Here is a 125,429-nt window from a genome sequence, read left to right on the forward strand (position 1 = left end):
ATATGTTTAATAAATTATTAATTATTGCAGGTTGCAATCACGAGTTTTGCACAAGATGTGCCCTCTATCTCTGCTCTACCAACAGCATTGCTGTCATTTTGTCAGGTACACCAGGATCCATACCATGCCCGCTTTGCCGGTATTGCATTGTCTCATTCATCCGACTTCCAGGGACCATCCCCACACGGGACCCACCACGATCAAGCCTCTCCTTGTCTCTCTGCACGACCTGCCCTGTTGTTGCTCCTGACCTAGACCAAAACCCCATTTCTGAGCCCAGCCCATCAACCCAGACATGTGGGGCCGACTTCCAATGCACACGGGTACCATCATTGACCTCGGCCTCGTTCCGGTCAAACAGCTGCCAGAGGTTTGCAAATGCGACACTGAACCCGGTGCTGTGCATGGGAAACCCTAACACGAGCCCGTGCCTTGTCAGGTGCTCCATGCCGGGCTCATTTATGAGGCGGTCCATGTCTCATGGGGAAGGGAGCAGTAGGAGGTCATGGGTTTTTGATGATGTTGCTACTACCTCAGCCACTGACAGTTAGATTGATTATTCTTTTTTTGTTAACTATTTTTGGGAGGAGACAGGCATGTGTGCTGTTATGTTTTGTTTTCTGGTATTATTGTGCAGGCATGTGATCACATATTTTCGGCTCTTCATTTTTTGTTAATTGCTGAGTGTGCTGTGGTTTTTTGCGGGTGGCTTGTAAATAAATACATAATGGGGTTTTGTTTTTGTGGTGGTGTTGGATGTAAGCGATATGTAGATGCATGTCAAGTTTATTGATTTTGCAAGATATCTCTCGCATTGCTGGTTGTTTCTTTTCTTTTCTTTTTGGCCCTTCAGTTTCTGTTACAACTTGCGAAAGGTTCTACGTAACTTTATCATGAGCTTATGTAACACTATCTATAAAACTTATCAAATTGATTTCAAATTGTTCAAACTAATCTATGTTATTAGTTATGCATTTACATACAAAACTTATAATTTTTCAAACTTATTTAGTATTAAGTCAAGCGGTCAAATGTGTTAATTTTTAAGTTAATTTTAATGTATTCATTTTATAACATTTTTAACCGCTTGATTTGATATTAAAATAATTAGAAAAATATAAAAGTTTTGCATGTAGATGCATTACTTATAAATTAGATCGGTTTGAACGATTTGAATCAGTCGTTTGAAATCTATTAAATTAATTTTATAATTAATGTCATATAACACCAATATCATGCTAGCTGGACTCCTTTATCATCCCAAACCAAATATGTTATCTCCCAAACCAAATATGTTAAAAGATAGGATGTTTGTGACCTGATATTTCTATCTTTTTTCCCATTTCTGATAATTACAACGAATCAATTTTCCATACGTCCGTTTGGTACCAATCCACTTGGTCTATTTTTTTCCCCTTCTTTTTTATATATTCTAGTGATGTAATTATTTCTTTGAGAGAAATACAGTATGGTAAATCTCAGAAACAAACAAACTAAACAGGTATTTAGGGCCCAGAGCCCATTTTATGTATGTGGTCAAGTCCAGTTAACTTACAGAAACAAATATGCTCCGTTTCTGTTAGAGCTCGGTTGAGCAGAGCAGCGTGAAACCATTAATTTGCGAATTCCAATCACCTGAGGTAACATAATATTTCTGTTTGAATCTTTACCGTCCAATCAGATCCGCACGTCTATTAAAGCGACCTCGTGCGTTTCATCTCTGGCCAGATTGGCCAGATTCCGATCGAACAGCCCGTGATTCAAAACAGAAATATTCTGTTACCTCAGATAATATTCTTGCGCTTCATTTGGTCGAGACATGGAAAATCTCTCTCTTGTTTTTTTTTTTCTCAAAGCTGTGAAAGTGCTCTCTCTCAATGGTGAGGCCTCTTCCCGCAGCCTCACCTTTCTCCCGTTTCAGATCCAATCCTCTCCGCTTTTTCTCCACCTCCGCCTCGCCCATTTCTCCCGTCAACGCCACCTCAGCAACTGAGTTAAAAGAAGAGGCTTCTTCTTCTTCTTCGTCCTTTCTAATCGATAAAACCCATCAAATCCTCTCCAAGCCCAGCTGGAAAGATAGCCCCGATCTGACCAACATCGTTTCCTCACTTCGTCCCATTCAAATCGCGCAAATTATCAAATCCCATAACAACACCCGACGAGTAGTGGAGTTTTTCAATTGGGTCTCTCAGAGGCATTTTCACAAACACCTTCTGGACGCTTACATTGCTTTGCTTAACCGGCTTGTCTCTTGCCGTATGTATGCAGATGCTGGTCGGGTTAGGATCCAAATGATAAAATATTGCCATTCTGAGGTGGAGATTGGCCAAGTAATGGATTTCTTGGAGAGGTTGAGTAAAGGTGGATTCAAAATGGCGGTTTTTGTTTATAATGCTCTTTTGATCCACATGGCGCGGTTCAACATGGTTGGAAGCATCATGGATCTTTACAACCGGATGCTTAACGATTGCGAGGAAATGAATCTAGTTACTTTCAATGCAGTGATAAATGCACTGTGCAAGAATGGGGAGCTAGTGGAGGCTGAGAAGGTACTTAAAGAACTTTTTGAGCATGGATTAAAGCCTGATTCTTTTACTTATACTTCATTGATCCTTGGTTGTTGCCGAAATCGTGATTTGGATTCAGCCTTTCAAGTTTTTGATGAGATGGTAGAGGTCGGGTGTAAACCAAACTCTGTCACTTACTCAACCTTGATTAATTGTCTTTGCGATTTCGGCCGAGTGGATGAGGCCATGGACTTGATGAAAAAGATGTCTGAAAGTGGTATCAAGCCAACAGTTCACACTTACACTGTTCCCATTAGTGCCTTTTGTGAGCTTCGGCGCATGAATGATGCATGCAATTTGTTTCTTGGAATGAAAAATGCAGGGGTTTCACCAAACTGTCAGACTTATACATCACTTATTAGTGGGCTATGCAAATTAAGTGTTCTAAATGTGGCTGTAGGTTTGTTTAATCAGATGGTTAGAAGAGGTTTGCTACCTAACACGGTTACGTACAATGCTTTGATTAATGGATTATGTGAACAGGGAAAATTTCACTTGGCACTGAAAATTTTTTATTCGATGGAAGCAAATGGATGTTCCCGAAATACAATCACTTACAATGTAATGATAAAGGGTTTGTGCTTGTTGGGTAAGGTAGAGAAGGCCATGCTATTATTCGGTGAAATGCTAACCGTAAAAGGAGTTCGGCCAAATCAGGTAACATATAATACCATAATAAAAGGATATTGTGACATGGGAAATCTCAATAATGCGGTTCGAATGCTGGATCTAATGAAGGATTTGAGATGTGAGCCAGATGAGTGGTCTTTCAGTGAACTTATTTCCGGTTTTTGTCAAAACAGTAAGCTTAATCTCGCTTCCACAATGTTTGATGAAATGCTAAGACGAGGTTTAACCCCAAATGTTGTCACATACACTGCCATGATTGATGGTTCTTGCAAGAACAATGAACTCGATAATGCCTTGCACTTGCTTGAGAAAATGGAGAGAAATGGGTGTAAGCCAAATGAGCAGACCCTCACTGCATTAGTTGACGGTTTTTGTAAACAGAACCGTGTATCTGATGCAAAAGAGCTCTGCGAAAAAATGGTGAACAAAAATCTCCTTCCAAATGTCATCACTTACACTGCATTAATCGACGGTTTGTGTAAAAACGGGTCAACTTCTGCGGCACTTGATTTATTCGCAGAGATGAAACGAAAAGGGTGCCAACCAAATCGACATACGTACAGTTCTCTGATCCATGGTTTTTGTGAGAACGGTAGTATCGAAGAAGCTGAAAAGCTGTTCTCTGAACTAGAGAGAAACGGGTTACCGCCTGATCAAGTCACGTACAATTCTCTGATAAATGGTTATGTGAGTTTAGGTAACCTAAACTGTGCCTTCGGGCTGTTAAAACAAATGTTATATACTGGGTGTACGCCCAACTATGGTACTTATCGTGTCTTCATCAAAGGGTTGCTTAAAGAGTTGCCACAAACGAGTGTACCAGGCACAAATTTGAGTTGCCACAACTTGTTAGTCAAGTTAGAGGAGTTTGGTTGCGACCTAACTTACGATGTGTATTATACACTGGTGACCGGTTTATGTAGAGAGAGAAAGTGGTTTGAGGCAAATGAACTGGTCAGAACTATGAATGAAAGAGGTTTTTATCCAGATGAAAAGCTATGTGGTTCTTTGCTGGATGCAATGTCACATTCTCTACAAGTAGATCTTGCACTCAAAGTGTTTGATGAAATGACTTCTCGAGGGTTTGAATTGCGACTAACTGAATACAAGGCCCTGATATGTGCTTTGTGCAAAGTTAATAGGTTAACTGATGCACAGAAGGTGTTTGAAAAAATGCTCATAAAGGATTGGAATCCTGATGAGGTATTGTGGACTGTGCTTATAGATGGATTGCTAAACGAAGGGTTTCAAAATGTATGCACTAATTTTCTTAAAATAATGGAAAAGAGGGGATTTAAGCCAATATCCAAGGCAGCTTCTATTTTATAAATTGAAGATTCCTGAATCCTGATGATAGATTCTTTTGTTTAGATTTTGAAACTAGCTTGTACAATTCTTGGGAAGCATTTTTTTTTGTTGTTAACAGAAATGTGTAAGATTGTTGTTTATTCTTTTTATTATCATAGGAAGTTGAGACGATAAGAGGTTAAAAAAATAAAATCTAAAAGGGGAACTTGTAGTGTAGTAGTTGTATATAATCCTATTCCTATATGAGTTGCAGATAGAGAATCAACAGTATAAATTGTTGTGAATTTTTTTTTAAAGTCCATAGTTACATATGAAGGACGACAAATTGTTCTGAATATTTTTTTCATTTGATTTAAGATGCCCTCTGAAGGCCTACAGAGATTTCTCAGCTGTATCTAATTGTGCCAAAGTAAAATCAAATCACGTTCTCTGAATAAAAGTTGCATTGTCTAAAGAATAAGTTTACTTTGTTATTTATTCAGCTATATTACAAAGGGAACATCAAGCCTTTACCTTTTTTATTAAAACAAACAGATCATGTGCTACATGTTTGTTGGTAGAGTAAGAAGTATAGACTGTTGAACTGGTAATTTGCCAGTAGGATTCCACGTCGAAACTTCAATTTGCAAAAATCCAAATTTTTTATTTGAATATGTTTGCTTTAAATCTTCATTTATTACATTTGCAAACTTGATTGTTAAATTTGAAAAGAAAAATTCAGTAACTATCCAATCCATTAGTTTATTATTGAGTGCTTACCTACTTGAAAAAATAAAAACATGCTGAAGGATACTGTTTTCTTTGCGCCTTTTTTTCCTTTTCTGAAACCATTCTTAAATTGGAGTACGCAAAAGTAAAATACATGAAAGACTAAAATTTGAGCCCAAAGCCCATTTATGTGTTTAGATGAGGGCCCATGAATAATATTTGAACCGAAAGCCCATTAATGTGTTTAGTTCAGGTCCCATTTCCATCGTCCTTTAGTTTGGTGTGTAGTTCAGAGCTGACGAATGGAGAGCTCTAAAATAAAAACCCTTTCCCTCTTTCGCTTTTATATTATTTTGCACATGCTTTATTTTTGTTAAAAGTCCGTAGTTACATATGAAGGACGACAAAAGTAAAATACAAGAAAGACTAATTAATATTTGGGCCCAAAGCCCATTTATGTGTTTAGATCAGGGCCCATTTCATTCGTCCTTTAGTTCAGTACTTGAGTGTAGTTCAGGTTCAGCGCCGACGAATGGGGAGCTCTCAGTCTCGTTACTTTGCTCTAAAAGAAACCCTTTCCCTCTTTCGCTTTTACTAATCTGTGAGCCTGTGACCAATGAGTACAGCGATTCTCTTCCTGAGGAGCCTCCCTCACCTTCGTCCATCTCTTCCCCTTACTAATCTCACCTCCTCCTTTTATCGCCTTCTCTCCACCGCTGCTACTACTCAATCGCCACCTCCAAATTCCCACTTCGCAGCAATAGACTACCTCATCCAATCGTGCGGGCTTCCTTCTGACAAAGCAATTCAAGCATCAAAGTGGATCCAGCACCTCAAATCCCCTGATAAGCCCGATGCGGTGCTCCGCTTCATGAGACAGATCGGTCTAAATGAACCGGAAATAAGGACCTCCGTGTCCCGAGAGCCCCGTATCCTTGTCTCCCATGTGGAGAAGAACTGGAGACCTAATGTGGTCAAGCTACAAGAAATTGGCTTATCCATTGAAGACATCTCTGGTATCATTTCCCGCAGCCCTGAACTGTTTCTGTTCAATATTGTGCCAAAAATTGATTTCTGGATGCGGGCTCTTGGCTCATTTGAGAATATGTCTGTGCTCCTCAAAAAGGCGCCAGCCATCCTTTGTTATAACTTGGAAAAAGTTATTGTGCCGAACCTATCGGTCCTTCAAAACCAATGTGGTTTATCTGTTTGTCAAATTGTTCAGTTGATTAAGTCAAGCAATAGATTGATTGGATTAAGGCCTGAAGCTATGAAGGTAATGGTTAAGAGAGCTGAGGAATTGGGGTTCAGCTGTTCATCACAAATGTTTGTGTATGCATTAATTACTGTTGTCTCTGTGAATAAAAACACTCTAAATTCAAGGGTACATTACTTGAAAACTATGGGGTTTTCACAGGAGGAGGTCACCTATATGATTAGTAATGCTCCTAACGTGTTGCAGAAAACGAAGGAGTTGTTGGGACCCAAATTAGAGTTCCTGATGAAGGAAGCAGGTTGTGGTAAGATTGATGTGGTCCGAAATCCAGTTTTGCTCAGTCTGAGCTTGAAGAAGCGGCTCATCCCCAGGAACCTTGTCCGGAAGCTTCTCAAGTCGAAAGAGTTTCCTGTGGAAAATCTATCATTTACTACTTTTGCAATGCCAAGTGATGAGAAGTTTGTGAAGAAGTTTGTTCTGCCATATGAGCATGCTATTCCTGGGCTCGGTCAAGCATATGCAAATGCTTGCGCCGGGAACATCGAGGTTATTAAGTAGTTCTGGAGTTCTCAAATTGACTATTTTGGTGGTGTAGAATACTGCATTTTATATTTCCCCATGTTATTTATTTTTTTTCGTTTTGTTTTTAGTTTTTTCTCAGCTCCATGTTACAACGATTTGGGAAATTGTGTTTGATTGCTGTGCTCTAATTCTTTGTTTTCTCAATATACCTTGTCTTCATTTGGCACAAATCCTCTTTCAGTTGCAATTGTGAATTGTCTTCATGGTTTTTAATCATGTTGTGGGATTAGGATCTTGAAACTAATTGATATTATTCATGAAAGATTACATAGATCAAGTAATTAGATCTGAAATGTCTTTGATCTTCCTACTTTAATGAATCGATCCGGGTTCTTACATACCAGCTTGGCAGAATTCGGATCCTCTAAAGTAAATTAAATCTTGAGTTTGAATCAGGACAGTCCAATTTGTTTTGGCATGAATATCAAAGGACCCCGTACATTCCACCTCAGACCGATTTGGCTTGGATTTGGATCCGATGGTCCGGATCCAAACTCAAAGTTTGTGTAACTTAAGAGGATCCAGACCCATCTTGCCAAGGATTATTCACTACTGTCTAGGTTTGGTCTGTCAGAGTCAGACATTCACCAAAGTTTGATAAGATCTGACCCGTGTAGTAAAATAGTTGGCAAACTATTTGACAAAAGAATTCCACAAACCTACAGTCTACAGATCGCACAAAAGACTAAGAATCAGATACAAAAGGATTTTCTGATAAGATGAGCAATTCTTGACACAGACATGCAACAATGGGCCTTCAAACCAAACCATTTAATTCGGCTGCTTCCTCTTCCCCCGCTTCCTTCTCACCTTGTCAGTTGTCACTAACCTTCAAAAAATAAAAAGGCGAATAGAAAGCAGAAGCTTGGAAAGAAATAGAGATTGTCTGCTGCCTACGGGCTTCAAATAAAAAAAAAATAGAAATTGTCAGTTATTGTACATGTGGTATAGCATGATAGGTTGGGGAGTTTTGGGCGAAAAATACTGTTGTGAGGCCTACCAAAACATTTAATTACAAAAAGGATAATAGCACCGGAATAAATATAATTTTTGGCAAAGTATATTATGATCATCATTATACTTCTTTGTTCTATATAAAAAATGTTTCTTACGAACAACATTTTCTTAATAAAACAAAGAAACTTTTATTAGTTTATCAGCGTTCCAAATTTTATTTTTCTCTTGGACTCGGAGGAGTTTGATGATGTCGAAACGACCATCAGATCTAAATCGATCGACTTAGAACGCCTGATCGGAGTCCATGAATGTACACTGAAACAAATCAGCAAATGGATGTCATTTGCCGGATGTCACCCGGCCATTTTCCGCCTTTTCTCTGTCGCTACCACTGATGTAAATTCTCCCAAATTTTATTATTATAACAAATAATAATCTTTAATTGATATTTACAAAATGATTGGGCAAATATTCACACATGGAAAGATGTATATCAAAAGTCATGGAGAAGGCTGAGCCACTCTCATCCCTTTACTAGTGATCTGTGAAAGAAAAGAGAGTCAAGGTGGCTGCACAATCCCGGCCGAATCCTGAGTGTACCAGAATATAAATAAATTAATGACATCTGTGTGTGTCATGTCAGTAACAACCAAAATCAATACTTTTTAAATTCTTTTTATTTTTAAAGTAAAAAGTGAAAGTCAAACCTTTACATTCTTATTAAAACAAACGGATCATGTGCTACACATTTGTTGGTACAGCATATTGAAGTATGGACTGTTGAATTGGTAATTGGTTGGTCTGATTCCATGTCGAAACTTAAATTTACAAAAATCCAAAAAAATTAATTTGAATATATATATTTTTTATTATTATTATTTTGATAGAAGTGGCCATGCCACCGATGTGCATAAGAATGAAAACCAAACCAAAGTACAAAGTTTTACTGGTACGACCAATCTGGTACCAATGACAAACCAAAAAACTACATAGGTATTAAGCAAATACTGACAAAAACTAACCTGCAACATCTAAGATCAACAACAGATAAAAGCACAAAAGAACCACAAGCCTAGAAAACAGGTCATATTAGCTATAAAGGTAAAGAATGCTCTTAAGTCCCTACATCTTCCAAAATCACCAAAGACACCATCTGCATCTCATCCTCACCAACCAAAGTTGTCCCTCCTCCACTAATATGGGTTGTAACTTGTAAATCAATCGTGGAAATTGCCAACATGGTGCCTGATAGGGCCCTCACATCACAAAGCATAATTAGCTTGATCAGTGATATCACATTTCTGTTGTGATGCCCAACAATAAGTAAGAGAAATAATTTTTGAACCTAATGCTTGAATATTTAAAATATTGTCCTCTCTAAAAACAATGAATATATTTGATTTAAATCTTCATTTATTTTATTTGCAAACTTGATTGTTAAATTTGAAAATAAAAATTAATTAACTATCTGATTCCACTATTTCCTTTTCTAGTGCTTAACTACTTCAGAAAATAAAAATCATTCTAGAGTTTTAGTTATAAACTCACTTAGAGTGAGTCGAATATTGAGCCGTATTACGGACCAACCCGTGATATGCATAGTACCACAGACTCACTCATAAACTTATAATGAAACATGCTGAAGGTTACTGTTTTGTTTGCGCTTTTTTCCTTTTTCTGAAACCATCCTTCTTTGCAGTCTCAATTAATTACTATTTAGATTAACTTCTCTGAATTGGGCCCAAAGCCCATTAATGTGTTCAGATCAGGGCCCATTTCCTTCGTCCTTTAGTTCACTGTAGTTCAGAGCTCTCAGTCTCATTGCTCTAAAATAAATCCTTCCCTCTTTCCTTACTAAGCTGTGACCAATGAGTACACCGATTCTCCTTCTGAGGAGGCTCCCTCACCTCCGTCTATCTCTTCCCCTTACTAATCTCACCTCCTCCTTTTATCGCCTTCTCTCCACCGCTGGTACTACTCAATCGCCACCTCCAAATCCCCACTTCGTTGCAGTAGACTACCTCGTCCAATCGTACGGGCTTCCTTCTGATGAAGCAATTCGAGCATCCAAGCGGATCCAGCACCTCAAAACCCCTGATAAGCCCGATGCGGTGCTCCGCTTCCTGAGACAGATCGGTATAAACGAACCGGAAATAAGGACCGCCGTGGCCCGAGAGCCCCGTATCCTTGTCTCCCATGTGGAGAAGAACTGGAGACCTAATGTGGTCAAGCTACAAGAAATTGGCTTATCCATTGAAGACATCTCTGGTATCATTTCCCGCAGCCCTAATCTGTTTTGTTTCAATATTGTGCCAAAGATTGACTTTTGGATGAGGTTTCTTGGGTCGTTAGAAAATATGTTTGTGGTCCTCAAAACGGGACCGAGCACACTTGCTTGTAACTTGGAAAAGGTTAGTGTGCCCAACCTATCGCTCCTTCAAAACCAATGTGGTTTATCTGTTCGTCAAATTGTTCAATTGATTAATCATTCTCCAAGATTGGTCAAATCAAATCCTGAAGCTGTGAAGGTATATGTTAAGAGAGCTTTGGAATTGGGGGTCAGCTGTTCATCACAAAAGTTTGTATATGCATTAATTACTGTTGGCTCCCTGAATAAAAGCACTCTAAATTCAAGGGTACATTACTTGAAAAGTATGGGGCTTTCACAGGAGGAGCTCACCTACGTGATTGGTAAAGCTCCTAACGTGTTGAGAATATCAGAGAAATTGTTGGGCCGCAAAATTGAGTTTCTGAAAAGTATGGGACTTTCACAGGAGGAAGTCACCTATATCATGAGTAAAGCTCCTATGGTGTTCAAGCTGTCGAAGGAATTGTTGGGCCGCAAAATAGAGCTCCTGAAAAGTATGGGGTTTTCACAGGAGGAGGTCACCTATGTGATTAGTAAAGCTCCTAACGTGTTGCAATTATCGGAAGAGTTGTTGGGCCGCAAAATGGAGTTTCTGAAAAGTATGGGTCTTTCACAGGAGGAGGTCATCTATATGATGAGTAAAGCTCCTACGTTGTTTAAGCTGTCAATGGAGTTGTTGGGACGCAAAATAGAGTTCCTCATGAAGGAAGCAGGTTGTGGTAAGATTGATTTGGTCCGAAATCCAGTTTTGCTCGGTCTGAGCTTGGAGAAGCGGCTCATCCCCAGGAACCTTGTCCGGAAGCTTCTCAATTCAAAAGAGTTTCCTGTGGAAAATCTATCATTTGCTACTTTTACAAAGCTAAGTGATGAGAAGTTTGTGGAGAAGTTTGTTCTGCCATATGAGCATGCTATTCCTGGGCTCAGTCAAGCATATGCAAATGCTTGCGCCGGGAACATCAAGGTTGTTAAGTAGTTCTGGAGTATCTCAAATTGACTATTTTGTAGGTGTAGATACTGCATTTTAGATTTTCCCTGGTTAGGTGTCTTTTTTTTTCTTTTTTCTTTTTTAGTTTTTTGTCAGCTCCATGTTACAACGATTTGTCAAATTGTGCTTGATTGCTGAGCTCTAATTCTTGTTTTCTCTGTATACCTTGTCTTCATTAGGCACAAATCCTCTCAGTTGCAATTGTGAATTGTCATCATGGTTTCTTAATCATGTTGTGGGATTTGGATCTTAAAACTATTTGATATTATTCATGAAAGATTACATTGATCAAGTAATTAGATCTGAAATGTCTTTACTCACCTACTTTAATGAATCGATACGGGTTCTTAGGTACCATCTTGGCAGAATTCGGATCCCCTAAAGCAACTCAAATCTTGAGTTTGAATCTGGACCGTCCAATTTGTTTTGGCACGAATATTAAAGGATCCGTACATTCCACCTCGGACGGAATTGCTCGGATTCTGATCCAATGGTTAAGATCCAAACTCAAAAGTTTATGTTACTTGAGAGGATCCAGACCCATCTTGCCAAGGGTTATTCACTACTGCCTAGGTTTGGTCATGTCAGAGTCAGACATTAATCAAAGTTTGGTAAGACCTTACCCGTGTAGTAAAATAGTTGGCAAAGTATTTGACAAAAGAATTCCATAAACCTACAGTATACTGATCCCACAAAATTTTGCAATCTAAAAGTACATACTGGACACTATGATGAGAACAACAAAATCTACTTAGTTTAATTATAAAATATTCCACATAATCCACCTATAATATATATAATATAGGTAAACATTAGCATTAACCACTACTTTTGTGCAAAAATTAGCAGGTTTCTGTCCGACGCACCTTGATTTCCTTATGGGCGCCTTCTCATATTTGTTATTTAGCTGTCAATTTTGAATATATTATGTTGGAATACACATGTCAGAGGCGCCACAATCAATCCAGCAGCTCTCTTATGCGCCAGCAGAAGTTTAGGTTTATTAGATTTATTTGCTTGTTTAGAGATATTGTATTAAGGAGAAAATATTACAAAATAAGGAAATATATAAGTAGTTGTAATTAGGAAGATATATGAGCTGTATGTGGCGGCTATAACAAGGGCAACATAATACTCAAAATAATTAAGTTGCTATTGTATCAAACAACACTCTGTAACCTCCTCCAAAAATAAATAAATATTCTAGTTCTTCTCAAAGTTGTTAGCTTGACTCAAATTTATCATGGTATCAGAGCTGATACGATCTTGAAGTTTGAAGATTGAAGATTGAAGCAACAAAATCGAAGTTCGAAGATTGAAGTTTGTACCTTTCTCTTCTAACTGGTATCATCTCTGCGATTGGTGTTTTTAACTTTTGTTTTATTTGTTTTATTCTGATAGACAGCAAAAACCTTATAATCCTTGTGATTCTTTAAACCCCGATCTATAAAAAAAAAAAAAAAAAAAAAGGGGAGGAAGAAAGAAGGAAAAGAAAAAGAAAAAGAAAAAGAAAACTAGAAAAAAGAAAGAAAGGGTCTCTTGCGAAAAACAGAATCTCAGAAGTTGTTCGAGTTGATGACTCTGTTATGTTATGTTCTTCTCTTACTATTACTATTTTTTTTTCCTCTCTTACTTGCTGTGTAACATCAGCTGAGCACTATTGTAATAGGTTAAAAAAAAAAAGGGAAAAAAAGGAATAAAAGAAAAAAAAGAAAAAAAAAACAGAAAAGAAAAACAGAAAAGAAAAAAAAAAAACAGAAAAAGAAGAAAAAAAAAACAGAAGAAAATAAAAAAAAGGAAAAAAAACAGAAAAAAAACAAAAAAAAGAAATATACGTTTGAATTCTCTACCAAAGGATCTTTATTTTTTGTCTCTCTAAGAATAACCTTCTGTTGGTACATCTTGATACTTGCATAATTAAAGTAAAACACACACTTCAATTTGCTCTTTGAAGTTAGGATATATTTTTTTTGTGGTAGGTTAAGAGGATTTGTTGTTTTATATTAATCTTAGGTTATCTTGGTAATTTGTTTATTTTATTTTATTTCCATTTTTGTTGTCTCCAAAGCAAACTTTGTTTCCCAATATACAAAGTAGATAGTAAAAGAGAGGGAAGGCGATTTATCTAATAAGAAAAAAGGGTAACATTGTTTTTCCTTCATTCTGATTGGTCTTTTGTTTTTTTGTTTTTGTTGTCCTCATTTTATTTTATTTTTTTGTTGTTCTTGGTTCATTTTTTTTGTGTGACTATATAAATAATAAAAGAAAAAACTGCAGAAAAAAAACTGCAAATTGAAAAAACAGAAAAGAAAAAAAAAAACAGAAGAAAACAAAAACAGAAGAAAAAAAAAACAGAAGAAAAGAAAAAAAAACAGAAGAAAATAAAAAGAAGAAAAAACAGAAAAAAACAGAAAAAAAAACTAAAGATATTTTACTCTTTGTTGTTCTCCAGATTTATATCTTAATTTTGAAGGAGTATGGATAACTCTTCCGATGACATCCAAAACAAAAACAGCAACATCTTCGAAGACCTTGCCAAAACACTACAAATGATCCTAGCCCAAAATCAACAACTCGTCCTTCAAAATCAACAACTTGGCCATCAAAACCCTCCCACACCACCAGTTCAACCTCCAATTGATATTCCTGTCTCTCTCATTACCATTAAACTGAATGAAAAAAATTTCAGAGTATGGTCCCAGATGGTTCAATTAACCTTGACCGGCAAAGACAAATTGGGGTATATTGATGGCACCTACCTAGAACCACCATCAGATGATCCTATCCCTCTCAAAAGGTGGAAAACTGAAGACTCCATTGTGAAAACTTGGATCCTAAATTCATTGGATCCATCACTGGTTGGAAATTTCATGCTATATCCAACTGCCAAGGCTGTTTGGGATGCTCTCAAACGTACTTATTTCGAAGGCAGTGACGAATCAAAAATATTTGAATTGAAGAGGAGAGCCAATCGACTTCGACAATCTGGTGGGTCAATTGAAGAGTACTACAACAATCTCCAAGGACTCTGGCAAGAAATCGACTATCGATGCCCAAACAGTATGAAATGTGCCGAAGACATCCAAGAATACAGCAGGATTATCCAGAAAGATCGATTGTATGATTTTTTGGATGGTCTAGATGATCTGTTGGATAGTGCTCGAGCAATGGTCCTCAACATACGACCTCTACCTGGTGTTGAGGAAGCATATGGTCGGATACGTCAAGAGGAAAACAGACAAGCCGTAATGCTAAAGAAGGAGGTGCCAACTAGTGTTGTAATGCTAGCAAAGAAGGAAGAGGTAGAAGCAAACCTGACATTGGTAAGGCCTAATGGAAAAAATTATAACAATAAAAGTTACAACAATAAAAAACCAAAACAAGGCGGGATCAAATGTTCTAATTGTGGGTACAATGGACACACAAAAGATGGGTGTTGGAAGATTATTGGGTACCCTGATTGGTGGGAAGAGCATCAAAAGAAAAAGAAGGCAGAATGGGGTCAAACATCTAAACCACGGGCTGGAATGGCTCAGGCAGCTGGACCAACCCAAGTTAATGAAGATGGCTCTGGACCAACTAATACGGCTGATGTGATGGGTAGAGCTTATGCAAATGGTTCAGGTGCATTAGAAAATGGTAACAACAGTGAAGGTAAGTCAAATTCTCCTTTTCTAAATAATACAACTAATGCATACTACAATTGGGTGATTGACTCAGGTGCAACAGATCACATGACGTTTTCAGAAAAGGATCTTGTGAATATGGTACCGCCAAGAAGAACACAAATTCTAAATGCCAATGGTGTCTCATATCCCGTCAAAGGAGCTGGGGAAGTTCCAATATCTCCATCCATGACACTATCAAATACATTGCTAGTGCCTTCTTTATCAACAAAGTTGCTCTCTGTAGGTCAGTTGGCTGAAGATCTAAATTGTGTTGTACTAATGTACCCTAAATTTTGCTTGTTTCAGGATATTCTCACGAAAGAGATTATCGGGCGTGGTTCTAAGCAAGGGAGGTTGTATCATCTTGAAGATATGACAGTTGGGTGTGCTAATTTGGCAAGTGGCCCTTCTACTACAAACAAAAATAAGCTCATGATGTGGCATAAGCGACTCGGACATCCGTCATTTGGTTATCTAAGAAAACTTATGCCTTCTCTGTTTTTAAATTTAAATGAAGTTGATTTTAACTGTGAGACTTGTTTTAAGGCTAAGAGCCATCGTGTATCGTATCCTATTAGCTTAAGTAAAAGTATTGTTCCGTTTGCTTTAATTCATTCAGATGTTTGGGGACCTTCTCCCATTTCTTCAAAAATGAATTTTCGATGGTTTGTGCTTTTTATTGATGATTGTACACGCATGACTTGGCTATACTTGTTAAAAACAAAAAATGAAGTTGCACAAAGTTTTGAACACTTTTGTAATATGGTTCACACGCAATTTGGAAAAGAAATTAAATGTTTGAGAAGTGACAATGGAGGAGAATTTGTTAATGGAGTATTAAAAAATTATTTCTTTAATAAAGGTATTATTCATGAAACATCGTGTGTAGGGACACCACAACAAAATGGAGTCGCTGAAAGAAAAAATAGGCATATCCTTGAGACTGCAAGAGCATTAATGTTTGAAAACAACATTCCTCAAATTTTTTGGGATAATGCAGTGTCTACTGCTGTTTACTTGATCAATAGAATGCCGTCAAAAACAAATAATTTTAAAACACCCTTACAAACTTTCTCTTCTCATTTTCAAATTCCTTCTGTTCTAAACTTACCACCAAAAGTGTTTGGATGTGTAGCTTATGTTCATGTTCAAAAAACTCAAAGAACAAAACTTGAACCATGTGCAGAAAAGTGTATTTTTCTAGGGTTTGGAACAAATAAAAAAGGATATAAATGCTGGAATCCTAAATCTGATAAATGGTATGTCACAATGGATGTCACGTTTATTGAAACTGAAAGTTTTTTTCAACCAAATCAGATTCCTATTCAGGGGGAGACTGCAGTGAATAGGGAATCATGGTGGAATGAAAAATCTGAGACTTCTAGTGACACATTTGTTCCTATTTTTGGGCACACATCTTTTCCTTTAAATCCAGCAGCAACTGAAACTGACTTTCAGGAGGATAGAAAATCTAAAGGTGTACAAATTGAAAATTGTCAAGATGAGCAGGCCGAAATCAGCAAACTGCATTCAGATTTGTATGAAGATAAGCAGGCCGAAGTGAGTAATCCACACTCAGATTCGAATTCGAAAGATAAAATAGAAGCTGACTCAGGTCAAGTGGTGGTTGAAACTGCTACTGAAAATTCTGGTTCTGGAATTAAATTCTGTATTGATCTGGGGGATGTAAGAGAAGAACATAACATAACAGAGTCATCAACTCGAACAACTTCTGAGATTCGCCATGAGGTAAGTCCTTTAAATTTAATAAGGTTACCAGATAGAAAGAATAGAGGAGTACCACCAAAAAGATTTATTTCAGAGTGTGGAATAGATGAGAAAAAAAGGTATCCGGTTGCAAACTATGTGTCTACCAAAAATTTACCAGAACCAATAAAAAGTTTTGCCATTAGAATCTCTTCAGAAATTGCACCCGAAAAGGTAAATGATGCTTTGAAAGATCCTAAATGGGTTGAAGCAATGAAAGTTGAGATGGAAGCACTTGAAAAAAATGGTACTTGGAAACTAGTTGACTTACCAGAGGGAAAAAGGCCAGTTGGGTGTAAATGGGTCTTCACTATTAAATATGGTGCAAATGGTGAGGTTGAAAGATACAAGGCAAGACTTGTTGCCAAGGGTTACACCCAAACCTATGGCATTGATTATCAAGAAACATTCTCACCTGTAGCTAAACTTAACACAATTCGAGTTCTGTTGTCTCTTGCAGCTAATTTAGATTGGCCGCTACATCAATTTGATGTGAAAAATGCATTCTTGCATGGAGACCTTGAAGAAGAAATTTACATGGATTTACCTCCCGGCTACAAACACTCTAGTGCACGGCCTCTAGTATGCAAATTAAGAAAGGCATTGTATGGTTTGAAACAATCCCCTCGTGCATGGTTTGGGAGATTTTGTAGTGCCATGAAGAAATATGGTTATTGTCAGAGTGACTCTGACCACACTTTATTCATTAAAAAGAATAAAGAAAAACTGACGGTACTAATCATTTATGTTGATGATATGATCATTACAGGTGATGATCTAGAAGAAATCCAAGTACTAGAGGCACAACTTGCAAAAGAATTTGAGATGAAGAATCTAGGAGGATTAAAATACTTCCTAGGAATAGAGGTAAGTCGTTCAAAACAAGACATTTTTTTATCACAGAGAAAGTATGTCTTGGACTTACTAGCTGAGGTAGGGTTACTTGACTGTAAACCTGTAGACACCCCAGTTGTTCAAAATTTGAAACTTAGACATGATCCTGATCAAGCACCTGTATGTAGAGAAAGGTACCAAAGACTAGTAGGAAAGCTCATTTACCTATCACACACGAGACCTGATATTGCATATGCAGTAGGTGTAGTAAGCCAATTTATGCATGCTCCAAATGAGACACATTTGGAAGCAGTGTATCGTATTCTAAAGTATTTGAAAGGTGCACCGGGAAGAGGGATACAATTCAGGAAAAATGGGCACCTTAGAATTGAGGGTTATACAGATGCAGATTGGGCAGGAGATGTTAATGATAGAAAGTCAACATCAGGTTACTTTACCTTTGTTGGGGGGAATTTAGTAACCTGGAGAAGTAAAAAACAAAATACAGTAGCTCTTTCTAGTGCTGAAGCAGAATTTAGAGGAATTCGGCATGGATTGCAAGAGTTAATGTGGATCAAGAAGTTGTTGGAAGAACTTGGATATGGTCCTAAAGAGGAGATGACATTGTTCTGCGACAACAAGGCCGCAATAGAGATCTCCCAGAATCCTGTTCAGCACGACCGAACAAAACATGTTGAAGTGGATAGGCATTACATCAAACACCAACTAGAAGAAAAAATTTTGAGACTCCCGTTTGTAAGATCAGAAGAACAACTAGCAGACATTTTGACGAAAGGGGTGGCTAGCAAAATGTTTTATGATTCAATTGACAAGTTGGGTATGACAGATATATGTATACCAACTTGAGGGGGAGTGTTGGAATACACATGTCAGAGGCGCCACAATCAATCCAGCAGCTCTCTTATGCGCCAGCAGAAGTTTAGGTTTATTAGATTTATTTGCTTGTTTAGAGATATTGTATTAAGGAGAAAATATTACAAAATAAGGAAATATATAAGTAGTTGTAATTAGGAAGATATATGAGCTGTATGTGGCGGCTATAACAAGGGCAACATAATACTCAAAATAATTAAGTTGCTATTGTATCAAACAACACTCTGTAACCTCCTCCAAAAATAAATAAATATTCTAGTTCTTCTCAAAGTTGTTAGCTTGACTCAAATTTATCATATTATAGGGTTTTTCATATGCCAAGCATTACCAATGTGACGCTGCTACTACCTCAGTCTCATAATCTCATTTTGCTCTAAACTCTAAACCCTTTCCCTCTTTCGCTTAATAAACTGTGACCAATGAGTACAGCGATTCTATTTCTGAGGAGACTCCCTCACCTCCGTCCTTTTATTGCCTTCTCTCCACCGCTGCTACTACTCCATCTCACCTCCTACTTTTATTGCCTGTGTGAATAAAAGCTCTCTAAATTCAAGGATAAGTTACTGGAAAAGTATGGGGCTTTCACAGGAGGGATGTCACATGTGTGATCGGTAAATTTCCTACAGTGTTGCATTTATCGGAGGAGTTGTTGGGCCACAAAATGGAGTTCCTGATGAATGAAGCGGGTTGTGGTAAGATTGATGTGGTGTGCAACCCAGCTCTTTTTGCATACCACATGGAGAAGCGGCTTATTCCCAGGAGCATTGTTCGAAAGATGTTGATGTCGAAAGGATTTCCAGTGGCAAATAAAGCTTGTGCTTCTTTTTTTCAGCCAAGTGAGAAGGGTTTTTTGGAGAAGTTTGTTATACCATATGAGCGTGATATTCCCGGGCTTGGCCAAGCATATGCAGATGCTTATTCTGAGAAAACTGGGGCTACTAAGTAGTTCTCGAGTATATCAAATTGACTCTTTTGTAGGTTTAGATAGTGCATTTTAGATTCTATAATGTTAGGATTTTTTTTTTTTTTTTGGTCTTTTCGTTTTTAGTTTTTTGTCAGCTCCATGATATATTGATATGTGAAGTTGGGGTTGATTGCTGTGCTCTAATTCTTTGTTTTCTGGATTTATCATACTTGTCTTCATTAGGCACAAATCCTCTTTAAATTGCAATTGTGAATTGTCTTCATGGTTTCATAATCATGTTGTGGGATTATGATCATAAAACTATTTGGTATTATTCAAGAAAGATTACATAGATCAAGTAATTACAACGGAAATATATTTGCTCTACCTACTTTAATCAATCCATATGGGTTCATAGGTAATATCTTGCAAAATTTATGGCTACTGCTAGGTTGGGTCATGTCAGACACTGATAAGTTTGGTAAGACCTGACCCAACTAGTAATATTAGTTGGCAAACTATTTGACAAAAGAATTCCACAAACTTACAGTCAGATAGAAAGGATTTTGACTGAAGGGGTTTCTGGTATCGATCTGATGGGGGACTCTTGGAAATTTTTTCGCCTAAGATGATGAAATGTTTGGTTTTCCTGTTTCTGGTAAGAACTCCAGAATGGGTGATAGTATGTCACTTCTTTACAAAAAAAAAATAAAAAAATAAAAATAAAAATAAAAAAAGAAGAAGAAGAAGAAGAAGAAGAGGAAGAGGATAAGTACTGTTTTTGTTGAATCTTGCCAGAAAACCACTGTAACCATGTCTTGGCCCATACCATTCGGTCTTTCTGGTTTTTTATAAGGATTACCAGTTTACCACACAACATGTTGAAATTGTAACTGTAACTAATTTCCATTTATAGCAACCATGACAGCCACTGTCATGTATTTCAAAAAAGACAACGGCTAGCTTTAATTTCAAAAATCTCCTTTTTTACTCTTTCCTAAATAAATGTTAACAGTATCTCGCATATATATATAAAAAGAATAAGAAACATATAATACATATTTGTTGAGTAAGAATATAGATAAAAACTTTTAATTAATAAATATAAAATTATCAATGCTAATTATTTTATTTGCATATATAACTATGTATTTTTTTATATTAGATTGATTCATGCAACATTTTATATAATATTTTTATTTAGTAATCTATAATAAATTGATTTATATAACATTTTTTCTAATTGATAATTTATGAAAAAATGATTTATACAATAATTTATGTTATTTTAGTTAATTCATATATATTTCAAACTCATGAGATCAAAAATTATAATTTTTTTGTGATATTATATATTTGTATATATATTATTATTATCTCATTATTTGTTTCGTTTTTAGTTATTAATTTTAATGTGTAAGAGTAAAGTATGAATAATTTATTTTTTAATGATAAAGATTGTATGAGTAAGACAAATCTTATAAGATTATAAATATATACTTTCATCCGATCTGTACGTAATCATTAGATAATGTATTTCATATATATAAAAAATATTATATTAGAGGGATCCAATGTTTCAATTACACATTTTTTGGTGATACCAAATTACACTTTCGATTGATTTTCAAAGTTAAAATAGTCGATCCAAATTATTCAACATAATGGATATATTAAAATGTGCTTGCGCATCAAATTTTATATTTTTTGGAGTTTTGTTACTGTTTATTAAGTATTTAACAAAATCGCTATATTCAGACCATTGAATTTTTTACCTATCTTAATAAATTGTAATAATAATTAAAAAAAAATGTAAAATTTGATTTGCAAGCACATTTTAACATATTCATCATGTCGAATGGTTTGGATCGGCTGTTTGGACTTCGAAAATATAGAGTGTAGTCCGTTGTCACAAAAAAAGAGTGTAATTGGATCCCTCCCCATTATATTATTAGAGTGAGTCTATGGTACTATGCATATTATGATTTGTTACCGTTCTACGGATTTATATTTGAGTTTTCAAATTCTAACGGTCGATCCGAACCATTCATCTTGTTCTCCATATTAATATGTGTTTGGAGACCAAATTTTACATTTTTTGAAATTTTTTTACTATTTTTTTAGATTGATTGAAAATCACTGTTTTTGGATGGTCCAGAATTTTCAGATCAAGTGATTTTCTAAATATCTAAAAAAATAGTAAAATTTGGTTTCCAAATACATATTAATATGGAGAACAAGATGAACGGTTCGGATCGACCATTAGGATTTGAAAACTCGAATATAGAGCCGTAACACGATAACAACCCGTGATATGCATAGTACCATAGACTCACTCATATTATTATATTATTCGTTTTGTTATTGCGTTATCACAATGGATACAAATAAAAATAAAGTATGAATAATTTAACAAGTACAAAAAAAATTCTGTAATATATATATTTTTAATTTGAATATCATCAATATGAATATAAAAATACTTTCATCTAATGTGAAACCATAAGCATCGACAATTTGATATCAAAGCCCAGTAAGAACAATAATAATATAATACTATTAATTATTAATGGTGTGATGCTATTTCTCTTTCTTAATGGGACACTTAATAAGTTACACTATAAAGGAAGGAAAAAACTTGCATTCAGTGTTTAGTATATATATTTTTCTTTGGGAGCACCATCATATATATATATATATATATATATATATATATATATATATATATATATCCTGTCTCATATATGTTGTGTATTTGTAACAAAAGGGTATTAACGTACTTCTACTTCCAGTTGTTTTCTTGCTTTAGGGGAGCGTGGTTGATGAGGCAATCAAGTACTACAACCAGTTGTTTGCTTCCATGGAACTGATCGATCGATATTGTCGATCTTGAGGACAATTCTCTTCCTTACAGGATCCTGTCTTAACACCCTGTTCTCCTACAGGGATCGATGCAAAGCAGCGACAAGAATGGTTGGCACACATACAAATATGGTTTTAAAATTATTTCTCAGGTTTTGGGTTGGGTGGTACATATTTTTATATATAACAAGTTGAAAGCTTGGTCGATTTACTGTTATGATGTGTTGCAAGCAAATAACTGGCCATTTTAATGTTCTATTGTTGGATACTTGGATGGTTTAGCTGTATAGAAATAGGTACTTAAATGCATTAATCGACAACAAGGGTTGATCTTGCCATTATGTCAAATGGCTTCGACTCACTGCAGTTGTTTCTTTTTTATTTTTATTTTTATTTTTATTTAATTTTTTCTTCTATTTTGTGGAAATACTCACTTTAGATGTTGACTGGGTTACTTGTGGGGTCCAGGAAAGTAAATTGGGGTCTGTTTATTTATGCCTTTGTTTTGCACGCCAACTGTTTGTATTTTTGCCCAAGAGAACCATGATGTCTCTACACCAATATATAATCTCAGTGTTGTTGGATTTTTTTAGTATTTGAAAACAATTAATTTCCCTTTTAGCAACAATGATCATTATCTTCCCATGTAATAATACTGATTTTGTTACTAATAACTCATCTATTATTGTCGAAATTAACATATAATAACCTAGACTCATCAATTTTATATATATGGTATTCCCATGTTACAATGACCTTTGCACATTTGTTTGGTAAATAATTTAGTTTATTTGATTTCTTCGCAGCTCAGCTTGAAGTTCAGAGATACCGAACAATTCCAGATGTGCGTTTATTTGTCTAGTATTTTTACTTCCATTGAAAAAAAGTATCATTTAGTATTAACAATTAATCACTTTCCTTTTTTACGAAGGTTATGGGATCTGAAGCATCTCAGTGAGCATATATTTTCCAAAAAAATTTGATCACTTTAATTTCCATATATTCTAAAGTTGCAAGATTAATTTTCTTTCGTCTTCTCTCTATAGGTCTGACATATCTGGTGTATTCAGGAGCAGTACATACTCGATTCGAGCATTCTTTGGGGGTTTATTGGCTTGCCAGTGAGTCAGTACAGTTTCTCAAGAAGTATAATAAGGTATATATATTATTTTTTGTATTAGTGATGGATTAACTATTGTCAAGCAATAACAGTTACAATTTTTCAGGGCACTGAGCTATATTTCGACAACTTTGACATGCATGCAAACGGTTAAAGTGGCAGGTACCATAACTCATATTTGTTCAATAAGTATAACTATTTGAAGAACATATACAAAAAAAATGATATCAAGTTGTTTGACAACTACTATTGGGGTTGTCTCTATGACTATTAACTTCGAGCAGTAACTCAGGTCAAAATTGGTCAAAACCCTTTCACCCCTAACAAACACAGGAGCGAGACTATGAACCTCTTTCCCTTTCTGAGGAGACTCCCTCGCCTCCGTCCATCTCTTCCCCTTATTAATCTCACCTCCTCCTTTTATCGCCTTCTCTCCACCGCTGCTACTACTCAATCGCCACCTCCAAATCTCCACTTCGTTGCAGTAGACTACCTCATCCAATCGTGTGGGCTTCCTTCTCACAAAGCAATTCAAGCATCCAAGCGGATCCAACACCTCAAATCCCTGATAAGCCCGATGTAGTTCTCCGCTTCCTGAGACAGATAGGTATAAGAAAATCCGACATAAGGACAGCCGTGTCCCGAGAGCCTCGCCTCCTTGTCTCCGATGTGGAGAAGAACTTGAGACCTAATGTGGCCAAGCTACAAGAAATCGGCTTATCCATTGAAGACATCTCTGGTATCATTTCCCGCAGTCCTGGACTGTTTCGATTCAATATTTTGCCAAAGATTGACTTCTGGATGCGGGCTCTTGGCTCGTTAGAAAATATGTATGTGCTCCTCAAAAAAGGGCCGAGACTGCTTAATAGTAATTTGGAAAGGGTTATTGAGCCCAACCTATTGTTCCTTCAAAAAAAATGTGGTTTATCTGTTCATCAAATTGTTCAGTTAATTAAATCAGGTTCTCAATTGATCTCATTAAAGCCTGAAGCTTTAAAGATAAAAGCAAAGAGAGCTGAGGAATTGTTAGGGGTCAGCTGTTCATCACGAATGTTTGTGTTTGCATTAATTACTGTTGCTAATGTTAATAAAAGCACTCTGATTAGTAAAATGCCTATGTTGTTGCAGAGAACGGAGGAGTTGTTGGGCCGCAAAATGGAGTTCCTGATGAAGGAAGCGGGTTGTGGTAAGATTGATGTGGTTCACAATCCAGCATTGCTCTGTCTGAGCTTGGAAAAGCGGCTCATCTCCAGGAACATTGTCCGGAAGCTTCTCAAGTCGAAAGAGTTTCCAGTGGCAAATAAAGCTTTTTGCTTCGTTTATGCAGCCTAGTGAGAAGGATTTTCTGGAGAAGTTTGTTATACCATATGAACGTGATATTCCCAGGCTTGGCCAAGCATATGCAGATATGCTTCTTCTGGTAAAACTGGGGCTAATAAGTAGTTCTAGAATATATCAAATTGACTCTTTTGTAGGTTTAGATACTGCATTTTAGATTCTATAATGTTAGGTTTTTTTTATTATTTTTTTTGTTTTTAGTTTTTTGTCAGCTCCATGTTATAATGATATATGAAATTGTGCTTGATTGTGGAGCTCTAATTGTTGTTTTCTCAATATACATTGTCTTTCATTAGGCACAAATCCTCTTTCAATTAGTTATCTACAGATTTTGTGAAAATTCTGATGACTTGTGCTATATGCTTCTACAGTCTCAATTATCATTACAGGTTTAGATAGTTTTCTCGCCAATCAAGCAACCCTTTATTTTTTTCTATAACCCAGTAATCCACTTTGATATCCTTATTTTATGCTTTAATTCATATATTCAAGAGATGTAATTAGTTCTTTTACAGGAATTAATACAGTATGTTAATTATAACTGTCAAGGTTATATGATTGCGGAATGCTTTTTGTTATATCTGACAGTGGCAAATTATTTTGCTGAGCTTGTTTACTCAGTTATATCATACTTCTGTCTTTATTTGTTAGGAAATCCTTCTTTTAATTTCAACCGTATTCATGGTTTCCCAACAATGTTGTGCCATTAAAATCGTGAACTGTGTTTGGTATTGTTCATGAAAGAATACATCAAATAATTAGGGCTGAAAATTCTCAACTCTTACCCATTTTAAGTTGCTCAATTTGAATAATTAGGTACAGTCCTGTCAAGATTTTTACACCAGGTGCCGGGTCGGGTCGGATTAATTCTTTGTTTTAATTGTGTTAAAAATAAGAAACCCAAATTCCCAATTGTTCCATTATGAATTCTTTTTGTGTCAGTATGAATAATTATAGAGTCAACAGTATTTTGGTACCAATCACTAAGGACGTGAGGATGTGATTATTTATGATGATAAGTTTTTTTTTTTCAATCAAGACATTATTGAAGAGCAATAAAGGAAATAGAGTAAGGAACTGACTGTGTTTTCTTTCGAATCAAGCATGAAGGTCCACAACTGGAAACTTTGTATGGTGCATTGGTACCAAACCAACGAAATAAATTTGCTGTGATTCTTATTGTGATTATCGGGACGGTCCGGATCAAATTCATAATATATAAAAGTTTGGTCAGTTCGGTTATTTCGGTTTTGAAAATTTTCAAACCGATTCGAACCAAAATTATAATTCGGTTTTAAAAAACAAATCGACCCAAACCATTAAACCGAAAAAACCAAACCATTTGGTTGAAACTAATTCAGTTCGGTTCAAAACCGACTAAACCGGACCCAATGAACACACCTATGCAGGAGAGAAACTAATAGTAGTTGATTGTGACAATATGCCTAAGGTTATAATATAATAACATTATTTTTAAATATAATTTGGCGATATTAATAATTCAAAATTAGCATAACGATTATTTTAACCTTATGTGGATTAATCTTCTCCTAGAGTGTGCGTGATACACGTAAAGTGTCTCTTGGTCCAGTAATAACATAAAGTGTCTCAAAGTGTCTCTTGGTCCAGTAATAACATAAAGTGTCTCTTGGTCCTGTAAAATAATCAGTAGAAAACTGAGATTGATTAAACTAGCGAAGCCCAACAGGCCTCCAACCAAGCAGAAAATTAATTAATTAATTAAGAGCATCGTGCCGCTACTAGAGTTGTAATAATACCCGTTAAGGGTATACCCTACCCTGCCCGCCCGTGCCCGTCGCCCGGGGTACCCATGCCCGAGCCCGGGTATGGGTCGGGTACTCGGGTACGGGCAAAAAACGGACCGGACCAGTTTTTTTGGACAAATATCCGACCATACTCTACCCGACCATATCTGTACCCGACCTTACCCGTACCCGACTTTACCCCACCCGGGTACCCGTCTACCCTTACCCGTACCCGTACCCTTATACCCGACCCAATAATTCAAATCCCAAATTCAAATTTTCCCCCCAAATTCAATTTAATTTCTGTTTTTAAAATTCTGTTTTTTAATTTCTGTTTTTAAAATTCTGTTTTAATTTCTGTTTTTTAATTTCTGTTTTTTTATTTATATTTATATTTATATTTTATTATTTTAAAGTAAAAAAAAAACATAACAAAAACCGAAAAAAAACGAAAAAAAAAAACGAAAACAAAAAAACCAGAAAAAAAAACAGCAAAAAAAAAAATACCTGTACCCGGACCGCTCTACCCGTCAAGGGTACAACGGGTACGGGTATAGGACGGGTAGGGTATGGTTTTTGAAAAAAATACCCGACATACACGTACCCGTATACCCTAGTACCCGTCATACCCGTACCCGAGACATACCCGTACCCGTGCCCGCCCGCCCATTAAACCACTAGCCGCTACTAATGAAAATATCGGTTTGACCTCAATTAACAGAATATTTAGTTATAAATGGAGAGCGTCAGATCTAGTTGAGCAGGAAAAGGAGACAAGTATTACGATCAAACTGTCATATCTCATGTCAAGTGTCTCTAAACTTTACACTTTATTTTATCGTTTATTAATTTAGTTTAGAATCAAGTTATTCTAATTTCCGTCAAGAATAACTAGAGGTGCTACTTTTACTCGATTATCCGGATCCGATCCGGAACCGAACCGGATCCGACTCGGAACCGACCCGAATCCGATTAATTTGGATAGGGTATGGTTTAAAAAATATAACCGGTTAAATTATGGGTATGGTTACAAAATTAATAATTTAATATCCGACCCTGATCTGAACCGGAACCGATACTGTAATGGGTAAGATATGGGTTTCATTTAATTATCCGACCCATAACTGAACCCGACCCGATACCCGTATAAATACCCGATAAAACATATATTAATAACTATTAATATATAAAAATATAACTTTGCATATTAATTTTTGCATAAGCCGTGGTGAGTCCAGTACTTTCTTTAATATGAGAAAATAGAATGCAGTGACATATTCGCTATGTTTATACACATAGATGGATGCCAAATTTATTTCTTCTATAACAGCCGCATTGATTTTTTAAGTAAAATTTATTACTATGGATATATCCTTCAATATTTGCCTTGTTATTGTTACATTCCGAAATTTTAAAACATGATTAAATTTCTAAATCGATCATTTGGCTTAAATAAAAAGTTTAATTAAATTAACGATCGTTCAGAAATTTTCTGACCGACTAAAACGAAACTAAAATTTCGTAGTATAAATAATGTATGAAATTATGTATAACAAAATTTAGAGATTTAGAAATAAAATAAAATATAGTATTAGGAATAAAATTATAATTATTCGGTAAATTAGAAACTTAGAAAATCCGTTACAATTCTTTTTAAGTTTTAGGAAAGAAGAAATTTATTTAATTAGATTCGTGTAAATAAATAAATAAATTGAATTCCAAATAAGAGCATAATTATACGAAATTATTCGTACAATTGGATTTTAGAATTTATAAAACTAGTTCATTTAGGAATTTTAGAGAGTTAATGGAATATATAAAAATTATATAAATTGAGAACGAATTATTCGAATCTTAAATTGAGAACGAATTATTCGAATCTTAAATTGAGAGATAAATACACAAATTATATGTACAAATATAGTTACAAAAAAAATTATGAACTTTCGATTTGAATTTATGAAAGAAACGGAATTAAAACCAATTAAAAGAAACAATGTTTATATTATGAATTGTTTAGACCATTTGATTTTGCTGCAGCACGGATCTTGAAGCAGCCCATTTAACCCCTCTCCTTTATCTCTTTCTCTCCTCTCCCTCCTTGTCCGTGAGACCCCCCCCCCCATCCCCTCTCTTCTATGCCAAAAAAACAGGGGGCTCCGCCCCCTCCCCTTCCGCCGCTGCCACGGCCAGCCCGCCGCCCCATCTCTCTCTCTTTCCTTCTCGGTTCGACCCACCAGACCCACTAGAACCCCGCCCCCTCTCACTCTTTCCCGCCTCTCCTTCCCTCCCATGAAACCCTAGAAATTAGGGCTCGGCTTGGTGCTGTCCCGGTGCTCTCTCGGTGCTGTGCTGGTGTTGGTTTGGTGCTGTCTTGGTGTTGGCGTGGTGCTGCCCCGGTGCTTGCTCGTTGTGGTGCTGGTGTTGGCTTGGAGCTGTCCTGGTGCTTGCTCGTTGTGGTGCTGGTGTCGGCTTGGTGCTGCCCTGGTGCTATTTCGGTGCTAGGAAGCATTTCCTTCCTCTTTGCTTGCTAATTGGACCGTTGCCAAAGGCAAATCGTGACACCTTGAAACTGACTTGTTAAGAGAGACACCTAAATTGGGTAATTTTTAAGTGACTGTTTTGAATGCTCAATTGCTGTTGTATTGGATCTTGGATATGTTGAGATTGCTTGCTCGGGTTGTTGATTTTCCCGGCAAGCCAATGCACGTGGCTGTGTTGCCGTGCTCTCTGACCTGTTGCCTTGTTTTTCTGTTTTGCTGGTTTTGTTGTTGCTTGGCCTGGTTTGTTCTGTTTTGCTGGTTCTGTTGTTGCTTGTGCCATGTGATGTTGTTGCCCAGTGTTATCACTGGTATTGATTCGGAATTTACCAAACACTTACTTGACAGGTACCACATTGCAAAATAATTTTTATTAAGGGTCTGAAATGTAAAATGTATAGCCATTGTGATTTGTATGAATTAAAGGGACTAAAATGTAAGAAATGATTTGTTTGAAATGGTGGCCGGCCTACGCATTAGAAATGTTATAAATGGACTTGGAGTAAATTGTGAATTGTTAATTAGAGGCTTAAACCTTTGCTAAATTATGGGCCTTTAATTAAATTGAATTGGAATAAAATAATTGATACGTCAAATGGGACAAAGTGTAAATTGGTGAAATTTATATACCTGGTCGGCCATATGTGAATTGAAATAATTGTAAAGAGGTCTTAAATTGAAATGTTGGTAGATAGGTTTTGAAATAGCTTGTTATGACCATATGTATGAATTTATGTGAGATTGTATAAATGTTAAGTAATAAAGAGGAATAAAAAGAATTGACACCAAAAATATATGAATTTCGTTGAGGAAAGTATAAAGAAAATAATATCACTCAAGGAAGCAGATAAATCGTCGAACAATGATTTAAATTAAGTATACATGTAATATAGGCGTAGACTCGGTCGAACAAGACCTTGCGGGACACTTCGAGACGTTTGATCCTTAATTAAGCGGTACGCTCCTCATAATCAGGTGCGAGATTCTTGGACTTGTTTGATACTTTATTTTCAGGAATTAAAGTGTGTTTTCGTTTGTCATGTTGAATATCATTGATTGCATCATTGAATTGTGTAAAGCATTTGCATAGCCCAATCAAATTAAACTCGAATTGATGTGACTTGAGTGATTTGCATGCTGGTATGGTTGTAGGTTGTGTCGATCTATTATGATCTGATTTGATTGAAAGTCACCACGATTTGATTTGATTTGATTTGATTTGATATGTATGTGAATGGATTTACGAAGTTAAGCACTTGGATCCAATGAATTTGCCAAGTCGGGCTGTATGCTGACTTGGATTCCCAGGATCCTAATGGCCTTAGGTGAACGGCCCTCGATGTTCCCAGTACCGGTTGGGACGAGGGAGGGTGATTATGTTATGAGATGTGATTGGAAATCGTGGGTGACATGTGTAACGTCTATGGATCGGTGGCATTCTCCTACGTGTTAATGCATTTGGAAGGTCAATTGAATATTACGACTATTGGAATGATTCCAAAGAGGATTTTCTTTATATGATTCGAACCAGACCTTAATAAACTGTTAAGCCAAGCGATTACAGATGGGTGTCAGATAAAGGGTTCAGCGGTTGGCCATCTGTAGGTGTCAGTAACCCTACAGATGTGGGTTTGATAAAGGGTTCAGCTCGAAAGAACATCTGCAATTGCTACAAGCCCTAATTGATCGAGTTAAGCCAAATATATGTTGTGTTTGAAATTCATCTTGGAAATTCCGTGAACTGTGTTTCAGGTTGATAAATTGTTGTCGAGCACTAGCATTCTGTTATTTATGTTTATATATATATATCTGTTTGCATTGTTATTGTTTGGGTTTCATTTTTGAATATAGAGTTTGATTGCAAGTCCAATAATCTAAACTGTGGCAAATTTCGCACTGAGAATTTATTCTCACCCCCACCCTCCCGATTATTTTCAGGTTTATTACACGGATGCAGCGAATGAGGATATTGGTAATGCATATAAAAGATCCACTACCTTGCGTGTATATGTGACACTTGATAGATACATGCGGCAGGCTGTCAGACCCCGGGGATTTGGGGTGTGATAGTTATCCTTTGCATAATAATGAAAATTTATTGCTCTCATTAATATGTCATTTCTACAAATTATTAGTATTTCATTCATAGATTTTTTTGAACCATAGAAAATGAAATCGCCATCTCTAATATTTTACTTTTTAAAAATTATATCTCTTCTTCAATATTTTTTTTCAAAAATTATTTTCTCTCCATCCTCCTGATTTTTTTGTGACATATACCCGCTCCGGATCCGGAACCGCCCCGTATCCGAACCGGACTCGATAATCTACAAACAAGTTATGGGTATATATTTACCCGGAACCGAAAGATTGTACCCGAAATATCAACGGGTAGATAGGTACCCGGATCCGGACCCAACCCGAATTAAAACATATAAGTGTATGGATCGAAATTTGGACCCGAACACTTTTAAGGTACGGGTCCAAATATAATAGTACCCAGACCCGACCTGACCCGATAGCACCTCTAAGAATAACTATAAGACACATTAGGGACTTATAACTTAGATTAAAAGTTAAAAACATGTCTATTCACTCCCTCTAAGTGTCTTTGGGACCAGCAATTAAGTGATTGGAGGGTTAATATTCAATTCGAAAATATATCTTTCAATCTCAGCTGTTGGTGGATCAGGACAACTATGTGCATAATATAAGAAACAGATATAGAGATATTTTATTAGAAATAATCACTTTTTTCAAACTTTTATTAAAAATATTACCCAAACTATAGGAATTTCATGCGACTTGGGTAATTTTTTTTTTTTGGCTTTTTTACTACAAAAATCCCATTTGTCGATCTCTCCTCTCTCTCAAACTGCATACCATAATTAACAAAAAAAAACTAGTATCATGCCCAAGCGTTGCAACGGGAACATATTATAAGATTGAATATAATTTAAAGAGACCTTTTGTTTGACATTCACACAAAATTAAGAAAAAAAATATTTAATGAAATAAAAGACATAAAGGAGAAAAAATAGATATCCAAATAATAAATAACAATAAAATAAACAACAATAAATTAAAAAAAAGATCAAATATAATATGAAAAAAGTTATTGAAGTATCATAATTTTGATTTAATATCTAATTTTCTCCACAAACAAGACATGTTATTAAACGATTTAGAGGAGAAATAATATGTAAATAAACAAAATTAGGGAAGATGTAATTAAATAATTCAAATAAGGATTTTTTTCTACATATATATTAAGATCGGAAATATATGGTTGTTTCCATCAACACAAAATGTGCTATTCATTTATTTACAAAGATACAATAGCCCTAAACAAAATATGGAAAAATATGATAGTTTTCATTTTCATTATCGAAACTATGGAGGAAGAGAAGAAATAAAATTGAGGAAACAAAGAAATAAGGAAATAATTAAATTGTAGGAATTGAAGATAATTGTAAAGAGAAATAAGAAAACAGATTGTTAGGGATTTATTCGATTTTAATTGTGACAAGCCATGTAGCAGTTCTTGAGACAAGTTTGTTTTAAACTAATTAAATTTAGACTTCTACACATAAAATAGATGTATTTAATAAAAAAAAAGACAGATTATGTGATTGAAGAACTGATATTTAATTTGAAAGCTCGTCTTTCAATCTACGTGCATAAGAATGGAGATACTGTACAAGCGAAAGATGAGCACAATTATTAATTTTTATATAATGTAATTGCCTCAGGTCTGGGTACCTTTACTGCCAACTCAGGATTAATTGTATGTTTTGGGAAAAATCTGAATTGATTTTATTTAGTGTTGGCTGTATGGAGCTGATTTAGAACACCCGGATTTTGGTCAACAATTATATTTTTGAGTCAATGATGGTACTTTCAGTCTTTCACCCCACGGAAGCAGCTGATGTGAGAGGATGATATATTTTTGAGTCAATGATGGTACTTTCAATCTTTCACCCCACGGAAGCAGCTGATGTGGGAGGATGATCGTCATACTAACTTATTTTGACTGTTCTTTTTTGTTAGGTAACTGAAATAAAAATGAATCTTTTTTTTCTATACTAACTTTCTAAATCTTTTGGTTTGGTAACTGAAATAGAAATGAAGTTTTTAAATTTCTTTTAATAATAATCTGTCTTAGTGAGCTTTCACTCAAAAAGTATTGAATTTCTTTCAAACAATAAATACGAGTCGTTAAAACCGATCTACTTCACGACTGTTGCATTTACATACAAAATTTATTAATTTTGAGTAATTTAATATACAATTAAGCGGTAAAAAAATAAAAAATGAATGCATTACAAATTTCTAAACTTTTTTTTACCGTTTGATTATATATTAAATAACTTCAAAAAAAGAATCTTTGTTTTTTTTTTCCCGGTTAATGCATGTAACACATCACTCGTGAAAAAAATCACTTTCAATGATCTAAAATTGTCATTTAGAGTCTATAATTGATAGATCTTAGAGTTAAGCTCATCAAGAATTAAACTTGATAAGTTTAAGGACACCATGTCTTTATTTAAAATTTTGTAACTATTTTTAAAATATGCATTCGTTAATTTTAATTGAATTCATACATAAATACAGTCATACAGCAGAAAAACACTTCTTTTTTTTTTTTTCCTAACTAAATTTTTTTTTGATAACTTGACTGATGCAGTCAAGGAAATCTTATTAGAACTTAAATAGAGAAATAAACAACTGTACAGCAGATCCCGGTATGTCCCAGTACATGGTGCATTCTACATCAATTAAAACCTCGTCTATGCAGTCCAATTAAAGTATTGTGCACAGCCAGAAACCCAAAAAAAAAAAAAAAACTGTACTCATCTCTGAAAATTATATTATTCCTGTGCTTCTAGATCGATATGCCAACAAGAACATATCAATTTAGCCGCCCATTGCCGTTTTTTCAGACCTCCTAGCAATTTCGTTTGGTCGGCCGAAGATTGCAAGATGGTGGCCACATCTTCTAACTAAAATTGAAGCAATTTTTTTACGAAGAAAATGAAGCAAATTAAACACGGAACTCTAAACACATACTTTCAAAAATAAATTAATCACGTACGAGAGATTTTCGAATTAAACATATATAGTTTTGTGTTAAGCTAGATTGCATCCCATTTCTGTACCAACTTACATATATAATAGTGCTGCTATTAGTTAGCATTATTTTTATAACATTTTTTTCTCTCCAGAATAAATTAGTCAGTGATATTTTACTAACAAAATATTTTGTGGGAACGACATATTATTGTTCAGATCAATATTCAAAATTAAGTAATTAACACATCCTATTCAGTTCAATACCCTTCTTACATAATGATTTATTGAGCCCAACCTATTGTTCCTTCAAAAAAAATGTGGTTTATCTGTTCGTCAAATTGTTCAGTTAATTAAATCAGGTTCTCAATTGATCTCATTAAAGCCTGAAGCTTGAAAAGATAAAAGCAAAGAGAGCTGAGGAATTGTTAGGGGTCAGCTGTTCATCACGAATGTTTGTGTTTGCATTAATTACTGTTGCTAATGTTAATAAAAGCACTCTGATTAGTAAAATGCCTATGTTGTTGCAGAGAACGGAGGAGTTGTTGGGCCGCAAAATGGAGTTCCTGATGAAGGAAGCGGGTTGTGGTAAGATTGATGTGGTTCACAATCCAGCATTGCTCTGTCTGAGCTTGGAAAAGCGGCTCATCCCCAGGAACATTGTCTGGAAGCTTCTCAAGTCGAAAGAGTTTCCAGTGGCAAATAAAGCTTTTGCTTCGTTTATGCAGCCTAGTGAGAAGGATTTTCTGGAGAAGTTTGTTATACCATATGAATGTGATATTCCCAGGCTTGGCCAAGCATATGCAGATATGCTTCTTCTGGTAAAACTGGGGCTAACAAGTAGTTCTAGAATATATCAAATTGACTCTTTTGTAGGTTTAGATACTGCATTTTAGATTCTATAATGTTAGGTTTTTTTTATTATTTTTTTTGTTTTTAGTTTTTTGTCAGCTCCATGTTATAATGATATATGAAATTGTGCTTGATTGTGGAGCTCCAATTGTTGTTTTCTCAATATACATTGTCTTTCATTAGGCACAAATCCTCTTTCAATTAGTTATCTACAGATTTTGTGAAAATTCTGATGACTTGTGCTATATGCTTCTACAGTCTCAATTATCATTACAGGTTTAGATAGTTTTCTCGCCAATCAAGCAACCCTTTATTTTTTTTCTATAACCCAGTAATCTACTTTGATATCCTTATTTTATGCTTTAATTCATATATTCAAGAGATGTAATTAGTTCTTTTACAGGAATTAATACAGTATGTTAATTATAACTGTCAAGGTTATATGATTGCGGAATGCTTTTTGTTATATCTGACAGTGGCAAATTATTTTGCTGAGCTTGTTTACTCAGTTATATCATACTTCTGTCTTTATTTGTTAGGAAATCCTTCTTTTAATTTCAACAGTATTCATGGTTTCCCAACAATGTTGTGCCATTAAAATCGTGAACTGTGTTTGGTATTGTTCATGAAAGAATACATCAAATAATTAGGGCTGAAAATTCTCAACTCTTACCTATTTTAAGTTGCTCAATTTGAATAATTAGGTACAGTCCTGTCAAGATTTTTTCACCAGGTGCCGGGTCGGGTCGGATTAATTCTTTGTTTTAATTGTGTTAAAAATAAGAAACCCAAATTCCCAATTGTTCCATTATGAATTCTTTTTGTGTCAGTATGAATAATTATAGAGTCAACAGTATTTTGGTACCAATCACTAAGGACGTGAGGATGTGATTATTTATGATGATAAGATTTTTTTTTTTCAATCAAGACATTATTGAAGAGCAATAAAGGAAATAGAGTAAGGAACTGACTGTGTTTTCTTTCGAATCAAGCATGAAGGTCCACAACTGGAAACTTTGTATGGTGCATTGGTACCAAACCAACGAAATAAATTTGCTGTGATTCTTATTGTGATTATCGGGACGGTCCGGATCAAATTCATAATATATAAAAGTTTGGTCAGTTCGGTTATTTCGGTTTTGAAAATTTTCAAACCGATTCGAACCAAAATTATAATTCGGTTTTAAAAAACAAATCGACCCAAACCATTAAACCGAAAAAACCAAACCATTTGGTTGAAACTAATTCAGTTCGGTTCAAAACCGACTAAACCGGACCCAATGAACACACCTATGCAGGAGAGAAACTAATAGTAGTTGATTGTGACAATATGCCTAAGGTTATAATATAATATCATTATTTTTAAATATAATTTGGCGATATTAATAATTCAAAATTAGCATAACGATATTTTTAACCTTATGTGGATTAATCTTCTCCTAGAGTGTGCGTGATAGACGTAAAGTGTCTCTTGGTCCAGTAAAATAATCAGTAGAAAACTGAGATTGATTAAACTAGTGAAGCCCAACAGGCCTCCAACCAAGCAGAAAATTAATTAATTAAGAGCATCGTGCTGTTACTAATGAAAATATCGGTTTGACCTCAATTAACAGAATATTTAGTTACAAATGGAGAGCGTCAGATGTAGTTGAGCAGGAAAGGGAGACAAGTATTATGATCGAATGTCATATCTCATGTTAAGTGTTTTTAAACTCTACTCTTTATTTTATTGTTTATTAATTTTGTTTAAAACCAAGTTATTCTAGTTTCCGTCAAAAATAACTATAAGACACACTAGGGATTTATAACTTAGATTATTTTAAAAGTTAAAAAATGTCTATTCACTCCCTCTAAGTGTTTTTGGGACCAACAATTAAGTGATTGGAGGGTTAATATTCAATTCGAAAATTTATCTTTCAATTTCAGCCGTTGGTGAATCAGGACAACTATGTACATCATATAAGAAACGGATATAGAGATATTTTATTAGAAATAATCAATTTTTTCAAATTTTTATTAAAAATACCCAAACTGTAGGAATTTCATACGACTTGGGTATTTTTGTTTTTGTTTTTTTACTACAAAAATCCCATTTGTCTCTCCTCTCTCAAACTGCATACCATAATTAACAAAAAAAACTAGTATCGTGCCCAAGCATTGCAACAGGAACATATTATAAGATTGAATATAATTTAAAGTGACCTTTTGTTTGACTTTCACACAAAATTAAGAAAAAAAAATATTTAATGAAATAAAAGACACAAACGAGAACAAATAAACATCCAAATAATAAATACCAATAAAAAAAACAACAATAAATGAAAAAAAAAAGATCAAATATAATATGAAAAAAGTTATTGAAGTATCATTGTGATTTAATATCTAATTTTTTTCCACAAGCAAGACATGTTATTAAACGATTTAGAGGAGAAATAATATGTAAATAAACAAAATTAGGGAAGATGTGATTAAATAATTCAAATAAGGATTTTTTTCCACATATATATTAAGATCGGAAATATATGATTGTTTTCATCAGCACAAGATATGTTATTCATTTATTCACAAAGATACAATAGCCCTAAACAAAATTCGGAAAAATATGATAGTTTTCATTTTCATTATCGAAACTATGGAGGAAGAGGAGAAATAAAATTGAGAAAACAGAGAAATAAGGAAATAATTAAATTGCAGGAATTGAAGATAATTGTAAAGAGAAATAAGAAAACGGATTGTTAGGGATTTATTCGATTTTAATTGTGACAAGCCATGTAGCAGTTCTTGAGGCGAATTTGTTTTTAACTAATTAAATTTAGATTTCTACACATAAAATAGATGTATTTAATCAAAAGAACAACTACGTGCATAAGAATGGAGATACTGTACAAGCAAAAGATGAGCACAATTATTAATTTTTATATAATATAATTGCCTCAGGTCTGGGTACCTTTACTGCCAACTCAGGATTGTATGTCTTGTGAAAAATCTGAATTGATTTTATTTAGTGTTGGCTGTATGGAGCTGATTTAGAACACCCGGATTTTGGTCAACAATTATATTTTTGAGTCAATGATGGTACTTTCAATCTTTCACCCCACGGAAGCAGCTGATGTGAGAGGATGATATATTTTTGAGTAAATGATGGTACTTTCAGTCTTTCACCCCACAGAAGCACCTGATGTGAGAGGAGGATATATTTTTGAGTCAATGATGGTACTTTCAATCTTTCACCCCACGGAAGCAGCTGATGTGGGAGGATGATCGTCATACTAACTTATTTTGACTGTTCTTTTTGTTAGGTAACTGAAATAAAAATGAATCTTTCTTTTCTATACTAACTTTCTAAATCTTTTGATTTGGTAACTGAAATAGAAATGAAGTTTTTAAATTTCTTTTAATAATAATCTGTCTTGGTGAGCTTTCACTCAGAAAGTATTGAATTTCTTTCAAGCAAAAAATACGAGTCGTTAAAACTGATGTACTTCACGATTGTCGCATTTGTATACAAAATTTATAAAATTTGGAGTAATTTAATATACAATTAAGCGGTAAAAAAAAATAAAAAATGAATGCATTACAAATTTCTAAACTTTTTTTTACCATTTGATTATATATTAAATAACTTCAAAAGAAGAATCTTTGTTTTTTTTTCCGGTTAATGCATGTAACACATTACTCATGAAAAAAATCACTTTCAATGATCTAAAATTGTCATTTAGAGTCTATTTAATTGATAGATCTTAGAGTTAAGCTCACCATGCCTTATTTGATTTTGGTACCAATTTTAGGTACTAGATCAGATATGCATTAATTTCTGATTTCAAATGAAATCGGTGGTAAATACCACTATTTAAAAAAAAAAAAAAGAGTTAAGCTCACCAAGAATTAAACTTGATAAGTTTAAGGACACCATGTCTTTACTTAAAATTTTGTAACTATTTTTAAAATATGCATTCGTTAATTTTAATTGAATTCATACATAAATACAGTCATACAGCAGAAAAACACTTCTTTTTTTTTTTTTTTCCTAACTAAATTTTTTTTTGATAACTTGACTGATGCAGTCAAGGAAATTTTATTAGAACTTAAATAGAGAAATAAACAACTGTACAGCAGATTCCGGTATGTCCCAGTACATGGTGCGTTCTACATCAATTAAAACCTCGTCTATGCAGTCCAATTAAAGTATTGTGCACAGTCAGAAACCCAAAAAAAAAAAAAAATGTACTCATCTCTGAAAATTATATTATTCCTGTGCTTCTAGATCGATATGCCAAGAGGAACATATCAATTTAGCCGCCCATCGGCCGAAGATTGCAAGATGGTGGCCACATCTTCTAACTAAAATTGAAGCAATAAGAAAATGAAGCAAATTAAACACGGAACTCTAATCACATACTTTCAAAAATAAATTAATCACGTACGAGAGATTTCACTAACATAATAGTGCTGCTATTAGTTAAACACGGAATTAAACATATATAGTTTTGTGTTAAGCTAGATTGCATCCCATTTCTGTACCGCAACTTACATAATAGTGCTGCTATTAGTTAGCATTATTTTTATAACATTTTTTAATTTCTAGCAGTATTAAATTAGTCAGTGATATATATTTTACTAACAAAATATTTTGTGGGAACGACATATTATTGTTCAGATCAATATTCAAAATTAACACATCCTATTCAGTTCAATACCCTTCTTACATAATGATTTAATAGCATTATCTTTGTAATTAATGCTCCTTTTTGACTCGTCAAAGTCATCATTATCTTAATAATTTAAAAGTCGCAATTACCGGTGAAGTCAAACACAACCGATGCCCATTGGACCCAAAGTGGTTCCAATGGGTTCGCTCACCATCAGATCTGTCTTAAGATTCGTGCGCACAAATTTTAAAACATACGCAAAAGTGCGAGTACGAATTCTAAAGTAGATCCGATGATGAGCGAATCCACTGGAACCAATTTGGGTCCAATGGACATCGGACCCAAGCTAACTCGGTGGAAAAACTGCCAACGACTATACTATATATTGCACGTAAGTAAACAGAAAGAGAAACTCGCAATAACGACAATATTGGGTGCTTCTTTCACCTCAATCAGTAACAATTCCTTCAATAACACAACCTCACTACCACTAAACCAAAAGTCTCTCACTGCAATTGCTCCGGCCAAACCTGATCAAACACCTATAGACATCATGATCACCACACGTGACAGTGCCAGTACTGGAGATAACCAAGCAAAAGGCTACTTAGAGCGCATAGCCGAGCAAGTTCAGCCCATGGCAATTGCTATTGCATCGGTACATAATCTCATCATACCATACAAGATGTACTTGCTTTTTTATTTTCTGAGCTTCTTTTGGAGCATTGTCCCCTTACTTATCACACTTATAACCAAACCGAGTCAGGGTGTTGCCTGGCTCCAGAAACAGGCCATGAAAATAGCAATTGTATTCGTTGTCATCTCGGTGGCCCTGAGAACTTTCTTGCTACTACCTCCACCTATCGTATGGTATAAAGTACTGCTCATACCCCTGCTGGTAGTTGGTACAATCATTCTGTGCCTATGGTATGGTTGGATAAAGGCTAAGAACTCGACACAGACAAGCCCGTCTGATAGTAGTTCATCTAGCAGTAAGGTTTGAATCAAGGTTCTGAAACTCGGAATTGGATTTTTGACCGTCGAGTCAGAATCGGATGAATCGGCCGGAATCAGAAGAATCGGATCGGTAACTCGGTTTTTTTTGGCAAAACCCTTGTTTTGTAGCCAAAAAATAGGAAAAAATTGATAAAAATAATTTGTAAAAAAACTATGTTAATTAAGACAATATTACACTCACATAATTTACTAATTATATAATGTATTACAAACATTACAAATAGAACACACTTAAGAAAGAAAATTCGTTACCATTGTGAAACTTAAGAAAGAAAATGAACCAAATTAATTCAATTTCGTGAAAATAAATATATATATTGAGTTCTAATTAGGAGAATAAAAATACGAATCTCTCGTACTAATAAAAATTACAAAAGTTACAAATCTCGTTCATAATGAATTATATAGCCAAATTAGATATTTATATGCATATATGAATATTATAACGAAAATTTTCTTTTCCAACCAATTTAGTTAGAAACCTCATTTTAATTCTGGATTTGTCTTAACCCTTGGGGCCTGTTCGGTAGGGTTGGAATAAGAGAATTGAATGGAATTAAAGAATTATTATTGCCGAACACGAAAATAATGAGTGAGAATAGAGGAGCGGAATAGAGAGGCTTTTCCTCTTTTCTCAATTCCAATGAAAGGTTGGAATAGAGAATTGGACTGGAAAAGCAACGAAAAAAAGACTCCTTTTACCCTTCATTTGGCTGATGTGGCATTTAATACTCATTTTCTTTCTTCTCCCTCCATTATAATACTTTTCTTTCTTTCTTCTCCCTGCACAACGCAGATGAGAAAACCCTCTTTCTTCATCTCCTCCAATCCAATATATCCACCGATCTGTTGAGTGATTTGCAAAACTAAAACTACCGGTGAAATGGACGCGGATTCTACTTTCAAATGAGATCCGTCTTGTTAAAGCGATTTTGGTACGATGGCCTCTTAGCTGTGCTAACTCCCTCCATTCCTCCTCTCCAATTCTTGAGCTTCATTACTGCTCAAGTCGTCTTCTCTGAAAGACTCACTGGAAGCTCTATTGTAAGTTGATTTTGGTAATATATATTTCGATTCGTCTTTTTGACCCTTTAAAAAAGATCCAAAATTTGTGGAATTTGCACAAAAAAGGACTAACTAGCCCGACGCCAGCAGGGTTAGATCATCCTAACATATATTTACTCATTTGAATCTCATATTGAGGACTATATATATATATATATATATATATATATATATATATATATATATATATATATATATATATATATTTGTATCACGATAGTTCTGTTATGTGGAGATGAGAGTGACTTACCAATACAGCAAGGTTGTGGAGATGTACTATCATATAATTAGAACTGCATTATCTGTTATGTGAATAAGGTTTACACTAATAGATTTGCTGAACCATATGCAAGATGAATAAGGTTTACTACTATGTGGATTGTAAATTTGGGAAATTTGGGAGTTTAAAAGGGCCTTGTAAATTTTTCTGGTACAGAGGGTATAGTGGAGGTGGATGTATCAATTATTCCGGTACAAAAGGCCTTGCAAACAAACAAATTAATTTAGAATGATTGAAAGGATAATTTGGCATAGATGAGAAAAGGTTAGAACAGTTACAAAATTTTTATATTTAAAAAATATAAGGCCTCAGCCCAAGACATTCTTGAATTGGCACCTGGTATTAGATCATTACCAGTACCAACCTGAGGTACACAACCTACAATTGTAGAAAAAGCCTTGATGGATAAATATATTAAAGAGCATATATTTCATTATTATAATGTAGGTAATATGGATGAATTGACAACTGAACGATTGCGAGAGTTATTCAATGATGACGACGAATCATGGTTCTTTACCAATAACATTCTTGGAGAAATCGACACTACTAGCACAACACTCACAGATGAAGAAACCGATCAAACTTATAATAATATCTATACAGGTTATGAATATGTTATGAGTATATTAAATGCTATTCCATCAAAGCCGTACAATTATTTTCGAATGAACAAAAACAAATTCCAACTGCTATGCCAAGAAGTCATGTCAAAGGGAATTGTGAAAACTGAAGAAGTTACAATTGAAGAACAAGTTGGCATGTTTTTGCACATTCTTGGTCATGCTTCAAATATGAGATCTATTGGAACAAATTTTAAGCGGTCGCTTGATACTGTGCATAGAGCATTCAATGATGTTATGTGGAGTGTAATTGAAATGCGTGGAGACTACATCAAACTACCTACTGTTGATACACCAAGGCATGCATGTGTTGCTAATGGCACCAACTTTTTTCTTTTTAAGGTACCCCTCTCTCTCGCATTCTTAATCATTTCTAGCATCTAACTCTTAATCACTTCTAACATATTATATTGTGATATAATTTTGACTAACTTTTGTACAGGATGCTTTAGGTGCGATTGATGGTACGCACATTCCTGCGTTGGTAAAAAGGCGAAAGCGATTGGTTCATATTAACAGAAAAAATTTTGTATCACAGAATGTTATGGCTGCAGTTGATTTTGATATGAAATTTGTTTTCGTCTCAGTGGGATGTGAGGGATCAGCTAATGATATGAAGGTTTTACGTAAGGCAATTGAGAGAGGTGGTTTTACCGTTCCACAAGGGAGATATTACCTGGCTGATGCAGGGTATGCTAACACAGGTCGATTTCTTTGTCCATTTCGTGGTCATATGTACCATTTATCACAATTTCAACAAGTTGCTAGATCCAGTCGCTATCGATCAGCGGAGGATCTATTCAATCACCGTCATGCCCAACTGCGAAATGTTGTCGAAAGGGCATTTGGTGTGGTAAAGAATAGATTCAAGATTCTCAGGATAATGCATCCATATAAATTTAAGAAACAATGTTTGGTTGTTTTAGCATGTTTTATTTTGCACAATTTTATCATAATACAAAATGAGTTACAAAATGACGATGATGATTTTTTGAACCATCAAGAAGAGCAACGAGAACAGGAGGACGAGGAAGATGAAGAGTCTAACGAAGAGTCAAACGAAGAGAATGATCCGATTGATATACATGTTGGAGATGTGTTGCGAACAACTATAAAAAATGCATTGTGGGAAAATATGCAAAACCGAAGAAGCCATAGAAATTAAATTTGTAAACGCTTCTTGTAAATTTATTTTTTATTGCTATTTTAATATCTATTATACTATTTTAGTTTATTGTTTATTTGGATTAAATTTATTGTTATTTGATGTTTAATGTTATTATAGTTTATTTACGTCCTTTTTAATGAAAATTGCATGATTATATTTTTATTTTTTATTACAGAAAATTGCAATTTGTTATTTAGCACAGCAACCGAAATTGTTATTTGCATAGTTACATAGTTAGTTGCATGCATTTCAATTCATTATAAAATCAAAATTCAATAAGGTCATAAGAGTCATTTCCAATCATTTATATATTTTAATGAATGTTCTATTCCACTATTCTAATTGTTGAGGTTACCGAACGTAATTGGAATAGATTAGAAGAGTAGTCAATTCCCAATTCCACAATTCCTCTATTCTACTCTATTCCCTTGCTATTCCATAGCTTGCCGAACAGGCCCTTGGATATTTATATGGTTGATTTTGAATTAGATGAGTTCATATTGAAATTCTGAATTTTTTTGAACCTTTGGATTAAATCAAGCACAAATCCTAAAGCAATCTCACCCTTTGATCTTTGAGTGGAATTGAAAATGGGGAATAAGCTCCATTGAGTTAAAATTTCGGGTCCATGACCTCTTTTCCTTTCTCTGCCGACGGGCCCCACAGACCCCCTTTCTTCCTTTTCCCTTCTCCTTCTCCCTTTCACGCAAGAGTGATCTCTCTCTCTCCTTCTCTGCCACTGAGCACGGGGCCCACTCCGCCTTCCCTCTCTCTCTTTTCCTTCCTGCCAGGAGAAAGAAACGACGGGATTTGATTTACCCGCTCTCGCCTCTATGCCGTACGAGCCCGTCTCGTCGGCTGTTGGCAGAATCAGCCGATTCTACACTGTTCAACCCGTTTTTTCCTCCAAAACCCGATTCTTCTCTTCTCCTCAGCACAACGCCTACGATAATCGGACAAAACTCGCACAGGTTAGTGAGAATCGGGCAAAATCGGGTAAAACTCGGCTGACTCGGCACTGTTCATCCGAGTTTTGCCGAAAAACTCGCACGGGCGCGAGAATCGGGTAAAACTCGGCCCGGACACCACCGATTCCGAGTTGACTCGGAATCGGCCGATTTTCGGAACCATGGTTTGAATCATGGAGACATGATTTGAAGCATAGTTCATATACCATGCAGTGAAGTTTATATGTATACGTGAATCTTCATTTTAAGTTTAAGTTACTTTTTTTTTTTTTTTTGTGAGGGAGGGGGGGGGGTTAATTTAATGGAAATTTAAGGTTTGTTCTGTGTTAATAATATTATCTTGTTTATAAATTTCCTCTGTGTTAATTAAATTTTACGCACAATAAACAACAATTACGTTAAGTGGCTCTAGTTATCTAAACCTCAGTCCATTTGGTATCAATCCCCTTGGTCCTTTTTTCTATTTATTCTAGACTTTTTGTCAAATTTTGTTTTAAAAAAAATCTGAACATTAATGTTGTTTGACAAATTCTCTCAGGGGAAAAGAATCAAAGCAAGACGATCGATGTTTTGATTGTCGTATATGTCGGTTTGGTTGTATGGTATGGTAGAGGGAGGTGTCTGATGCCCCTCGGACCAACTCTGGTTTGATGGTGGGGGGTGTGTGTTGTTCTACACCATACGATTTGAAATTTTAGATGGTTTTCTTGATTAATATATGCTTGCGCACCTTGGATGGGTGGCCTAGAGACCACCACTTCTTTCCTCACTTTGCTTGTCTTAGCTAAACGGTAGATATTCTCTCCCTTTCTTTCTTTCCATTTATAAATTGTTTATTAGAAGTCATAGAAATCTTAGAAATTTTGCAATTTTTTTATGATAATTAGTTCTTAGTTAATTTTGTATTCTCTAGTCATGTGCTTAACAGTAGATGCATACCGCTCTATTGGTAATATTTGCTAATAATTGTTGCTGATTAGTGTAGCTTTGCATTGATTATTTTAGTGTAAAGAGCAAAATAAAGCCACTAAGAACACAAAAAGACGTGGAAGGTGAGTTTCAGCATTCTGTTGTTCTCTAATATTCTTGTTGAACAGTCATATTTGTGTTGCAGTTTCATGCAAGCCCTCAGGTGAAATATGTGGTAATAATATATAGCACATATTCACTTTATTTGTGAAAAACTGAAATGAACAGTACTTATTGTTTGTCACTTCACCTCTGATTTACATGCAGTTCCAATCTGAAAGAAGAGCCTTCAACAAAAATACACCATTTGCTTAATTTGATCCATAGGCTCTCTTTGTTACATGTAGAGATTGAAGGATAAACAAGCGCAGAATGGGTTGATTTGAAGATGCTGATATTTAAGATGATACAATGTTGCATAGTGATAGGATGGATGCTTTTGGAATAGAATTATGATATAATTTGGGATAGTGATACAAAGTTAATTTAATAGGAAACATTATGTGCTCAAAGTGTCCTCTTTAATAATTTCATATTTGGTGAGGTTTTATTTTTAAGGAAACTATCAATATATAATTTGCAATTAGTATATTAAATAATTTAAATCTCAAAACTCTTCCTTGGTTAATTTCTTATAAATCTGGTTTAATTATTAGTTTAACCCGGCAGAGGGGAGTTACTTGGGAAAGCAGGTGAGGATTTGAACTGACGGTAGCAAGAATTTTCAAATGAATTCACTCTGAAATTCAACCTAATTCCTTTCAAATATTGTTTTGCTTAATTAGCACTCAAACAGTATAGTAAGCACAAGTGTTGGCCGAAATGAATGCTAAAAGGTTGCAATATCTGCATATATATTCTCTTTTCCTTGTTGCCAAAAATATATATATATATATATATATAGAGTGGCTAATGTGCTTCCATAAGCACTTGGCCCGAAGTGCTGTCACCCCATTTTCGATTTTTCAAAATCCAAAAAGTCGATCCGAACCGTTCATCTTGTTCTCCATATTAATATCTGCTTGGAGACCAAATTTTACATTTTTTGGAATTTTTTTGCTATTTATTAAGCCACTTTGAAAATCGCTGATCCAACGGTGAACCCCTGATTTTACTGTTTGGCAAGCCACCGTTGGATCAGCGATTTTCAAAGTGGCTTAATAAATAGCAAAAAAATTCCAAAAAATGTAAAATTTGGTCTCCAAGCAGATATTAATATGGAGAACAAGATGAACGGTTCGGATCGACTGTTTGGATTTTGAAAAATCGAAAATGGGGTGGCAGCACTTCGGGCCAAGTGCTTATGGAAGCACATTAGCCACTCTCTCTCTCTCTATATATATAGAGCTAGGCTACGGTGAGTTGCGAAGTAAAGCGACTATTTTACTTCACGCTCATATTTTGCAATTTTAAAGTTCAAAACGTCGATCCGAACCGTTCATCTTGTTCTTCATATTGAAATGTGCTTGGAGATCAAATTTTACATTTTTTGGAATTTTTTTACTATTTATTAAGCAATTTTGAAAGTCGCTGATCTGATGGTCCAGAAAATTTTATTGTTTTTTACTGTTCACAGCAAAACAGCAATTTTAAAAAATGCTTAATAAATAGTAAAAAAATTCTAAAAAATGTAAAATTTGGTCTCCAAGCACATTTCAATATGGATTAAATATCTAACGGTTCGGATCGGTAATTTGGACTTTCAAAATAAAAATACGGCGTGAAGTAGAAACGCGTTTTACTTCGCAACTCACCGTAGCCTAGCTCTATATATATATATATATATGGCTGTGGCTAATTTGCTGCCGGCAGCATTTCTGCCGGCGGTGCTGCCGCCTATTTTTCTGTTTTTTGATGTCCAAACAAGAAATCCAAACCGTTAGATGTTTAATCTATATTATAATCTACTTGGAGACCAAATTTTATATTTTTTGGAATTTTTTTATTATATATTAAGCTGGTTTTGAAATCAGCGGTTTTCAAACCAGCTTAATATATAGTAAAAAAATTCCAAAAAATGTAAAATTTGGTCTCCAAGTAGATTATAATATAGATTAAACATGTAACTGTTTGGATTTCTTGTTTGGACATCACACGGCTAAATATAGCCCCGGCAGCACCTCTACTGAAATGCTGCCAGCAGCAATTTAGACAGACCCTATATATATATATTATGTCATAAAATATGAATTCCATTTGTTTCATTAATGATTTCGGCCAACGAAGAAAATATTAGTTGGATGAAGATCTTTTGGAATCTTTATTAGTTAAACATTGATTTTATTTATACTCCACAATCAAGAATCAACCTTACATTCATCAAAAAATGAAGGCGAACAAATTAACATGCATAACATGGGAATTTCATGTATACCCCTCAAATACATCAAAATTACTTATTTCCCTCTCAAAAGTTAATATTATCATATTTACCCTTGTAAATTTCAAAAACTTACAAACCTATTCATTTTATTGTTTCTTCTATTAGAAATCATGTTAAATTCATATAATACTCATTTTATCTTTTATTAGAAAAAAAATGTAGAATGTTTCAAAATAAATATCTCTCTTCTATTTAGAAAATTGTTCAATTCCCATGTCATTGTCAAAATTTAATTATTTTTGGAAGGTCTGACGCGGTTTTCTCTACATTTTACAATTAAATGTAACGATCTTGATGGATATCTGCAATGACCGGGAAAAAGAAAGGAAATTTCTCTCTTACCAAATTTATATTATTTTTATTGTTATCTCGGTTGAAAATTGTTAAGGTATATTGATAAAAAGGAAACTTCCAGGGGAACTCATGACCTCTATAAATTGGCATCAAATCCTTCATAGTCATTTATACCAGTTCATAATTCTCATTGTCATACCAGAAGAGAAAATAAAAAAAATAAGAAAAAGAAGAATTGACTTTGCTCATTACGGTGCAAAGAGAAAGAGATGAAGAAGCGCCTATTCAGCGCCATCAGCAGTGGTAATGTGTCATTGCCGGCACGCCGATGGCAGAGATGTAAACGCCTTCTTCTGTGAGTTCTATTTTTGTATTGCTGGTGTTCATTCCGTTTTCTCTATCTGCCATGTAGATAGGTACACATATGTCAAAAACTGTGTCATGATTATTTTCTTTTAGTGTATGAAAATTCAATAACTGCCTTAATGCTTTGGTAATAGGAAAAATAATTCTTCTACGGAGGAAGAAGAAATAATTGAATTTGAAGCAGAGGAGAGGGAAGAAAGTGACAGTGAAGAGAGCAACATATACGATATATTGGTGCAAGGCGAGTGCTTGGTTGTCTCGAAGGAGGTCAGAGATGCTCTCCTGAGAAAAGAAGAGGAGGAAATGTCGCCGTCAGAATGCATTTCGTTTGTGAATAACGATTTTGACTCGAAATTGTGTGAGGATCTGGTTCGAGGCTTTGTCACAAGCATGTCAAAAAATGGCGTGAATGCAGAGATGTCGGCTACGCCATTTTTGGCAAAAAAGGTGAAAGTGAAGCTGCTCCTCAAGTGGATTGTAGGACCAGCTGTTGCCAGAAACCGGGCCAGGATGTTACCTCCACTGCATTAATTTTTACTGGAATTGTAATATAAGTTTGAACTGTACTTAAATCTCAGTCATGTTGGATTGGTTTGCTTCTTGTGTAAAGGTTTCAATGATCTTTTCAAATTCTTTGTCGAATCTAATTTACAATATCAACGATGAATCTTTTTGCATGCAATGCTTGTAGTGTGATATATATATATATTCATGCATGATGACTTTGATTAAAAGGTGCATATCAGATTAGACTAATTAAAGGGTCGTGCATATTGATAGGTTGATTTAAAGGGTGCGCTATTAAATCATAATTAAAGGATGCGGGATATTATCCATCTCCCCTATAAATGATTGCTTTAATGACAAGCATTAAAAAAGAGATATTCTAACAGTAAGGTTGATCCTCTCTTCATCGATATTTCATAAAAAACAAGTTGTCATTACTTAAAAAGAGAAAGAGGAGCGAAATCACTTTACAGTTCTTCTGACGGTTTGCGAAAAACGTTTTAACTGTTGTTTTACAGATTACTATGCAAAAAAGTATGTAATCTAATTAATTGATTTACACGAGGAGACTTTGATTTTTAAGATCTTTGATTTGCTTTTGATAATTTTTAATTTCGCTATCGAAACTTTAAAAATGATTAGTTGTACTTATCTTAATAATTGCGTGTAAGCAGTCGAGCACGATAACATCTACTTACACTATAGGATCAAGAAAACTAATTGCATAACATACTTCATCATAAGATATCCAAAACCTCATAGATAATACGAGCTTTTACATAATTTTAATTAGAGAAAAGGTATTATCCCCCGTCTCTCAGTCCCCGTAAAATCCCCGCAGCCATCTTATCCACTTTCTAACAGAACTATAATGGTACTACGACCATTTATAAACCTCTGATCCATGTCTTCATTTTGAAAATCCGATTAAAAAAGGCAGTAAAAGAAAAAAAATGAATGGCTGCTCCGATCAACCTCCCCACGGCGAGATCCTCGCGCCGCCGCCACCGTGTTCGCACCGGAGGCTCCAGCGCAGATCTCCTCCGTTCCTCCGTTCCGATCTCTCTCTCCTTCCTCTACAGATTTAGCGATCTCCCTCTACAACAATTAACCCCTCTCCTCACTTGCGCCGCCGCCGTGTTCCCACCGGAGGCACCAGCACAGAGGGTGAGTCTCCGCCTTCGTCTCCCTCGCAGTCCGACGCCACATTAGCAAGAAGCCTTGCTGCCGCTCTGTGGAAAATGCACCTTGCTTCTGACTTTCACTTCCAGGTAGGTCCCGCTTCTCGAGATCTACCCTTTTTATAACTTCATTATCTCTCTTTCTTCTTTGTCGAAGTTTAATCGAGTGCGTAACTTTGCTAATTACTTAGGTCACGAACAATGAGCTGTATATTGTTCCTAAGTTTTGATTTGGAATTGTCGCTTGAGAAAATTAGAAAGCAATTGTTCTGAACGAAATGTGTATTGTCTCTAATGTCAATATATTCAGAAATTGTGGTAACAGGAGCTGCTCCTTAATTTCTCCAAATTTGCATCTTGTTTTGGTTTAGTTTGAAACTAACATGCATTTTGGTCAAAATTTATCATCATTTCGTTTGAATTTGTTCTTTTGTCACTTCAATTTCCTTCTGACTATATTGTGCACTCCATTTACAAAATTGTAAATTTTACAAAACAAATAGCGGTGATCATTTATCAGTTTTGATTTACTCAAAGAACCCTGATCGAAAGAAGTGTGTGCTTAGCTCAGGCGGCCATGGCGTTTTCTTCTCGTATCCTCTGCAGATCTCGCCAAGTATCATCTCTCTCGAGTAGAAATTCACCTTATCGCCACTAAGTATCATCTCTCTTGCCACTGTGATCAACATAATCATGACCATTGTGGGCATTCGGCATTCCATTATGGAATTCTGGTAAATGTTCTTCACATTTCAATGATAGTTAGTATTTGGAGAATTTGATCTTTACATCGAAAAATAATTTTAAAGTGACCAATGCGAAATTCTGATTGAAGAAAATTATAATTTTGATTACTCTTGTGCAGGGTATATGGGCTATTACTTCACATATTATTTCTAAATATATCCAATTGAGTAATTTGTTGTGAAGATTGGCTTATGTAAACACAAGTATGTTAAATCTGGAATTTTAAGACATGCTCAGAAGGAAGCAATTGGTCGCTTGCTTAATGAGAATAGGGAATCTAATATAGCTGTCATTCATAAGTAAGAGAAAAGATAAATAACTGCAAATGAATTTCTCTACTGTACCAGTAACTTCTAATCAGAGATTCAGAATAGATGCTCGACCAATAAATTAATCAATTGGAACTCCTCTGATCCATGTCTTTATTTTGAAAATCCCAGATTCCTGATGGAATTCCACTATTAGTTTCTCGCGATCAGAATGGAAAGAATACTTTGAGTTCATTTTCATTTCCCAACCTCAATTAATTAATCAATTGGATCTAAAGAGTTGTTTTCTAATCTAGGCTGTAGGGGCTACCACTTACCTGGAAAAGACGTCGGAGATGACGTCATTGTTGCCGCAGTCTTCTCTGTCTCTTTCTCTTGGTTTTATGGCAACAGACAGCCATAGCCTTGCGAAGAGAGTAAGATTCTTTACTATAATTTAACATTTTTTGCCTTGCGGGGTCAAGCAACTGATCCAGATGATGAACTCGAGTATGATTAGAAGCTTATGCGTAATTATATCAGTGTTGTTGTTTGGATGTGTATTTGTGCATCTCTTGTATTCATATTTATAAGATTTATATGATAGGTTTTACATGTTTTATATGATATGTATAAAAATTTATGTGACAGGTTTTATCTGTCATGTTTACAGGATTTTTGAAGCACGTGCAGTTACACTGGTACTTTTACTATAGGTACCGAGATACATTAATTTCTGTAAGTGATTAATACTCCACAGAAATAAAATCAAATTTAATAATTTATCCATATATATATTATAAATTATAGTAGTATTTGTTTTTGTTTGAATTATGTCTGAGAAAGCAACACTAGCCCAACCCAACCCACATTAATAGAAATTTTCTAGAATAGTCCATCATATTCATGAAATTAACTTTAGCTAGATCCAACTGTTTAATTGTCTACTGGATTATTTAATTAGAGTTACAGGATTCTAACTTATGTCTACAGAATTCGAGTTTAAATGGTACTTTGAATTATGCTTAGATTTCCCAACTTTCCACCGAATTTTATGTCAGAGAATCGCAAATCTAATTCTGAGCAGGAGGAATTGGAGAGAAATCGGAAGTCAACTTCAGGTACATCTCTAATGATTTGTTGAACTATGCAAGTCCAAAAATTGTTTGAAGTTTATTTTGGTGGTGAAGTGTTAAATATATATTCATATATCTGATGCTTTTCATGACAGGTTCCAAATCCAATGGATCAGGTGGGCTGTTGAGGGAAGTTGCATGCCCTGTTTGCACTGATCTTCAGGTTAGAAATACTTATAAATACTATTTACCCTTCGTTACTTCTTTAGGATGGTTGTGTTTACTAGTTGTACCGATTTACAGGTGCAAGTTCCAACATCTGGATCTGAGACGATTGAATGTGGTGTATGTCAGCACCCTTTTCTCATTAGTGCTGATTAGTGTTGCACTAAATTTCACCATATTGGTAATTTGGGAAAAATATCAAATTGATTGTTATTTGGTACATAAAATAGAAACTTGCCAATTTATTAGGAATTTGGTACGTGGACTAGAAAATAACCAGCAAGTTTTTGTTATTGAGATTAAAGAGCAGCTCAGTAGAAAGAAGACCTTGGAGTAGAATTTTGTATTAATTTGATTTATTCATTTAAAAGGTTTGAATTTTTCAACTTATTTTTTCATGTTGCCGGTGTAAACCGTTGTTCGTTGGAGCTGTTCCAACTTGCCATAGCCTGAGAAAGAATCAACATGCGCAAGTTCAAGGAAGATGTCAGGAGATGTAGAAAGTGTATGGGTTTATAGAATTCGTGTATTATGTTTACAGAATTTCTTGATGGCTATCTGGAGGTGATAGTGTTGATGCCAAAGGGGCAGAAGTGTATCACCTTCATTGGTCACTCCATCTTAGAATCAAAGAGGGAGAAAATTTGAAAACATTTATGTTTTATAAGTAGTGTTATGTTATACTTCTTCATGTTTGCTTTGATTTGTATGAAATGTTATGTTTGGTGGAAAACATTTATGTTATTTATTGGTAATTTATTTTGTTTAGTGATAAGAATGATGTCTCATTGGTAGATCTAATAGCATGTGTGTTTTGAGATTAGTTGTTATGTTTCTAGTATTCAACAACACTTTCTATAGAGTGATATGATAAGATGTACATAATTCAAAACAATTAAAAATAGTATCTATATGCAAATTTAAAAAAAAGAAATTGGAAAGAAATTAAAATTTGAATTTTTTTAGCGGTTTACAGTATTCAACGAAATTGTCTACAGAGTTATGTGATCATGTTTACAGAATTCAAAATAATTAAAAGCAGTATATAGAAGGAGATTTGAAAAAAAAAATTGGAAAAAAAAAATTGAAAAAAAAAAATTTGAAAACAAAAATTCGAATTTTTTTTTACATTTTTAAAAAATAAAATTTGAATTTTTTGTTTATCGGTTTACAGGATTAAATGAAACTATTTACAGAGTTATGTGATAAGGTTTACATAATTCAAAATAATTAAAAGTAGTATTTAGAAGGAAATTTGAAAAAAAAAATGGAAAAAAAAGTTTGAAAAAAAAAATTCGAATTTTTTTTTTTACATTTAAAAAAAAATTTGAATAATAAAATAAAATTTTGAAAAAAAATTAAAATTTGAATTTTTTTGTTTACAGGATTCAACGAAACTATCCACAGAGTTATGTGATAAGGTTTACAGAATTTAAAATAATTGAAAATAGCATCTAGAATGATATTTGAAACAAAAAGTTGAAAAAAAGTTTTGAAATTTTTTTTTTGAAGTTTATGTTTTATGTTGACAAGATTCGTTGAATTAGTTTACAAGATTTAGTATTGAAGTTTACCGAATTTGCTCCATTAGTTTACAGGATCTTTGAAAATATCTGGGGGATTTTTGGAGGACTGGAGTTGGGGGATCTTTGAAAGGTAACGTCCCCCGGGCTACAGTCCTCCGAAAATCCCCGTGTATAAAAGCCTTCCCTTTTTAGCTTAGTTCTGACGCGCTTTCAACTGCCATAATTTCAAGTACAATATGTATGTTCACAGGATAATATGTGTATGTTTATAGGATAATATGTGTATGTTTACAGGATACTATGTGTATGTTCACAGGATAATATGTGTATGTTCACAGGATAATATATGTGTATGTTTACAGGATACTATGTGTATCTAGAGGGAGATTTGAAAAAAAAAATTTGGAAAAAAAAATTTGAAAAAAAATTCGAATTCTTTTTTACATTTAAAAAAAATAAAATTTCAAAAAAAAATAAAATATTGAAAAAATTTAAAAATTGAATTTATTTTTTTACCGGTTTATAGGATTAAACGAAACTATTTACAGAATTATGTAGTAAGATTTACAGAATTCAAAATAATTAAAAGTAGTATCTAGAATGAGACAAAAAAATTTTGAAGAAAAAATTCAAAAAAGAATTTTGAAATTTTTTTTTGAAAACCGAATAAAAATTTTGAAAATAAATTTTGGAAAATAAAAATTCCGAATAAAAAGTTTGAATATAAAGTTTTGAAAAAAAAAATTTGAAAAAAAAACTCGAATATTTTTTACATATTTTTGTTTACAAAGTTTTAATGTAGTCATGGTTAGTTTTTAGTTTTGAAAAGTTGTTAGAGATCTTCTAGATGTGGTCCTGGTTAAAGGTTTAAAAGTGGTCCCAATCAAAGTAGTTAAAGTGGTTAAAGTGGTGGTTAAAGTGGTAGTTAAAGTGGAAGTTATTGGGGACCACACAAAATTGAAAGTTTTATGTTGATAGGATTTGTTGAATTAGTTTACAGAATTTAGTATTGATGTTTACAGAATTTAGTATTGATGTTTACAGAATTAGTTGGGGGATTTTTGGGGGACTGGAGTTGGGGGACTGTTAGCTGCTTCCTTTTAATTAATCCAATAATCTAAACTTCATAACAGCTCATCAGTTGGCCTCTTCGGCATGGCATTCTTTTGGCTTCTTCTGGATGGCCTTCTTTCTTCTTAGCCAACAAAGAGATGAATTGATTTTGAGATGGACAAAATAGGGAAGTTTACAGCTCCACATCGGTTTATAGGATGCTACTGGAAGAAGCAGAACATTGTGACCATTCAGAGAAGTCTGGAAAGCCAAAGCTCCGCCTCCTGTCAGAATATTTGCTCTTCTGATTCTAAGAAACAAAATTCTGACAAGAGACGTGCTCCATAGAAGGCATATCAATTGCGACACTAATTGTGTTATATGCCATTGTAACCAAGGGCGGAACCACGGCCTGGGCCAGCCTAGGTCCTGGCCCCCCTTGGCCCAGAAATTTTACAGAGGCCCTATTAATTTTTTGTTAATTCTTCCAATCCTATTGATTCTCTACACCAAGGCCTGGTCCACCTTTAGCTCAAAAATTTTACAGAGGCCTCTTAATAAAAAAAAAGCTGGCGCAGTGGCACCCTTCTCTTCACGCGAAAAACTTAAACGCTCACAAAAACCTGGGTGATCCTTCTCTTCTGCTGGCACCCTTCTCTTCACGCGAAACCTTGGCGATCTCTATCTCTCTCAAGCAAAAATTGCTGCCCTTGGCGATCTCTCTCTTTCTCTCTCTCAAGTCTCAAGCGAAAATTTACAGAGCCCTTGGCGTTCTCTCTCTCTCAAGTGAAAATTGCTTCCCTTCTCTTCACGCGATCAGGAAGGTAAATTGCTGCACTTGATTGAAATTGACGTAGGTTTGGTTGAAATTGAATTCTGGTGTTGTGAAATTGAATTCTAGAGCTGATAAATTGTGCTAGCTAGGTCTTTTAATCTATTCACAGAGATCATGAATTTTATATTAAAAAAATATACTATATCTGACTAAATCTAAAGGGCTGATCTCAAGAACTCAAGCTTTGATTCCAACCGATTTTCTTATTATACGTTTGAATGGTGCAGAATTTTTTAGATCAAGTGATTTTCTACCTATCTAAAAAAATATAAAATTTGGTCTCCAAACACATATTAATATGGAGAACAAGATGAACAGTTCGGATCGACCGTTAAGATTTTGAAAACTCAAATATTGAGCCGTAGCACTGTAGCCCTATGCAACCCATAGCACCGTAGCCTTACTCTTATACAATATTTTATGTTATTTTAATTAATTCATATATATTTCAAACTCATGAAATCAAAAATTATAATTTTTTTTGTGATATTATATATTTGTATATATATATTATTTTTTTTTGAAACTTTGGTAGTAGCATTATATATATTATTGTTAATTTGTTATCATTATTTGTTTTATTTTTAGTTATATTTAATGTGTAAGAATAAAGTAGGGCTGGCAAAAAAATTCGAGGTTCGTGATTCGATTCGGGTTTGATTCGGGTTTGATTCGAGTTTAATTCGATTCGAAATGGGTTCGAATTGAAACGAATCAAAGCAGGTTCGGTTCAAAATTAATTCAAACCAAACTCAAACCTAGCCTGGTTTGATCGAAATATGTTCGTGATTTTTTTGTGGTTCGAATCTCATAAAATCACCGGTCATCCATTTACCTGATGAAATTAAAATTCAAGATAGAGAGTCATAATTTAACTTAGCTGACACTCTCTCGCTCTTAAATCTCAATAACCTAGTTATCTCTCCACCTCTCCCTAACTCACTCTCCCTCTAGCTCTAAAATCTTGCCGACGCTCTCGGCGACTGGCTGTCTCTCCGGCCTAGATGACTGTCTCTCCTCTCTCTTCGGTCGTCTCTCGTAGTTCATACCAGGAAAGCCGTCTCTGATGTATTTTTTCATGAATAATTTTTCAACTTAAAAACACTTATTTCATAGTGTTACATTCCGAAATTTTAAAACTTGATTAAAATTGATAAATCGATCATTGGACTTAAATAAAAAGTTTAATTAATTTAACGATCGTTCAGAAATTTTCCGACCGACTAAAACGAAACTAAAATTTCGTAATGTAAATAATGTATAAAATTATGTATAATAAAATTTAGAGATTTAGAAATAAAATAAAATATAGCACTATATAGTAAATTATAATTATTCCGTAAGTTGGAAACTTAGAAAATCCGTTACAATTCCTTTGAATTTTTAGAAAAGAAGAAATTGATTCAATTGGATTCGTGTGAATAAATAAGTAATTGAATTCCAAATAAAAGTATAATTATACGAAATTATTCGTACAAATAAATTATATAAATTATAATTCTCGTTCATTTAGAATTTTTAGAGAACTAATGGAATATATATAATTATATAAAAAGAGATCGAATTATTCGAATCTTAAATTGAGAGATAAATATACGAATTATATGTACAAATATAGTTACAAAAATATTATGAAACTTCGACTCGAATTTATAAAAGAAACGGACCATAAATCAATTAAATGAGACTATACTTGAATTTCAGAATTTTGTGAACCCTTAGATTTATTTCAACACGGATCTTAAATGTTGTAAATTAAATGTTGGAATTTTATTAACCACCCATCCCACCCAGCACGAATCTTAAAGCAGTCATTTAATACCCCACCCTCTCCCTTCTCTCTTTCTCTCCTCTCCCTCTACGTGACAGAACCCCCCCCCCAAATCAGCCCCCCCCTTCCCTCTCCTCTCCGCCAAAATCAGAGGGGTTCCGCCCCCTCTTCCCTCCTCCGTCGCCGGCGAGCCGCGCCGCGCCCCAGCCCCATCTCCCTCTCCTCCTCTTCTCGGTCCGACCCACCTGACCCGCCAGAACCTCTACGCCCAAAAAAACAGAGGCTCCGCCTCTCCCCTTGCGTCGCTGCCACGGCCACCACCCCACCCTCTCCTCTCTCTCCTTCTCGGTTCGGGAGACCCCACCACCCGCTCTCTCTCTCTCGTTTTCTGCCTCCCCTCCCCTCTCATGAAACCCTAGGAATTAGGGTTGAGGGGTGTCGTCTCGGTGTTTGATTGGTGCTGTCCCTGTGTGAAATTGGTGCTTGAAGACGCATGAAATTGGTAGTGTTGATCTGCTCCGACGGCCGTGAGACGGGACAATACCCTCAGAATCGGCCACTTTCTTTCGATGTTTTCTCTTTCGGTTAATTTCTAAAATTCTTGATTTGTGTCTTGATGAATTGATTAATGTCGTAGGATGTGAATTTGTTAGTTTCGAGTACGGGTTGTTGATTTTCCCGACTCGATCGAATTGCTCGAATAAATTAAGTATAAGGGGTTATATTGCAAAATGATTTTATTAATGGTCGGAATTATAAAATATAGAACCATGGTGATGTGTATGAATTAAAGGGACTAAAATGTAAGAAATGATTTGTTTGAAATGGTGGCCGGCCATATGTGAATTTAAATAATTGTAAAGGGGCCTTAAATTGAAATGTTGGTAAATAGGTTTTGAAATAGCTCGTTATGACCATATGTGTGTATTTATGTGAGATTGGATAAATGTTAAGTAATAAAGAGGAATAAAAAGGGTTGAATTGCAAGTAGACACCAATGTGTGAAATTATATTAATTGAGGACCAATATGAAAAAGATGTGAATTTATATGAATGATAGCCGTGACTTTGCGGTTGGGATATACTTGAATCGAATTGAAATGATTGATTGTTTTGGGCCTTAGTAAATTGGACTTGAATTGAAATGATTATAAATGAGCTGAAAGGTATAAAAGAATTGACGAATTAAGAGACGGCTTTTGAAATTTAAGTTTTAATGATGCAACTAAATTAAACCAAGTATACGTATAATATAGGTGTAGGCTCGGTCGAGCAAGAATTAGCGAGGCAATTCGAGACGCCTGATCCGTAACTAAGCGGTACGCTCGTCATAATAAGGTGCGGGATTCTTGGACTTGTTTGATACTTTATTTTCAGGAATTAAACTGTGTTTTTGTTTGTCATGTTGAATATCATTGATTGCATCATTGAATTGTGTATAACATTTGCATAGCCCAATCAAATTAAACTCGAATTGATGTGACTTGAGTGATTTGCATGCTGGTATGGTTGTAGGTTGTGTCGATGGATTATGATATGATTTGATTGAAAGTCACCACGATTTGATTTGATATGTATGTGAATGGATTTACGAAGTTAAGCACTTGGATCCAATGAATTTGCCAAGTCGGGCTGTATACTGACTTGGATTCCCAGGATCCTAATGGCCTTAGGTGAACGGCCCTCGATATTCCCAGTACCGGTTGGGACGAGGGAGGGTGATTATGTTATGAGATGTGATTGGAAATCATGGGTGACATGTGTAACGTCTATAGCTCGGTGGCATTCTCCTACGTGTTAACGCATTTGAAAGGTCAATTGAATATTACGACTATTGGAATGATTCCAGAGAGGATTTTCTTTATATGATTCAAACCAGACCTTAATAAGCTGTTAAGCCAAGCGATTGCAGATGGGTGTCAGATAAAGGGTCCAGCGGTTGGCCATCTGTAGGTGTCAGTAACCCTACAGGTGTGGGTTTGATAATGGTTCAGCTCGAAAGAACATCTGTAATTGCTACAAGCCCTATTGAATTGAGTTATTGAATTGAGTTAAGCCAAAATATATGTTGTGTTTGAAATTCATCTTGGAAATTCCGTAAACTGTGTTTCAGGTTGATTAAACTGTTGTCGAGCATTGGCATTCTGTTATTTATGATTATATATATCTGTTTGAACTGTTATTGTTTGGGTTTCATTTTTGAATATAGAGTTTGATTGCAAGTCCAATAATCTAAACTGTGGCAAATTTCGCACTGAGGATTTATTCTCACCCCCTCTCCCCGATTATTTTCAGGTTCATTACACGGACGCAGCAAGTGAGGATATTGGTAATGCATATAAAAGATCCACTGCCTTGCGTGTATATGTGACGCTTGATTTATACACGCGGCAGGCTGTCAGACCCAGTGGATTTGGGGTGTGACACATAGTTCATACCAGTAAAAGGAAGCCATGTGAATTTTGTCCCGCGAGAAAAAATTAATGTATAAACTACCGATATAACTAAGGCTGCTAAAAAATAATTTAGTTCGTGATTCGATTCGGGTTCGATTCGAAAAATGTGTAGTTCGCAATTAATTCGATTCGAAATGGGTTCGGTTCGAAACGAATCAAACCAGGTTCGGTTCAAAATTAATTCAAACCAAACTCAAACCTAAGGTAAATTCGGTTCGGTTCGGTTCGTTGCCACCCCTAGAGTAAAGTATGAAAATTTTATTTTTTAATGATAAAAATAGAGTATGATTGTATGAGTAAGACAAATTTCATAAGATTATAAAATATATACTTTCATCCGATCCGATCTGTACGTAATCATTAGATAATGTATTTCATATATATCAAAAATATTATATTATTATGTTATTCGTTTTGTTATTGCGTTATCATAATGGATACAAATGAAAATAAAGTATGAATAAGTTAATAAATAAATAATAAGTATGTATAATTTGTTTTTAATATAAATATCAATATGAATATAAAAATACTTTCATCTAATGTGAAACCGTAAGCATCGACAATTCAATTTGATATCAAAGCCTAGTAAGGACCCGCCTACGGGCTTTCAACCAACAAAAAAAAGCCCAGTAAGGACCAAGGATACGACTGCCTACTGACTGGAGCGTCTCTATGACTATTAACTTTGAGCAGCCAACTCAGGTCAAAATTGGTCAAAACCCTTTCACCCCTACAGACACAGTAGCGAGACTAATGAAGCTCTTTCCCTTTCTGAGGAGACTCCCTCGCCTCCGTCCATCTCTTAATCTCACCTCCTCCTTTTATCGCCTTCTCTCCACCGCTGCTACTACTCGATCGCCACCTCCAAATCCCCACTTCGTTGCAGTAGACTACCTCATCCAATCGTACGGCTTTCCTTCCGATAGAGCTCTGCGGGCATCCAAGCGGATCCAGCACCTCAAATCCCCTGATAAGCCCGATGCGGTGCTTCACTTCCTGAGACAGATTGGTATAAGCGAATCCGACATAAGGACTGCTGTGTCTCGGAACCCTCTTCTCCTTCGCTCCCATGTGGAGAAGAACTGGAGACCTAATGTGGCCAAGCTACAAGAAATCGGCTTATCCATTGAAAGCATCTCTGGTATCATTTCCCGAAGCCCTAATCTGTTTTGTTTCAATATTGTGCCAAAGATTGACTTCTGGATGCAGGCTCTTGGCCAGTTAGAAAATATGTCTGTGCTCCTCAAAAAAGGGGCAACATTGATTAATTGTAGCTTGGAAAAAGTTATTGTGCCTAACCTAGCGTTCCTTCAAAAACAATGTGGTTTATCTGTTCGTCAAATTGTTCAATTGATTAAGTTGGCACCTAGACTGATCTCATCAAAGCCAGAAACTATAAAGATAAAAGCTAAGAGTGCTGAGGAATTGGGGATCAGCTGTTCATCACAAATGTTTGTGTTTGCATTAATTACTGTTGCTAATGTGAATAAAAGCACTCTAAATTCAAGGATAAGTTACTTGAAAAGTATGGGGCTTTCACAGGAGGATATCGCCCGTGTGATTGGTAAAACTCCTAACGTGTTGCAATTATCGGAGGAGTTGTTGAGCCGCAAAATAGAGCTCCTGAAAAGTATGGGGCTTTCACAGGAGGATGTCACGTGTGTGATCGGTAAATTTCCTACAGTGTTGCATTTATCGGAGGAGTTGTTGGGCCACAAAATGGAGTTCCTGATGAATGAATTGGGTTGTGGTAAGATTGATGTGGTGTGCAACCCAGCTCTGCTTGGATACCACATGCAGAAGCGGCTTATTCCCAGGAGCATTGTTCGAAAGATGTTGATGTCAAAAGGACATCCAATGGCAAGTAAAGCTTTTGTTTCTTTTATGCAGCCAAGTGAGAAGGATTTTCTGGAGAAGTTTGTTCTGCCATTTGAGCATGATATTCCTGGGCTCGGCCAAGCATATGCAAATGCTTGTGCTGGTAAAACTGGGGCTAATAAGTAGTTCTGGAGTATCTAAAATTGAATCTTTTGTAGGTTATGATACTGCATTTTAGATTCTATAATGTTAGGGTTTTTTTTTTTTTCGTTTTTAGTTTTTTGTCAGCTCTGTGTTATAATGATATGTGAAATTGTGCTTGATTGTGGAGCTCTAATTCTTGTTTTCTGGATTTATCATACTAGTCTTCATTAGGCACAAATCCTCTTTAAATTGCAATTGTGAATTGTCTTCATGGTTTCTTAATCATGTTGTGGGATTAGGATCATAGAACTATTTGGTATTATTCATGAAAGATTACATAGATCAAGTAATTACAACTGAAATATCTTTGCTCTACCTACTTTAATCAATCCATATGGGTTCATAGGTAATATCTTGCAAAATTTATGGCTACTGCTAGGTTGGGTCAAGTCAGACACTGATAAGTTTGGTAAGACCTGACCCAACTAGTAATATAGTTGTCTAACTATTTGACAAAAGAATTCCACAAACCTACAGTCAGATACAGTGGATTTTGACTTAAGGGGTTTCTGGTATCGATCTGACGGGGGACTCTTAGAAATTTTTTCGCCTAAGATGATGAAACGTTTGGTTTTCCTGTTTCTGGTAACTCCAGAATGGGTGATAGTATGCCACTGAATTTTAAAAAAATTTAAATAAATAAAAAAAAAAAAAAATAAGACGAAGACGAAGACTGTAACCATGTCTTGGTCCATACCATTCGGTCTTTCTGGTTTTTTATAAGGATTACCAGTTTACCTCACAACATGTTGAAATAGGCCATGTTTGAGGGGCCTCGTTGTAATTGTAACTAATTTCCATTTATAGCAACAATGACAGCCACTGTCATTTATTTCAAAAAAGACAACGGCTAGCTTTAATTTCAAAATTCTCCCTTTTTACTCTTTCCTAATAAATGTTAACAGTATCTCGCATATATATATATATATATATATATATGGGCTACAGTGAGTTGCAAAGTAAAGCGACTATTTTACTTTATGCTCATATTTTGCGATTTTAAAGTTCAAAACGTCGATCCGAACCGTTCATCTTGTTCTCCATATTGAAATGTGCTTAGAGACCAAATTTTACATTTTTTTGAATTTGTTTACTATTTATTAAGCAATTTTGAAAGTCACTGATCTGATGGTTCAGAAAATTTTACTGTTTTTTACTGCTAACAACAAAACAACAATTTTAAAAAATGCTTAATAAATAGTACAAAAATTCCAAAAAATGTAAAATTTGGTCTCCAAGCACATTTCAATATGGATTAAACATCTAACGGTTCGGATCGATTGTTTGGACATTCAAAATAAAAATACGGTGTGAAGTAGTAACGCGTTTTACTTCGCAACTCACCGTAGCCCATCTCATATATATATATATGGCTGTGGCTAAATTGCTGCTGGCAGCAGTTCTGCCCAGGTGCTGCCGGGGCTATTTTTAGCCGTGTGATGTCCAAATAACAAATCCAAACCGTTAGATGTTTAATCTATATTATAATCTACTTGGAGATCAAATTTTACATTTTTTGGAATTTTTTTTACTATTTATTAAGCTGGTTTGAAAACCGCTGATTTCAATGCTGCAGAAAATTACTGAAATCAGCGGTTTTCAAACCAGCTTAATAAATAGTAAAAAAATTCCAAAAAATGTAAAATTTGGTCTCCAAGTAGATTATAATATAGATTAAACATCTAACGGTTTGGATTTGTTGTTTGGACATCACACGGCTAAAAATAGCCCCGGCAGAACCTGGGCAGAACTGCTGCCAGCAGCAATTTAGACAGACCCTATATATATATATATATATATGAGGAGGGATCAAGTTACAACAAGTTACAACAAGTATTTTCTACATTTTCAAAGTCTAAATCATTGATCCAAACCGTTAGATATGATCTCTACAATAAAATGTGCTTGGAGACCAAATTTTACATTTTTTGGAATTTTTTTACTATTTATTAAGATGGGTACAAAATTCAATGGTCTGAATTTGACTAGTTTTTATACCCATCTTAATAAATAGTAAAAAAAATTCCAAAAAAATGTAAAATTTGGTCTCCAAGCACATTTTATTGTAGAGATCACATCTAACGGTTTGGATCGACGATTTGGACTTTGAAAATGTAGAAAATGCTTGTTGTAACTCAAAAATTGTTGTAACTCGATCCCTCCTCTATATATATATAGGGTCTGTCTAAATTGCTGCTGGCAGCATTTCAGCAGAGGTGTTGCCGGGGCTATATTTAGCCGTGTGATGTCCAAACAACAAATCCAAACCGTTAGATGTTTAATCTATATTATAATCTACTTGGAGACCAAATTTTACATTTTTTGGAATTTTTTTACTATATATTAAGGTGATTTGAAAACCGCTGATTTCAGTAAATTTCTGCAGCATTGAAATCAGCGGTTTTCAAACCAGCTTAATATATAGTAAAAAAATTTCAAAAAATGTAAAATTTGGTCTCCAAGTAGATTATAATATAGATTAAACATCTAACGGTTTGGATTTATTCTTTGGACATCACAAAATAAAAAAACAGCGGCAACACTGTAGGCAGCAAATTAGCCACAGCATATATATACAAATAATACATATTTGTTGATTAAGAATATAGATAAAAGCTATTAGCTATTAATTAATAAATATAAAATTATCAATGATAATTATTTTATTTGTATATATAACTATGTAATTTTTTTTTATTAGATTCATTCATGCAACATTTTATATAATATTTTTATTTATTAATTTATCATAAAATTGATTTATATAACATTTTTTTTCTAATTGATAATTTATGAAAAAATCATTTATACAATATTTTATGTTATTTTAGTTAATTCATATATATTTCAAACTCATGAGATAAAAAATTATAAATTTTTTTGTGATATTATTTATTTGTATATATATTATTATTATTTCATTATTTGTTTCGTTTTTAGTTATTTTAAATGTGTAAGAGTATAGTATAAATAATTTATTTTTTAATGATAAAAATAGAGTATGATTGTATGAGTAAGACAAATCTTAAATATTATACATATATACTTTCATCCGATCTATACGTAATCATTAGATAATGTACATCATATATAAATATAAAATATTATATTAGAGGAGGGATCCAATATTTCAATTACATCTTTGTTGGTGACACCAAATTACACTTTAGATTGATTTTCAAAGTTTTTAAAGTTTAAATAGTCGATCCAAACCATTCATCATAATGGATATATTAAAATGTGCTTGCAGATCAAATTTTATATTTTTTGAAATTTTGTTACTGTTTATTAAGTATTTAACAAAATTGCTATATTCATACTATTGAATTTTTTACCTATCTTAATAAATAGTAATAATAATTAAAAAATGCAAAATTTAATTTTTAAGCACATTTTAACATATTCATCATGTTGAATGGTTTGGATCGACTGTTTGGACTTCAAAAATATAAAGTGTAATCCGCTGTCACAAAAAAAAGAGTATAATTGAATCTCTCCTCATTATATTATTCAATTATATTATTTGTTTTGTTATTGCGTTATCACAATGGATACAAATAAAAATAAAGTTTGAATGATTTAATAAGTACAAAAAAAATTCTGTAATTTTTTTTTGTTAATTTGAAAATCAGTATGAATATAAAAATACTTTCATCGAATGTCCAACCATAAGCATCAACAATTTGACATCAAAGCCCAGTAAGGACCAAGGATCCGATTGCCGATTGGCTGGAGCGTCTCTATGACTATTAACTTTGAGGGTTAATATCTCACATACCCTTCAAAAGTTCTTTAATATCTTATTTACCCCTCTACTCTTTATTATATCCAATTTGCCACTTAACTTTTACAACTCTTTCCTTTTTACCCATTACAAAATAACTCTGGAAACAACCATGGTTAAATCTCTGGTCGAAATCATAAAAGACAATAATATCCTTCTTACACAGAAGATTCACAGAAGTTGATCCATCTTCTCATTTTATCGAGCTCTCTTATTTTCCATCTTTTTCTCCATAATTTGCGCTCTCCTGATTTTGCTCTATGTCCTCATTTTTCTCCTCTGCTCTCTTGTACTCTTTAACGGTCTCCCTGCTCTCTTCTCCTCTACGCCCTTGTCTTGTTTTCAGGTAAGCTTCCTTGTTGTTCTCTACAACAATCTCTCTTATTCTTGCATCTTTGTACTCTCTTTTTTTTACCTTTGCAGTATTGTTGTTTCTACACCTTTCTACATTTTTTTTTTTGTGGGGAATACAATTTCTCTACAACAAAAAGGGAAATCAATATTGTGGGTATGCTTCAAAGGATTTGATCTGAATTTAAAAGACTTTTTTGGGGATTCTGAATTCTTTGCCTCCAAATCGAAAGATTTCTAACACTTCTTTTCCTCTCAATTATGATAGATTCTACAAGTTGCTTCTATTACTGTCTATGATTCCCGAAGCACACATGAAATTTATGCTCGTTGGACAGGCTGGAAAAGTTCTATATTGGTAAGAATTGCGAGTGGTTTTTCAATTTATTTGGGAATTTGTTTATGTAATTTTCTGACTTATAGGAATAAAAGAGTAAAAGTAAAAAATTTGAGAATAGAAGATGATCATGATGAGTACTTACTGGAACTTTTTGTAATTTGGTGTTACAGTGTTAGGTTATCCTTTTGTAATTTTATTTTGGTGTTATGTTATGCTTTAGTAATTTTGTAAAAGAAGATGATATGCGGTATTATACTGTGATTTTATTTTGGTATGTAATTTTAGTGTGATTTTAGTGTGATTTCATTCTGACCAGTCACTGCTCCAAATGGTCGAATGCCTTGTATGCTAGGAGGAAGATAATGTCAGTACCTTAAGATGCCATATGATTTTATTTGTTTAAAACAAACATCATTTATTCACTTTAACAGAAAAAATAAATACGTTGCTATCATATAGTACATTGAACCTTCCAATTTTAAAATATATAGGCCTAAGTATATATGAAAGTTCGGGTTCATATAATACCAGTAAAAGCCATTATAAGTCGTAATACTGGAAGTGAAGGATATTCGCTATAATTTAACCTTCCAATGTTATGAATGTTCACTATTATTTATTCATGCTCCAGAAAGTCATAATAAGCACTGCCTTCTTTAAAAGTAAATAACCGGTGAAAGATTTCTATAACTAGAACAAGGGTAAAATAGGAAAATATATACTCTGACAATGGATAATTAACTCCATGGGTAAATAGAAAAGAGTTAACAAAGTTAAAGGATATATTAGATATAATAAAGATTTGAAGGGTAAATAGAAAACTGAACAAGTTTTCAGGGGTAAATAAGAAATTAACCCTAACTTTGAAAAGCCAACTCAGGTCAAAATTGGTCAAAACCCTTTCACCCCTAACAAACACAGTAGCGAGACTAATGAACCTCTTTCCCTTTCTGAGGAAACTCCCTCGCCTCCGTTCATCTCTTCCCCTTACTAATCTCACCTCCTCCTTTTATCGCCTTCTCTCCACCGCTGCTACTTCTCGATCGCCACCTCCAAATCCCCACTTCGCAGCAGTAGACTACCTCATCCAATCGTACGGGTTTCCTTACGATGAAGCTCTGCGGGCATCCAAGCGGATCCAGCACCTCAAATCCCCTGATAAGCCCGATGCGGTGCTCCGCTTCCTGAGACAGACTGGTATTAGTGAATCGGACATAAGGACTGCTGTGTCTCGGAACCCTCTTCTCCTTTGCTCCCATGTGGAGATGAACTGGAGACCTAATGTGGCCAAGCTACAAGAAATTGGCTTATCCATTGAAGACATCTCTGGTATTATTTCCCGCAGGCCTAATCTGTTTTGTTTCAATATTGTGCCAAAGATTGACTACTGGATGAGGTTTCTTGGGTCGTTAGAAAATATGTCTGTGCTCCTCAAAAAGCGGCCGGTCATCCTTGATTCTAGCTTGGAAAAGGTTATTGTGCCCAACCTATCGGTCCTTCAAAACCAATGTGGTTTATCTGTTTGCCAAATTGTTCGGTTGATTTAAGTCAGGTTCTAGATTGATTGGATTAAGGCCTGAAGCTATGAAGGTAATGGTTAAGAGAGCTGAGGAATTGGGGGTCAGCTGTTCATCTCAAAAGTTTGTATATGCATTAATTACTGTTAGCTCCCTGAATAAAAGCACTCTAAATTCAAGAGTACATTACTTGGAAAGTATGGGGCTTTCACAGGAGGAGGTCACCTATATGATGAGTAAAGCTCCTATGGTGTTTAAGCTATCAAAGGAGTTGTTGGGACGCAAAATAGAATTCCTGATGAAGGAAGCGGGTTGTGGTAAGATTGATGTGGTCCGAACTCCAATTCTGCTTACATACCACATGGAGAAGCGGTTGATTCCCAGGAGCATTGTTCGAAATATTTTGATGTCAAAAGGACTTACGGTGGCGAATAAAGCTTTTACTTCTTTTATGCAGCCAACTGAGAAGGATTTTCTAGAGAAGTTTGTTCTGCCATTCGAGCATGATATTCCTGGGCTCAGCCAAGCATATAAAGATGCTTATGCTGGTAAAACTGGGGCTAATAAGTAGTTCTAGGGTATCTCAAATTGGCTTTCTTTTAGATTTACATACTGCATCTAAAATTCACTGTGTTAGGTTTTTCAATTTCTTTTTCCATTCTTTACCTTTTTCTTTGGATGTTTTGTCAATGCCATTTTGTAAGGATATATGATAATGTTGCTGCTTGCTGAGATACTTTGTCTTCATTAGATAGGAAATCCCACTTTCAATTGCAACCATATTCATGTTTTCTCAGTGATGTTGTGCCATTAAAACCGTGAAATTATTTCGTATCTCAATATGAATTATTATGTACAATCCTGTCAAACAACCTCACGAGTTTGGTCAGATCTGATCAATTAATACTTCATTTTAAGTGTGTTAAAATAAGATACCCAAATTCCCAATTATCCATAATAAATACTGTAGAATGAATAACTGCTAATATCTGTCAACAAGGACCACAACACATTGCAACTCCTGAGAATAATCGATATTAAAGGTGTCAGTATTAATCATTCTGTAATTAACAGTATTTTGGTACCAATCACGATGGACAGGACGATGTGATTATTAGGATTATTAGAGGATCATTTCAATCAACACATTAGTGAAGAGAAATAAAGCAAATAAAGGACTCACTGTTGTTTTCCTCCGAATCAAGAATGAAGGTCCACCAGTGTAAGCTTTTTATGGTATATTGGTACCAGAGGTTCTACTGGCTACTACAAAGTATACTGTTCTGTGAAACTGAAGCTGAATATTGGCCGTGCATGCCTTATTTTTAATTATTTGCTTTTTTACTTCACGTCTTACAAGGGGGAGTCTTCCAGACTGATCCTGGATCTGTACATGGATAATCTCTCAGGTGATTGTGGGTCTCTCAGGTAAGAGTTTTTGCAAGTTATAATTAGAATAAAGTTATTGTGAATTTTAATATAGAACTTGTATGTAGAAATAATCTTGGCCTCATTTTGACTCTTGTATCTTTTCTCAGCCTCTGTATTCTTTTTTTACCTCAATTGATACTGTTACTTGTTGGTTTAGGTTACCAGCCTGCTATGCAGCATGGACATTTATCGGTCATGCCGAGTCTCTGTGCAACATGATACCAATGTCGATGTCTTAACTGAAATTGAATCGAGAACGATGTTCGTGAAATAACAAATTATTATTACTCATTTATAACCCAATTTAATTTAAGGATAATAAAATTGTACATAAGTCATGCATGACATAACTATATAACGATAAACCCGAACAAATTTATACAAGATTCTTGCTTGACAAATCAAATTTAATAGGGTTCACATTTGACCAAAAAATATGTATAAATTTTGTTAAGTTTTAACTTACATTTGTACAGTTTTAACACTTGACATAGCATATTTGTACATGATTAATGTTTCTAACTAAAGAATTGTTGGATCTCTTGGTAAAGTTTTCTTTGTAAATGATAGAACAGCATTAAAAAGATTATGGTAGGCAGCTAACTCAAAATTTACATTGTTGCTCTTTTTTTTTCTATGCAGGAAGCTTATTATCTGTTTTTCCCATTTTGCTGTGTAAAGACTCCACAAATTATCTTGGATTCTTGGTCAAAACTTTCTCATTTAATTGAGCAGATAAAAAGGTGAATCGAATAGTAAACGTTTAAAGCTATAAAAAAAACGTTTAAAAAATGAATGCACTAAAATTAATTTATTAATTTTCTAATTTTGACCGATTGACTTTATACTAAACTAATTTGAATGTTTAAAAATTTCACATGTAGACACATCACACGTAAAATAAGCAAGTTCTAATAGTTTGGATTCATTATTTGAAACCGATTTAATGAATTTTGAAGTTAAGCTCACCAAACACTTTGGTGAGCTTAAGAACACCCTAGTCGAATCCTGAGTGTACCAGAGTAGAATAATTAATGACATCTGTGTGTGCCCACTCAGTTGCAACCAAAATCAATACTTTCTAAGTTGTTGTTGTTCTTTTTTTTTTTTAGTAAAAAGTGAAAGTCAATCCTTTAACTTTTTATTAGAACAAACAGATCGTGTGCTACATGTTTGTTGGTACGGTAGACTGAAGTATGGACTGTCGAACTGGTAATTGGCCGGTCGGATTTCATATCGAAACTTAAATTTGCAAAAATCCAAATTTTTTATTTGAATATATTTGCTTCAAATCTTCATTTCTTACATTTGCAAACTTGATGGTTAAATTTGAAAAGAAAAATTCAATAACTATCCAATCCATTATTTTATTTTTTGAGTGCTTACCTACTTGAAAAAATAAAAACATGCTCAAGGTTACTGTTTTGTTTAAGCCCTTTTTTTCTTTTCTGAAACCATTCTTAAATCGGAGTACGCAAATGTAAAATACATGAAAGACTAAAATTTGAGCCCAAGGCCCATTTATGTGTTTAGATCAGGGCCCAAGAATAATATTTGAGCTGAAAGCCCATTAATGTGTTTAGATCAGGGCCCATTTCCTTGTCCTTTAGTTCAGTGTAGTTCAGAGCTGACGAATGGAGAGCTCTCAGTCTCATTGCTCTAAAATAAACCCTTTCCCTCTTTCGCTTACCAAGCTGGGACCAATGAGTACAGCGATTCTCTTTCCGAGGAGCCTCCCTCGCCTCCGTCCATCTCTTAATCTCACCTCCTCCTTTTATCGCCCTCTCTCCGCCACTGCTACTACTCAATCGCCACCTCCAAATCCTCACTTCGTTGCAGTAGACTACCTCATTCAATCGTGCGGGCTTCCTTCTGACAAAGCAATTCAAGCATCCAAGCAGATCCAGCACCTCAAATCCCCTGATAAGCCTGATGCAGTGCTCTGCTTCATGAGACAGATCGGTATAAGTGAATCGGACATAAGGACCGCCGTGTCCCGAGAGCCCCGTATCCTTGTCTCCCATGTGGAGAAGAACTGGAGACCTAACGTGGCCAAGCTACAAGAAATCGGCTTATCCATTGAAGACATCTCTGGTATCATTTCCTGTAGCCCTGTTCTGTTTCGATTTAATATTTTGCCAAAGATTGACTTCTGGATGCGGGCTCTTGGATCATTAGAAAATATGTATGTGCTCCTCAGAAGATCGCCGTCACTGCTTAATTCTAGCTTGGAAAAGGTTATTGAGCCCAACCTATTGTTCCTTCAAAAAAAATGTGGTTTATCTGTTCGTCAAATTGTTCAGTTAATTAAATCAGGTTCTCAATTGATCGCATTAAAGCCTGAAGCTATGAAGATAAAAGCAAAGAGAGCTGAGGAATTGTTAGGAGTTAGCTGTTCGTCACAAATGTTTGTGCATGCATTAAGTACTGTTGCCACTGTGAATGAAAGCACTATAATTTCTAGGGTAGATTACTTGAAGAGTCTGGGGCTTTCACAGGAGGAGGTCGCCATTGTGATTAGTAAAGTTCCTACGTCGTTGCAGAGAACGGAGGAGTTGTTGGGCTGCAAAATGGAGTTCCTGATGAAGGAAGCAGGTTGTGGTAAGATTGATGTGGTTCACAATCCAGTTTTGCTCTGTCTGAGCTTGGAAAAGCGGCTCATCCCCAGGAACCTTGTCAGGAAGCTTCTCAAGTCGAGAGAGTTTCCTGTGGAAAATTTATCATTTGCTACTTTTGCAAAGCTGAGTGATGAGAAGTTTGTGAAGAGGTTTGTTCTTCCATATGAGCATGCTATTCCTGGGCTCGGCCAAGCATATGCAAATGCTTGCGCCGGGAACATCAAGGCTATTAAGTAGTTTCGCAGTATCTCAAATTGACTATTTTGTAGGTGTAGATACTGCATTTTAGATTTTCCCATGTTAGGTTTTATTTTATTTTTATGTTTTTTCATTTCGTTTCATTTTTAGTTTGTTGTCAGCTCCATGTTACAATGATTTGTGAAATTGTCTTCATGGTTTTTAATCATGTTGTGGGATTAGGATCTTAAAACTAATTGATATTATTCATGAAAGATTACATAGATCAAGTAATTAGATATGAAATGTCTTTGCTCCTCCTACTGTAATGAATCGATATGGGTTCTTACATGCCAGCTTGGCAGAATTCGGATCCCCTAAAGTAAATTAAATCTTGAGTTAGAATCCAGACAGTCCGATTTATTTTGACACGAATATTAAACATTCCATGTTGGACCGAATTGGCTTGGATTTTGATCTGATGATCCGGATCCAAAAAAGTTTATGTTTCCGTAAATTATATTCTCTATCGAAGTTTGCCCGACCTGGGCAAATTTAAAAAATTCAACCAAACTGGTCAAATCTGTTAGTTTATATGTAATGTTGGATATTTTAAGAAAAAATCGGCATCATGCACTGATATCTATCTGTCATGTGTTAGTAGGAGTATCAATTTGGGGATAATTTGGAGATTTTTAGTAAATTGTGATTGTCATTTTATTTTTAAACAATATGCCCTTAAGCTTTTATTACTAGAACCAGAAACGTGTACAATATTGTTACATGTCACAGTGAGGATTAAAACCTTGAATACACAGCAGAAGAAACACTGTAAGGATAGTAAAACCAATATAGTCTAAAATAATGATTCTAGCCAAGTTTGCAAGAAAGTGGGTCACACCAGAGAAATCTGATTTGGGGAAGTTATAATGGGCATTTACTGGGCCTGTTTTACTAGTTACTTTTAAATGGACTGAGATACTAATTGGGTTAATAGTGGGCCAATTTCTAGAATTTCTCTTTTTGTTGCCAAGTGAGCCGTAAAGTAGGCCTGTAATTTTGTTTGTAAATAACAAAAAGCAAGGTACAACATATATGCATGATAGCACTGCATAGTATAAATAAATATAGGTGCACATGCACTTAGCGCAATCAATGTTTGTAGTAGCTAAGCGCACCAAATACAGCTTGAGTAATAGCTTGAATAAAAGTAATTAAGTAAAAACAAAAAGACGCCGGCAGTGATGGAAATGGTTACCCATGGATTCAGCATAGTATCTACTGGAACTTCTTTAATTTCATGATGTGCATTGACCTTCTTCGACAAAGCGTAAAGGTTTTAATTTGCGGCATAACAACACAACTAATTGATATTTTGAACGATTCTACACATTGCAAAACATCATTTTCATCATTCCTCGTGCTTGGCACGATACCATTCACTCGCAATAGTCTGACATCGATCTTTTTTTTATTGTAATTAACATGCACACCATGCATGCAACATATATAGGCCGTGACGGGTAACCCACAGCGCTTGTACACAGCTGTTCAAATTGTAATAGATTTTCATAGATTTGCATGTTATACTTGAAAAGGTGCAATGGTGCTGATCATAGTAGGAATTATCGGTATCGGGATCGAGATCGGTCCTGGCCGATACCGATATAGGATCAGAGTATCGGCTCAGGATTGGCTCAGGATCGGATTTGTTTTTTTTCTTTATGATTTGCTATGTGAGGATCGGTTCAGAATCGGATCGGACTCTACTTATCCATGAGTAATCATCAAACTTGTTGCATGAATAACTGTTGCATGATACTACCCATACAACAAGTTTAATTGTGTCAGAAATATCAATATTTGTTGCATGGACACTACTTATCCATGCAACAAATATTTTTATCCATACAAAAAACAAGAATTTTAGTAGTGGATCCTAGATACACATTTCAAGATGTTTCTTACAATATTAACAAAACACTAAATTAATTAGTTTATTCATTCAACAATTATTTGAGGTTCAACAAAACATGTCATTAACCATCAAAAAAAATATGTCATTGGTATGATTTCCATTTAACAGTAAAGATAAAATATTAAAAAAAAATATGGCTCGGAAAGTAAATCGATAGATTTTGAAGTTAAATTCCTCAATAGGCTGGATGAACTTAAAAATATCATAGTTCTACTGTTCAAATATAAATGTTATGTATGTATTGACTTGCAAACCAAAAGAGCAGTACCCTTCGTTTAACCTGGCACGAATCTCAAAACGGCCCCATATAGTTTCTATGCATTAGCACCGGATTGAATATTTGATCTGGCTGGAATTAATCTGGGATGTTTGTTTATTATTGCACCCCTTATGTATTTGATGGGACACGCACACCTACCCTTCAATCAAATTAATTAATAAGGATAATAAATGTATGGTTACATTGTGTTTTACTGGAGGTGTACACTCTACCACCAAACAGAGACCAGTAACGAGTTAGATCTAGATTTCAAAAAAGGAAAAAGATCCGAGATACAAGAAGTACTTCAAGCTCTCACATGGAAGAAATTAATAATTCAAGGCAGATCGATCGGAGGTGCATTAATTTTATTTTGTTTAATTCAAGGCATATCTCGAGATCTACTCAATCAATTCATTTGTATAAAGCTATTACTAGCATCAATTTATTTGCTGTTATCAACTTCAGCCTAATTGGCCTTAATCTTACCCCCATTTGTCTTTTGCTTAGTTCCCATTTGTCATTTGCCTTAATCTTAAGAAACAACAAAAACAAGGTTTTGATAAACCATCGATGGTTTATCACTAAAAACTTTGAATTTAGTGACTTACATCAACAATATCGTTGACATCAAGTCACTAAATAACTAGTTGTAATCTCTCTTGAGTAGTAATAATGATGACAGCGATGCGACTGAGAGCATGTTTTATTTAAGAAATAGTCAAAAAATTTATAAAAGATGATCACAAAAGATATATATATAGGGTAAATTTCGTTGAAGATCACTAAACTTTGTTCTTTGTCACGAACTGATCACTAAACTTTTACGTTAGTATTTTGATGAAATTAACATATTATGTTATATTTTGGATGGAATGAGAATATTCCGTTAATATTTAAATGGAAATATGAGGTGACTTGATTAAGACAAATTCAAAAGTTTAGTAGCTATGAAGGAACAAATCAAATTTAAATGACTAATTCATGACGCAAGCTAGACAAAGTTTAGTGACCTGAAGAGAAATTCACCCTACTCAAAATGATATTTTTCCACAAACCAGTGACATTTGGATCCTAAAACCTGACCCACAATTTTGTCAGTAATATCTGAATTCATTTTGTTTGGCCGCATTTTTTTTTGGGAAAATTTCCAACGTACCCATTCAAACTTTCAAAATAGCCAATTTTCCCATGAATACAACACAATATCCAATATCCTCATACAAACTTAACTTTTTTTCTTCTATCCCCATTTATTTATTTTATCTTTTATTAATTATTTTAAAAATTACATTGACCACAATACCCTCTCCTTCTATTCCCCTTCTCTTTTACGGACCCAAAGGCTTCTCAGCTTCTTACTTAGATTCTTAGTCACAATTCTCTCTCTGTTTTTTTTTTTTTTACTGAAAACCCGTAATGTTTCTGTGTCCTGCGGCGATTGAAGTATGGTGTGAAATTTCTGTTAAGCATGGCTATAGAATTCTGTTGCCAGGTCAAACAGTATCAGAGGTTTGGTTCAACTCTTTTGAAGGTACGCAGAGACGTGGAGTCCTAAAAAAAACAAGGGATGATTCTCTTTGTATGTGCTTGTTGGAACATTTGGAAGAGAAAGAACGATGTAGTTTTCTCTAGAAAGACAATAACGTCAAGGATGCTTGCTGATTGGATTGTAGATGAGGACGACTCTGGTTGAAGTTCTGCAATGTGGGCTATCATAGATTGATGGGAACAAACCTTTTATCAGAACTAGATTACCATGCAAATGCAATTGTGGTTACTGAGATGTGTAACTTAATTTTTCTGTTAACCGATGTAATGTTGTTCAACAACTGACTTCGTTTAATATTAATCTTATATATTGGCAGCTGCTGCCGATATTTTCAAAAAATAAAAGAAAGAGAAGAGAAGTGGAGGATATTGTGATCAATATAATTTTTTAAATAATTAAATGAAAGATAAAATAAATGAGTGGGGATATAAGAAAAAAAGTTATGTTTATATGGGGATATTGGATATTATGTTGTATTCATGGAGATATTGGCTATTTTGAAAGTTTGAATGGGTATGCTAGAAATTTTCCCTTTTCTTTTTTGGAGTTTCGATATGGTACTTCACTTTTAGATTTTTCTTCTAATGTTCTTCACCACAATATTTAATGATTTTTTACATCAGAAAATCGTTACATTCATTTGATAAAATGACAAAATTGCCAAAATACAGAACAAATTCTCTTCAAATTGTTCCTATTAACCTTATTACTAAATATACAAAAACAAAGAAAGTAACTAATTTATCTTATAAATACATAATAGTAAATATTGTTTTAAGTATTCATTATTATTTTTAATTTACTTAAGGAGAAAACAGTAGATTTTTTTTTTTTTGGAAGTCTACTTTAAACTGAAGTACTGGATACAAGGCGAATTTGTTTATCAGTTTAGCATATCTTGCGGTGTACTATTGTTTATCAGTTTTACATCTCCTAGTTGTTGGTAACAAGAGATGCATAGCACAAACCCATCGATACTACCAGTTTGCTGGTTGCTACTTGCTAGTAAATCTGAAGGTGTCCAAGAGATGCATAGCACATTCCTATCAGTACTATCAGTTTTTACATCTTGTTGGTAAAACTGTAAGCAGTCCAAGAGACGCATAGCACACATCCATCAATACTATCAGTTTGTTGTTTCTCATCTTGTGCCTTTTTCTGTAATGTTCACAAGAATGAGACACTTTTCGCGACGGAGTACCGTCATTGTTCTACTTTTTTCATTTGTGACAGTACTTTTTGCGATGGAGTACTGTCATAAATGTGTTTTTTCTCTTGCGAAAAGCGTCATTGTTATGGCTTTGTACATCCTTATTTCAAGTACTGTGATGATAGCTTGTTAATTATGGCACTCTAGTTGAAAGTGTAATTTTGTACTTGGTTGATGATCAATAGAAACATCTGACAGCTTCTGTCTGATTCCTAAAAAAACGATGAAGATATTACCTTGCCGACACATTATAGAGATATTATCTACTGATGCAGGAACTAAATTTGTAATGCAAAATAGAAGAAGTCGTAGGAATTAAATTTGTAATTTTTCATTAAATTCATTTTTATTTTAAGAACTTTGTTTACTATTTAATGTTTACTTGGATTATATTCATTATTTTCTTGAATATGCAGTTTATTTAAGTACAATTCAGTGCATTTTATTTAATTTGTATTCATCAATTTTTTCATGTACAAAATGAAGAGAATGATCCAGCGGTGCTTTAACAAAACTCAACAAAGATCAAAAGAGTCATTTTCAACAATTCTTATATTTTAGTGAATATTTACTTCCACTATCTCAATTATTAAATTCACCAAACACGTTTAAAACGCACTAAAAAATAATCAATTTTCAATTTCACAATTCCTCTATTCTTTTACTATTCCCTACCCTACCTTGTCAAACAGGCCATCAAAATTTATTATTGGCAGTTACTCAGCAAAAATCTATTCTTTTATTATTCCCTACCTTGTCAAACAGGCCCATCAAAATTTATTATTGGCAGTTACTCAGCAATTGCCATGTGAACAACCTAACAGTGCCATTATTTGAATTTGAAAAAAAACATAAAAAAGATGCCCAAACAAGGCATGGATAGGATTAGTCTCATTTTTTACTGTTAGCAAGTTTTAAAGAAAATGTTTTATGTTGGTTCCAGGTATGAGTGATATTCATGTTAAATACAAATATTGCACAATTAATATTATTGTTCGATTTTGTAATCATACATTAATAACGGTCGGGACTTGATCAAATCATATGACTTAGCCTCCGTATTAATCAATTATTATATATCCTTTTCAATGATAATTATCTTAATCAATTTGCAATTAGTAAATAGGGGGAATTTCATGTATAACCCTAAAAAGCTTTGAAATTATATATCTACTCCTAAAATTCATCATATCAATTCACCCTTCTAAAATTTCAAAAATTACAGATTTATCAATTTTATTGTATTTTCTATTATAACTCATTTTAAATTTATAAACTATCTATTTACCTTTTATAAAAAGATAAAACAATATGTACCATGTTTAAAACAAATGCCAGTTTTCTAATTGATCGATTTTCAAGGACAAATTCTCCATTTCTTTACTTATAACACATATACAAGTGTGTCATTTACCTAAATGTCACTGTGTTTGAATCAAAGGTGGAGAAATGAATCATTTATCGTCGGAAACTGACCAATTAAAATACTGACATTTTTTGAACTTTTTAATCAAGGGTATACTGCATTCTTTATAAAAAAAAAATTATGAGTTTTAATAGAAAAAACAATAAAATAGATAAATTCATGAGTTTTTGCAATTGAAATTTATAAGAATAAATATGACATGATGAATTTTAGAAGAGAAAGTACTTAATTTCGAAGTTTTGGAAGACTATACATGAAATTCTCCCTAATAACAAACATGGTTGGGTGCAAAAAAAAATATATTAAATCAAAATATATATATATATATATATATATATATATTAAAACCTGACCCTTTTTTTTCTCCAGTAGCACTAGCAGCTACTGAACTTTTTCCATTTCTTTATAAACAAAAGCCGTTCACCCTTTCCTCACATCGCCTCTTACACAAGCAATGAGAATCGCCACCTAACACAGTAACACGCCATTGTTCATCAACTCCGGAATTGCAATTTAATTTCTATTGTTTGAAGGCCTCTCTTAGATAAAAAAAGAAGAAAATGGTCTCGCCTGTACCTCCACCGCGATTTTTCTGGGGCGATCAACCGGAGGCCGAGTTCTACGCTTCTCAAGGCATAAAACACCATGAATCTTTCTATCAATCCTCTTACGGTCGCATCTTCACTCATTCCTTCCACCCAATTGATCGGGAAACAGGTGAAGATGTCCCGATCAAAGGTGTTGTTTTCATGACCCACGGCTACGGCTCTGACACCGGTTGGTTATTTCAGACCACGGCCATAGCATATGCCACGTGGGGGTATGCCGCATATTGTGCCGACCTTCTAGGTCACGGCAGATCCGATGGCATCCAAGGTTACATAGGCGACTTTGAGGCCGCAGCTGGTGCTTCACTGTCTTTCTTCCTCTCGGTGCGCAAAGACTCGGTGTATGCTGATTTACCGGCCTTTTTGTTCGGTGAGTCAATGGGTGGGGCTGCAACTATGATGATGTACTTACGGTCCCCGCCTGATGTGTGGACAGGTGTGATTCTCTCGGCCCCGCTTTTCATCATTCCAGAAGACATGAAGCCGTCTAAAGTGAGACTGTTTGTGTTCGGTTTGTTGTTGGGAATTGCCGAAACGTGGCAAGCGATGCCCGACAAGAAGATGGTTACGAATTCAATCCGTGACCCTGAGAAGCTCCGCATCATGCTTGCCAATCCAAGACGGTACATCGGCGCACCTCGTGTTGGTACAATGCGGGAAATCGCACGTGTCACTGATTATTTGCAAACCAGCTTCACGACCGTTACCGTGCCATTCTTGGCTGTGCATGGTACGGCCGATGGAATCACGGCACCTGAGGGGTCAAAAATGTTGTATGAAAAGGCGAAGAGTAAAGATAAGAGCCTGATTCTGTACGACGGTTTCTACCACTCGCTGATACAAGGCGAATCCGAGGAGAACAGCACGAAGGTTTTAGCAGATATGAGGGAATGGATCGATGAGCGTGTGAAGCGGTACGGATGCGGAATAACAAAAACCGTCAAGGCTGATGAAATTGGGGTGGCCAAAGTGTCTGTCTCCGGTGAGTAGCAAATAAAGATTGGTTTCCGCAAAAAAAAAATAATAATAATAAGGACTGTGGAGGATCAGTTAAATAGATTCATTGTTATTTTTAAATTTTAATAGTTTATGGCCGTTACATTAAATAAGTTGGTCGCGGATATAAGTACTCTTGAATTTTCTAAGGAAAATAAAAGGTTTGGTATAATTTATTGCTTTGTACGTTCTTTAGACGGTAAAAACACAGCATTTAATGCGGGCACATGAGTCATGCGTGTTTTATTTCTTTACATCTTTTGGCAGTAAATGAGGGAATATGCAATTGGAAAACAGAGATTGAAAACTTGAGATTCCATCTTGGAGTTGTAATGCTGACTGCTGTACCGGTTCCGTTAGTTTTATTATTTTCTTTTTACGAAATCTTTTACAACTGAGTCACCTGAAAACAATTCAGTAATTCACCAATCACCAGAATATGAATCGGTAACATTAGCATTAACCAATACTTTTGTGCAAATATTAGAAGGTTTCTGTCCGATGCACCTTGATTTCCTTATGGGCGCCTTCTCATATTTGTTATTTAGCTGTCAATCATGATAATTAGAGGATCATTTCAATCAACGCATTAGTGAAGAGAAATAATGCAAATAGGGAAAATTGATTATTTGCCACTCCAAAACCTTCAAATTTGAAAAATGTCATCTCAAATTTTGAAATTGTAAAAATGCCACTCTAAACTTCATTAATTCCTAATTTTGCCACTCCAAATAATTAATGACGAAAATGCCCTTCTCCTCTTCTTTTTCTCCTACCTCCTCTTCTTCTCCTGTGTTTATAAACCCCGTAGCCGGAGGCCGATGCACTTGATTCACTGTGGCACACCGCAGTCACCGAATTCAAATCCTCTGAGACACCTCAACTTTTGCATGCTTTCGGAAAATCTTAACCGTTCAAATACATTCTGCACGAACATCAAAGGACAAATAATACTGACCCTCTGCGCTATCTTTGAATAGGCACCAGACATGTCCGTCACGCAAGAGTTAAGATATCATACGCAGTAATGCACCTGCAAAATCTTTTGTGGCGCAGGCTTTTGTAATTACGTGTACAAAGCTGCAATGGAACCAAATAATAGTCATTTCTGCCATGGCAGGAGAAATTCTGCACCTGATAGTCTGCAGTTAGATTATTATTTATAAATTTATCGTAAAGTCATGGCAGGAGAAGAAGAGGAGAAGGATATTTTCGTCATTAATCATTTGGAGTGGTAAATTAGAAATTAATGTAGTTTAGAGTGACATTTTTACAATTTCAAAGATTGGATGACATTTTTCAAATTTGAAGGTTTTGGAGTGACAAATAACCAATTTCCCCATGCAAATAAAGGACTCACAGTATTTTTCCTCCGAATCAAGAATGAAGGTTCACCAGTGTAAGCTCTGTATGGTATATAGGTATATTGGTACCAGAGGTTCTACTGGCTACTACAAATAATACTGTTCTGTCAAACTGAAACTGAATACTGGCCGTGCATGCCTTATTTTTAATTATTTGTTTTTTTACTTCACGTCTTACAAGGGCGAATCTTCCAGACTGAACCTGGATCTGTACATGGATAATCTCTCAGGTGATTGTGGGTCTCTCAGGTAAGAGTTTTTGAAAGTTATAATTAGAATAAAGTTATTGTGAATTTTAATATAGAACTTGTATGTAGAAATAATCTTGGCCTCATTTTGACTCTTGTATCTTCTCTCAACCTCTGTATTCTTTGTTTACCCCAATTGATACTGTTACCTTATGGTTTAGGTTACCAGCCTGCTATGAAGCACGGACAGTCGGACATTTATCAGTCGTGCCGGAGTCTATGTGCAACATGATACCAATGTTGATGTCTTAATTGAAATTGAATCGAGTTTGTGACATAACAAATTATTATTACTCATTTATGACCCAATTTAATTGAAGGATAATAAAATTGTACATAATTCATGCATGACATAACTATATAATGATAAACCAGAACAAATTTATACAAGATTCTTGCTTGACAAATCAAATTTAATATGGTTCACATTTGACTAAAAAATATGTATAAATTTTGTTTAGTTAAGTTTAAACTTACATTTATACAGTTTTAACACTTGACATAGCATATCTATACATGATTAGTGTTTTTAACTCACAACCAAAATCAATACTTTCTATTTTTTTTTTTTTTTTGGGTAGTAAAAAGTGAAAGTCAATCCTCTAATTTTTTATTAGAACAAACAGATCATGTGCTACATGTTTGTTGGTACAGTAGACTGTTGAACTGGTAATTGGCCGGTCGGAGTCCATGTCGAAAATTAAATTTGCAAAAAAGCCCAAAATTTTATTTGAATATATTTGCTTCAAATCTTCATTTATTACATTTGCAAACTTGATTGTTAAATTTGAAAAGAAAAAATCAATAACTATCCAATCCATTATTTTATTTTTGAGTGCTGAAAGTTACTGTTTTGTTGGTGCCTTTTTTTTCTGATTGCAAAAATGATTATACTAGCATGTAGAGCATTCAAAAATACACAGAATTGAGACAAATTTCAATTTATTTGGATTTTTCTATATTTAGTTATGAATTTCCAAAGTTCAGCTGTCGAAAAAACTTTAAACAGCCATAACTTTTGCTAGGAAAGTCGGATTTGCACGTATAACGACTTTTCGGAAAGAGGATAACGAGACGGATCCGAATATCACCCGGGAGTCACCCTTGATTATCTGAAGCATCAGAATTTCAAAAAAAGTCATTTAGTGTCTCAAAAACTCAGTTTAAGTTTTCGTTCGACGGTAGACGTATAACGATCGGTATTTTGTTTAGTATAATTTAGGTTTTTGTAGTATAATTATTAATTGTAGAATTTTTTAGTTTGTATACAGAGTAATTTAGCTTTTTGTATAATTATATTATATTATATAATTGTACAAAAACCTAATTGATTATATTATACATATATTAATTACATTTATGCAATTTAAAGTAATTGATTTAAGCAACATTCTTTTAAAATAATTAGTAATTGATTTAACCTATTAAAAATAAATGAACGTTTAGAAAATATATTATCAATTTAAAATGTAAACTAAAAATTTCGAGATATAAATAAATTATGAAACTATATAATTAGAATGAGAATTTGAAAATAAAATAAAATAACTCATGTAAAGAAATAAAAAAAATAGATTTGTACTTAGCTGAATAAATATACAAATTTTCGCACGAATAATTTTTATATATAAGTTACAAATTTTATTTATTTAGAAATTACAAAGATGTGACTTGATAATTTTATGTATATATATATACACTATTTGATATTGAACTATTCATATTTTAAAAGTCGAATTATAAACACGTAATAATATTCGTACGACACTGTAAAAAAAAAAACAAAAAACAAAACAAAAAACAAAAAAACAAAAAGTAGAAAAAAAAAAAAAAAAAAGGACCGGACCCTATCCGGACCACCCAGCCCGAGAACCCGAGACCGGTATGGATATGAAATGGGTAGGATAGAGTTTTTGAAAAAAAAAAAATCCGTCTACCCGTGCTTTTCTACCCAAGTACCCGTTCTATCCGTACCCGTTGCCCGCCACGGGTTTACCCAAACCCGGCCCATGGTACCCATTTGCCAAACACTACATCCTCCTATTGGCTCCGTTGAACAAAGCAACGAAAACCCTTTTCACTCTTTGCTCACTACGTTCTGTGAGCCTGTGACTATGAGTATAGCGGCGATATCATTTCTGAGGAGACTCCCTCGCCTCCGTTCATCTCTTCCCCTTACTAATCTCACATCCTCCTTTTACCGCCTTCTCTCCACCGCTGCTACTCCTCGAACCCCACCTCCAAATCCCCACTTCGTTGCAGTAGACTACCTCATCCAATCATGCGGGCTTCCTTCTGACGGAGCTCTGCGGGCATCCAAGCGGATCCAGCACCTCAAATCCCCTGATAAGCCCGATGCGGTGCTCCGCTTTCTGAGACAGATCGGTATAAGTGAATCTGACATAAGGACCGCCGTGTCCCGAGAGCCCCGTATCCTTGTCTCCCATGTGGAGAAGAACTGGAGACCTAATGTGGCCAAGCTACAAGAAATCGGCTTATCCATTGAAGACATCTCTGGTATCATTTCCCACTGCCCTCTTGTGTTTCTGTCAATAATTTCGCGAAAGATTGACTTCTGGATGCAAACTCTTGGCCCATTAGAAAATATGTCTGTGCTCCTCAAAAAAGGACCGTCACTGCTTAATTCTAACTTGGAAAAGGTTATTGTGCCCAACCTATCATTCCTTCAAAACCAATGTGGTTTATCTGTTCGTCAAATCGTTCAATTGATTAAGTTGGCACCTAGACTGATCTCATCAAAGCCAGAAACTATAAAGATAAAAGCTAAGAGTGCTGAGGAATTGGGGATCAGCTGTTCATCACAAATGTTTGTGTTTGCATTAATTACTGTTGCTAATGTGAATAAAAGCACTCTAAATTCAAGGATAAGTTACTTGAAAAGTATGGGGCTTTCACAGGAGGATATCGCCCGTGTGATTGGTAAAACTCCTAACGTGTTGCAATTATCGGAGGAGTTGTTGAGCCGCAAAATAGAGCTCCTGAAAAGTATGGGGCTTTCACAGGAGGATGTCACGTGTGTGATCGGTAAATTTCCTACAGTGTTGCATTTATCGGAGGAGTTGTTGGGCCACAAAATGGAGTTCCTGATGAATGAATTGGGTTGTGGTAAGATTGATGTCGTGTGCAACCCAGCTCTGCTTGGATGCCACATGCAGAAGCGGCTTATTCCGAGGAGCATTGTTCGAAAGATGTTGATGTCGAAAGGACATCCAATGGCAAGTAAAGCTTTTGTTTCTTTTATTAAGCCAAGTGAGAAGGATTTTCTGGAGAAGTTTGTTCTGCCATTTGAGCATGATATTCCCGGGCTCGGCCAAGCATATGCAAATGCTTGTGCTGGTAAAACTGGGGCTAATAAGTAGTTCTAGAGTATCCAAAATTGAATCTTTTGTAGGTTATGATACTGCATTTTAGATTCTATAATGTTAGGGTTTTTTTATTTTTGTTTTCGTTTTTTGTCAGCTCTGTGTTATAATGATATGTGAAATTGTGCTTGATTGTGGAGCTCTAATTCTTGTTTTCTGGATTTATCATACTTGTCTTCATTAGGCACAAATCCTCTTTAAATTGCAATTGTGAATTGTCTTCATGGTTTCTTAATCATGTTGTGGGATTAGGATCATAGAACTATTTGGTATTATTCATGAAAGATTACATAGATCAAGTAATTACAACTGAAATATCTTTGCTCTACCTACTTTAATCAATCCATATGGGTTCATAGGTAATATCTTGCAAAATTTATGGCTACTGCTAGGTTGGGTCAAGTCAGACACTGATAAGTTTGGTAAGACCTGACCCAACTAGTAATATAGTTGTCTAACTATTTGACAAAAGAATTCCACAAACCTACAGTCAGATACAGTGGATTTTGACTTAAGGGGTTTCTGGTATCGATCTGACGGGGGACTCTTAGAAATTTTTTCGCCTAAGATGATGAAATGTTTGGTTTTCCTGTTTCTGGTAAGAACTCCAGAATGGGTGATAGTATGCCACTTCTTTCCAAAAATTAAAAAAATAAAAATAAGAATAAAAAGAAGAAGAAGAAGAGGAAGAGGAAGAGATAAGTACTGTTTTTGTTGAATCTTGCCAGAAAACCACTGTAACCATGTCTTGGCCCATATCATTCGGTCTTTCTGGTTTTTTATAAGGATTACCAGTTTACCACACAACATGTTGAAATAGGCCATGTTTGAGGGGCCTCGTTGTAATTGTAACTAATTTCCATTTATAGCAACCATGACAGCCACTGTCATGTATTTCAAAAAAGACAACGGCTAGCTTTAATTTCAAAATTCTCCCTTTTTACTCTTTCCTAAATAAATGTTAATAGTATCTCGCATATATATATACTAGTATCGTGCTCGTGCGTTGCAATGAGACGTATTATAAGATTGAATATAATACGAAGAGATCTTTTTATTTGACATTCACACAAAATAAAAATAAATATATTTAAATAAAAATAAAAGACACAAATGAAGAAAACATAAATTCAAATAATAAATAACAATAAAGAAAACAACAACAAATGAAAAACAAAAAACGTCAAATATAACATGAAAAAAAAAATGAAATATCATTGCGATTTAATATCTAATTTTTTTTCACAAGAAAGACAGATCATTAAACGATTTAGAGGAGAAACGATCTGTAAAGAAACAAAATTTGAAAAGATTTAATTAAATGATTCAAGAAAGAATTTTCTTTACATGTATATTATTGATGTAAATTATTTTAACATGGAAATTTCTAACATATCATTTCTCTACACAAAATTTCTAGATATTCTTCATTTTCTCTCCAAATTAGAAATGTATGATTGTTTCCATCAACACAAGATTTGTTATTCATCTATTCACAGAGATACAGTAGCTCTAAACAAAATCCAGAAAGATATGATTGTTTCTATTTTCATTTTCGAAATTATAGAGGAAGAGAAGAAATGAAACGGAGAAAATGGAGAAATATGAAACTAATTTGATTGCAACAATAAAGATAATTGTAAGGAGAAATAAGAAAACGGATCGCTAGAAATTCATTCAATTTAATATGACAAACCATGTAGGAGTATAGGGATTCATTCAATTTTATGGAATTGAACCTTTCAATGTAGCAAAAACTTTTGACGAAGCCTATTAATACTCTCATGCAGCAGAAAGTGTATATCCATCTCAACCTTTCAATGAAGTACATACATGAATTTGCATATTGCTTCACCAAATATCGAAATCCATTATTCCGATATATAGGCCTAAAAAAATAAAAATGTACGTAATAATTAGTACGAAAAAAATTTTGCGATACATATCTATAGCCAGATTTCTATGACGAGAAGAACATTTTGCAAACAATTCACTGATATTTCTCTTTTCTTTTTCTTAAAAAAAATATATTTTATAACTCAAAACAAAAGCTTTTGCATATCTAGGAATCTGTAAAAAATACAATTTCTAAATAAAAGGAGGTACATTTAGCCAACTTATATAGAGTGATCAGGATTTAGATATGCATATATATACTGGCAAGCTAGGTTCTAGAAAAACTTGCGGGGCGGTAAGCAAAACTTGAATATATGTGTATGAATTTTTGCTTTTAGTTGTAATATCCCATAATTTATACCAAGGCGCAATTAATTTCTCCTCAATTTTTTTTTGTAGAAGTTGTCTTATTCTAAGGATGACACTGATATGAAATTTTCAATAAAATACTTGCTCACCATAGGATGAAAATAATCTACTCGAAAGTTTTAAATATTTTTCATTTTCTCTCCAAATAAAAAATGTATGATTGTTTCTATTTTCATTTTCGAAACTATAGAGGAAGAGGAGAAATAAAACGGAGAAAATGGAGAAATAAAGAAATAATTTGATTGCATGAATCAAAGATAGTTGTAAGGAGAAATAAGTAAACATTTTGCATGGGATTCATTCAATTCTAATGTGACAAATCATGTAGTAGTCTGTGTGGCAACTATGTTTTTAATTAAATTTAGACTTTTATACATAAAATAGATATATTGAATCAAAAGATGACAACTTATGTGATTGGAGGGTTGATATTCAATTCGAAAATTTATCTTTCAATCTGAGTTGTTGGCGGATCAGGACAACTACGTGCATAATATAAGAATAGAGATATACAAATAAGAAACATATAATACATATTTGTGAAGGATGTGTGTTTTGAAAGTTATCTTTTAATAATAATTTATGTGTTGTTCATAATTTTATTACGAATATTATTATTCTTGTTCCTTGATATTTATATGTTATATCTTTGGAAGTATTCAAGAAGATGCTCTTGGTCTTGAATCATAGAACTTCTAAGATGAGAAACATTTAATCACTAAATAAGTTCACGATCGTGGTAATTAAGGAGGAACATTAATTACCGAGGAAGATTGTCATGTAGATTAAAGTACATTGAAGTTCTATAAATGTTGATAAAGGATTATCATTTAATTACATTAATATATAAAAATGTGCATTTTATATATTGAACATGACCTAAATGAATGGAACATTATATGGATTGTGTTTTGTGTCATTAATGTTTTCATTGTGTCTTTATAATCTTAGATATGAGATATGTAGGTTTTTCGCATGAGAAGTATATAATGTGATTGTTATTTAAATATTATCTTATGATAGGAATGAAATAGTAGTTCGTTGTGTACAACTTGTGCGGGAGAAATCTATATGTTAATATTATCATTGTCCCTCAATTTGAGTTATGATATTACTGGGCCCCTTGGTAAAGTGGAATTATATCGCATGTAATATAACTAATGTAGTTATAATTATAATTCACTTGAGAGACCAAGAAAATGAATATAATGCAAAAATGACACGATCTTATTTTGCATATTATTCATAATATCATGTGACAAGGATAGACACAAAATTAGTGGATTGAGTAAATGATTACTATGTCATTTGGATAACTATAATGTAATGATAGAACCTCTTATAGTCAATAATATAAAGATTTATATTATTGCCAAGATGACATAGATCATCTATACGGTCACACCAACTGAAGAGAAACAACAAGTATTTTACATTTCATAATGATGTATAAGATAAAATACATGTGATGAAATGCTAAAATAAAATGTCATAATATGACATGCTTAGACCATAAATAAATTTATGAAGTTATGCAAATATTATTTGGTATAATGTTTGAATACATTATAAGAATAATATAAATATTGTATAATAGAATAATATGAATAATATTATTTGTTCATAAATTAATTTATTGAACCAACCATAAAATGAAATTAAAGAGAGCATGAGATGGCTAAACAAGGCTAGTGGCATTTGTGTAATTGATTCAAACCTTACACAAAGGGTTGCCCTAACCCTTGCCTATTTAAGGGGGCTCATTAGGGAGAAAAAAATGCTAATTTTCTGCCTATAACCCTTGCCAAAATCAGCCCCTTTGAGCAGCCACGTTTTTCCTTTCCCTTTGGCCGAAACTTTGAAGGGAGGCTCTCATCTCTCATCTCTTATTGCTAGGTGGTTGGATCTAAGCTCTAAACTTCACATCCATCTATCTAAGAGATGTGCTAGTTTGTTGTTTAGGTTCAAGGTGAACCAAGAGGTGGAGAGGCGCTTCAATCGAAGAGGTTGTTTCCAAGAGATCTAGAAGGGGAAATCGACTTCCCTCTAACAAGAGATTTGACAATCTCTTTAGGTATAAATTATTATCTCCTCTTGTATAAGAAACGAATAAATTTATTTATTTTTATTTAGTACACAATAGGTGCTTAATTAAACTATGAAGAAGTTTCTTGTTTGCTATTGTCATATAAATAACATCATTTGTGTATTGAGCCAAGTGGTGATAGGAAAAAATTTAAATTCTCACCACATAGGCATACACATGAAATCCTACAATTTGTTGATTAAGAATATAGATAAAAGCTATTAATTAATAAATATAAAATTATCAATGATAATTATTTTATTTGTATATATAACTATGTAATTTTTTTTATTAGATTGATTCATGCAACATTTTGTATAATATTTTTATTTATTAATTTATAATAAAATTGATTTATATAACATTTTTTTTCTAATTGATAATTTTTGAAAAAATGATTTATACAATATTTTATGTTATTTTAGTTAATTCATATATATTTCAAACTCATGAGATAAAAAATTATAAATTTTTTTTGTGATATTATATATTTGTATATATATTATTATTATTTCATTATTTGTTTCATTTTTAGTTATTTTAATGTGTAAGAGTAAAGTATAAATAATTTATTTTTTAATGATAAAAATAGAGTATGATTGTATGAGTAAGACAAATCTTAAATATTATAAATATATACTTTCATCCGATCTGTACGTAATCATTAGATAATGTACATCATATATAAATATAAAATATTATATTAGAGGAGGGATCCAATATTTCAACTACATATTTTTTGGTGACATCGAATTACACTCTAGATCGATTTTTAAAGTTTTCAAAATTTAAATAGTCGATCCAAATCATTCAACATAATGGATATATTAAAATGTGCTTGCAAATCAAATTTTATATTTTTTTGAAATTTTGTTATTGTTTATTAAGTATTTAACAAAATTGCTATATTCAGACTATTGAATTTTTAACCTATCTTAATAAATAGTAATAATAATTAAAAAAATATAAAATTTGATTTTGAAGTACATTTTAACATATTCATCATGTTGAACGGTTTGAATCGACTGTTTAGAATTCGAAAATACATAGTGTAACCCGTTATCACAAAAAAAGAGTGTAATTGAATCCCTCCTCATTATATTATTCGTTTTGTTATTGCGTTACCACAATGGATACAAAAAAAAAAAAAAAAAGTTTGAATGATTTAATAAGTACAAAAAAAATTCTGTAATTTTTTTTTTTAATTTGAATATCAATATGAATATAAAAATACTTTCATCTAATGTCCAACCATAAGCATCGACAATTTGACATCAAAGCCCAGTAAGGACCAAGGATCCGATTGGCGACTGGCTGAGCGTCTCTATGACTATTAACTTTGAAAAGCCAACTCAGGTCAAAATTGGTCAAAACCCTTTCACCACTAACAACACACAGTAGCGAGACTATGAACCTCTTTCCCTTTTTAACGAGACTCCCTCGCCTCCGTTCATCTCTTCCCCTTACTAACCTCACCTCCTCCTTTTATCGCCTTCTCTCGACCGCTGCAACTCAATCGCCACCTCCAGATCCCCACTTCGTTGCAGTAGACTACCTCATCCAATCGTACGGGCTTCCTTCTGATGGAGCTCTGCGGGCATCGAAGGTAATCCAACACCTCAAATCCCCTGATAAGCCCGATGCGGTGCTCCGCTTGCTGAGACAGATCGGTATAAGTGAATCTGACATAAGGACCGCCGTGTCCCGAGAGCCCCGTATCCTTGTCTCCCATGTGGAGAAGAACTGGAGACCTAATGTGGCCAAGCTACAAGAAATCGGCTTATCCATTGAAGACATCTCTGGTATCATTTCCCGCAGGCCTAATATGTTTTGTTTCAATATTGTGCCAAAGATTGACTTCTGGATGAGGTTTCTTGGGTCGTTAGAAAATATGTCTGTGCTCCTCAAAAAGGGGCCGGTCATCCTTGATTCTAGCTTGGAAAAGGTTATTGTGCCTAACCTATCGGTCCTTCAAAACCAATGTGGTTTATCTGTTTGCCAAATTGTTCAGTTGATTAAGTTAGGTTCTAGATTGATTGGATTAAGGCCTGAAGCTATGAAGGTAATGGTTAAGAGAGCTGAGGAATTGGGGTTCAGCTGTTCATCACGGAAGTTTGTATATGCATTAATTACTGTTAGCTCCCTGAATAAAAACATTCTAAATTCAAGGGTACATTACTTGAAAAGTATGGGGCTTTCACAGGAAGAGGTCACCTATGTGATTAGTCAAGCTCATACGCTGTTCAAATTATCGGAGGAGTTGTTGGGCCGCAAAATAGAGCTCCTGAAAAGTATGGGGTTTTCACAGGAGGAGGTCACCTATATGATTAGTAAAGCTCCTAACATGTTGCAATTATCGGAAGAATTGTTGGGCCGCAAAATGGAGTTTCTGAAAAGTTTGGGACTTTCACAGGAGGAGGTCATCTATATGATGAGTAAAGCTCCTACGGTGTTTAAGCTGTCAATGGAGTTGTTGGGACGGAAAATGGAGTTTCTCATGAAGGAAGCCGGTTGTGGTAAGATTGATGTGGTCCGAAATCCATGTCTGCTTGTATACAATATGGAGAAGCGGCTGATTCCAAGGAGTGTAGTTCGAAAGCTTTTGATGTCAAAAGGACTTCCAGTGGCAAATAAAGCTTTTGTTTCTTTTATGCAGTCAAGTGAGAAGAATTTTCTGGAGAAGTTTGTTCTACCATATGAGCATGCTATTCCTGGGCTTGGCCAAGCATATGCAGATGCTTGTGCTGATAAAACGGGGGCTATTTAGTAGTTCCAGAGTATCCCAAATTGGCTCTCTTTTAGATTTACATACTGCATCTAAAATTCACAGTGTTAGGTTTTTCAATTTCTTTTTCCATTCTTTTCTTTTTTCTTTGGATGTTTTGTCAATGCCATTTTGTAAGGATATATGGAATTGTGGCTGCTTGCTGAGATATAGTTCTTGTTTTCTCAATTTTATCATACTTTGTCTTCATTAGATAGGAAATCCCACTTTCAATTGCAACCATATTCATGTTTTCTCAGTGATGTTGTGCCATTAAAACCGTGAAATTATTTTGTATCTCAATATGAATTATTATGTACAATCCTGTCAAACAACCTCACGAGTTTGGTCAGATCTGATCAATTAATACTTCATTTTAAGTTTGTTAAAATAAGATACCCAAATTCCCAATTATCCGTAATAAATACCGTAGAATGAATAACTGCTAATATCTGTCAACAAGGACCACAACACATTGCAACTCCTGAGAATAATCGATATTAAAGGTGTCAGTATTAATCATTCTGTAATTAACAGTATTTTGGTACCAATCACGATGGACAGGGGGATGTGATTATTAGGATTATTAGAGGATCATTTCAATCAACGCATTAGTGAAGAGAAATAAAGCAAATAAAGGACTCAGTGTTGTTTTCCTCCGAATCAAGAATGAAGGTCCACCAGTGTAAGCTTTTATGGTATATTGGTACCAGACCAGAGGTTCTACTGGCTACTACAAAGAATACTGTTCTGTGAAACTGAAGCTGAATATTGGCCGTGCATGCCTTATTTTTAATTATTTGTTTTTTTACTTCACATCTTACAAGGGGGAGTCTTCCAGACTGAACTTGGATCTGTACATGGATAATCTCTCAGGTGATTGTGGGTCTCTCAGGTAAGAGTTTTTGCAAGTTATAATCAGTTTAAAGTTATTGTAAATTTTAATAAATAACTTGTATGTAGAAATAATCTTGACCTCATTTTGACTCTTGTATCTTCTCTCAACCTCTGTATTCTTTGTTTACCCCAATTGATACTGTTACCTTATGGTTTAGGTTACCAGCCTGTTATGAAGCACGGACAGTCGGACATTTATCGGTCGTGCCGGAGTCTATGTGCAACATGATACCAATGTTGATGTCTTAATTGAAATTGAATCGAGTTTGTGACATAACAAATTATTATTACTCATTTATGACCCAATTTAATTGAAGGATAATAAAATTGTACATAATTCATGCATGACATAACTATATAATGATAAACCAGAACAAATTTATACAAGATTCTTGCTTGACAAATCAAATTTAATATGGTTCACATTTGACTAAAAAATATGTATAAATTTTGTTTAGTTAAGTTTAAACTTACATTTATACAGTTTTAGCACTTGACATAGCATATCTATACATGATTAGTGTTTTTAACTCACAACCAAAATCAATACTTTCTATTTTTTTTTTTTTTTTGGGTAGTAAAAAGTGAAAGTCAATCCTCTAATTTTTTATTAGAACAAACAGATCATGTGCTACATGTTTGTTGGTACAGTAGACTGTTGAACTGGTAATTGGCCGGTCGGAGTCCATGTCGAAAATTAAATTTGCAAAAAAGCCCAAAATTTTATTTGAATATATTTGCTTCAAATCTTCATTTATTACATTTGCAAACTTGATTGTTAAATTTGAAAAGATAAAATCAATAACTATCCAATCCATTATTTATTTTTGAGTGCTGAAAGTTACTGTTTTGTTGGTGCCTTTTTTCTTTTCTGATTGCAAAAATGATTATACCAGCATGTAGAGCATTCAAAAATACACAGAATTAAGACAAATTTCAATTTATATGGATTTTTCTATATTTAGTTATGAATTTCCAAAGTTCAGTTGTCGAAAAAACTTTAAACAGCCATAACTATTGCTAAGAAAGTCGGATTTGCGCATATAATGACTTTTTGGAAAGGGGATAACGAGACGGATCCGAATATCATCCGGGAGTCACCCTTGATTATCCGAAGCATCAGACACTGATAAGTTTGGTAAGACCATATGGGTTCATAGGTAATATCCGAAGCATCCGGAAAGGGTATTATTCATGAAAGATTACATAGATCAAGTAATTACAACTGAAATATCTTTGCTCTGCCTACTTTAATCAATCCATATGGGTTCATAGGTAATATCTTGCAAAATTTATGGCTACTGCTAGGTTGGGTCAAGTCAGACACTGATAAGTTTGGTAAGACCTGACCCAACTAGTAATATAGACTATAGTTGTCTAACTATTTGACAAAAGAATTCCACAAACCTACAGTCAGATACAGTGGATTTTGACTTAAGGGGTTTCTGGTATCGATCTGACAGCGGACTCTTAGAAATTTTTTCGCCTAAGATGATGAAATGTTTGGTTTTCCTGTTTCTGGTAAGAACTCCAGAATGGGTGATAGTATGCCACTTCTTTCCAAAAAAAAATAAAAATAATAAAAATAAAAATAGAAAAATAAAAATAAGAATAAAAAGAAGAAGAAGAGGAAGAGATAAGTACTGTTTTTGTTGAATCTTGCCAGAAAACCACTGTAACCATGTCTTGGCCCATATCATTCGGTCTTTCTGGTTTTTTATAAGGATTCCCAGTTTACCACACAACATGTTGAAATAGGCCATGTTTGAGGGGCCTCGTTGTAATTGTAACTAATTTCCATTTATAGCAACCATGACAGCCACTGTCATGTATTTCAAAAAAGACAACGGCTAGCTTTAATTTCAAAATTCTCCCTTTTTACTCTTTCCTAAATAAATGTTAACAGTATCTCGCATATCTCCATTCTATTATTAAGCACGTTGGTTGTCCGATCCGCCAACGGCTACGATTGCGAGATGAAACTTCAGATTTGATCTCAGCTCTCCAATTACATAATTTGTCTTATTTTGATTAAATGCATCTCTTTTATGTATAGAAGTCTAAATTTAGTTAAAAACATACCCACCACATGTGCTGCCACACGATACGTTACAATTAAAATTAAATAAATTCTGAAATTTAGCAATATATTTATTTGTTTCCTTATTCTTTTATTTTCATAGTTCTCCTCTTCAATTGAGAAGACTCCGCCTTCCATTTTCTTACTTATTGTTTCCTTATTTCTTCGTTTCTATAAAGATTACAATGGAAATCATTTTTTTTTAATTTCCTTACTTCTCTTTCTTTGTTTCTATACATATTGGTGTGGGCAATTTAGAATATATTTTCAATATAGAATATATCAATGTGTGTATGTGTGTGTGTGTGTGTATCCTATACATACACACGATAACACTTTTTATTTATGTTTTTTGATATCATATTATATGTTGATATTGAATTGTTGTATGATATTTGATATTAGATTCGAATCGAGCTATTATTTGATATCATTGGTACTTAAAAATAAAGAATCATCACATCATCAAATTGTTATCAGAGATCACGATTAAAGTTAATTAAAAATACATAATCATATAAATTTTTTATTAACATGTGTTTTAATTTTTAGATAATTATTATTTTCATTAATATATTTGTTTCTTATAATATGTCTCCGTCGCAACGCACGGATATGATACTAGTAATATATATATGCGAGATACTATATTATTTTTAATTTTACATTTCTAAACAAACCAATTCATTCCATCCTGCTTAGTACGATATATAACATTTAAGATAATAATGGAAGCTTCCATTTTTAAGTAATGGAGAAAACATTACAATGGAAAGAAAGACTGTACTCCATTAAAGACCAATTAATTTGCAGAATGAATTGATTAGCATCACACGGTGCTTATCACCCTTTGGACAAAGATGGTCCAAAGGGCTTCGGACAAGCTCCGCACCCTATATATATATATAATAAGAAACATATAATACATATTTTTTGATTAAGAATATAGATAAAAGCTATTAATTAATAAATATAAAATTATCATTGATAATTATTTTATTTGTATGTATAACTATGTAATTTTTTTTTTATTAGATTGATTCATGCAACATTTTATATAATATTTTTATTTATTAATTTATAATAAAATTGATTTATATAACATTTTTTTCTAATTGATAATTTATGAAAAAATGATTTATACAATATTTTATGTTATTTTAGTTAATTCATATATATTTCAAACTCATGAGATAAAAAATTATAATTTTTTTGTGATATTATATATTTGTATATATATTATTATTATTTCATTATTTGTTTCGTTTTTGGTTATTTTAATGTGTAAGAGTAAAGTATAAATAATTTATTTTTTAATGATAAAAATAGAGTATGATTGTTTGAGTAAGACAAATCTTAAATATTATAAATATGTACTTTCATCCGATCTGTACGTAATCATTAGATAATGTACATCATATATAAATATAAAATATTACATTAGAGGAGGGACCCAATATTTCAATTACACCTTTTTTGGTGACACCGAATTACACTCTAGATATTATATTATTCGTTTTGTTATTGCGTTATCACAATGGATACAAACAAAAATAAAGTTTGAATGATTTAATAAGTACAAAAAAATTCTGTAATTTTTTTTTTTTAAATTTGAATATCAATATGAATATAAAAATACTTTCATTTAATGTGAAACCATAAGCGTCGACAATTTAACATCAAAGCCCAGTAAGGACCAAGGATCCGATTGGCGACTGAGCGTCTCTATGACTATTAACTTTGAAAATCCAACTCAGGTCAAAATTGGTCACTTTCACCACAAACAACACACAGTAGCGAGACTATGAACCTCTTTCCCTTTTTGACGAGACTCCCTCGCCTCCGTTCATCTCTTCCCCTCACTAACCTCACCTCCTCCTTTTATCGCCTTCTCTCGACCGCTGCAACTCAATCGCCACCTCCAGATCCCCACTTCGTTGCAGTAGACTACCTCATCCAATCGTACGACCTTCCTTCTGATGGAGCTCTGCGGGCATCGAAGGTAATCCAACACCTCAAATCCCCTGATAAGCCCGATGCGGTGCTCCGCTTCCTGAGACAGATCGGTATAAGTGAATCCGACATAAGAAACGCCGTGTCCCGGGACCCTCGCCTTCTTTTCTCCCATGTGGAGAAGAACTGGAGACCTAATGTGGCCAGGCTACAAGAAATTGGCTTATCCATTGAAGACATCTCTGGTATCATTTCCCGCAGCCCTAATCTGTTTTGTTTCGATATTGTGCCAAAGATTGACTTCTGGATGAGGTTTCTTGGGTCGTTAGAAAATATGTCTGTGGTCCTCAAAAGGAGGCCGAGCATGCTTCAATGTAGCTTGGAAAAGGTTATTGTGCCCAACCTATCGGTCCTTCAAAACCAATGTGGTTTATCTGTTTGCCAAATTGTTCAGTTGATTAAGTCAGGTTCTAGATTGATTGGATTAAGGCCTGAAGCTATGAAGGTAATGGTTAAGAGAGCTGAGGAATTGGGGTTCAGCTGTTCATCACGGAAGTTTGTATATGCATTAATTACTGTTAGCTCCCTGAATAAAAACATTCTAAATTCAAGGGTACATTACTTGAAACGTATGGGACTTTCACAGGAGGAAGTCACCTATATCATGAGTAAAGCTCCTATGGTGTTCAAGCTGTCCAAGGAATTGTTGGGCCGCAAAATAGAGCTCCTGAAAAGTATGGGGTTTTCACAGGTTGAGGTCACCTATGTGATTAGTAAAGCTCCTAACGTGTTGCAATTATCGGAAGAGTTGTTGGGCCGCAAAATGGAGTTTCTGAAAAGTATGGGACTTTCACAGGAGGAGGTCATCTATATGATGAGTAAAGCTCCTACGGTGTTTAAGCTGTCAATGGAGTTGTTGGGACGGAAAATAGAATTCCTGGTGAAGGAAGCAGGTTGTGGTAAGATTGGTGTGGTCCGAAATCCAGTTTTGCTCTGTCTGAGCTTGGAGAAGCGGTTGATTCCGAGGAGCATTGTTCGAAAATTGTTGATGTCAAAAGGACTTCCAATGGCAAATAAAGCTTTTGTTTCTTTTATGCAGCCAAGTGAGAAGGATTTTCTAGAGAAGTTTGTTCTGCCATTCGAGCATGATATTCCCAGGCTCAGCCAAGCATATGCAGATGCTTATGCTGGTAAAACTGGGGCTAATAAGTAGTTCTAGAGTATCTCAAATTGAATCTTTTGTAGGTTTAGATACTGCATTTTAAGATTTTACCATGTTAGGATTTTTTTCTGTCTTTTTTTTTTTAGTTTTTCGTCAGCTCCATGTTATAATGATATGTGAAGTAGGGGTTGGTTGCTGAGCTTTAATTCTTGTTTTCTGGATTTATCATACTTGTCTTCATTAGGCACAAATCCTCTTTAAATTGCAATTATGAATTGTCTTCATGGTTTCATAATCATGTTGTGGGATTAGGATCATAAAACTATTTGGTATTATTCATGAAAGATTACATAGATCAAGTAATTACAACTGAAATATCTTTGCTCTACCTACATTAATCAATCAATATGGGTTCTTAAAGTAATATCTTGCAAAATTTATGACTACTGCTAGGGTGGGTCATGTCAGACTGATAAGTTTGGTAAGACCTGACCCATCTAGTAATATAGTTGGCAAACTATTTAACAAAAGAATTCCACAGACCTACAGTCAGATACAAAGGATTTTGACTTGAGGGGTTTCTGGTATCGATCCGATGGGGGACTCTTATTTCGCCTAAGATGATGAAATGTTTGGTTTTCCTGTTTCTGGTAAGAACTCAGAAATGGGTGATAGTATGCCACTTCTTTCCAAAAAGAAAAAAATTAAAAAAAAAAAAAGAGGATGAGTACTGTTTTTGCTTAATCTTGGCAGAAAACCACTCTAACCATTTCTTAGCCCATATAATTCGATCTTTCTGGTGTTTAATAAGGATTACCACACAATATGTTTTTGCTCAAACATGCTCGTATAATTTAACAATGATTCTAAGAGAACTCAACCTTTCATGAATCGAGTTGTCGGTACTAAAATTACAGTACGGTGGTCGGTACCAGTACCGAATATTATACTGTTCCAGCTTAATTGCATACTATGAAAATGTAATAACAAGAGATTAATTGATTTATGAGGGAAGCAACAAAATGGCCGTTTATTGAAGGAATGTGCCGTGGAAGCAAAAGCTGAATGGTTTTGAGCTTGAAGTAAACAAGGCCCATGTAATATTTGTGAGAAGCTTTTTTATTAAAATAAAGGTACATCAATGGCCCATGAAATAGAGAGAGGGGGCCCACTTCCAAACTTTTTTTAGCATGAAGGATGTACCTTTATTTTAGTAAAAAAGCTTCTCACAAAAATTACATGGGCCTTGTTTACTTCAAGCTCAAAACCAATGAAGCTTTTGCTTCCACGGCACATTCCTTCAATAAACGGCCATTTTGTTGCTTCCCTCATAAATCAATTAATCTCTTGTTATTACGTTCCTTAATTTTTTAGCATGGGTAAATACGTAACCTTGACAAAATATTATTCTCAATTTTTTTTAATGTGATTTGATTGTTTCCGTCACTGGCAATTAAAAAAAAATATAGTTTTTTGACAGGGGTGGACCCATGTACATCTAACTGTCCCCTGGATTTTTAATTTTAGTGGAGATCTGGACATTCCAATCAACTTTGCTCCTTCTTGAAAAAAATTTTGCCCCGCTCTGAATGTTTGATTTGTAATTTGGGTTAAATTTAGAGTTAAAATTAAAATAAATTTCTTGAATTATGATTGGTAATTAAAATTATAGATTAAAAAAATCAGAAATTACAAGTCAGAGTATGGAAAGTATAAATTAAAGCATTGTTTTTTAAGTGAGTACCTAATTAGTTAATGGGCTTTTTTTTGTTGAAAATCCGTAGGCAGTTTTATTGATAAAAACTTACAAAGTAGCTGTTACATAAGATTAGATAACCAGTATCTGTGAAAAACACACAGCTAAACAAAACAAAAAACGCACAGGGGTATGTGCATCTTGTCGGCTGTAGATGCAAATTGATCATCTTTACTTAATTAGAGTGATAGAAGTCTAACGATAATTAACAAATTTAAATTCAATTAATTATTTAAATCCGATTCGATATATATATATATATATTTTTTTTTTTTTTTTTGCGCTCCTGACGAAAATCCTAGAAAAACACCTGTTTTCTGTGATCTCAAGTCTCCAGATACCTTTTCCCAGTCAACTTAGTTCTGTTCAAACAAAATAAAAGGTATTTCATTATATAATTGATAGTTCTCATGAAAAGATAGCACGTGATACAGCTTGCGCAATGTCTCAAATGAGACAAGGAGCATTAGTTAAAGAGTTAGTGATAGAGTAGCATTTTGATGGATGATGGATCAAAACAAACGCCTCCTACTTTTACGGGTCAAACCCTCTACAATTATTAAAATAGAATCACTTCAAATGTCCTACTCGTCTTCTAATATTGCCCATAAGTTCCTTATTTTTCATTCATATATATATATATATATTTTATGGTTGTTGGCAAATGATCGACAACAGATATATTAAATTATTGATAAAATAAGTTTATATACAGTAAATTTCAAATTAAAACTAGCTACACCACCCTCTCCTATACAAGGGAGCCAACTATAACCCGTTCAACTCCTGTTAGTTTGTGTAAAGTCTAACATTTTTTAAATACAAATTCACTAATTCTTGATCTCCATCGTTGTATGTATGATCAGCCGATGCACCTTTTTTTTTGTTAAATTGAGATCAGTTTTCTCACTATTTTTTTAGTTTGGATAGCTAAAGCATTCCAAATTGAAACACGTACATAACTTATGTTTATGATATAGTTTAGCATTCAATTTGCTTGGCAACACTAATTGTAGAGGAAATTATATTTTGATCATACTTGTGAAGAATAATAAAATTGCATTAGTATAGGATTGATTTGCAATTTAAAATTGAACAATATAGCTCATTTTATAGTAGTAATTACTAATTAAAATAATAGTTGAAATAATCTATTACATTTTAAAATTTAAAATTAATGCAAGTTCAATATTAAGTTCGTTGAATGAAAACTGCATAAAAATATTATATTTTTTAAGAGTAAAGAGGATAAATCAAGATAATAATTTATATGTATTAAGTATTAACGTAAAGAATTTATACTTGAAACTTAAAATTTGTTTAGATTCTCATCAAAGTAACTTACAAGTATAAGTATACAATACTTGTACTTGAAACTTCAAAGCTTCTCAACTGTGATGAAGTGATATAAAAGAATTTACAAAATTACTTTATTAATTGACAAAATTACTTTATTAATCGAAAACATCTAGTAAAACTGGAACAATACAGAAAAAATAATAATAACAATGGTAAAGTAATAACTTCCATGGACACCAAATTTGAGATTGTACCAAAAATAATTGTAGAGGCTGAAACCATGTTCATCATTTCATTTCATATGGTCAAAAGAGCACCGTCTGAAACACCTTTTCAGAGTCTATTAAATGGTGCTCGCACTAGTAAAGCTGCTTGTCTAATTTTGTGCTTTGCCACCTGCTCAGACATCTCTCTCTGCCTAACACATGCTCTGTTCTGTTTAGTGTGTTTGACTATTTTCTAAACTTTGATTAGTTTGTTTAATAGCTGATCACTGTAATCAGTGAGGATCTCTCCAGATATAACGAATACTTGTTTCTGATTATGTATTGTATTAACTATTAACAAAGCTTGTTTTACTTTTGGAGATTTGGAGATTAGCTGGCTTCTATTATTTCTTCTGAAATGTCAAACTTAAATATGAGAGTAGACAGGCTATTTTTTTTTTTTTTTTTACTTTAATCAACTTTGGCTTGTTGTTTTTGTATTAAAAAAAGTTGCGGTTTTGGGGATCTCATGATCTCATCAGTACATCAGCATTTTTCATATTGTTCTAACAAATGAAAAAAAAAAAACAAAGAAAAAAAGAGCACTTGCCCTACGGTTCAATTTTTTTTTTAAATTATATTTTTATTTTATGCTTTTACAAAAAAATAAATATATATATATATATATATATATATATATATAAATTATAGCTTATTTTAAAAAAAATCAAAATATTTTTATGTTTTATGTTTTTTTTTAATTATAAAATATACTTAATATGTTTGAAAGTAAAAGGAAAAGCAATGCTAATAACAAAATTGGAGTAGTACTATTGATATATGATTCATATTTTGCAAAAGAATAACGCAGCATTTCAAATACTTCATATATTTAAATGATTTTATTTTGTAAGAAAGGAAGAGTTGCAATAATACACAAGTTTTTCAATTCCATACAAAATATGTAGATTTCTAAAATATTTAAACTAAAATGAAAGAAATAAAGTAATGATTGAACCAAACAAAATATAAATCATACTCGAACCAATATAATTCGGTCGGTTCAGTTTAGTCGGTTTTGAAAAGTCTAAACCGAACCGATCCATTTAAACCGAAAAACCAAACCATTTAAACCAAAAAACCGAACCATTTAAATCGAAATTTTTCGGTTCAGTTGAAAACCGAACAAACCGAACCATTTGAACACCCTGTATACAACTTAATTATGATGGTAGACAGAATTTTTCATAAAAAAAAATTGTGGATTTGGGGGACCTCATGACATCATCAATACGTCAGCATTTTTCAGTTGTGTAGCTCTTGTTGAGTTGCATAGGTTTTTTGGAAGTTACCATTTGTTTTCTGTTTTAATCGACCCCTCTCTAATATTGTTGTCAGAGAACTTCATCCGAGTCTAAAATACTTTGCATTATCTCACAAATTCATATCACCTAAAGTAACTCAAGTTTTAATTTTAGATCCGGACCGTCAAATATATATGTAATAGAAGGACTCTTATTTCGCTGCGTTTGAGTTTGAATCGGAACCATCCTATCAAAATTCATACTAATTCAGTCTAAATTTGTAATGCACGTAACTCATTTAATATTTATGTTAATATGTAATAGAAGGACTGGATTCAAGCTCAAACGGTGAGATAGGTTATATGAATTTTACTTCATTCCATGTTACCTAAATGTTGTTTTGTAAGCGTCAAAAGCAGACAATTGACTCATTTGTTTTCGTAGACTGTCTAATTAGAAGACTGGTATTTTTTTTTTTTAATGAAGAGTAAAATGACCACTTCATAAATTTAAAATGAGTTTTAATAGATATGACATTAAAATTGATAAATATGAGTTCTTGAAGTTTACAAGGGTACATATACTATTATGAATCTTGGAAGGGGGGATATGTAATTTTCATGTTTTTAAGGGGTATACATGAAATTCCTCCATTCTAAAGAGGCCCAGGCATCCCTCTAAATAAATTAAAAAAAAATACACTCCTTAATTCCAGAGCCTTTTTAGTGTAATCAATTTTAGTTTAGTACCATACTTTGTTAAACACAAATCTTTAGATTATTTTGTAGTTTGTTGACTGACCATCACTTTAGGTTCATCATTTACTTGCAAAAAGAATTCAACTTGACACATTGCTTGAGAAGTTGAGGGTGATCATAAAGCAAACAAAGAATATACAACTTAAGGATTGACAACGCGTTGGATCTTCTGTGGCAGATGCGAACTTCCATAAAATGTGGCGAGTAAGAGACCCCCATGACCCATAGTGACAAATGAATTATTCGGGTTCGATTCGGCGAGGTAAAAAATTTGTGATTCGGGAATAATTCGGGTATAATTCGGGAATCATTCGGAATTATTCGGATCAGAGATCTCAATTCCGTAAGAGAGCAAAAAAAAAATATTGTTCTGGCAAAATTTGCGAATAATTTATAAAATTTAGAAAAAAATCGTAAAATTCGCGAATTATTAGGATTTAATTCGGTCAAAGTTCTGTCAATCAAATAATTCGGCATTCAGTTTGATATCACCCAAAAAACAAATTATTCAGGTTTAATTTGTGAATCTTGTAACTATGGCATGACCCAATAACATCTTCTTTTCTGAAGAGGGTCCAATTTTAGGATTCTCAATTCCTTCAAAAATAAATTTAAATCACACTTTACATGAAAATGGCATGTCGGTGGCCAAAACCTTGATATTAAATTTAAACTGTTTTGTCATTTATAAACCCAAAATAAAAACAGTACTTGACGTAAAAGAAATCATTTAATGGCACCAACCAAAGCTCAAATTTCAAAGTCTTTAGTCCCAACCCAAAGACAAGACAATGTTGTAATTTAAATCTCAAATTAGATGGAAGCTTCTTCTACGCTTTCTCCAATGTGGGACATTATTATTATTTTTTAAGTGATACCCAGATCTCCTGTGGTTATCACCTGTGTCGTGATCCATGTTGAAAGCCATTTTGAGGTTCCCCATAGCATAGTCACAAGATTCGCGAATTATTCACGAATTAAATCCGAATAATTCATTTTTGGTGATGTCGAACTGAACGCCGAACTTTGACCGAATTAAACCATAATAATTTTGCGAATTTAACAAATTTTTCCCGAATTTTTCTCGAATTTTTTCAATTATTCGCGAATTTTTCATGAATTTTTTCCATAACATTTTTTTTGGGTTTTTTTTTATATCTTGCAGGACTGAGATCTCTGATCCGAATAGTTCTGAATCATTCATGAATTATATCTGAATCATTCTCAAATTACGAAGTTTTTACCTCGCCGAACCAAATCCAAATAATTTATTTGTCATTATGCCCTATAGTGTGTTTTTAGATTTTACTCACAAGACATATTTGAATGGAGATATATTATATTGATAATAAAATTGTGGAAATTAAATATATTAAAATTACATATCTATGATTTAGTTATATTGTCTATCATAGATTCATAGTGTGCTTAAATCAAACAATTTAGTCCTGATGATATGTGGTAGTCACATTAATTCAAAAAAATTTAGGGCTTGTTCCACCATCTAAAGGAAACGGGAATGAAAATTTTTGAATGACCGAAATATTGTGTGCGTGGACTGATTTTTGCGAAGTCTGAGTGAATTTTTTTTTCTCACGAGCACAGTAAACGGTTGAACAGGCCCTTATAGTGACTCATTTGGATTATAAATAATGAATTTATAACTTTATTTATTTTATTCAGACGGCATTTTCATATTTTGCAGTCAAGATATAGTTAGTGTTGAATAACAGATAAAAAAAAAAGTATAAATAAGATTGCTTCCAAAAGAGGTTAACTCAAGTTTTGAGAAATTAATCTTCTTTTAATATGTGTGCCAATACAAATCGGACCCCCCCCCTCAATTAAGCGCTTGTCCTTTCAAGCTGTTTTAGTCTTCGTTTATTGGTTGTTGGTTGTGAATTTATGAATTTGTGATGGAACTAAATTATGATTTTGACAAAAGATTGTCTGAAACCATATTCAGGCGCCAATTAATTGAACCAACACGGTGATGTGGATGCTTCCTTTCTTTAATTTATGTGCATTATCTCATCTATAAAGTTAAGTTATGTCATCTTTATAGCCGACATTTTTAAAAATACCATTTTCGGAAAATTAATAAATCAAAACACCATTTTCAGAATTTTTTATTAAAAACAGCATGGCCGCTTCTGTAGAAAGCGGCCACATACAATCGGGCCGCTTTGGAGGGCAGCGGCCACTGGAAAACAAAAATTTTGCTTTTTTGCTTTTTTTTTTTTTTTTTTTTTGGAAAACAGAATTTTTTTTTTTATTTTTTTTTTTTGTATTAAAATATTAGAAATGTTGAATATATTTCTTTGAATATAGATGGAATGCAATATAATTTGATTTATTAGAAAGACTGCAACAAATAACCCGGATCAATATTTTTCAGGCTGGATTTTTCGCGGCTGTAAGAAAAATTAATATATTTCTTTATGTGTTATTGAAAAAAAAATAAAAATGTTTAGATTCTGAGTTATTGATCCCGGTTCAAAAGTCACTTCTAGGTAATCCAGAAAATATTATGATCCTTCTAGTACATTTAATTTATAAAAAGTTGTATCTATTTTTGAAAAAAAATAAATACTTTAATTTATTTAATGATTGTTTTTAAAAAATAATTCTCAAAATAGATATAATTTTTTATAAATTAAATGTATTAGAAAGATCACAATATTTTCTGAATTATCTAGAAGTGACTTTTGAACCAGGATCAATAACTCAGAATCTAAACATTTTTATTTTTTTCCAATAACACATAAAGAAATATATTAATTTTTCTTACAGCCACGAAAAATCCGGTCTGAAAAATATTGATCCGGGTTATTTGTTGCAGTCTTTCTAATAAATCAAATTATATTGCATTCCATCTATATTCAAAGAAATATATTCAATATTTCTAATATTTTAATACAAAAAATAAAATAAAATAAAAAATTTCTGTTTTCAAAAAAAAAAAAAAAAAAAAAGGAAAATATCTGTTTTCCAGTGGCCGCTGCCCCCAAAGCGGCCCGATTGTATGTGGCCGCTTTCCACAGAAGCGGCCATGCTGTTTTTAATAAAAAATTCCGAAAAGGGTGTTTTGGTTTATTAATTTTCCGAAAATGGTATTTTTAAAAATTTCGGTCTTTATAGAAATTAGAATGGAAATTTGTATGTGGATGTAATATAATAATATAATTTACAAAATGCAGTAATTGCAAGCAAAGAGACATTGAAATGCTTTTTTTGTTTTTTTTTTCTGCTAACTTTCTTCTTTGCCATGAAACTACTATGTAAAATATATAGAACAATTTTGAATCCAATCTAATTTTTCATATTCTAGCATTTATATCACATTAAGGTTTTAGAAACTTCTTAGATCTTAGTTGTCATTGGAATTGGTCCCTAAATAATTCTGCATACTTAAAATATTTTCTTTTCTAATTCCACTAATTTAGGCTAGTTACCACTATATAAAACTTGTTTTGAATTTTAGTTTGATGTTCACTGCACTCAATTCACTTTTCAATTTTTCAACTTAGTTTGATATTCACTACACTCAATTTACTTTTTAATTAGTTTGATGTTTACTACACTCAATTTACTTTTATTAAATAACTCCTTCACTTTAACAACTCTTTGTACTGTCAATTTTAATAATAGAAAGGTGGACTCTAGACTATCAATTTTCATTTAATATTTATAAAAGACCTTATATTCAGGTTTTAAAGTTATTACTTTTCACACGAAGAGTGTTGCCCTTGTTACTAAATCAAAGACAGTTCATTTTATACTATCATTTCATCTAAGCATATAGCTTAATTATGTTTGGTTGCTACTTAAAATTAAGGAAGATTAAATTCCTTACTCCAAGTTAAGGTGGCTCAAGTTATATTTGTTTGATTAGAACTTGTTACTTGAGTTATAACTTAAATTATCGACCAATGAAGAAAGAGAAATTGAAAAATGAATGTTTCTCTCATAGTAGGTCCTACATACAAAGTAAGTTAATTCGTGTACATTAGTTTGATTTCAATTAAAAGACTAAATATTTATTTTACACATGCTACATATATTTTTTTAATAAAAAATAAAATTGAAACTTTGTAAATTTAAAATAAGTATTAATGTTGCTGTATGAACTGGGTTATTTTTTTTCTTTTGCGCTTGGTAGTTGGTCCAGGTTACTGGTAACTTAAAAACCAAGCATTATGTTTTGTATTTAACTCAATTACAGTAATGAAATGGGCCTTTTGCCTCTTTTAAAAAAAAAGTATTAATAGAAAATACAATAAATTGGGTAATTTTTTTTTGTTTTTGAAATTTAGAAGGACAAATATAACACGATGAATTTTAAAAGAAAAAAAAATAGATAATTTTAAAGTTTTTGAAGAATACCCATCAAATTCCAAAAAAAAGGCCATACTCTCAAACATAGTCATAAGATTCGCGAATTAAATCCGAATAATTTGTTTTTTTTTGGGGGTTGGCAAACCGAACGCTAAATTATTTGGTTGACTGAACTTTAACCGAATTAAACCCGAATAATTCGCGAATTTTATGAATTTTTATTGAATTTTACGAATTATTCGCAAATTTTTCCTATAACATTTTTTTTGCTCTCTTGCAGCATTGAGATCTCTAGTCCGAAGAATTCCGCATCATTCCCGAATTATATCCGAATTATTCCCGAATCACAAATTTTTGACCTCGCTGAACCGAACTCAAATAATTCATTTGTCACTATGCTCCCAAACTTCACTGATTCGCCACACGGAGAGCAACTGGCGACTGCCACAGAGATTTGAAACTGTTTGGCTTTTTCCAGGCACGAATTGTGAGGAAAAAAAGGGTACTATGATGAAGAAAAGGCTCAAATGAAAGCCTTTTTCAGTGTCAACCTAGCTCAATCCATTCACCTATACCTACATGATAAATTATTACATATCCTATGGATTTAATTTGAATAACAAGGTCACAACCCTACAAAAATATAATTAATTACATCTCTTTAGATGCAATCACATGAGATGAAAGCCTAAATTTAGGCAAAAATATTTGACTAAAACACCTCTTTGTGAGTCATTTGAAGATTTTGTTTTTGAAAATTTAACTAATGAGATAGATGTATGATTTTTGTTTGTTGAAATTTTGAGAATCTCTTTCAAATAATACTTAATGCATATATATTATTTTTAGTAAAACATGACGGTCAGATTATTCAATTATTTCTCCACAAGATATACTTAGTTTTGCTTTTATAAATTTTATTATAATATTATGTACACAATAGTCATTAATTTTTCATATTTGAAATCTGAATTATGAGTCCTACATGCTTTGCAAATTAAAGTTAGTGTTTTAAATTGCGCTCATATCTCTAGTTTCAAAGTTCAAAACGTCGATCCAAACCATTCAAGTTGATATCCATATTAAATTGTGCTTGGAGACCAAATTTTATATTTTTTGAAGTTTTTTTACTATTTTTTTTTCAAAATCACTGTTTTTGATGGTCCAAAATTTTCTAAAAAGCACTGATTTTGAAAAATTCTAAAAAATTTCCAAAAAATATAAAATTTGATCTCCAAACACAATTTAATATGGATATCAACTTGAACGATTCGGATCGATGTTTTGAGTTTTGAAATTAGAGATATGAGAGCAAATTAAAACACTCACTTTAATTTAATTTGCAAATAATGGTAGCCTTACTCCCGAATTATTACTTTGATAAAAGACAATATAGATACACAATTTTCAATACTGCATTTAATGATTGTTGAATAGTAAATTTCTAATTACCCATTTAGGAAACGATGTTTAATTCTTGACATAAATAAATGAACTTCTTGAAATATGATTCTTAGAAAATATGTCGTTACTGGAATTGTTAACATAAAATTAATTTGTGCTATTTTAAATTCTAAATTTAGATTCTTCTAGAAAGAAACTTAACATGTTCATTTTTTTTTTATTTGTAGTTGGTTGTTATGTTTCTCTTATCGCTTTTGAAGTGCACCTATTTAGTTATTTGTGTGATATTTTTATAATGACAATATTTCTATTAATTACAACAACACTAAATTGTTTATTTCCATTTAGTGAAGTAATTTATCTGAAATGGCACATCAAATGCACAATTATTACTTAATATAAAAGAACTTTTAGATATTTCTAATTTGTTTTTATAGTTATAACTAGTGTTGTAAATAACAGTATGCGGTCATCGGACGGAAAAGGTACTGCCAAGCAATTAATCGGGAATAATCGGTTGATTAGTCGAAAAAATCTATGACGGTTTGATCACCGCCAACGACTAATCGACCGATTAATTAGACTAAATGGACGTTTTTTACAACACTGGTTATAACATATTATTAGCATAATTAGGTACATAAACAAGTACCGAACTATTGACAATGCACAATATAGATACACAATTTTCAATACTGAATTTAATGATTATTGATTAGTAAAATTCTAATTACCCATTTAGGAAACTATATTTTCTTGACATCATAAATGAATTTTTTGAAATATGATTCTTAGAATTTATGTGGTTTGGAATTGTCATTTTACATGGTATTGGGAAGATGAAATTAATTTGTGCTATTTTGAATTCGGCATTTAGATAGAGACTTAACATTTTCATTTATCTTTATTTGCGCATCAAATGCAAAATTATTACTTAAAATAAAAGAATTTTCTAATTTTTCTAAATGTTTTCACAATTATAACATCAATAGCAGAATTAGGTACATAAACAAGTACCGAACCATCTGACAGTGCGGGATGTTTTGGAGTTGAAATTCATAAAGGTGCTTGGTAAATTTAACTTTAAAAATTCAAATTTATAGAATTGACTTTACAAGATGAATTCAAATTGTTAAAATAGAGTTATTTCATGAGTGATATACTTAATGGAAGCTATTATTAATTTTCTAATTAATTTAATACACAGTCAAACAATAAAAAAATATAAGAAATTTTTAAATAATATATTTTTCATCATTTTTTATCCTATTAAATATATACTACATAAAATTAATAATTTATAATTTAGGACTAATATATACCACTCGTGAAATAAATTAGTTTTAACAATTTATATCTTTAAAACTAATTCGATATACTTTAAGTTAGTTAAACCCACTAATTATTTTATGAATTCGACCACATATTAGCATAATATTTTTTTGTTAAAAAGTGTTATATGATTGGAGTAGAACTAGGGTGTTTCTAAATTTATCAAACTTCTTTGTGAACTCAACTCTAAAATTTTTTGGATTGGCTTCAAATGACGAATTCAAACCGTTAAAATCTTTTTACCTTAGAAGTGATGCATCTACATGTGAAAATTTTAAACTTTCAAATTAATTTAATATAAAGTCAAGTAGTCAAAATTAGAATGTTTATAAATTAATTTTAATGCATTCATTTTTTGGACGTCTTTTGAGCACTTAATTGACTCTATACAAAATTAATTTTAAATTTTAAAATTTTTGTATGCAGACACATCACTCGTAAGTTAGAAGAATTCCAACGGTTTAGATTTATCGTTTGAAGCCAATCCGATAGGTTTTAGAGTTGAGTTCACAAATAGACTTGGTGCACTTAGGAACACCCTAGTTCTACTCGAAATGATATCATCTGCGGAGTTTTTCCGTGCGGAGCTTTTAATCTGTTCCGTTCGTTTCGGATCAGACGGACCGTATTAAAAGTTTCGCAAATTTTGAGAAGTTTTTTTTTTTAAATTCGGCCAAGATCTGATCTGGTCCGTCCGATTTGAAACGAACGGACCAGATTAAAAGCTCCGCACGGTAAAACTCCGCAGAGAATACGCTTCGAGTTCTACTGATATGATTGTATCTCGCCATTTAATGGTAGACCGGTTCTTGATAGATTTGCCATAGTAATAAGGTCAAAATATATTGGTAATTTCCAAGAGGATTTCTCTCAGAAAAGACATAACGGGAGGGAGAATTAATTGGGATACCTTGGGTTTGGTGCAAATTAAAGGCTTATATTTTTTTTATCTGAAAGTCAAAGAGGCACAGCCGCACAGCACAGAACCTTCGCCTATTTTCTCTCTTCAGCAATATTGAGATATTCTGCGGCGGATTCGGACTTGTAAGAGTGTGTGGTAACTGATAATGCGCCAGGTGGTCCCCACCAAATTGTAAAACAGGGAACGAATATTTTATATTAGCAGCACACTTATTTAACAAGTATAATAACTGACTAAATAATTGACAGAATTAAAAGAAATAGTAAAATTACAAATATATATTCTATATCTTATATATTTTTTTTTATTTTGATAACTTTATTTTGTTTGTCATAGATATCCAATAAAATTGGTTTATCAATATTATTATCCCATATGTGATGGCAATATAGAGAGTGAATCTCACAAAAATGTTTGGTGAAGTTAAACTCCAAGACTTATTAAATTGATTTTGAACGACAAATTTAGATTTTTGAAACTAATTTATTTTACGAGTGATGTGTTTATAAATTTTTTTATAAAATTTCAAATTAATTTAATATAAAATTAAGCCGTAAAAGAGTATAAATAATTTTAATATAATAATTTTTCATCATGTTTTGTCCGGTTTAATATGTATTAAATGAATCTTTTCTTTTAAATATAACATGTAACACCATCATTCGTGAAAGATTTCAGTTTTAATAATTTGAATTTATTATTTGAAGCAAATCTAATTGATTTTAAATTTTAATTCACCAACCAACCACTCTCATGAGCCCACAGTGACAAATGGATTATTTGGGTTTAGTTCGGCGAGATCAAAAATTTGTCATAGCATGTAGAAATATATTGCATCCACATTCCACAGAAGATCATGTACTTCATTGTTAAATTTTGTCATTGTGTTTTGTCCTTTTGATTGTACTTACACTCTTCTTTATTATTATATTTCTTGATGTAACTCAAAATAATATTTTTTGTCTGAGAGCAATAAAAATAATTAAAAAATTTGCTAACAGAAAGTTTGAGCTATGGCTACGCTAATGCTACCGTGTCAGACGAGAAATCAACTAAATAATACATAACACCTCATTTTTTTTAAAAATAAATATGACTAATATGTGATCTATACCGATGAGTAGAATTTGGTTTTTTTTTTAGTTCATCAAGTTTTCTAAGTGAACTTAGTTTTAAAATCTATCGGATTGATTTAAAATGATGAATTTAAATAATTGAAATTCATATATCTTACGAGTGACACATCGATGTGCAAAATTTTTGAACTTTCAAAATAATATTGTATAAAGTAAAACCGTCAGAATTAGAAGGTTTATAAATTAATATTAATGTATTTATTTTTTGAATATTTTTTTACCACTTGACTTTATACAAAATTAATTTGAATATTTACAAAATTTGTATGTAGACACATTACTCGTAAAAAATGAACTATTTCATAAATATGATTTCTTTACCCTAAAATACCAATATTATAGTATATTATTTATATTTAAAAATAAACTATTTCTGATAATTCCCCTATTCTATCTTAATCATGAATTTTAGACCTCTTCAAATTATTTTCATGCCAAAATTAGAATTTCGGACGACAAGTTAATATATTGAACTTGATCTATAGGAATAAATTCATGTCATTCCAACATTTTTAAGTTCTGAGATTAAAATTAAATGCAACATAGGCAACACCATCTGTTCATTTTCAAGTGAACTGAATAAGAAATTCGAAAATATTTAAATTTACATAATCACTTTTAGATTCGTGCTAAAACAATAACTAACGGTGCAGATCTAACCTGACATGATCAGTTTTTTTTTTTATTTGACTGAAAATCAGTAGGCAATTGCATTTATAGAAAAAGTTACAAAGTAGCTGTTACATAAGATTAGACAATAAGTTTCTGTGAAAACATACAGCTAATCAAAATTAAAAACGTACAGGGGTATATGCATCATGCGGACACAAATTTGATCATCTTTGCTTGATTAGAGTGATAGAAGTCTGGTGATTGTTTTCTTTGTACGCTTATTATAACCGAGAAGGCACTAAATCCAAATCAGATCGAAAACTAAATCGACCGGACCATGACAGTCACCCATCAGCTGAGAAAGCACTCAATCAGATCAGATTGAAAACTAAATCAACCAGTCTAGAATGGCGCGATCAGTTACTTCAACGGACATAAGATAAAATGTAATTTTTTTTTACCAGAGAATTATGTGTGAATTTTATTATTTTTCAATAAATATATCATGCATTTGGTCTACTTAATTTGTCGTCAAGCTGGTGGTGACATATTTATCTCCATTAATATTTTTGGAATTAAATCTAGATGTTGATGTTTGATGATTTTAAAGCCAACACGTCAAATCTTCAATAAAGTAACTTGGACAAGTTTGGAAACTTAATTTATATGTCAAATACATTTTTCCTTTGTAATGAGTTTGAATCTTATATTTGATTCTTTTGGTTGTAAAATAAATAAATAATCACGTTAGTTTCATAAAAATATATTTTTTTAATTATGGTTTATAAAAAAAACACGAATTAATTGGGATACCTTGGCCTTGGGTTTGGTGCAAATTAAATACTTTACATCACAAATTCATTTTTTTTTGTACTGAATTTGAATTTGTGTCTTATATTTGATTATTTAATTGTATATTTAGATCTATCTCTTGAATCAGCACTCAATACCAAATTTAAAGAAACAATACATCATTACCTAATTAAAAAAAAATGTGGCATTGAAATCATACTCTTGCTAAATACTATTTCAAAATTTCAATTACAAATAAAAGCAGGGTTATATGTGAAAAAAGACAATATCATTCAAAACAAAACATGTGTTGTAAACTTGTAATGTAAGATTAATGTGAACATGGGAAATCTCACAAGCATAAATTAGTAAGAAAAACAGTGAAAAAATATATATGACAAATATATTCAAATTAATTCAGTATATTAATGTGAACACAAATTACCTCTTCCACAACGAGATTTCTGGCTTGGATGTCTGGAAATATCATGAGAAACTATCAATGTTTGTCCTCAAATATGTAGTATGCTTGGGAGTATGTGTTATACCGCATTGCTAGAAGATTCTTGATTTCACGACAAAGGATCTGCGCTTGGTTATCACCCTCAACAAATCTGATCCATGCCGACTTCTCCAAATATAACGCTACAGGTTTCAGTGAAGCATGTCCGGGTTCCCATGCCAGGAGGTAAACAATCTCATTATCTGGCCGAATATTGAGAAAATCCTTTCGAGACATTTTAAATTATTGATAAAATTCATCTATGGAATTGAATTTTTTTCAATTTTATCTATGGAACTAAAAAAATTTGATTCCTTCTATGGAATTAAATTTCTTTGATTTCATATATGGAATTAATTTTTTTTTCGATTCTATATATGGAATTGAATTTTTTCATTATTTCCATTGAATTAATTTTTTCATTATTTTTATGGAAGTAATTTTTATTCATTATTTCTATGAAATTGAAATTTCTTTTCAATTCCTTTTATGGATCAAAATACACATCATAGGTGAGTTCGTGACCGGTGATGTTACCTCATCATTTGCGACGAGTTTCGTGACCGATGGCGATGTATCGTGGAACATGTTACCGCTAGGCTTCGTGACAATATCAGTGGTCCTCTTTTTTTTAGTATCTTGTTTTTTTTTTCTTTTCTTTTAGGTTCTCTGGTAATAAGAAGATATGACACAATTATTACCAAAATATGGTATTTAGAATAACATGTGTTTATAATAAATTATTAACTGTTTATATAAGAAGTTTACCGGTTCTAGCACTATTTGAAACCTTCTCACAAACTTCAAATCTAAAATCTTGAAATATGAGGACATCTCAGTTAGCACATTTTTCAGCATTTTATTTTCGGGCTTTGTCAAACCCTCAACAGTTCTGACGAGATCAATGTGGTCCATCGCCATGAATTTTATTTCTTGATATTTCAGCTCGTCAGGTACCACAAGTAGTTTTTCACAGACACGGTCTCTAGGTATGTCCTCAATCTTTCGTGATAACGAGTGCTTATGTGAACTATTGCTAAGATCCCAATTATAACATTTTAAAATCCGACCGCTTCCTTTTCTTATAATTATAACTAATATCCATAATTTTAATGTGTTTTAAATATATTATTGATATCAATGATCGTCGTGGTTTGTCAGTTGAAATTTCGATTTTGTTTCATTGAATCTTATAAAAAGTATAGGCTCGATAAATTTATAAAAATATAAGGTATTCGAATAATCTTTTTCAAAAACGATACATAAGCAACTTAAATAATTTATAATTCGAATTTCAAATGACAAGTTGAAATGTGGACTTGATCGACATCATGCCAAAATTAGAATTTCAAACGACAAGTTAATATATTGAATTTGATCTATATATAGGAATAAATTCATGTCATTAATTATTCCAACATTTTTAAGTTCTGAGATTAAAATTCAATGCAACACAGGCAACACCATTTGTTCATTTTCAAGTGAAATGAATAAGAAATTCGAAAATGTTTAAATTTCCGGAATCACTTTTAGATTCGTGCTGAAATAATAACTAACGGTGCAGATCTAACCTGACGTGATCGGTTACTTTAGCGGACCGAAGACAAAATGTAATATTTTTTTTTACTAGAGAATTGTGTGTGAAACTCTGCCTATCTTGTTTCTACATAGTCTGTCTCAAGCCAGGAAAAAGAAAGAGGGTGTGTGATAGGCTTGGCGAGCCAGCGGTAAAAAAATAGTATTTTTATGAAAATAAAACCTTTACGAATTGAGCAGGAGTAGTACTAGGATGGGTGACCTTTTGGGAAGACCCTATGTTGCTGATTTCGGTTGAATTTCATTTCTAGCCTATCTCAACTTGTTTGAGAACATAGATTTTGAAGAAGATGAAGAAAAAAAAGAGAATTGTGTGTGAATTTTATTATTTTTCAATAATTATATCATCTATTTGGTCTACTAAATTTGTCCTCAAGCTGGACAAATTTATCTCCATTAATATTTTTGGAATTAAATCTAGATGTTGATGTTTCAAGATTTTAAAGCCAACACGTCAAATGTTCAATAAAGTTACTTGGACAAGTTTGGAAACTTAATTATGTCAAATTCATTTTTTTTTGTATTGAGTTTGGATCTTATATTTGATTCTTTAATTGTATATTTATTTAGATTATCTTTTTAATCATTTAATGAATAAAATAAACACTCAACACCAAATTTAAAGAAATAATAATATTTCATCACCTAAAAAAAATTTGTGGCATTGAAACCATACTCTTGCTAGATTTTTTTTTAAAAATCATAAATAAAAAATAATATTTTACCAAACTAACTTAATTGCTTTGATTTTTACATAAGCTATAAGAACTGAAATATCATTTCGGTCTAAAATTTTTTTTTAGGGACTGAAATGACATTTCGGTTTGAGGATTTTTCAGAAGTTTTACTATCATTTTTTATTGAAATTTGTCAAAATGGCTCGGATCAAAATGACATTTCGGTCCCGAAAAAAAAAATCAGACTGAAATGACATTTTGGTTGTTATGATTTTTGTAAAATCCAAAGCAATAAAATTGGTTTGGTAAACTATATTTTTTATTTATGGTTTTTAAAAAAAATTCCTCTTGCTAAATACTATTTGAAAATTTAAATTAAATAAAAGCAGGGTCACATATGAAAACAGACCATCAACACACAAAACAAAAACATGTGTTTGTAATGTAAGATAGTTAATTATACAACCAAACTATCATATCATTCAATTGTCAAACTGTTACCTTGATAAGTTATAGTTGTTGGTACATAAAATTAATAAATTACAACTAAATCAAGAGAGCACATGAAAGAACAGGGACATAGATGCAAATGAACCCAATAATCAATAAACAAGGAAAGAAACAAAAATATTTAATACTCTCCTTGGTTGCATTGCATTTGCTCACCTTCCCCGTCTCCTCTTGCAATTAATCCAATTTAATTTCTCTTTTGCATCTCTGTTTTGTTTCCCATTTACTTCTCCACTCATTAAGGATCTCAACTCCCTCTCTCTCTCTCTCTTCTCTCTGAACCAACCAAAACCATATCTCTGAGAAAGAGAGAGAGCAACCTAAAGATTCAAACTTTGTATACTAGTTTTAAAATTTCAGATAAACTCAGTGAGCTCTCTCTCTCTCTCTCTCCCTCTGTGTGCATCATTTGTTTCTTTCTATACAGAAACCATGAATTCCACAAACTAAAATCCATGTGAGTTTTAACCTTTTGCTTTCTTTTCAAATCATGAATTGGGTATTGCATGAGAGCACTCTAATACCATCACCTCCTCCTCCTCCTATCTCTGACCCCACAAATTTACAAAACAAAATAAGCCCAAGTATTCTCTTAATTATTCTGATTTTATCAATAATTTTCTTCATCTCTGGTCTCCTTCACCTCCTTGTAAGATACCTAATCAAACCGAGTACACGAGAACCGCAAGATTTGTTCGATAATTCTACTACAACCTTTCAAGGCCAATTGCAACAGCTGTTTAACCTCCATGACTCAGGTGTAGATCAATCTTTTATAGACACTCTCCCAGTTTTTCTCTACAAGGCCATAATCGGCATAAAAGACCCCTTTGATTGCGTGGTTTGCCTTTGTGAATTCAACCAAGACGACAAATTGCGGCTCTTGCCGAAGTGTAGCCATGCTTTTCATTTGGAATGCATTGATACATGGCTTTTGTCGCACTCGACTTGCCCGCTTTGTCGAAGAAGCCTTTTAGACTACTCCAACAGCTGCTCTCCTCTGGTTTTTGTTTTGGAATCAGGCAGTGAGAGTTCAAGAGAAATCGGTACCGTTTCAGGTAGACGAGAGATTGCACAAAATACCCATCCGGCAACTCTTGGGGACGACGAGTCGGGGATGGGTACCATTGATGGTTTGCAAAAGAGTACAGAGAATGATGAAACAAAGGAGGAGACTTGTGAAGCAAAGATTGTTCAAGTCAAACTTGGAAAGTTTAGAAGTGTGGAGACAAGTAGTGTGGCTTTGGGGGAAGGTAGTAGCAATGATACCGGTACCGGTACCGAGAGCGGTACCAAAAAATTGGATCAGAGGAGGTGTTACTCCATGGGTACCTATGAGTATGTCATGGAAGAACGGTCTTCGCTACGCGTCCCCATAAAACCACCCAAGAAAAAACCGGCGGTTAAGAGACCCGGCCACCGGGTCGCCATGTCAGAGTGCGATTGTCATTCGAGGAGAGAAGGTTTCAAAGGATTCGACCAAAACATGAAAATGAGCAACGGGTTTAAAAATACCGATACTGGTATGAAAATCAACACCAAGGAGAGCTTCTCCATTTCAAAAACATGGCTTAGAACAAAGGAGGGATCAGTTCCTCCAGAGGCAAATCCAAGGCGCTCTTTATCGTTCCGATTGCCGATTGAGTTGAATTCAAAATTGAAAATCGGGAATACTAGTAGTCATTTGACAGAATCAGAATTCAATGTTTCGGTGTGGGACAAGAGCGGAAGCGCAGTCGATTGGGATGTCGAATCAGCAAATTGTGAGAATAGCACGAATGTCATTTCTAGGGCTGACGAGGCGCCATCGTTTGCTAGGAGAACTCTTCTTTGGATCATGGGTAACAGACATGAACAGAGGTGACTTGAGAATTGAAGAGGTTGCATTTTTCTTTCCTTTTTTTTTTTGTTCTTCAAATTTGTTTTTGGAAAGGTATTATTGGTTTAATATGTATATGATTTAATTTAGTTTCTTGTGCTTTATTTGTTCACGGAATTGGGAATGTGAGGATTTACCAGTAGGTATAAATATAGAAATTGCAAAGGGTTAATTTCTTTTTCAAACATGATCTACAAATTTCTTGTTGGTTCTGTTTATTGTTAGATATGTTTCATTTCTCTGTTTGCTTAATTTGTTGATTAGAAGGAAACTTTCTTAAGGTATTATTAAAAAAAATGAAACTTAAAATACTTGTTTTCTTCAAATTTGAAGTATGATTTAAATTTAAATATTGGATACATATGCATTTTTGAAAGGTGGAAATTCTTGGTTGGTTTATTATGTTTATGGATTTAGTTCTATTTACATGATACCTATTTGTTTGTGCTTGTCAAATTGCCTCCAATTAAGGTATCAAAAAACAAAACAAAAACAAAAAAGTTAAAAAAAAAAGAGCAGAAAATAATTGTATCCTTAATTGATTTTGCATTATTCTCTTCAATGTTGAAAAATAAAGTTTGATGCTCTCAATTACCAAAATCAAAAGGAATTTTTTTTTAAAAATAGAACCGACTTTAGTTATTTTAATAGAACATGCATCATTGAGTTGATTTTTTTATAAAAAAAACAGCTCCATTGATTCTAGAAATCAGTGGAGGGAGAAATAAATAGAAACGACCAACGTAGATTTCTTAAAAAAAAAATTAAATTCTTCCTCCACTGACCCCTAACTGTTTTTTATAAGAAAAACAAATCAATGATGTTTGTTTTATTAAAATAATTAAGCTTTATTCTATTTTTAAAAAAAATAAAAGAACTCCCATGCAGACTTATTTTTTTACAAAAATATTTGCATGAAAGGATGTAATATACTGTTCTAAATTGACAATTGAATTGACAGTGTCTCTGGATTTGGAGAACATATACAGAATTTTATAAAACCGAATGCAACTGTTCAGCAAAACAAAAGAGGCAGGTTTTCAAAAAGTGTTCTTTTTTAAAACAAAAATAAACACAATTTGGGCTTTGGACTGTTCAGTTTGGAAAGATATGCAGAGAAAAAAAAAACAAAATATAGATAAATATAGGCAAAACAAAATTGTCTGTACAAATATCCTGTGAATTCCCTGTTGAGCTAACTTTATTTGATACTTTTTCAGGAATGAAACCTCACATTTGGACTGGTACCAGATTTGAGTTACAAACTCAGAAGAAAAAGTCAAATGAGAAAATACAACAGAAACAAGCTAAAAATTTCACAAATGTCTCTTTCAGTTGTTGCATGCTTTTCAGCAATGCTTGCGGCGTGACACAGTTGTGTTGCCTTCTTTTTTAATTTATTTTCTGATATAAAATTAGGACTCACAACTATGGTTACAAATGAATTATTCGGATTCAGTTTGGCGAGGTTAAAAATTCGTGATTCGTAAATAATTCGGATATGATTCGGGAATGATTCGGAATTATTTGAATCAGAGATCTCAGTCCTGTAAAAGAGCAAAATTAAATTACATACATTTTATTAAATTTTAGTATAATAATTGTTTGAGCATTCAATTTTGCACCAAACGAACACTAGAGCTAATTTTTTTTGTGCAAGCATAAGTTACAAAAAAAATTGAAATCAGCGTTTGATATTGTTATTTGAAATTCTAATTTAAAATATTAATGTGAACTGTGGAGGTTGTGGCGTCAACTTTTTTTAATTATTTCAGCGATAAAATTTGTGTTTTATTATTTGGTTTGTTATATCTACTGTCAGTTCCAATCAATCAGAGATATTAATAAGTGCATCATCACATGAAGACAAAAGCAATGTAAATTTAATATTTGCAACATTCAACATAAAAAGTGCAAATTAAATATAATTATGTTTTTTTTAGTGATGATCCTTAGACCGTGCTCCGGAGAAGAGTAGAAACACTTTCATTAAAGGAAAGCAACGGAAACGAAGAAAAAGAGGAGAAGAACGCGGTTTGTCACGTCACAACTCTGCTCTAGAGAAAAGTAATCAAAGAAGAATGAGAGGAACACACTACTGTGGCGAGGGTAAGCCGCTGTACAAAGTTTCAAAATTTGTAACTCTCAAATCGGGATGTAGGTTTCACTGTAGCGAGGAGAATTGCGTTCGAGATCTTTCTTTTCCTTCCTCTGAGCGCTGCGTTTGTGGAGCACAGCCTTATGAACTAGCTAGGTGGTTGTAAAGCAAAATAAATGTTGAGTGTACTACTATTTGTTACTAATTTTTTTTTTTAAGAAAATAACTATTTGCTAATCTTGAGACTTTTAAATTAATAGAATTGCATGGTTGTTAAACGGATTAGGAACTATTCAAGGAAATATTGTTCTTGCTAGAGACCAATCAAATTTTTTTTTTAAATAATTCACACTAAAAAGGATTTTGTTTAACATAAATTAGACACGTGATCATATTATTGATGGACAAGATGGGGATATATGAAAATTTTCATTTCCCTAAATTAAAATATTTGCATTTTTTATTTATTTATTTTTTTCACTTTTATAAAGACAAAGTAGGATATAAGTAATGATATACAATTTCAAAGGTTATCGATTTAAATATACAAAATTACAAATAAACATGTCTATAAAGGGAAAATAATTCTTCCTTAACAAATATTTCTTCTTAAATTTTCTTTAGGCTTTATAAAAGCTTAATTCTCCTAAACACCGTTTCTTTAGAAGGATTTCATTTTTCTCCTTTTACTCAAAATTTTAAACTTAAGACTTATTGCCTAATTTTTTGAGAAATCAACACACTCAATTTTTACAAGAGGAGGATTCAATATTGTAAAGTTTTAAAAATTAAATGTCATAAATAAAACTGTGAGATGTCTATAGTTTTTCTCTACACTCACATCTAAAATTATCACTTTTCAATTTTGAATTTTTTTTATGAATCAATAAGTTAAAAAATTAACATCCAAAATTTATCAGCATCGATGCATTTTTTCAAGCTATTGATACTAATCAAAATAAAATCAAATTGTCACAATATAATATTGACAATATCTAATGATTTTATTTTGACATTTAAGTTTAAAATTTTAAGCTATTATATTTCTAAAAATAAAAATATATTGAAGACATAAAGCAATGAAGAGCAGTGTTGTAAAAAACGTCCGTTTAGACTCATTAATCTGTCGATTAGTCGTTGGTAGTGACTAAACCGTTATAAATTTTTCCTACTAATTGATCAATTATTCTCGATTAATCGCTTAACGGTACTCTATCCATCCGACTACCGCATACTGTTATTTACAACACTGATGAAGACATGAACCTTTTTTCTAATAAAAAAATAGCCTTTGACCTTGTCAAAATTTCGAAGTAAATGTCATGAACAGTTTAGTGAAAAAGCACCTCAACAGTCTCAAATCTCAATTGAAAAACACTACCAAAATAAAGTGCACTGAAAAATCTGGAATGATGAGAAGTTTGTCAAGTGGGCATTATCACTTGTGCAGTTGTGCCACTGTCGCACTCTTCATGTGAAAATAGACACAAAAAGAGGCCCTCAAAATAAAAGGGACAATCCACCGCTCTTCTAAAGGGGTTCAGATCCGCACTGTGTATAATGAGATTCCCATCGTCCGTTTTAATTTGGCACGAATCTCAAAGCGGATTCTATTTAATTGAAATGGACACTGCAGTGATTTTGATTCGACATTTGAGTTCTTGATCACTTCTTCTATCCCAATTAGTGTATTTATACTCGGGCGGGTACGGGTACCTCGGGTATACCCGGGACGGGTACGGGCACGGGTATACTCGGGTACAAGGGTATACGGGTACGGGTATGACGTGTATAATTTTCAAAAATCATACCCTACCCGTCCTATACCCTTACCCGTGTACCCTTGACGGGTAAGGCGAGTACGGGTACGGGTAGGGCGGGTATTTTATTTTATTTTTTATTTTTTGCTGTTTTTTTTTCTGGTTTTTTTTTTGTTGGTTTTTTTCTGGTTTTTTCTGGGTTTTTTATGATTTTTTTGGGGGGAAAAAAATACAAATTTTGAATTTTGAAATGGCATGAACAGTGGTCGGGTATACGGGTACGGATACTCGGGTAGTCGGGTACGGGTTTAGTCGGGTACGGGTATAGTCGGATAGGGTATGGTCGGGTATTGATCAAAAAAACCGGGTCCGGTCCGGTCCGGTTTTTGCCCTTACCCGTGTACCCGAGTACCCGATCCATACCCGGGCTCGGGCACGGGTACCCCGGGCGGCGGGCACGGGCGGGTAGGGTAGGGTATACCCGTTAAGGGTATTGTTAATACTCTAATCCCAATGGTACAACGGGTCCGGATCCCCTAAAGTAACTCAATTTTTGGATTTTGGATCGGGACCGCCCGATTCGAATCCGTCGCTCGAGATTATCTCGAAATTTGAATTCGTTGTTCAGAATGTGTGCGCTCTACTTTGAATGGATTATCGTGGATTCAAATCGAACGGTCCAAATCTAAAATCCAAAAAATGAGTTACTTCACTGAATCTGGATTCCGGTACAAACGGGATACATCGGTTAAAGACGAGAAGTTTATTTATTTATTTATTTTGTTTTAACTTTGGATTTTTTTTATATATATATAGAAAGAGATCTGTCTATGCCTTCTAAATTCATTCTCATGTTATTATAACAACAGATTTTTCCATTTGAATTTCAAATCATAAACTTCTACTTAGATAACATGTGACTTTTCAAAGTGCAAATCATGCATATATGAATTATAACTTTTAAATTTTCCGAGCTCCGAAGGTAGAAAAAAAATTGATTTAGCAGCAATAAATACATTTTAGAACAATCATATTTATACATGTTAATCTCATACCAAAATGAACTTAAAAATCATGCATACCGAATTTGTGAAGGAGAGACAAAAAAAAAATTGAATTCATTATTAAAATTTTGATTTTTCAAAACTCATGTGGAAGGGAGATGATACTAATTTTTAGGTCAAATTAACCAAGGCTCGTCTGGATACCTCTGATGGATTCAGATGAGAGTGTTGTTGATTCGCCCCACCTTACTAGTAGTATCTAGATTAAATAAGGTATGTTTATTGTTAATGACGATGATGAGTTGACAGTGACGGTGATTCTTTCCTCCTCTTCTTCTCCTTCTCTTTTCCTATCTCCTTTTTCTGTGTTTTTTCTTTTAAATAACACAGGCACAAACCTTATCTGAGCACAAAGGCTCGTCTGGATACCCCTGCATAACTTTGATTACAACAACACTGTTTTGTGCTAACGACAAGAAATTATGCAGGCTCACAACCTACCAATCCGAGCATGAGCATAGAAAATCTTGCATGCTCACTATCTATCAGTGTTCTAAATAGCGCGCTATAGCGTTTTTGGACCCTAAACGCTAAGCTATAGCATTAAAACACGCTCTTTGAGCTACGAACGCTATAGCGGTAATAGCGGTCCGCTATAGCGCATAGCGTGTAGCGCAAATAGCGCGCGCTATGCAACATGAGCGCTTTTTTTTTTTCAATTTATATG

The 125,429-nt window shown here is 33.6% G+C and overlaps 12 protein-coding genes, 2 long non-coding RNA genes and 2 pseudogenes across 16 annotated transcripts in view; 15 read left to right on the forward strand and 1 right to left on the reverse strand.

The window, feature by feature from the left end:
- The window catches only part of LOC144545809 (putative E3 ubiquitin-protein ligase XBOS32), a 5,370-nt gene extending 4,569 nt beyond the window's left edge, over window positions 1–801 (forward strand). The window contains exon 10 of the mRNA XM_078294375.1: window positions 31–801. Coding sequence (XP_078150501.1) covers window positions 31–551 — 521 coding nt within the window. The 3' untranslated portion in view covers window positions 552–801. The remainder of the gene's footprint in view (window positions 1–30) is intronic.
- Window positions 802–1,865: 1,064 nt separating this feature from the next.
- On the forward strand, window positions 1,866–4,697 carry LOC144545938 (uncharacterized). The gene has a single exon (XM_078294490.1). The coding sequence runs from the start codon at window positions 1,878–1,880 to the stop codon at window positions 4,524–4,526; it is 2,649 nt and encodes an 882-aa protein (XP_078150616.1). The 5' UTR covers window positions 1,866–1,877; the 3' UTR covers window positions 4,527–4,697.
- Window positions 4,698–5,771: 1,074 nt separating this feature from the next.
- LOC144545611 (transcription termination factor MTERF8, chloroplastic-like) lies at window positions 5,772–7,139 on the forward strand. The gene has a single exon (XM_078294177.1). The coding sequence runs from the start codon at window positions 5,830–5,832 to the stop codon at window positions 6,985–6,987; it is 1,158 nt and encodes a 385-aa protein (XP_078150303.1). The 5' UTR covers window positions 5,772–5,829; the 3' UTR covers window positions 6,988–7,139.
- Window positions 7,140–9,803: 2,664 nt separating this feature from the next.
- LOC144545614 (uncharacterized) lies at window positions 9,804–11,479 on the forward strand. Its single transcript, XM_078294180.1, has 2 exons — window positions 9,804–10,236; window positions 10,848–11,479. The coding sequence occupies exons 1-2, from the start codon at window positions 10,165–10,167 to the stop codon at window positions 11,307–11,309; spliced, it is 534 nt and encodes a 177-aa protein (XP_078150306.1). The 5' UTR covers window positions 9,804–10,164; the 3' UTR covers window positions 11,310–11,479.
- A 2,319-nt stretch (window positions 11,480–13,798) lies between these two features.
- On the forward strand, window positions 13,799–18,457 carry LOC144545690 (uncharacterized). Its single transcript, XM_078294238.1, has 3 exons — window positions 13,799–14,644; window positions 14,765–15,550; window positions 16,307–18,457. The coding sequence occupies exons 1-3, from the start codon at window positions 13,799–13,801 to the stop codon at window positions 18,455–18,457; spliced, it is 3,783 nt and encodes a 1,260-aa protein (XP_078150364.1).
- Window positions 18,458–34,585: 16,128 nt separating this feature from the next.
- On the reverse strand, window positions 34,586–92,249 carry LOC144545615 (uncharacterized). The gene is made up of 4 exons (XR_013508567.1): window positions 92,141–92,249; window positions 85,122–85,331; window positions 61,865–62,074; window positions 34,586–34,650 (listed from the first exon to the last, which is right to left on the reverse strand). It is a non-coding gene; the product is annotated as an uncharacterized LOC144545615 (long non-coding RNA).
- On the forward strand, window positions 44,390–46,425 carry LOC144545926 (uncharacterized). The gene is made up of 3 exons (XR_013508633.1): window positions 44,390–44,709; window positions 45,245–45,497; window positions 45,943–46,425. It is a non-coding gene; the product is annotated as an uncharacterized LOC144545926 (long non-coding RNA).
- Window positions 48,544–49,401, forward strand: LOC144545979 (uncharacterized). Its single transcript, XM_078294528.1, has 2 exons — window positions 48,544–48,707; window positions 48,853–49,401. The coding sequence occupies exons 1-2, from the start codon at window positions 48,622–48,624 to the stop codon at window positions 49,247–49,249; spliced, it is 483 nt and encodes a 160-aa protein (XP_078150654.1). The 5' UTR covers window positions 48,544–48,621; the 3' UTR covers window positions 49,250–49,401.
- Window positions 61,018–72,793, forward strand: LOC144545608 (uncharacterized). The gene is made up of 2 exons (XM_078294173.1): window positions 61,018–62,349; window positions 72,655–72,793. Exons 1-2 carry the CDS (start codon window positions 61,019–61,021, stop codon window positions 72,665–72,667), a joined length of 1,344 nt encoding a protein of 447 aa, XP_078150299.1. The 5' UTR covers window position 61,018; the 3' UTR covers window positions 72,668–72,793.
- Window positions 67,749–69,015, forward strand: LOC144545612 (uncharacterized; annotated as a pseudogene).
- Window positions 71,457–72,666, forward strand: LOC144545613 (transcription termination factor MTERF8, chloroplastic-like). Its single transcript, XM_078294178.1, has one exon. The coding sequence runs from the start codon at window positions 71,495–71,497 to the stop codon at window positions 72,644–72,646; it is 1,152 nt and encodes a 383-aa protein (XP_078150304.1). The 5' UTR covers window positions 71,457–71,494; the 3' UTR covers window positions 72,647–72,666.
- LOC144545747 (caffeoylshikimate esterase pseudogene) lies at window positions 79,453–80,839 on the forward strand (annotated as a pseudogene). Its single transcript, XR_013508575.1, has one exon. The product of XR_013508575.1 is annotated as a caffeoylshikimate esterase pseudogene (transcript).
- LOC144545609 (uncharacterized) lies at window positions 84,334–92,919 on the forward strand. 2 transcript variants are annotated; one of them, XM_078294175.1, is made up of 2 exons: window positions 84,334–85,116; window positions 92,241–92,919. In XM_078294175.1, exons 1-2 carry the CDS (start codon window positions 84,342–84,344, stop codon window positions 92,726–92,728), a joined length of 1,263 nt encoding a protein of 420 aa, XP_078150301.1. In that variant the 5' UTR covers window positions 84,334–84,341; the 3' UTR covers window positions 92,729–92,919. The 2 variants fall into 2 exon arrangements, with proteins under 2 accessions (XP_078150301.1, XP_078150300.1); XM_078294174.1 differs by lacking the exon at window positions 92,241–92,919 and having other exon boundaries at window positions 84,334–85,652.
- LOC144545610 (uncharacterized) lies at window positions 91,353–99,079 on the forward strand. The gene is made up of 2 exons (XM_078294176.1): window positions 91,353–92,170; window positions 98,413–99,079. Exons 1-2 carry the CDS (start codon window positions 91,370–91,372, stop codon window positions 98,866–98,868), a joined length of 1,257 nt encoding a protein of 418 aa, XP_078150302.1. The 5' UTR covers window positions 91,353–91,369; the 3' UTR covers window positions 98,869–99,079.
- Window positions 97,492–98,327, forward strand: LOC144545451 (uncharacterized). The gene is made up of 2 exons (XM_078294030.1): window positions 97,492–97,900; window positions 98,302–98,327. The coding sequence occupies exons 1-2, from the start codon at window positions 97,507–97,509 to the stop codon at window positions 98,325–98,327; spliced, it is 420 nt and encodes a 139-aa protein (XP_078150156.1). The 5' UTR covers window positions 97,492–97,506.
- Window positions 99,080–118,121: 19,042 nt separating the features above from the next.
- On the forward strand, window positions 118,122–120,037 carry LOC144545946 (putative RING-H2 finger protein ATL49). The gene has a single exon (XM_078294496.1). It carries the CDS (start codon window positions 118,452–118,454, stop codon window positions 119,823–119,825), a length of 1,374 nt encoding a protein of 457 aa, XP_078150622.1. The 5' UTR covers window positions 118,122–118,451; the 3' UTR covers window positions 119,826–120,037.
- Window positions 120,038–125,429: the final 5,392 nt, after the last annotated feature.

This window comes from Carex rostrata, chromosome 28, assembly GCF_964058835.1.
Source record: "Carex rostrata chromosome 28, lpCarRost1.2, whole genome shotgun sequence".
Classification (NCBI taxonomy): domain Eukaryota; kingdom Viridiplantae; phylum Streptophyta; class Magnoliopsida; order Poales; family Cyperaceae; genus Carex; species Carex rostrata.

What these genes read in the sequence shown, in the direction of transcription:
- LOC144545938 (XM_078294490.1), top strand. Translation starts at nt 1,878, where the DNA reads ATGGTGAGGCCTCTTCCCGCAGCCTCACCTTTCTCCCGTTTCAGATCC.
- LOC144545611 (XM_078294177.1), top strand. Translation starts at nt 5,830, where the DNA reads ATGAGTACAGCGATTCTCTTCCTGAGGAGCCTCCCTCACCTTCGTCCA.
- LOC144545614 (XM_078294180.1), top strand. Translation starts at nt 10,165, where the DNA reads ATGTGGAGAAGAACTGGAGACCTAATGTGGTCAAGCTACAAGAAATTG. An exon ending in ATCCATTGAAGACATCTCTG is followed by an intron (nt 10,237 to 10,847) that starts GTATCATTTCCC and finishes GGGTTTTCACAG; the next exon opens with GAGGAGGTCACCTATGTGAT.
- LOC144545690 (XM_078294238.1), top strand. Translation starts at nt 13,799, where the DNA reads ATGGATAACTCTTCCGATGACATCCAAAACAAAAACAGCAACATCTTC. An exon ending in TAGAAGCAAACCTGACATTG is followed by an intron (nt 14,645 to 14,764) that starts GTAAGGCCTAAT and finishes GGGTGTTGGAAG; the next exon opens with ATTATTGGGTACCCTGATTG. An exon ending in TTAAGGCTAAGAGCCATCGT is followed by an intron (nt 15,551 to 16,306) that starts GTATCGTATCCT and finishes CAACCAAATCAG; the next exon opens with ATTCCTATTCAGGGGGAGAC.
- LOC144545979 (XM_078294528.1), top strand. Translation starts at nt 48,622, where the DNA reads ATGAAGAAGCGCCTATTCAGCGCCATCAGCAGTGGTAATGTGTCATTG. An exon ending in AGATGTAAACGCCTTCTTCT is followed by an intron (nt 48,708 to 48,852) that starts GTGAGTTCTATT and finishes CTTTGGTAATAG; the next exon opens with GAAAAATAATTCTTCTACGG.
- LOC144545608 (XM_078294173.1), top strand. Translation starts at nt 61,019, where the DNA reads ATGACTATTAACTTTGAGCAGCCAACTCAGGTCAAAATTGGTCAAAAC.
- LOC144545613 (XM_078294178.1), top strand. Translation starts at nt 71,495, where the DNA reads ATGAGTACAGCGATTCTCTTTCCGAGGAGCCTCCCTCGCCTCCGTCCA.
- LOC144545609 (XM_078294174.1), top strand. Translation starts at nt 84,342, where the DNA reads ATGAGTATAGCGGCGATATCATTTCTGAGGAGACTCCCTCGCCTCCGT.
- LOC144545610 (XM_078294176.1), top strand. Translation starts at nt 91,370, where the DNA reads ATGAACCTCTTTCCCTTTTTAACGAGACTCCCTCGCCTCCGTTCATCT. An exon ending in TGGGGCTTTCACAGGAAGAG is followed by an intron (nt 92,171 to 98,412) that starts GTCACCTATGTG and finishes TCACAGGTTGAG; the next exon opens with GTCACCTATGTGATTAGTAA.
- LOC144545451 (XM_078294030.1), top strand. Translation starts at nt 97,507, where the DNA reads ATGAACCTCTTTCCCTTTTTGACGAGACTCCCTCGCCTCCGTTCATCT. An exon ending in ATCCATTGAAGACATCTCTG is followed by an intron (nt 97,901 to 98,301) that starts GTATCATTTCCC and finishes GGACTTTCACAG; the next exon opens with GAGGAAGTCACCTATATCAT.
- LOC144545946 (XM_078294496.1), top strand. Translation starts at nt 118,452, where the DNA reads ATGAATTGGGTATTGCATGAGAGCACTCTAATACCATCACCTCCTCCT.